This window comes from Emys orbicularis, chromosome 9 (genome assembly GCF_028017835.1).
Source record: "Emys orbicularis isolate rEmyOrb1 chromosome 9, rEmyOrb1.hap1, whole genome shotgun sequence".
Lineage (NCBI taxonomy): Eukaryota > Metazoa > Chordata > Testudines > Emydidae > Emys > Emys orbicularis.
In genome coordinates this window covers 102,540,467-102,670,263 of record NC_088691.1, presented here as the reverse complement: position 1 = coordinate 102,670,263, position 129,797 = coordinate 102,540,467, and the positions used below count along the sequence as shown (strand labels likewise).

At 51.5% G+C, this 129,797-nt stretch overlaps 4 protein-coding genes and 1 long non-coding RNA gene across 5 annotated transcripts; 3 read left to right on the top strand and 2 right to left on the bottom strand.

Annotated features, from left to right (window-relative positions):
• Positions 1 to 17,349: 17,349 nt before the first annotated feature.
• Positions 17,350 to 25,636, top strand: DYNLT2B (dynein light chain Tctex-type 2B). Its single transcript, XM_065411020.1, has 5 exons — positions 17,350 to 17,455; positions 18,640 to 18,773; positions 21,366 to 21,435; positions 23,324 to 23,387; positions 25,197 to 25,636. Exons 1-5 carry the CDS (start codon positions 17,388 to 17,390, stop codon positions 25,242 to 25,244), a joined length of 384 nt encoding a protein of 127 aa, XP_065267092.1. The 5' UTR covers positions 17,350 to 17,387; the 3' UTR covers positions 25,245 to 25,636.
• A 3,675-nt stretch (positions 25,637 to 29,311) lies between these two features.
• On the top strand, positions 29,312 to 56,262 carry PCYT1A (phosphate cytidylyltransferase 1A, choline). The gene is made up of 9 exons (XM_065410818.1): positions 29,312 to 29,352; positions 40,984 to 41,136; positions 45,499 to 45,598; positions 47,646 to 47,762; positions 50,309 to 50,460; positions 51,472 to 51,550; positions 54,408 to 54,550; positions 55,166 to 55,354; positions 56,056 to 56,262. The coding sequence occupies exons 2-9, from the start codon at positions 41,020 to 41,022 to the stop codon at positions 56,260 to 56,262; spliced, it is 1,104 nt and encodes a 367-aa protein (XP_065266890.1). The 5' UTR covers positions 29,312 to 29,352; positions 40,984 to 41,019.
• A 5,400-nt stretch (positions 56,263 to 61,662) lies between these two features.
• SLC51A (solute carrier family 51 member A) lies at positions 61,663 to 73,075 on the bottom strand. Its single transcript, XM_065411291.1, has 9 exons — positions 73,041 to 73,075; positions 72,188 to 72,282; positions 71,646 to 71,800; positions 71,096 to 71,169; positions 69,075 to 69,233; positions 66,982 to 67,093; positions 66,548 to 66,694; positions 65,146 to 65,251; positions 61,663 to 61,799 (listed from the first exon to the last, which is right to left on the bottom strand). The coding sequence occupies exons 1-9, from the start codon at positions 73,073 to 73,075 to the stop codon at positions 61,663 to 61,665; spliced, it is 1,020 nt and encodes a 339-aa protein (XP_065267363.1).
• Positions 73,076 to 82,392: 9,317 nt separating this feature from the next.
• ZDHHC19 (zinc finger DHHC-type palmitoyltransferase 19) lies at positions 82,393 to 94,673 on the top strand. The gene is given in 9 exon segments (XM_065410259.1): positions 82,393 to 82,556; positions 84,755 to 84,876; positions 86,538 to 86,677; positions 87,683 to 87,855; positions 89,484 to 89,589; positions 90,613 to 90,698; positions 91,549 to 91,711; positions 92,184 to 92,247; positions 94,570 to 94,673. Coding segments are annotated over 9 exon segments (1,122 nt in total).
• Positions 94,674 to 103,845: 9,172 nt separating this feature from the next.
• LOC135883762 (uncharacterized) lies at positions 103,846 to 111,780 on the bottom strand. Its single transcript, XR_010561660.1, has 5 exons — positions 111,587 to 111,780; positions 111,332 to 111,489; positions 106,988 to 107,279; positions 106,766 to 106,830; positions 103,846 to 105,064 (listed from the first exon to the last, which is right to left on the bottom strand). It is a non-coding gene; the product is annotated as an uncharacterized LOC135883762 (long non-coding RNA).
• Positions 111,781 to 129,797: the final 18,017 nt, after the last annotated feature.

Genomic DNA, 129,797 nt, shown 5'->3' with positions numbered 1-129,797 from the left:
GGCACATGATGGCATATATCACATTGGTAGATGTGCAGGTGAACAAACCCCTGATGGCGTGGCTGATGTGATTAGGTCCTATGATGATGTCACTAGAATAGATATGTGGGCAGAGTTGGCATTGGGCTTTGTTGCAAGGATAGGTTCCTGGGTCAGTGTTTTTGTTCAGTGATGTGTGGTTGCTGTTGAGTATTTGCTTCAGGTTGGGGGGTTGTCTGTAAGCGAGGACAGGTCTGTCTCCCAAGATCTGTGAGAGTGAGGGATCATCTTTCAGGATAGGTTGTAGATCTTTGATGATGCGCTGGAGAGGTTTTAGTTGGGGGCTGAAGGTGACAGCTAGTGGTGTTCTGTTATTTTCTTTGTTGGGCCTGTCTTGTAGGAGGTGACTTCTGGGTACTCGTCTGGCTCTGTCAATCTGTTCTTTCACTTCAGCAGGTGGGTATTGTAGTTTTAAGAATGCTTGACAGAGATCTTGTAGGTGCTTGTCTCTGTCTGAGGGATTGGAGCAAATGCGGTTGTATCTTAGAGCTTGGCTGTAGACAATGGATCGTGTGGTGTGTCCTGGATGGAAGCTGGAGGCATGTAGGTAAGTTTAGCGGTCAGTAGGTTTCCGGTATAGGGTGGTATTTATGTGACCATCGCTTATTAGCACAGTAGTGTCCAGGAAATGGACCGCTTGTGTGGATTGATCTAGGCTGAGGTTGATGGTGGGATGGAAATTATTGAAATCATGGTGGAATTCCTCAAGGGCTTCTTTTCCATGGGTCCAGATGATGAAGATGTCATCAATGTAGTGTAAGTAGAGTAGGGGCGTTAGGGGACGAGAGCTAAGGAAGCGTTGTACTAAGTCAGCCATGAAAATGTTGGCATACTGTGGGGCCATGCGAGTACCCATAGCAGTGCCGCTGACTTGAAGGTATATATTGTCCCCAAATGTGAAATATTTGTGGGTGAGGACAAAGTCACAAAGTTCAGCCACCAGGTTAGCTGTGACATTATCGGGGATACTGTTCCTGATAGCTTGTAGTCCATCTTTGTGTGGAATATTGATGTAGAGGGCTTCTACATCCATAGTGGCCAGGATGGTGTTTTCTGGAAGATCACCGATGGATTGTAGTTTCCTCAGGAAGTCAGTGGTGTCTCGAAGATAGCTGGGAGTGCTGGTAACATAGGGCCTGAGGAGAGAGTCCACATAGCCAGACAATCCTGATGTTAGGGTGCCAATGCCTGAGATGATGGGGCGTCCAGGATTTCCAGGTTTATAGATCTTGGGTAGCAAATAGAATACCCCTGGTCGGGGTTCTAGGCATGTGTCTGTACAGATTTGTTCCTGTGCTTTGTCAGGGAGTTTTTTTAACAGATGGTGTCGTTTCTTTAGGTAATCCTCAGTGGGATCAGAGGATAATGGCCTGTAGAATGTGGTGTTAGAGAGCTGTCTAGCAGCCTCTTGGTCATATTCCAATTTGTTCATGATGACGACAGCACCTCCTTTGTCAGCCTTTTTGATTATGATGTCAGAGTTGTTTCTGATGCTGTAGATGGCGTTGTGTTCTGCACGGCTGAGGTTATGGGGCAAGTGATGTTGCTTTTCCACAATTTCATCCTTTGCACGTTGACGGAAGCACTCTATGTAGAAGTCCAGTCTGTTGTTTCGACCATCCAGAGGAGTCCACGCAGAATCCTTTTTTTTGTAGTGCTGGTAGGGAGGATTCTGTGGGTTAGTATGCTGTTCAGAGATATGTTGGAAATATTCTTTGAGTCGGAGACGTCGAAAGTAGGATTCTAGGTCACCGCAGAACTGTATCATGTTCGTGGGTCTGGGGGGACAAAAGGAGAGGCCCCGAGATAGGACAGACTCTTCTGCTGGGCTAAGAGTATAGCTGGAAAGATTAACAATATTGTTGGGTGGGTTAAGGGAACTACTGTTGTGGCTCCTTGTGGCATGTAGCAGTTTAGATAGTTTAGTGTCCTTTTTCCTTTGTAGAGAGGCAAAGTTTGTGTTGTAAATGGCTTGTCTAGTTTTTGTAAAGTCTATCCATGAGGAAGTTTGTGTGGAAGGTTGGTTTTTTATGAGAGTATCCAGTTTTGAGAGCTCATTCTTAATCTTTCCCTGTTTGCTGTATAGGATGCTGATCAGGTGGCTTCGCAGTTTCTTTGAGAGTGTGTGGCACAGTCTCTCAGCATAGTCTGTGTGATATGTAGATTGTAATGGATGTTTTACCTTTAGTCCTTTTGGTATGATGTCCATCTGCTTGCATTTGGAAAGGAAGATGATGTCTGTCTGTATCTGTACGAGTTTTTTCATGAAGTTGATGGATTTCCATAATAATATAATCTGGGGTCCTCAACGCTCTGCCAATGACACCCTGCAGGACTGTCCCCCAGATGATCTGATCCTGACTGGCCATCAAGAAAAGTTCATCTGTCTTATTGAGACTGGGAGTAGTGAGCATTGTATGATTAGCATATGCATTCTTTTGTTTTGGTAATAAATAGAGGTTAAGAAGGATACTACTGTGTAAGGCACTTTCACTGGTAAAAGACCCCGCAAACCCGCAGAGTGTAAGGTTACGCCTTGAGCCCATAGAAGGGTAAAGGTGGGTGCCCCTAGAGTGTGTGAGTAACAGAGAATGTTGTCAGCCTCCCTCCTCTCCCCTTCCCCCCCCTCCCCCAGTCATCAAGATAGAGGAGTGGATGGGCCAAACCTGAGTGGAACTACTGCCCTGTGCATCAGGTCACAATGCCCAGAGTGGGATCAGAGCCCTGCCAGCTATGCAGGACTGGAGCTGCAGCAGCTGTCACTGCAGGGTGAGTGTGGAACGCCTGAGCTCTGCCAGGGCCCCCAAGCCCGCCTGGGCCAAACCAATCCACACCACTGGGCCTCCCATTCAAACTTTTGATTCATTCTGGCAGCCCAGATTTCATGATGATGGGCAACCTCAAAAAAACCCTTCTTCACTCTCCCACTCCTAAAATCAGTCCTGGAGGGATGCTGGTGCAATATGACTGCAACATTCCACCCCAGAGGTGGCTGCATTTCAAGGTTTGGTGTAATGGGTGGTCTTCCCCTTTTAAGGCTGCCAGCCCTGTTCTGAGGTAGGGCCCTGTAGTGAGGCGGTGTGATTCCCCGCCGCCCCGGAGAGGGACGAGACCTTCCGGACACCGGAGTGGGCGGAGCTAGGGAACTCTGAGCCCGCCCCTCAGAGGGTCAGGTGGTGCCCCGGAAGTATAAAGGCTCGGCCTCAGAACTCACTTGAGAGACAGCCACCAGGGAGGCCAGATGCCTCCGGCCCAGCCTGCAACTGGGAAACCCCCGCGGCCCACAGTGCACCCAAGGACTGGCCTGACCTGCCCTGCGCCCGCTACCCGGAGGAGTTGCCAGGCCTGCCCCACGCCAGCTACCCCGAGGAACCCATGGTGCTGGACCCCCTGGAGGACACCACCACAACCAAGGTACTACAAGAGGGGGCGTCTGGAAGTAGCCCAGGGGCAGCCGACCCTAGTCTGGCTGCAGCACTGCCAGAGCCCATGTCAGTGTGTTGCGGCCGGGATCCCCCCTGACACAGCAGCGAGTCGTCTACCGCTGCTAGGGCCCCGGGCTGGGACGCAGTGGAGTGGGAGGGCCTGCGTCCCCCCTGCCACCCCACTCTTGGGTGACCATCTCCCCCTTCCCCAGGCCCTTTGGAGGCCTGCGCTTATTGCTACCGTTTGCACTGCTACTGCTCTGCCCCTGCCTGAGGGCCTGAGCGCCTGCCTCATTGTTGCCCAAGCTGACCTAGGGCCCGGACTTACTGTGCTTATTTCTGCTTCCATACGGGCCGCTGAGGGAGACTCCCGCGGCCGGACTAATTCCCCCAAGACATCAACAGTGCGTAGTGAGGCGGTGTGGTTCCCCGCCACCCCGGAGAGGGACAAGCCCCCAGCTAACCTCTCTACAGGCCCCTTTAAGAACAAGTGTTTGGGCCTGGTAGGCTTATCAGACCCAGCTGGGAAGGGATCAGGTCATTCCTATAAAGGCTGAAAGAGCTCAGTTGAGGGGGAGCGCTCCAAGAAGCAGGTTGGCTGGAGCAGGGCTCTCCTGGGGAACTCCCTGGGAACCGTGGCCAATGGGAGCTGCGGGGGCGGTGCCTGCGGACGGGGCAGCGTGCAGAGCTGCCAGGCCGTGCCTTTGCTTAGGAGCCGGAGAGGGGACATGCTGCTGTTTCCAGGAGCTGCTTGAAGTAAGCGCCCCTGGAGCCTGCAACCCTGACACCCCCCCGCACCCCTTCCCCAGCCCTGATCCCCCTCTCACCCTCCGAACCTCTTGGTCCCAGCCCTGATCCCCCTCCTGCCCTCCAAACCCCTCGGTCCCAGCCCGGAGCACCTTCCTACACCCCAAACCCCTCATTCCCAGGTCCACCCCAGAGTCTGCATCCCCAGCCAGAGCCCCCTCCCGCACTCTGAACCCATTTCTGGCCCCACCCCAGAACCCGCACCCCCAGCCCAGAGCCTGTACCCCCTCTTGCATCTCAACCCCCTGCCTCAGCCCAGAGCCACCTCCCACACCCTGAACACCTCATTTCTGACCCCACCCTGGAATCCGCACCCCCAGCCGGAGCCCTCACCCCCTCCCACAGCCCAACCCCCTGAGCCAGCTGGGTGAAAATGAGCGAGTGAGTGAGGGTGGGGAGAGCGAGCGACAGAGGGAAGGGGGATGGTGTGAGAGGCCTCGGAGGAGGGGCGGGGCGGGGGGAGCAAAGGTGTTCAGTTTTGTGCGAGTAGAAAGTTGGCAACCCTAACAAACACTCACATCTGCATGTGAACAGGAGTGTGTGCTGTTCACTATTTGTTAGTTTCCTGTTTAAAAGTTTGCACCATCCAGTCCGGAACGTAGAAGCAATACCATGTGACGTAAGGGACCAGTCACACAGCAGGAATAACGAACCAGTTGAAGTTCACAAACATTCCATAGCGCAGGTATTGTGGAACCAAACAAGGTAATGGACATTTATGGATAACAAAGACATTTGCATAATCAGGACCTGTTCGTGAATATTTGGCAATCAAACAGAAGGCTAGCTGTGTCCAACAACTTATTCACAACAAATAATTCAACCAGTTCTAGTAATTAAATATCAGAGGTAAGACAGTCTCATGGTCAAAGACCAGGATTGGGAGTTAGGAGACCTGGTTCTATTCCTCAGACTTAGTGTGTGATCGCTCTGTGCCTCAGTTTCACCATCAGTAAAATGAAGGTAATAACCTCCTGCATCCAATGGAGGTGGTGAGGGTTAATTAGTGCGTGGGTATCTGTAGATGCAAGATGCTCCAGAATTACAAATCGTTACATTGTGTCTCCGATAGGGCTCATCTCTATATACTGCAGCGTGCCCACATTGACATTATAGCTATGCATTGAAAGTCTGAGTCTGATTCAAACCGTAGCACGATTGCTCAAACTTTCCAGCACATGTTCTAAAAATAAGGAGCAAGGGAATTGTTTTCGGCTGGGGTGAGGAAACTGCTGTATCCACTCAAAACTTAACAGCTTCTAAATTTAGACCAGAACTCAGAAATTTTGACGTGAGGATTCCATTTGACTCAGGCAAAATTCATGCTCTGGGCCGTTACCTGTGTTTCGATTTTATTTCCTGTGGCCCTAGATGCCAGGGCAACAATTACTTGTAGGGAAGAATCTGTATGGTTTGTGTAGCAGGCTGCTGTTTGTTTAGAAATGCAGCTGATGTGCCCTAGTATGTACACCATGTCTTCAGAGTCTTTAACGAGCAATTAATTGAATGGCCAGGGCCTTTCTTCATCACAGTGTCATACTTATCTGCAGCCAAAATTATAGGCATTTTTACGGAAAAAATAAGTAACTTCTACGCCGAGCTTTGTGGGAAATCATTTGAATAGAAAAGACAAGCAGGTTGTCCAGGACAAATCCAGACACATATCAACTCTTTTTTCCAGCGTAAAATGTTTCCTTTTTCATCCACAAAAGGAAGCTGGTCACTTCCGGGGCACAGTGCTGTGCCAGGACAGGTAAAGACTAGCCTGCCTTAGCCCTGCAGCACCACCAACCGGACTTTTAATGGCCCAATGCTGACCAGAGCCGCCAGGGTCCCTTTTCAACTGGGTCTTCTGGTCGAAAACCGGAACCCTATCAGAAGAACATCTTTCCCCTTTTAGTTTTAACAAATAAGATGGAGCTCGGTGGGCTGGAACAGCAGCAGGCATGGCCACGGGGCTGAGGGGGCAAGCAAGGGGCGAGGGGGCTGAGCATGTTTGCAAGAGAATAAAAAGCGCCTTCGCTACAAAACATGTTTCCGTTAGCAATAATATCACACGATAAACTGGCTGGTGACTCCGGGCCTATCCCAAGCTCACTGTCATCAATGGAAAGACTTGGGTGGGCTTGGGATCAGACCACGAGCTATCGCTCCGCTCTACTAGATGGAATCAGAACAGCTCAGCTGTGTGTCATAGGCCTTATAGTGGCGAAAGGGATTCTCCTTCTGCTCAAGGGGCAGTGGCCTGCGCTTTTGGAAAAAGAAGGTCTGGGTTCTATCCTCACCATTTCCGTGAAATGCTCCGTGGCCGAAGGGTCCAGCACAGGGGCCACCATGAAGATCCTTCATGGCCATGGGCTTCTTATACCCTTTTCCCCTTCTCTAGCACCCACCCAACGTGCTTCGTAGGCATTTTGAAATTTAGCCGTCCAGCTGCCGCCACCAGGAGACAGGCAAGTATTATTGTCCCCACTTTATAGGGGCGGGGCCCGAAGTGCAATGTAATCAGCACGCGTCTTCCATTGTTTTTTGCCTCCCTCTCTTGCAAACCCCAATGGGAAAAGGACAGCGCCACACACTGCCTAGGGCAGCCTGGCCATGTGCAGGACCCTGTGCAGCGTCCAGACCCCACATCCAGAAGGGTTTTGGAGCAGAAGCCAAGCGGCCGGTGTGCATGAGTATTGGCTGCACCTTACCATAATACAGCTCCATGTTTGCATCTAGAGTTTTGCAGCCGTCCGCAGAAGGAGCTGTATTTAATGGATCCACGTGAGCTATAAACAAACGCCTACATGACTAATGTGGTAACTGCTAGCCTTGCAAATAGAGCACAAATAGCCAGGTCTTATTCTAAACGGGCTTTGATAACTATCACCCAGATGTCATTATTTTCCCTTTCAGAAATACCTGCCATTTTTGGTAATGTCACACCTATTCGGTACATAACAGAAACTGCTCAAACCCCACTGAACTTCTGGCAAACTTTCCTTATTAGGTAATCTCGCTCTAAGAGGAAGAAATAGCCAGTTGGTGCATGACCAAATGTCTGGATAGGCATGATTGTTGTTTTATACTTTTAATATGTATTTTTAAAAGGTGATTTGAGTCCTTCTGTACATCACCCCTGCACCATGAATCACCAGCTTAAAACAACCAGCTCAAAGGACTCACTCCAGGTTTTACGCCACCGCCTCTGAGATCAGAATTTGCCTTACCAACTCTTCCATTCTGAAACAGTCGCAACCAAAACCGGGTTACAAACATGATTTTTTGCTACATTTGGATAACTACAAATTGGCTAAGCAGAAAGTTCTTCCTAAGCCACAACCATGGCATTTTTTTGCTGGAATCCTGTGATAACAGTAAGGCACAAAGAGATTACAAGGGTGGGCACAGTATAAAGCATAGAAAGGAAAGAAAGAATAGAGCTGGTCAAAAAATCAAACCAAAGTTTTTGCAAAGTTTAGTTTGAAGTTTTCAAAAAGAACATTTCCATAGTTTTTTTTTAACAAAACTTTTCAGTACAGAACATTTAAAGTTATCAGTTCTTCTCCCCCCCACCCCCGTTCCCCTTCCCATTATTTCTCTCCTTGTTTTCACTTGGACTCTGGAAGATGGTAAAAAAGGAAAAAAGAGGGGGTAGAGAAAAAGGAGGAGAAAGGGGGGAAGCAAAAAATGAAAAAAAATTCAGCTTTCATTAAAAAATGACAGAAAATGAACTTCTTTTTTTTTGGTACAAAAAAAGGCCATTTTTCAGCAACAAAAACTGTGAACAATCTCTACCAGTTCAAACATACAAATAGATAAATAGCTATAATGACACTACTATGATTCTATAATAATTCTGATGAGGATGTAGTATTTCTGTACTAATCTGGGGACCCCACCCACCTATTGTGACCTAGCTGTCATTAGGAGAGTGAGTGCCTGCCGTTCTTCAGTCCCCTCCAGCAAGGAAAGTGTTAAACATGCAAGGGCTTCAGGGCACCCGATCCCCCCTCATGCAACTCCCAGGGAAGACTCCGACTGAGGCCACTGGGAGTTGGAGCAGGTCCTAGGCTCTCTGTGAAATTGTTCAACACGTACTGTTGCACCCCATTGCCTTTATGCAAAGCTCACAGTCCCCTTGTTGTGAGCGGGTCCCTCTGCCGTCATTTCCACGGGCTTGGCATCAGGCCCAGAGTGGCTAAAAATGTCACGGATATTTTTTAAGGAACATCAAAATCGGGGACTCTTGAGAGACCAACAAAAATGCAACCTTCGTCACACCCCAGACATTCTCGGTCACAGCTGGAATTTGAAGGCCCATGTGGTGGATCTGCAAAGCAGGGGATCACATCAGCCCTCTCCCCACTGCACTTTCCCTTCCCCTGGCCAGGGAAAGGAAAAGGTCCTGAACCAGGAAGTGGCTGGGCTCTCTGGGAGAGGGAGCCGCCTGGCATCAGGGAACTGGAGAGAAGCCCTGGAGTGGCGCACAGAGCGGCCTGTGGACTAGGCTGCGATTGCTGGACATCACCCGGCACTCATGGGGGAGCTCTTTAACTCTGTAACTCTTTAAGACTCTGTACCTATGGCACCTGCATCCTTTCCTGCCAGCCCATCTATAAACCTGAGTGGTTATTAGGACCCACCAGGGCTTGTCTCCAAGACGCGGTACCCTGGGGCCTTGGGGTACAGAGTAGCCCCAATGACGACAGCCGCTTCTGCATTGCATTTAGCTCACTGGGAGGGCACAGACTTAGGGATTGTAAGTTTCAGAAACAGAAATCTGCAGCCCTCTGAGCTTCTTTTTTTCCGTTTACATTGGAGCCACTGAATGCACATTTGATCAGATGGCAGCAGCAGTGGCTGGCTGGGGCAGGAACAGGAAATGGTTAATAGTGTTTGCAAATAAAGGCACAGCATGCTTGGTGCTTTTCAAATATTTCTCAGAAATTAGGAGGGTTTGTGCCGCTAATTTGCATGAAGCACAGCGGACCTTGCGGGGAAAGAGGGCCAGGCTGCTCGGAGCACAGCTGAGAGTAAGGAGCAGCAGGAGCCAGGGGGCATTTTTATATTTTAAAGGAGTAAACACCAAATACACAAAGCAATTTTGTATGACAAAAATCAGGGGAGTGCTAATGAATTAAACTGCTTATTGTCTTCACCCAGCAATGAATCTGTAGGACAGCAATAGTACTAGTTCGTTATAATTTGTCCTGCAATTGCACCTAGAGGAGACAACCCAGACTGAGCTCCAGCGGGCCAGGGGGTTGCACATTAGAGACAATCCTTTCCCCAGAGAGCTTGCAGTCTACATCGACAAGCCAGACAAAGGAGAGATTACTAGCTCCATTTGACAGACGGGTAACAGAGACCCATCCCCAAGACACGCTGGGTATGTCCAGGCTGCAACTGCGAGCGACCCTCCCTACCCGGCGAGACAGACGTGCACTAGAGAGCTCAAGCTAGAGCGCCAGAAATAACAGTGTGGACGTGGCACCTTGCACTGCAGCTCGGGCTAGCCCCAGGACCCTCGGGGTCTGAGCTTGGGTGACTAGCCCAAGTCCCCGCCCAAGCTGCAACGTTCACTCTGCCATTTTTAACATGCTAGCACGAGACTGTCTACTTGGGCTGGGAGACTCACTCTGAGCTCTTGTAGCCACACCTTAAGTGACGTACCCAAGGTCACAATGGGCGTCTGTGGCAGAGCCACAGCCCTCCTTAGTTCCCATCCAGTGTTAACCCCCAAACCAGCCTTCCTGCTGGAAGCCTTTTTCAACCTTTCTCTGGCCTGCAGGACCCTGAGGCGCTGCACAAACTCTGTAGGCCTGTTCCTTCTCCCCTGACTCATGGGAATACGGACAGGGACTTCTCCCTCTCGTTGATGTCTGTGGGGCTGCTTGTGTGGGTAAAATGATCAGGATTTGGCTTCTGGGATCACTTCACCACTGAAATGCAGCCACCTCTGGAGGAGAGAGCAGCAGCTGGGCGCTCGGTTGGATCACAGTGCACAATGGGATAAGGGACAGGAGAGCAAGGCAAGCTTCCAGCACCTAAAAATTACACCGGGATCTTTAATGTCTCTGCAGGGCAGGACCACAGGGCTTCAAATCTAGCTTGACAACCCTCCCACCATCTCCTACCATCCAAGTTTATTCACAAATGCTGGGCATCCTTTATCTGCACCTCTCATATGTTCCAGAATAAGGGCCCTACCCTGGAAGCTTTAATTAGGCAATTAACTAGACCACTCCTGGAAGACCCACTTGTGTGAGCAGGCTTGTAGGATTGGGCCCTAACGAGATCCTTCCTCTAGCGTTATTGAGGCTATAACTGTCCAATCCCTCCTGCAAAGCGAAGGTTCCTGAGGTTCTGATGAGTGCAAGCTCAGGGCAGGCTGCTTCCTCTCCTCGGTTTGCGGTGATTGAAAGGGTTTCAGATGCGTAGTGTGTGGTCTGTATGTATGAGGGAAGGTGGCCTCGCTGTGACAACAGAGCCCGAGGAAGGCAGGCCCAGTGGGTTTAATCGTGGTGCTGCCAGAAACTGTGTCACAGGGGCCTGTGCTCAGAAACCTAGCACCACTTCTCAGCAATGGTGTGATTGCTCCATGATGGAGGCCAGGTTCCTTGGGGTACGTACTGTGGTGTTAGGCATTTGTACAGCTTCTAGCCCGGTGGTTCTTGACCTTTCCAGACGTCTGTACCCCTTTCAGGGCTCTGATTTGTCTCGTGTACCCCTGAGTTTCACATCACTTAGAAACTACTTGCTTACAAAATCAGACATAAAAACACAAGAGTGTACAGCACACTAGTGCTGAAAAATGGCTGACTGTCTCCTTTTTACCCTATATAATAAAACAAATCAATTGGAATATAAATATTGTCCGTACATTTCAGTGTATCGTGTATAGAGCCATATAAACAAGTCATTGTCTGTATGAAATTTTACTTTGTACCAACTTGGCCAGTGCTTTTTATGGAGCCTGTTGTAAAACTGGGCAAATATCTAGATAAGTTGATGTGCCCCCTGGAAGACTTCTGTGTACCCCCAGGGGTACACGTACCCTGGCTGAGAACTACTGACTTAGCACAACGGGGTGCAGCGATCGAGCAGTGCTTGTAGGCACAACCACTATAATCGGTTTGTTACCCCTCTGAAAGCAAGAACCAGCCTGGCAGCGAGATCTGTTTGACCGTGGCCTCGTCTCCCTAAGGAAGTGGTAACTAACTCTGTCATCCGGGGCATTTCAGACTGGTCTAGACAAACTACAAAGTCATGAATAATTCCTTTGGGCTGAACTATCTCTGGCGTGTGCTTAGCCCCAAACTGACCCTTTCTGAAAAGGTTGGTAAAATCCCAGGTGGGCGTTTTTGGAGGGATCGACTTGAGAGCAATCCATGGGCAAGTAGGAGCATCAAGGCTGTCACCATGCTGCAAATCACAGCCACAGAGGGAATACGTCAGCAGTACGAGAAATCAGATCCCCTGCTCCAAGCAACGCTGTCTGCTTAGCCCCACCATATACCCATTCTCATGAGCTAGGGGGGAAATATCTATAGGGGTCAGCAGTATAAAACCCATTGCCTAGAAAGGAGCAGTTCTGAGTCTATGCAATAGGGGGCACTGGGGCTAGCCAGTTCATTACAATATGTTTTCAGACATAGAACCATAGAAATGTAGGGCTGGAAGGTACCCTGAAAAGTCCAGCCTCCTGCACTGAGCTGGACCAAGTAAATCTAGACCATCCCTGACAGGTGTTTGTCCAACCTGTTCTTAAAAGCCTCCAATGATGGGGATTCCACAAACTCCTTTGGTAGTCTATTCCAGTGGTCTCCAAAGTGGGGTGCGTGCACCCCAGGGAGTGCACAAGAGGATCTTTGGGGGTGCGCAGCAGGAGGAGTGCTTTTTTTCTTTTTTTTTTTGCTTCGGCAGTTCGGGCGGGAGTCCGAGCGGCTTTTTTTTTTGCTTCGGCAAAAATGGTAGAGCTGGCGCAGCAGGGGGTGCATGCTCAAAAATTTTTTACTGATAGCGGTGCACGATCAAAAAAGTTTGGAGACCACTGGTCTATTGTAGTGCATACTCTCTGTGCTTTGGTAACTCATGGACAAGTTATGTAGAAGACACCCCCTTTGCTGAAGGGGCTGTGCTTTCACGAGGAGATCAGAAGTTTCGATCCGTTGCTGCTAGAAAAAAAGGTAATAATTAGTCATTATTTGAAAAGGAAAGGCGTGGGTTTGAATGGGAAACATGAGATTGTACAGGCAGATGTCAAGCAAGGGCTGCCCGGCACACACAAAACACAGCAGCAATGTGCCGCAAGACACTGGAAAAAACAAACGGTCCCAGCCATTCAATCTGAACTATTAAAGGGAACTTCCCGCTGCAGTTAACTCCACTGCATTTGGAAAGTATAAGCAGTGATGCAGAAAAATGAAACACATGACCTTTTACTATTTGCAGCGTCTCTCTGTGGCGATAGGGGGAGCTGTTCAGTCAGTGGTACCATCTTTGACGCAACGCTAAGGTCTTGTCCATTTGTGGTCGCCGAAGATTCCCTGGCACCTTTTGCAAGAGTCAGGGTGTGAACGTCCCCAATGGCCAAACTCCAATCTGGATAATATATTTGGCTTTCTTAAAATCCCTCTGCGGCTTCAGCTGGAGACAATCATTTTCACCTCCTATCCTCACCTGTTGTTTAGCGCTGATGTGGCGCTCCACTCCAGAGATGGCTGAATTTCAGCAATGACTAAACCCGTTAGACAAAGGCTTTGAGACCCTTGGGGAAGCAAGGTGCCACGCACTGTACCCGCGCGACGTCGTCATGATGCTGGTTGTAGCAAGATACACAAAAAAGGAAGCAGGATGTGAGCTTCTCAGAAGAAGAGAGTGTCAGAAGCTCGGCTGTTTGCCAGCCTCCTTTGGGACACCTGCAAGGAGCTGCTGATCAAAAGCAACAGCGGGCACAAGAAAAGAAACACTCCCACATGACAAATCGAGCCAGAGAAAATCGGGACCTTTGAGGGGTCAGATGAGGGGTTTAGGAAGAAACCCATGGGCCAAATCCTGCCCCTGACGCTGGCCTCACCGGCCCAGCGGGTAGTGTGGAAAGAACCGGCCTAAGGGGCGTGGGTGCAGTTGATGAAGTCCTGTGCCCTTGCATGCAGAGGAAGCCCTTCCCCTTGCAGGTGCAGGGTGGCCACCACAGAACAGAATGGACGTGGCTACCTCTCCCCTCCTGTTCCTCCTCCGAGCATACCCCAGTTACTGAGGCTGCATGCAGGAGGGAGGATATGGCCCTGTTCGAGATAAGAACATATGACTAGCTGGTCCCTCCGTGCAGATATGGCCCCACGGTGACACAGTGCACTGCAGATCTGGGTCTACTTGCACCTTCTGGTGGCCTGTGGCGAGGCGAGATGGAGCATGCAGCAGCAGTTCCCAACCTTGCCGGTTTAATCAGACGAAGACTTCGGCTGTACCCAGCCCCTTGTCTCTCCCTCCTCCTACTCCATTCTCTTCTCCCCGCTCTAACCCGCCATGGAACCTGGGCATCCTTTGGAGGCATTTAAAATTAAACGGGACAGCCCCCTGGGGAACGTACTGCTGGGAACAATCCTGCACGGGGTGGGGGGGGGGTGTCATTGGGAAATGAGCTAAGAAATCTCTTCCTGTGATTCTCTCATTGGGCTGCTCCTAATGCTTGTGAGTGCATTTTACATGGGCGTACGTGCTTCTTTAGCTTAAGCAGTTGAGGTTCATGCTTTTAACTCCAGAGGTCCGGCCTTCAGCCCTGCAGAGGATGCTGGCCGGGACGGGGTTGCTGGATGTGTCCACACTGGGTTTGCACAGGCCAAAGGGGAAATACAAAGACCTCTGAGTAGCTCTTCCTGGCTGACTCCTTAGCAAGGAGTCCTATCTCACACCATCACCGCTTCAGCCACATTCACTTCCCCTTGTATAAAAATAATCAAATGATTCATTTTTTCAAAAGAGAAAGTAGCGTGGAGCTGCTAAAAAACAACAACAACTAAACAAGTTCCGATAAGGTATATTATGGCCTTGCATTTCCAGTAAAACAGGAATAGGCCTGGGTTGGGAGGAGGAGGTGTGATGGAAAAGTGAGCTACTTATTATCATGGTTTGTTCCTTAATTACCACATGACCTATCAGGCTTCCAACCTGAATCTCACCCTTTGAAGCCTAACCAACCCCTGATGGTTTCCTCCAAGGGTTCTGGAACTGCAAGTCAAAACGTTCTCTTCCTAGAGTCTTCCTCTGACTCAGTGTTCTGGCCTGGAGCAAGCCACTCAGGCCAACATTTTAAAACCCGGGTTGCCTAAAGTTCGATCCATCTTTAGCCCCCCGGGTTTGAGCATATGCACCTAAATGTCCAGGGAAGCGTGTAAAGAATTGAAAGGAAAATGCCATTAGGCAAGCGAGTTGTATAAACGATTTGCAGCCCAGACCAGGAGGGTGAAGATTCTGCAGAGTAATGTTGCCACAGTCACTGCACTCCTGTTCGCCCTGCAGGCTGGCTCCTTCTTTCTGGGCTCACCAAGCTTCCATTGATGGGTAGGACCCGCCAAGGGTTACCTTTAAAGGCCGTCTTTTATTGGTTTGCTGTTTCCAAGACACTACCTCAGTCTAGACTATTTCTAACAGATGGTGGCTAATGTTTATTTCTTACAAGTCTAATCCTGCAAGGTGCTGAGCACGGTACATTCCTATGGAAGTACGTGGGAGCTAAAATGCTCAGCAGTATGGGGATTAGGCTCTAAGGTCTCTCTCTCTCTCTAGCCCCTCTGCATATGGAACGGTCTGACATCCTGCCATGTATCCCACATGGTTTCGGTGGACCTGCTTCGTTTAAGGTTTTATAGATATCCTACCCCATGAGTCATGTGTAGAGGGAAAGCAGAGAAATTCCCCCTATTTCTACTTCATAGTACCCAGATCTCCTGACTCCCAGGCAGATACTCCCCATAGGTCTGTGAACTTCCAATGCACTTCCCACACATCCTCCCAGCCCCCTTATGAAGCAGGTAAATATGGAATCTTAGCCCAAAGGTTCTCAACCTTTTTCTTTCTGAGCCCTCCCCCTCCCCAACATGCTACAAAAAAACTCCAAGGCCCACCTGTGCCACAATAACTGGTTTTCTGCATATAAAAGCCAGGGCCAGCATTAGGGGGTAGCAAGCAGGGCAATTGCCTGGGGCCCCACGCCACAGGGGCCCCCATGCAGCTACATTGCTCAGGCTTCAGTTTCAACCCCAGGTGATGGGGCTCAGGGCCCCAGTCTTCAGCCCCATGCGGTGGGCTTCAGTTTTCTGCCCTGGACCCCAGTAAGTCTAACGCTGGCCCTGCTTGGAGGCCCCCCTGTACCCTGCTCAAGGCCCCCAGAGCCCTGGTTGAGAACTACTGTCTTAGACCCACTTCCCAGATGGCGAAACGTGAAGCACAGCGAGGAGATGGAGGTTGGGAAGGTCCAGCAGCCCGTCAGTGGGAGAGCTGGGATGGGAACCTAGGAGTCCTGATTTACAAGATGTGCTGCCTTCCCCCCTCCTTCCTCGGACCAATAATGACTGCACGAGGAGGAAGATATGCTTATGTACCCACAACAAACTGCAGAGTAACTACTCCTTGAGATGAGACAAGAAACTGATTTCTGATCTGCCAGATTATCATTTCCAGATGATGCTTCACACTGTAGTGAGAGAGAAAAAAAAAGCTTAGAGTGGGTGTTTTGCATGTGAGTCTGCTGTGCAGCTAAACTGCAGCTCCCTGTAACCCGCTTGGCTGTGAGATCATTTATCTTTAGACGCTATTTCTGACTTCTTCACCACGGTTCACAAAGAGCAAAGCAAAGGGTGCTATCATTGTTCTGTTCCTTCATAAGTAAGGTCCCGCATTTCCCTAGCATCTTTCACCCACCAGCTCCCATAGCAGAGGGCTCACCTCATCAACCACTGAAGTGCAGCCCCTCCTGCTCCTGGGATGGAACAGGGGCAGCTGTTTCACAAAGCACAGCTGTTTAGGACAGGAAGTACAGAATAACACACTAGTTGAAATCACAGGAGGAGCTTATATGGGCAAAAGGCAGCTACCTGAGCTGGATTTTGGTCAAGACACCTGAGTCAGCACTTTTATTTTTGCCAGTAGCACCACGGGATCTTTAATGATCACCAGCCCCACTTGGTATTTGTCCACAAGTGGGTCTTTCAACTCTTTATCCCAAATATCTGCTTTTAAATGAATTTCATCACTACAAATTGTATCATGGGAGGGGATCTCTCTCCACTTCCCTTTCAGTCGTATGCATTTTGTTGCTGTTCACTGAATGCCCGCAGGCTTTGTCTGGGCCTAGACCAGAGAAACTGTTTGTCAGTCACATCTCTTCCCAGCTGGTTGCAGGCTGCCACGCAGGAGTGTACCCCAAAATGATACCCTGTCATTATAGGGCATCTTCCTACAACATGGGCATGGAGGTCCCCTGTCCAGATGTGCATGCTCCTCCCTGGGCACGTGGCCCACCTTTACAGATGTGCATGTTTCTCCCTAGGCATATGTCCCCTGGCCAAATGTGCATCGTCCTCCAAGCCCTGGGCCCGTGCCCTCCCATCCAGATGTGCATCCTTCCCCATGCCCTGGGCGTATGCCCCCTCCATCCAGATGTGAGTGCCTCCTCCTCCAAGCCCTGGGCCCGTGCCCTCCCATCCAGATGTGCATCCTTCCCCATGCCCTGGGCGTATGCCCCCTCCATCCAGATGTGAGTGCCTCCTCCAGGCCCTGGGCCCGAGCCCTTCCATCCAGATGTGCATCCTTCCCCATGCCCTGGGCGTATGCCCCCTCCATCCAGATGTGAGTGCCTCCTCCAGGCCCTGGGCCCGAGCCCTTCCATCCAGATGTGCCTCCTCCCGCACACAAGGGCGCGCGCCCCGCGTGCAGACGTCAGCGCCCCCACGCCCTGCTCCTGCCCGCGCACGCGGAGGGGCGCCCGGCAGCGCAGGGACGGCGGGGGGCGGGGCACTTGCTCGCGCTGCTCCTCCGTCACGTGCAGGGGGGGCAGAGGCCGGAAGCGGAAGTGAGTGGCGACGGCAGGGCCGGTTGCTGTGGTAACGCGGCGAGGCCGTGGCCATGGGGGAGCCGCTGGACCGGCCGGCCCCCGAGAACACGTACAGCCTGCGGCCGGCCTTCCAGCACAAGTGAGCGGCCCGGCCGGCTGAGAGGGGCGGGGGGAGCTGGCGGGAGGGGGGCAGTGAGGGCCCTGGGGGTGGGGAGGTGTTGGGGGTTGGAGTGGGGGGATGGGGAGCAGTGAGGGCGCTGGTTGTGGGGAGGTGTTGGGGAGCAGTGAGGGGGGAAATCAAGGTTCTGGCTCACACATCTTCAGTCCTGCCCCTTCCCCTCCCCCACCCCACCTCCCTGAACACCCTTTTTGTGAAGTCCAGAGGAAAGGTGGGAGGTGGACATTGCCCCCCAGTGGCTGTCCCCTCAATACTGTGTGGGGAAGGGAAGGTGGGTGTGGACAGTGACCCTTCTCCTCTATGCTTGGAGGTACGTGTAACAGGGTTGACACCCCCCTCTTGGAAGTGCCCCCTTCTGGTTGGGCGTGTCTGCGTTCTTTAGGTCTGGAGACCCCTTTCAGTGGTTCTCCGGTGCATTTTGAATGACTCAGCCCTCCCTCCAGCCAAGTGACACTGCATGTTAGCCAGCATAAACCCTTTCTGGGGTATACAGTCCATGGAGGCCTATCTCAGTACTCCTCTGGTGGGGTCTCTCTCTAGCCCTCCTTGGGCTTTAGGCTTTAAATAGGCCAGCCCTGTTATGGGGCCATATCCCCAAGACTTCCTCCCTGGAGACACTATCTTTCTGTAGCCTCAGTCCTCAGGCTCAGTCCCTCGCAGCCAGCCAGGAGCCCCCCAGTCTCTGCCAGCAGACTTGGCTGTCCGTGGTCCTGCTGCTTGGCCAGGCCTGCAGTCTGTTCTTCTCCTGCTCTATGCAGCTCCTTTTATATGGCCCTCCTGGGCCCTGATTGGCTGCTTCCCCCTGCAGCCATTCTAGGCTGCTTGGAGAACCTCTCTACTGCTCCTTGCCTGGGATGGCTGTGGCAGACCCCTGAGGCCTCCTGCAGGGGGCCTTTGGGCCTAGTCCACCCCATCACAATATGAGTATGATCCAATTTTGGATTTTATTTGCCCATCTACCTGACTAGAATGTGCAGTTGGTGGGTGTGTACAGTTTTGCGAGGTTGGTTAACTAGCTTCCACTTTTCCTGCTCTTTTCATGTGTTTCCACTTGCCAAGAATGAAAGGTGAATTTTTCCAACATAGCTACATTTCATCCTGTACTGTGAACTTTCTGAGATTTAGGATTTTTTTCCCCCTCTTAGATTCCGATCTTCTGCAGTAAAAGAGTGCATCCATGCGATACTGAAAGAGAATCTAGCCAATGTGCAATACAACCCAGAGGAAACGCCAGAGCTCACACGGTCCTTATCAGAGACAATTAAAGATAGACTGAAAGGTAATGAGGATTGGTGAGGAAACTGCCTCTTTCCTTACTTAATTTGTTCTTTTCTTTTTGCAAGTATTGATTCTCTTCTCTATTCTTTAAAACTCCTCGTTCACTGATGACTGACCACAACCCAATATTATTTAATAAACTAGTATATATGTACATGGTGCTTCACAACTTGGTCACAGCCCTCAGGATCTTAACATTTAATTCGGACCAATCTGATTACGTATAGACCCACTGGTGAGAGAGATCAGCTTAGGAAGTATCATGGAAGAAGTAGAATGCATGGAGCGTGGGTAGCATGGAAGAAGGGGCATAACTGAGAGTTGGAGAGAGAGACCAGGACCTGATTCTGACCTCACTTCCATAAATGGAATTACTCCTGGTTCAGCCTGATGTAAATGAGATCAGAATCCGGTCCAAAGGGACCACACTGGGAATCAGACTCATTGGGAGCAGCTGAGGGAGAGGTAAGAGACTAGGGAGCAAGAGGCTGTGGGTCATGACATGGTCATGTACTGATGGCATGTTGCATCATGGCTAGGGTTACCATATTTCCACAATCAAAAAAGAGGACACGGGGCGGGGGGGGAGCCCTGCTCTAGCTCCGCCCCCATCCACTCCCTCCCACTTCCCACCCCCTGACTGCCCCCCTCAGAACCCCAACCCCCCCGCTCCTTGTCCCCTAATTGCCCCCTCCTGGGACCCCTGCCACTAACTGCCCCCTAGGACTCCACCCCCTATCTAAGCCTCCCCGCTCCTTGTCCCCTGACTGCCCCCTCCTGGGACCCCTGCTCCTAACTGCCCTCCAGAACCCCACCCCCTACCTAAGCCTCCCTGTTCCTTGTCCCCCTAACTGCCCCCTCCTGAGACCCCCCCCACCCTAACTGCCCCCTAGGACCCTATCCCCTACCTGTACCCTGACTGCCCAAAATCTTATCCACCCCCCCAGACAGACCCCCCCCCCCCAAACTCCCGACCCATCCAACCCTGCTCCCTGTCTCTTGACTGCCCCCTCCAGAACCTCCCTGCCCCTTCTCCGACCCCCTGGCCCCCTTACCGTGCCGCTCAGAGTGCTGCGGAGCGGCACGCTGGGCAGCAGTGGGGGGGAGCAGGGGGAGGAGCTCCAGACTGCTGGAGGCCCGATGTGAACGGCCGGCCAGCGATCTGCGAATGCAGGGAGGGGGAGGGAGGGAGAGAGAGGAGGGGAGTGATTTCAAGCTGCAGGGGAGAGGAGGGGGAAGCGGAGGAGGGGCTCTGGCTGCCAGAGCCCCGTGCGAGTGGCAGGATCCGGCTGGCTGCCCTGTCAGCCGCGCGCGCTCTGCATGGGGGGGAAGTGCGGACATTTACAAATTCCCCCCGGACGCTAATTTTAACTCAAAAAAGCCGGACGTGTCTGGGAGAATCCGGACGAATGGTAACCCTAATCATGGCAGTGTTGTTTCAGAACATTGCTTTGCATGTTTTGGAATCCAGAAGTTATTTCAGGACTCATTAAATGTTCCCCATGTCCAATTCTGGAATAACAACCCAGATGAGAGTCAGCATCATCATTTTGGGAATAGGGTTGTACTCCCTCTGCTGTCTGCCTTTGCAGCAAGAGAACCAAAATATCATGAGTTCCTGCATTAACAGTGTGTTTTAGATCTCCCTTACAGAGATGCTAATTTTAAAATAGATTATGTAGCATATGTAGTCTGAGCTAATATACCCAGGACCTGATTTCCGTGCTTTATAAATATGTACATGATGCCCTGAGGCAGGAGTGGCCCAATACAGCCCACAGGATTTTGCCTGACTTCTGTGTCTGCTGTCATCTTGAATAAGGAATGACACTGTGAGCATACCAGATCTAGCATGTCACGCTGCATCTTGCAGCTGCATACTGGAGTCTTGCCTTATTGAAGATAGAGGCACTGGCCTTTTTGTTCTAGTTTAAGAAAATTTGTTTTGGCTCTTGCATTTCTGGCGAGTTGCCAGTTTCTCCCCCTCTACCAAATTGGGTATCACCCATACCCTGACGGTATCTCTTTGCTGTTCTTTTGGAATAGAACCAAACAGTTTGTAGTCATGTAGCTCAGATCGATGCATGTTCTTGAGAGGCCTCTACTACTAAAACAGGAACCTTAAAGATACTAGTAGTACATGGCAGAAACAGCAATACATTTCCTCAAGATTAGAACAATTTAAAAGAATTCAGATTACCTGAAACTTCTGGGTTTCATGTACCAGCCTCGCTTCTACTCTGACCCTTTCGTTGTGATGGGTGGTTGTTTTTTTAACCCTGGGAAGTTGTCTAATTGGCATGGGTGGTGTTTAATGTAAGAGAGTCTTTCCTCTCCCTAGCCTGTGCTTCAAAGGCGCTGAGCACCTGCAACTCCCATTGATGTGAATAGGACTCTGGTGCTTAGCACCTATGAAAAGCTGCCTAATGGCCTCACTAGCCAGTGTAGGTAGCATTCATTTCACTGCTCATTGGAAACGAAGGGTTTCTAGTTACAAAATAAATAGCTCTCTCCCTGCGTCTTGTCTGACGATGATAACATTCTGTACTCTTCCATTTTGAAACGGTTCGTTTTTCTCCCGTTTACTCTGCAGCAGAGGGATTTCACCGATACAAAATGGTGGTGCAGGTTGTGATTGGAGAACAGAGAGGGGAAGGAGTGAAGTAAGTTTTGTGCATTTCAGGTGTCTTGCTTTTGTCATCCTCATCAAGAATTAATACAGCAACCCCCTTGCTCCTAATCGGAGACAGGCAAGTGTTATGCAGGAGGTCAGACTAGATAATCACTATGGTCCCTTCTGGACTTAAAGTCTATCAAACATAGCTCATGTGACAGAGTTCTCTCTGCTGTAGTTAGCAAAGCAAGGCTGGTCATATCCTCTTGTTAGGCAGCAATTTACTAAGGGCCAGATTTTCAAAAGTGCCCAGTTCCCATTTAGGCCCCCAAATAGGTGTCTACACTTTCAAAAGAGCTCTGCACCCAACACGGGGAATTCTCTTAAAAGTCTGACCTCAATTGTGGGTGCTGAACACTTGAAAATATGGCCCCAGATGCTGGTGATTCGAGAAGAATCCTTACATGTCGACATAGAAAGATTGCGGCTTCCACTAGTGCTGAGCTAAGAAAAGAACTGGTGTTGAACAACCCAGGAAGTAGGTGATCTGTATCTGCAGTGTTTATCTCCAGTATCCGTGTGCTCCTCAATGAGATAAATGTAACAGATAAGGGTAATCAGATCTCATACCCTTTGTGTAAGCTGATTAGAGGTCAGGAAAGAATATCTCTTCCCTGCGCTTTACAGTATTGTACATTTGGCGAGATATAATGTGTGTGTGGTGGTCCCCTTCCTCTGAACCATCTCCATGCTGGCCACTGTCTGAGGCAGGATACCAAACTCGATGGACCAATGATGTAATCCAATCTGATGAATCATGTGTTGTTGAGCTTGAGGCAACAGCACCAGAGCCGGGGGACCAGGAGGCCATGGCCCCCCGACTTCTTAATACGGGCATAGTTTGGAGGGCAGTGGGGCAGTGCTGGACGAAGGCTTGCAGTTTGGGGGAGCAGCACCACTGCCAAGCACATCCCCTGCTGGTGCTGCTCCACGGATGCCCAAGGCTTCCACTTTGGGGGGGGCAATGCAACCCCCTACTCCCCAAACTACAGCCATGTTAAAAAGTGGGGGAGCAGGACCCCTGGGCCCCCCTTGTTCCAGCACCGGTGCCCCCTTCACTTCTACAAATGTTCTGGCGCCCTTGACTTGGTGTATAAACCATTGGAGGAAATTCTCTGGCCTGTTATGCAGGAGGATGGACTAGATTTATCATAATGGTCCCCTCTGGTCTTAAAACCGGTGACCTTAACTTCTTTGCTATGGGCAGGGCTGGCTCCAGGCACCAGCCGACCAAGCACGTGCTTGGGGCGGCCCCTTGTAAGGGGCGGCCAATCTTGGGGTGGCGGGGGGCGCTCGGGGTTTGTGTTTTTTTTGGTTCGGCAGGGCGGCGCTCGAGGGCTTTTTGTTGTTGTTGTTGTTGTTTCAGCCAGGCGGCACTTGGGGGGGTGGGTTGTTTTTGTTTCGGTGGCGTGGCGCAGCGCTCGGGGGGGGGGTTTCAGTGGGGTGGCACGGCGCTCGGGGGGGGGTGTTTCGGCGGGGCGGCGCAGCGCTCGGGGGGGGGTGTTTCGGCAGCGCAGTGTGGCGCTTGCGGGGGAGGTGTTACAGCGGGGCGGCGCTCTTTTTTTTTGCTTGGGGTGGCAAAAAAGTTAGAACCGGCCCTGGCTATGGGGTATCAAGTTGGCCCACCCTGTGCTCTTATTGACTCAGACAGTGTTTGAGATGGGGAAATTGCAAGTAATGCTCTCCCTAACTCTCTGAAAAAACATTAACTTCACCCAGCACAAAGACACATTCCCAAGTCCAAAGAGCTGGTTGTGTTCTTTAAAGGAAAACAACTCTTGGTTTTCAGGGAAAGTTAGTAGTGAGCAGATATTAATATCTCAGTTTACCCCCCAGGTGTACCGTGTTAATGGCTTTGTCCCAATTCATTTGTTTAGCATGGCTGCACGATGTTTCTGGGATGCTGACACTGACAACTATGCACAGGATGTTTTTATGAATGTGAGTATTTGCAATTTTTTCAGGGGAAAATGGAGTGAATCTATTCTGTGTGTGTTTATAGAGAGAGAGATTCTGATCATAGAATGTGGACTTGATACATTCACCTCAAGGCCATTTGTTAGTACTAAGTACCAAAACAATATTGAAAACAAATACTGTTGTCAGTTACTACCGGTGTGGTGCTCTGCTCTTGTTCGATGATAACAATCGGCTGCGTGCGTGTTCCCTCTGTGTGCTGCCCAGTTCTGCGCAGATCGCTGACACAGCAGACCCCGAGAGAACCCCCCCAAAGACCACAGACTCTAGTAAGGTACGAAGGCACCCGAGCCAGGTTTATTGTCAAACAAAGCACAATAATAGTTTCCTGTAGACTCTACAAGTCATACTACGAATTTGTGCCCCCTGGCAGTGGACCGACTCAGTCAGTCAGTCAGTCAGACTTTCCACTGCCCCCTAGGCCAGACAAAGGTGTGCACTCCGGGACCTACTTTTATACAGTTTCAGGACAGATTACTCATCCCTACTGACGTATTGAGATACAGCCCCATGGCTCATTAGGGTGCTGTCTCCCCCTTTGATCATGTTGTTTCAAACAGATCTATCTATCATGCTGTCCTTTTGACCCTATCTTTAATATGCACCTGCCTGTTCCTTGTTATCTCTGTGGAGTGTGCTGATGTCATCTTGGCACAAGTTCCTCTTATTAGCACTTATGTGTGGATGCACCTGCTTCTAGCAGCCCTCTTCTCGCCACCTTCTGTGAGTGGGGCCTGCCTCTGGCTCACAGACCAGCTTTTGCTTAGCAATGCCTGGAAGTACTTTGGTTCAGGCTTCAGGCCTCAGACTGGGCCTTTGATAGAAGAGTTTGTTTCAGGGCCTCATCTTACTATAAATACCAATAGTCAGAAGTGGAATTTGTATAGGCCCCAATTCAGCAGTCTTTCCCTATTCAGCAAAGCACTTGATGATGATACTATAATACTTAGATCTTACATCGTGCTTTTCATCCAAGATCTCAACGCACTTTACAAAAGAAGTAGGTATTCTTAGCTCCATTTTACAGCTAGGGAAACTGCAGCACAGGGAGGTAAAGTTACCTAAGGCCATGTTTAATGCTTTGCTAGTCGGAGTACAGGACTAGAAACCAGGATATCCTGAGCTTTGCAACTGACTGTCCTTTGACCTTGAACTAGTCATTGAACCCCTCTGCAAAATGAAGATAATATTGGGGTGCTAAGAATTAATGTTTATAAAGTATTGTGAAGAAGAAAAGCCCTGCTCACATTCTAAGTATTTAAGCAGTTAAAAGTGAATCGGGTACTATAAGGATGTCTCCTGCAGAACTTGAACCTATGTGGTTTATCATCTTTAACCAGTTAGTTAGACTTTGGGTGTATGCACACAACTCTCGTTAGCAGCACGCAAGCATCCAAAGGCAGAATTTGGCCCTTCATACGAAGTCGGTTTGTAACTCAGTATAGCTGCAGCATCAAGATTTCTAAGTTTTTAGCGGATAATAAAATTACTTTAAAATAAAAGACAAAAACTTGGTGTGCAAGTTGTTTTAGTCTGTTTTTTTTTTTTTAAACGCTCTAAGTTCTCTTCTAGATTTTCTTTATACCAAATTAAGGACATAACAAAAAATGTAATCTTTCAGCAAACCCATTTCTCTGCCAAGAACAGGCTGTACTGCATAGCAAAACGTTCCTTTAACTTTGAACATTTAGTTGGGCTTCAATATGACCACTTGTTTCAGTGAGGGGAGTGCACTTTTGTTAAAACTAATATGCTTCTCTATTGTTTTCTCAGGACAGTCTGTTCTGCGTGGTAGCTGCATTTGGCTGTTTCTACTACTGATGCCAGTGAAGAACAGAAAAGAACTACAGTGATTTTAGAGAGGATTTTTAGCTTGTTTGGTTTTCTTCAATAACTTGTACTCATGTTTTCTCAAAGTAGCAGACTTACAATTGTACAAAGCATGCTCACTGTATCTCTATAATACAAGACATGTGTCCACAACTTCCTTTTCTTTCCTGCTTGTATAAATATAGCTTTGTAGCATATTGTTTTTCTTTTGTCCTTTTAATCATCCTTCCTGCTTTGTGCAAAATGGATTTATTAACTCCCAGGAGCCAGATATAGTGCCTTAAAAGGACTAGATTGCTTTTATTAGTAGTCACTTGTTTCCATAATGTAATAAATATTTATGAGCAATGTAATATAATAAATACAAATGTATATATTATACCTTTTCCCAGCTTTGTCCATCCCTGTGTAGCTGAATTTGTCTCTTCTAGTGCTAGCATCTGCTCCCCCCACTCCACCAAATACGCCAGATTTGAATGTTCATATAGCTGCTTCTTCCACAAATGTCTCCATGTTTCCTGCCATGGCTAGAATGCCCTCCTACAGCTAGGCCAGAAGGCCACTATTCTGTCCTCTTGTAAATCCCTCATCAAGACCACCTATGGCTGTGATGCCTATAAGAAACCGCGGTTCAATCTAGCTAACGTTAATTGGCCAGTCTGGGAGAGCTGATATTTAGGAAGAAAAACAATTAAAATGATTCAGAGCCATTAAGGCGGACTCATTATTAGCCTGTGTGACTAATAATTCTATTACTGTTACCCTCCTCCTTCCTTCCTGTCATTTGCTAAACTCACTGGTTGCGTCTTGTTTCACATTAGGCCCAGATCCTGCAAGCACTGACAACTGGCATGCTTAACTTTAGCATGTGAGTTATCTCGTTGCCAAGTTAAGCATGTGCTTAAGTGGTTGCAGGATCGTGGCCTCAGTTTCTAAGCACTATGGGGCAGGGACCCAGTCTACTTATTTGTCCATGCAGAGCCCATCACAGTAGAACTCCAATGCTGAGTGGGATCCCTGGATGCTACCACAGTATAAATTAGCAAACAAAAGCTACGTTTAGTGACAGTTAAGGTTGCAGCAGGGTACGTCCCTCCATCCAGACCCTTAAAAACAAGGAAATTAAGGGGAAAGACATGTGCATTCCTTTCCAACTTCATATCGCCTGCAACAGTAGAGCTAACATGCTCCAGTGTGCCATAACGCTTCACTCCCATCTCCAACAGCTACCCAAAAGCCAGACGTACCCTGGCTTCATCCAGCTTGAACTCTGCTACAAAACCTTGGCAGTGACCTCATATGCTTTTTATGTATCAACCAGTCAGCACATCTGACTGTCACCCATTCATGCATTTGGGAATTTATTTTGCTTTAACGCTGCAAGTTGGCTGAAGTGGAGGTACAAAGAAAAGTGAGACAATCCAGTGAAAAGGCAGCAGAAGGGGTGATTTTTAAACACGTATTCTTTCTATACCAATTCATTTTTCACCAAACCACTGTGGAAAAATTAGATTTCTCATGAAAATGAGATTTTTACAAAAGAAAGGTTTAAAGTGCCTGTTAAATCGAACTCCGTAACACAACCCTGCTATGACCTACCCAAGCTAACTGATGGTATCTTCCCCCTTTTTCAAGAAAAATGTAACAGCTCATGCTCTAGAGAAAACTTGAATTAGCACAAAACATACTGCAGCACAGTACTTTGCCCCAACTATGCTAGTTGCTTAGATAAGTCAATGTACAAGTTGTGATGCGCCATCCTTGCATTTTTAGGTTTGGTTTGGTTTGCTAATAGAATCCATTAACACACAAAGGGTCGCCCAGGCCTTAAGGCAAAGCCATGTGCTTCTAGCCCCAAGGCAGACATTTGGGTGGAATATGAGACCTAGTGCATGTGGCTGTCTCCCTCTAGTGGCTGGCCCCAGCAATGGTAAGAACTTGTCACTTCCTGACACACACAGTCCTCCATAAATGGGCTATGTCTCCCCCTTGTGGATCTCAGAGGCCCACACACCAAGCCCCGCCCCTCACTTCCAACCCCTTTCTTCCAGCAATGGAACTACTGCAGCTGCCTTTGTTTTAAATCTTGTCTCTCTTCCTCCCTTCTGGTGGATCGCTGAGGTTTTAACCCCTCTCACCCTTCTGGCGCCCACCTTGTCAGGCTTCTTCTGCACCCTCAGAATGGCAGATCGCCCGCGAAAGCACCACAGCAAATCCAAAAGGTGCTCAGTGTGTGAGGCTCCCTTTCCAGGAACATCAGAGGGAGAACTGTGTCCTATGTGCTGCCAGCCCGCCTCCCCCTTCTCTGTCACAGGGTTGGGCTTTGAGTCAAAGTGGCGCGATGGGACCGTATCTCCTGCACGTAGCCAGGACTCCAGCGGGGAGCCGTGGGACTCACAGGAGGAGGAAACTCCTCCACCATTGCCAGGCTGGGTAAGTTAAGCAAAGCCCCCTCTTATGAAGGGATGGAGTTTCATAGGCTCCTATTCCAACTCCTCAGGCAGATGCTTTCCTCGCTGATCTCAAAGCCCTCACGTCAGTTCATCGAGATTGTCCATCCACTTCAAAGATGATGCCCCTGTCAACTACCTACATCATCGGGGCCTTGACAGACGCTATGCAGTTTGTTGTGAGTAACTGATATGTGCCACACCTTTTCTGTGTGTGATGTGCTACAATTGCTAAGAATTGGACACTGATTAAAATGCTGGAGTTGTGTTTATGTTGCAGTGGGTGCAGAGTTTGAATCGCACTCTTGTCCATGCAGCCCTGTGCTGATATTAAATATGCAAGTAGTGCACTTCGTAAGGAGGTTGGCAAACAAACCTAGTAGGTGGCTCAGCATTCACAGGTCAAACATGGTCAACCTGTGGAACTCATTGCCAGGGGATTTTGTGAAGGCCAAAAGTATAACTGGGTTCAAAAAAGAATTAGATAAATTCATGGAGGATAGGTCTGCCGATGGCTATTAGCCAAGATGGTCAGGGATGCAACCCCTAAGCCCTTAGGTGTTCCTAAACTCCTGACTGCCAGAAGTTGGGACTGGATGACGGGGGATGGATCACTAGATAATTGCCCTTTTCTGTCCATTTTCTCTGAAGCATCTGGCCCCAGGCACTGTCCGAGACAGGATACTGGGCTAGATGGACCACTGATTGGAGCCAGTATGGCCGTTCTTATGACGCACATGATCCAGTGCTTAGGAATAACTCTGCCATAACAGACTCAACCTGGGCATCTCGCGGTCATGAGTGTGACCCTCCACTCTAATCTGTGGCCTGCACAGCCTGAGAATTAATGAGTGACCCTAAAATGTGAGGGGTGGACTACTAGCGACCCTAGGATAACAAATCTAGTCTGCAGAACCCAGAGCCCACCAGCACCCCTTTCGTAAAACTGGGCCCCTCCGAATCCCAGCAATGATAAACATGGAACCCATCAGCAACCCTACAATAACAAACATAGTGTGCAGGGCCTGCGACCCATAAGTGATCCTCCTATAGCAAACCCAGCTCACGTGGCCCTGGGTTTAGGGTGACCAGATGTCCCGATTTTATAGGGACAGTCCTGATTTTGGGGGCTTTTTCTTTCATAGGCATCTATTACCCCCCACCCGCTGTCCTGATTTTTTATACTTGCTATCTGGTCACCCTACCTGGGTGTGCAGTGACCCCGACAACACCAAATGCGGGGCCCACTGGTAACGCTACCGCAACAACTTGGCACGTCAGGGCCGGGGTCCACTGGCGACCCTACAATAACAAGCGCAGTGCACTAACCCGGGGCAGCCAGTGACCCTACAAAAACAAGAAACCCCTCCGCCCGCAGCCCTACGACAACCAGCCCGGCGTCCACGGGCGACCCTACAATAACAAGCCCGGCCCGCAGAGGCCGGCCCAGGGCTTGGCCGGAACGCTGGTGCTGGCTGCGGTTTCCCGGGGGCCCCGCTGGAGCCGCTGCGCGCGGCTGGTCCCTTCCCGTGCGCTCCGGCCCGACACGCAGCGTCCTGGGCTGCCGCCCCGCTGGCGTGCGAGGGAGCCGGGAGCCGCCGCGCCCAGCCCCGCCTCGGCCGGCGAGTGAGCGCGGAGCGGCCCGGCAGGTCAGAGCGGGGGGGCCCTGGCTGGGGGGTACCCGGTTTCGGGGGGGCGCTGGGGGGAGACACTCGCCTGGGGAGGTACAGTGGCTGGGGGGGTACCCGGTTTCGGGGGGGGCGCTGGGGGGGACACTCGGCTGGGGAGGTACACTGGCTGGGGGGTACCCGGTTTCGGGGGGGCGCTGGGGGGGACACTCGGCTGGGGAGGTACACTGGTTGGGGGGTACCCGGTTTCGGGGGGGCGCTGGGGGGGGACAGTCGGCTGGGGAGGTACAGTGGCTGGGGGGGTACCCGGTTTCGGGGGGCACACTGGCTCGGAGGGGTGCCCTGTTTGGGGGGCACACTGGCTCGGAGGGGTGCCCTGTTTGGGGGGCACACTGGCTCGGAGGGGTGCCCTGTTTGGGGGGCACACTGGCTCGGAGGGGTGCCCTGTTTGGGGGGCACACTGGCTCGGAGGGGTGCCCTGTTTGGGGAGGTACTCGGTTGGGAGGGGGCAGTGGCTGGGGGTGCCCTGTTCGGGGGGGAGGCATTGGCTGGGAGGCACTTGGCTGTGGGGGTTAAAGGGACACTGGTTTGAGTGGGTGTGGGGGCACTTGGCTCTGGGGGCCTATTGGCTGGGGATCATGGGGGACACTGGCTGGGGGGTACCTGGCTCTGGGGGTTAAGGAGACACTGCCTTGGGTGGGTGGGGGAGTACTAGGCTCTGGAAGGGCTGTGGCTGGGGGTACTGATTAGGGTGTACCTGGCTCTGGGGAGGGATGGGGGACACTGACTTGGGTAGGTACAGGGGGCACTTAGTTATGGGGAGCACTGGTTGGGGGGCTAAGGGGACACTGGTTTGGGTACGTAAAGGAGGCATGTAGTTCTTGGGAGGGCTGTTGGCTGGGAAGCATGGGGGCACTGGCTATGGGGTACAGTGGGCAATCAGTTCTGGGGAGCTGGGGGGTACCAGGCTTGGGGGGGTTGAGGGGACACTATCTTGGGTAAGTACAGGAGGCATTTAGTTTTTGGGGGGCTATTGGCTGGGGAGCATGGGGGTACTTGGCTCTGGGGGCATTGAGGGGACCCTGGCTTGGATGGCTATGGGGGGGCACTTAGCTCTGGGTGGGCCACTGGCGGGGGATACCTGGCTTTGGGGTGGGCACTGGTTGGGAATGTATGGGGTGTAATGGGTGGTCTAATGAGATTTGGCTTCCTCCCTTAGATCAGTGGCTCTCAAACTTTTTTACTGGTGATCCTTTTCACATAGCAAGCCCCTGAGTGCAACCCCCCCTTATAAATTAAGAACACTTTTTTTATATATTTAACACCATTGTAAATGCTGGAGGCCAAGCAGGGTTTGGGGTGGAGGATGGCAGCTTGTGACCCCCCCATGTAATAACCTCGTGATCCCCAGTTTGAGAACCCCTGCCTTAGATTATCCAGGAGAGGAGCATGAACTAACATGGTTTCCTCCCCACCTTGCTCATCTCAGTGCCCATAATTGTGTCCAGACAGGTCCCATTACAGTATTTGCTTTTGCACGTCCTTCCTTTTGTTCAGTTTCCTTATCTCTGATAGTAATGACAGAAGCAGAGTCCACACCCTCCCCCATACCTCCCACCCATATGTGTGCCAGTTCCCTGTGGCTTGTGATGAGGGTTGGTTGAATTGAAGCAGAGTACGCAGATGAGTTATTTTATCTAGTTGTGTGGTAGGGAGGGTTATTTTTTTGACTTCTTCTGTGCTAATGTGGGCACCATGTTTATGTCGCAAATCCAGACCAAAACAAGTCTGCCCTATACACCTGCAGATGTGTGCAGTATGTCACAGAGTTGTTGAATGTGTGGATTTAAAACTACATTGATCTGGTGTCTGGAATTTATTATACTCAGTGCTGGACTATTGCCAAGAAATTGTTGTAGCATGACAAGTCAGTGACAGTTTGAAGGTGTAATATTTTGCAAACCACTAGAGCTAACCTCCTGTTTGTTTAGATTTAAATGTACTAAAATAATAGTAATTAAAAACCCTGGCTTCTCGGGGCTCTGTTATCAATTTAGAAAAACAATACAAAATCCATTACCAAACCAAAACCACAGCACACCTCCCCGTCCCTCATATGAAGTGCTAGTCAGCAAACAGAGGTAAGAAATCAAAATCTCCCCTCCCCTATACCAGGGGTTCCCAAACTTCATTGCACCGCGACCCCCCCATATAGTGAAGTTACTATATGACCCCAGAGCCCTGCCACCCAGGTGGGGGGAGAGGAGGCTGCGGCCTAAGCCCCACTGCCCCGGGTGCGGGTGGAGCTTGGGCTTCAGTGTTCCCAGCAAGTCTAATGCTGGCCCTGGCGACCCCATTAAAACCCCCACTTTGGGGGTCCTGACTCACAGTTTGAGAACCGCTGCCCTATACAACCTACCCCTATCACCTCTGTCCTTTCCTTTTTCCTGCTTCAGCAGATGGGCCATGTGGCATGTATGGCCCATCAACACCATATTTGGACCAAGGAGGGGTGTGAATTTCAAAGATAAAAGGCCTTTATGGAGAATGCCCTACCCACAGCTCTCTTAAATACCCAAAAAGCTCCCGCTGAGGTGCCTTTGCTGATTTCTGATGTGGTGCTCTTATTTGGGGGGTAAGGGGGGGACTCTGATAGGATAGTCTCAGACCATTTAGGGCTTTATAGGTGAAAACCAACACATTGAACTCCACAGATCTCCAAGTGCTGGTGTAATTTTAACAAACAAGGCCTGCTTTAGCCTTAAAAACTATGGTAGTTAAGAGATGTGATTTTTTTTTTTTTTTTTTTACTAACATTGTTATGCTGGTAAAAGCCTCAGTGTAGAAGCTGTTACACTGGTATAAGACACTAGTATATGGCTGGTATAGCTTGTTTTGCTCTGCCAAGCTGGAACTGGTATAAGCTATTTCATACCAGCATAACTGAATTTGCAGTATTGTAGCTTGCTGCTTTAACTACACCAGAATGGCTAAAGCAGCAAAACTTTTAAAGATAGACCAGGCCAAAATCATCACGTCCTGCACTAGCTTTTGTCTTCCAAATGGGGTGAAGGTGTAGCCCCGCCTACAGCACATATGAATTCTCTGCATCAGTCTTCATGGTTGAGAATATGAGGGAGATCCCCACACCTGAGCCATTCTTTTTAGGTGACAAATCTGAGGAACTGCCCCAGATTGAGGTGTCATTAGAGGAGGTTTTGGAACAAATTGATAAACTAAACAGTAATAAGTCACCAGGACCAGATGGTATCACCCAAGAGTTCTGAAGGAACTCAAATGTGAAATTGCAGGACTACTAAATGTAGTCTGTAACCTATCCTTTAAATCAGCTTCTGTACCAAATGACTCGAGGATAGCTAATGTGATGCCTATTCTTAAAAAGGGCTCCAGATGTGACCCCGGCAGTTATAGGTAGGTAAGCCTGACTTCAGTATCGGGCAAACTGGTTGAAACTATAGTAAAGATCAAAATTGTCAGACACATAGATGAACATAATTTGTTGGGGAATAGTCAACATGGTTTTTGTAAAGGGAAATCATGCCTCACCAATCTACTAGAATTCTTTGAGGGGGTCAACAAGCATGCGGATAAGGGGGATCCACTGGCTCCCGTGTATTTAGATTTTCAGAAAGCCTCTTAAAGTAAGCTGTCTTGGGATAAGAGGGAAGGTCCTCTCATGGATTGGTAACTAGTTAAAAGATAGGAAACAAAGGGTAGGAATTAAATGGTCAGTTTTCAGAATGGAGAGAGGTAAATAGTGGTGTCCCCCAGAGTCTGTACTGGGACCAGTCCTATTCAACATATTCATAAATGATCTGGAAAAAGGGGTAAACAGTGAGGTGGCAAAATTTGCAGATGATACAAAACTACTCAAGATAGTTAAGTCCCAGGCAGACTGCCAAGAGCTACAAAAGGATCTCTCAAAACTGGGTGACTGGGCAACAAAATGGCAGATGAAATTCAGTGTTGATAAATGCAAAGTAATGCACATTGGAAAACATTATCCCAACTATGCATATACAATGATGGGGTCTAAATTAGCTGTTACCACCAGGAAAGAGATCTTGGAGTCATTGTGGATAGTTCTCTGAAAACATCCACTCAATGTGCAGCGGCAGTCAAAAAGGTGAACAGAACGATGGTAATCATTAAGAAAGGGATAGATAATAGGACAGAAAATATCATGTTGCCTCTAGATAAATCCATGGTACGCCCACATCTTGAATACTGCATGCAGATGTGGTCGCCCCATCTCAAAAAAGATATATTGGACTTGGAAAAGATTCAGAAAAGGGCAACAAAAATGATTAGGGGTATGGAACGGCTTCCGTACGAGGAGAGATTAATAAGACTGAGACTTTTTAGCTTGGAAAAGAGATGACTAAAGGGGGGATATGATAGAGGTCTATAAAATCATGACTGGTGTGGAGAAAGTAAATAAGGAAGTGTTGTTTACTCCTTCTCATAACACAAGAACTAGAGGGCACCAAATGAAATTAATAGGCAGCAGGTTTAAAACAAACAAAAGGAAGTATTTTTTTCACTCAACGCACAGTCAACCTGTGGAACTCCTTGTCAGAGTATGTTATGAAGGCCAAGACTATAACAGGGTTCAAAAAAGAACTAGATAAATTCATAGAGGATGGGTCCATCAATGGCTGTTAGCCAGAGTGGGCAGGAATGATGTTCCTAGCCTCTGTTTGCCAGAAGCTGGGAATGGGTGACAGGGGATGGATCACTTGGTGATTACCTGTTCTGTTTATTCCCTCTGGGGCACCTGGCATTGATCACTGTCGGAAGACAGGATACAGAGCTAGATGGACCTTTGGTCTGACCCAGTATGGCCGTTCTTATGTAAAAAAGTCCTTTTGCTGTTAATCAGTTCCCCGAGTGAAATAAACTGTATACGACGTTATACTAGCAAAAGGACTTTTTTTCTGGAATAAACTGTTTCAGTTAAGGAGGGTTTGCTGGTACATCTACACTAGCAAACCTTTTATGTGTAGACAAGGCCAAAGGCCCTGATTATGGTTTCAAGATCCACATCTAAGAGAGAAGATGGGTCAGGAGGTTGCAGATGCAAAAAGCAGTCTGGATCACTGTTGCTGTTTGGTCATGGGAAATCTAAATAGTCATCAAAGCTCCCAACCAAAAGAGTCGAGAGAGCCCCCATAAACTCCTCTGGTTGCTTCTGCTATACAACCAATACAGTTAATATGCTGATGTACTCATTACATCACAGATAATGAAGGTGGAAGAAACATTCACTGTAGAATGTCTGTTCCGCCTTCATCCTACCCCAGCAGTGCTCAGTGGTTCTAGTAATTTGCCCAGTCTAGCTTTTAATGTCTTTGGTGACAGGACTTCTCTGTAGCTCTCGCTACATGTTCTCTCTGTCAGGGTCCGTTTCCCTAATGGGTGGCTGGTCAAGTGCAAACCTAGTAGTAGTTGTCTGCGTATGAGTCAGCAGAGGAGACATTGCAGTATAGTGGGACAATCTTGTAGGCAGGGCAGCACATGACTGCTGGCATCTGACTGTGCTAACGCCTCCAAGGTTTAGAGAGATGGCACAGAAGAAAGAAAGCAGACCGTGTTGTGCAGGGACGCCTTGAGGTTCTGGCATTCAATTCCTTTGGTACCTGTCTCAGTAAACTCATGGTGACTTCAGACCAGGGCTGGAGGACAGTTTCAGAGCGGCATTGACTGAAGGTATTCTCACTTGGGCCTCTTGCTTTGTGCAGGCCTCATGATGAAGCAGTGGAATTTATTCTCTGCCCCTCCCTGTTCATCTGCAAACACATTTTTTCTCTTAGTGAAACTCTTCTTCCGGTGGAATGCAGTTTGGCCAGTTCCTCATTCCATTGCTGTGTTTCGATGGTATATATTCAAAATTATAGGGTCTGTTTCTCAGCAGTACTACAACACCTGTCTAACAAAACATTACAACCCCTCATCAAGGAATATACATCTCTCCATTGAGATCAGCCCTCAATTTAGCAACAAGAATTGCCGGTCTTGGTTACTAAAGATTCCACATGGAGGTGTTAATCCTCATGTCCTGGCCAAATTCCAACTCAGCTAATTATCAGAGGGGTAGCCGTGTTAGTCTGAATCTGTAAAAAGTAACAGAGGGTCCTGTGGCACCTTTAAGACTAACAGAAGTATTGGGAGCATAAGCTTTTGTGGGTAAGAACCTCACTTGAACCTTGCATCTGAAGAAGTGAGGTTCTTACCCACGAAAGCTTATGCTCCCAATACTTCTGTTAGTCTTAAAGGTGCCACAGGACCCTCTGTTACTTTTTAACTCAGCTAATTGTGTCCCATAATCTCAGTTGTCTACCTTATTCTTCACTCCCATCCTCAAATGTTTGTGTAGTGTTTCTGTGTACTGTGAAACGCCTACCACTTTCCATCCCAGAGGTGGCTGTGTTTCTGTGGTGGGTGACTTGAGTTCTGTAGCATTTGTATCAGTAATGGACTTGGGCATCCTTGAAGGGTATTTTCAACAGTTTAAAGAGGATTCCCTTTTTTTCCCCCTTGTCTTGCACCGTTCAAGACGCAGCATGCCGTGCTTTTGTTGTACAGCGGGGGCTGAATAGTCCTGCCATCAGATATTCAACTTCTTGTAGATCCCATCAAACTATTCTGCCAGGGGAAGGCTTGTTGAAAAGCAATGCAAGACCGTCCCATGCCCTCAACCTGAAGCTGAACGTGCTGCTCGCCCAGCGGGCAAGATTGCTTGTCCTGCGGGGCTTGCTTTATTAGAGTGGTTTCTAACCTCCCTCCTAACGAGCCAGTTCTCTTGCCTAATGTGGAGCAAATGATGCAGTGGGGTGTTTTAAACCAAAAATTTGCTCATAAAACAGAACAGTATTAAAACTTTGCAAAAGGGCTTTTCCTTTTGATCATACCAGATTTGATCCGAAAAGAATTTAAAATGAAGCTTTGAAAGGAAAGCCCCTATCCACCGTGAGTGTAATTAATTGTAGAACATTGAAGCATTCCAAGAATAACGAGAGAGAACATGTGCTAAGCTGTGATACAGATGTTGGATCCAATCAACATTAACTGATGGGTCATGGTGTTATTTTAGTCCTTCGTGTCTAAATAAATGCTATAAGATTAGTAACTGCATCACAGTGACTCCTTTTAGTGCAAGATCTTTCCGGTTCTTAACAACGCTAATGCAGAGCTTGAAGATTCACCATAAACCTGCTAGCCAGAGGTACAGATGAAAGATTGGGGAAGAGAGACCCAGCAGGACCCTGCTGCAAACCCAGCTGTTGGAGAGAGGGAGGCTGCCAGGACTTCTGTGGGTGCTGCTGTCTCTGAATCCCAGGAGGGGAACATCATCAGCCTCTGGCCAGTGTCTCACCATCTGACATTCCCACCCCATTCTAGCTGCTGGATGAAAGGCGTTTCTTCCCCGGCTGCTGAGCAGGGGCAGAGCTTCATTATGGAGTCTAAACTGCTGTAACGCTGCCTAAGGCTAGCTGTGAGGTGAAGTTAACAAAATGCTGCGCTCAGCCCTGCAGATTTGTGTCTTCAGGGTCCGAGATTACACAGCATCCACTGGTCCTGATCGGTGACAAGGGCTCCTATGCGCTACGATGATATAAAGAATCATTTGTTCACATTTGGAAGGCTTTCTTTGCAGCCAGAAGAGCGAGAACCTTTTTTTTTTTTCAATGGAAGCTTAAATTCTGCCGAAATTAGTTGCTAAAAGCTCTCACTCGCTGGGGAAACGTCTCCCCCACCACAGGCAAGTGGAGTTCTGACGCCTGGAATATTGCAAAATTTGCTTGGTCAAATAGCTGCATTCACGTTTGTGTCTACGGGAATTGTGCTTGCTCTTTGCGTGTCCAGTCCAGCTCTTCTGGAAGTGACTGGAACGGCTCCCTCTGATTTCCAGTGAGAGTTGGATCTGATGCTTGGCATTGGTGCAGCTAGTGCATACTTGAATCCTTGTCTGAGGCCATACTTACGCTTCCATGTAGGTCGGCAAAACTTAGTAGACATGGCCTTAGGGTATGTCTGCACTGCAGTTAAAAACCCGCCGCTGTCCCATGCCAGCTGACTCGGGCTAAGGAGCTGTTTAATTACAGTGTAGACATTTGGGCTGAGGCGGCCTGAGCTCTAGGACCCTCCCAGCTTGCAGGGTCCTAGCGCCGAGGCTCCAGCCCAATCCAGGATATTTACACCACAATTAAACATGCCCTTAGCCCACGCCTGAGTCAGCTGGCACGGGCCAGCCGCAGGTTTTTAATTGTAGCATAGGCACACCCTAAAGCGGGTTTTTCCCTAAGCTGTGTGGATGGGTGGGCATTTCCCCTGCTGACCCACCCCATCACCCAGGGGTGCTGCTCTCCACCGAGCTCCCTTAGCCAAAGTGGGAGGGAGGAGAAGGATGTGCACCAAAAGAGATGAGTCAGGTGGGCACAGGGATGAGTGTACGTGGGAGGAAACACAAAAGGGAGAGTGAATGGTGAAGAGGCGCTGACACACGTGGGAGATGGGATAGATAGGTTTAGCCCTGAACGCAGGCAGTCACTCATTCCATATGCAGAAATCAATAAAACAGCATTGCCCATTGGAGGAACTTCAGTTCTTTGACTTGTGGTAGCCTTTACATCGGGCAGCAACACACTTGCAGTATCACAGCAAGGAGCGCATGTGTGCTCCTACGCGCACCGGTTTAAGTACAGCGAATGGAAATCTGAGTCACTCTGAGATCACTCCTAGGCAGGCTGCTATGTTAAGGAGAGCACATTCTTTTCAGAAATTGAGTGGGTTGATAATGCCTATGGTTAGATAAAGCCTGATGTTTGTCAGCTTAAAGCAGCACTGGCCAACTCCGTGGACTTTTAATGTTGTACTCAGTAGGGACTATTGTATCAGCTGCTGGGGTTGACGGAGATGAAGAAAGTGACAGGACAGAGAATGGGATGCTTAAGCACAGTGTCAGGTTGTTCTGCCCAAAGCCATAAAAGAAAGTATGACGTCGGTTCTCCAGTCAGGTTAATGAATATTCAAGTTATTTGAAAAACTGACCCAGGTCACTTTGTTTTTCATGAACTGGGCACTGGTTGCTGAACTAGTGAAGTGACTATCTAGTATGAAGGGCATACTCAGCTGGTAATGCCTTACGAAATGTGCACCACCTGTGTTTCACAGCGCTTGTGTTTGCAGTGACTGTAGGTGGGGGGTATTGTGTTTATAGCATCCCGAAGTGCCCTAACCACTTCCCAGAAAACTCTTAAGACCTGGCACTACCTTCGCGCTTCAAGTTAAGCGCATGCAGAATCAGGGCTTGGGCTGTAAACTCTTTGAGGCTGGGGCTGCCTTGGTACGTCTTCTGTAGCACCCTACCGCACTTGTGGGTGCTATAAAATAATATCCACTCCAATAATGGGACGCTCACCAAAAATCACTCCTAAGCGTTGTCAGATGAATGTTAAAATGGAATGAACGCTAGAGTAGCGATATTAGCTGATCTGGCCCATCTTCCTCTTGGCACAGGACTGATCCTTATAGCACACTTCCAAGTGCCTCATCCAGGCCCAGGTGCCAGGGCTTCCTAGAGACTGTCCCACAATCTAATAATCTCAGTATCATGAATTTCCCCCCTGACATTCTGCTTAGATTTCCCCTCAATTTGATTCCATTGCTCCTTGCTGTGCCCCCTTGCACTGCTCGAAATGATTTCTGTCCCTGCTTGGGCTTTACTCTCCCTCCTGTACTTGCAGACGGCTTTGGTCCCTGTTAGCCATCATTTTATTCCTCCAGTCCCCGGAGATCTCAGGTTCTCTTCTCTGAACTCCCTCTCTGATATCGAGCTGCCTACAGCTGAACGTAGTGGTCCAGGTGCAATCCCGAGGGAGAGTTTGTCTCTCTGTCGAACTACATGCTGTTACGTGTTCAGCCCAAAACTAGAGCTGGTCAGAACATTTCCGATGCAGACTTTGTCTAAAAGATTTTTGGTTCTGGAAGGAGGGAGACTGACACTAAGACTGTCACACTGTAGTCTGATGGTTTGGACACTGACGCTGGATGTGAGAAACCTGATTCAGAGCAGAGTTTTTCATCCCAGAGCACTCTGAATCAGCCAGACCTAGGACATGAACCTGCGTGTCCCACATCCACACCAGTGGCCTGACTGCCTGGCTGGCGCATTGTCATTCACACTCGCACGCTTTCCCCAAAACGGTGAGAAAGTTCACAGTTTTGTTCCAGCGTGGAATGAAAAAACATCTCTACGTTGCCACAAACCAGAATTGTCGCCCTCCAGTCAGCTCTACCCAAAACCACATTGGCCATTTTTGCTGACATAACCTTGCGTAAGGCCATGTTGAATTTAAATTGGGACTGTTATAAAGTACAGCTCTAGTCTCCATGTCCTAAGTAGTCTTTTATCTTTGCTTGACTCACTACTCTGGAACTTTCCCAAACAGAGTCATCTGTGCTCCTAAAGTGCCCACCAATAGTTGTCCCTTTAAAAGCCCGCCTTTCAAAAAGCTCTTGTGGGATCTGGCTGATGGTGTTGGATGAAGCTCCACTTTGTTAAGTCGTCCAGTAGGTGTCAGTGATACTCTGCAGCGATTGATAATAAACAATCACATGCTTCACGGAGGGACGGGGTAGCTTTCAAGTGATGGGGTAGCCTGCTCTCTTCCTGCAGTAGGTTCACCATCAATCCAGACACTCCCTACAAAGAGTTCCAGGACACTCACTGCATGTGAGGGGGGCAGAGTCCTAAATCCACAGAGCATTTATTACTAGGGTTTCTAGACTTGGGTGTGAACCATATTTCCCAGGCATGCCAGTCTTCTCTGACGAGAGGCGATTCAGAAGTGCAAATGACCATGTTGGGATCTGCATATAGCTGATTTAGTAAAGGAAAAACTTCAACTCAGTCTTTAGTCACAAATTTGTAAATCCAGCATCTGCTTTTAAATCTTGTGGTAGTTGGAGCTGAGATTTTTCCAGTGTTACCCGTTCATGTAAACGCCTAGTTCCACTTCACGAGCAAGCAATGTGGGGCTTCCTTGCATTCCTGGCATATGGGAAGTTAACAGCTGAGAGCTCACTGCAAATAGCCTAGTCATGATTTAGTTCATGGGCAAGGTTCTCCCCCGCCCGCCCCCCCCCCCCCAAAAAAAGGAAATCCAGCTTTACCCATCAGCTGTCTTGTTGTGTGGGGGTTCTTTTTGTGCATCCAGTTTATCATTGAAATGAGTGCTGGGAAATTGTACACAGTTACCCTTCAGACATGTGGACTGGGCATATTTTAATCTTTGACCTGCCACTCAGATACTAAAATAGCATAACTAGCTTCATGCTAATGATATCATCACTCATATTGCAACTCCTGTGTGAGGGAGTTTCTCTCCAGCCAGCTGAGTGTTACCCTCTCGTCATTCCTGTGACTAGGAGCTGCTCTGCAGAGAGAAATTCTTCAGTGTTCCCATCGAGCACGGTTTGTCAAGAAGTTTTGGCACCTGATGCAACTGTCTAGGCCTCTGTTCAGGTGCCTTTGGGCTGATCTTTTGTACACAGTGCCCGTTGGCTGGTTTCTTAGCCCTTCTGGAGTGAAATACCTCTTATTTCTTGTTCTTTATTTCATTCTTCTAGTCTGCTGGAAAGACCTTGCCAAGCACCTCTCCTGTGATGGAGCCACCAAGCTCGTCCAGGCTGAATTCCCGGAAGAGAAGAAAAGATGGGTCAGGACCCAATGGGGCAACAGAGCTGGATGGAATCCCTCCAAAAATGTCCCGTCACTCGTTTGTAAGTAAGCAGGGCTTTTGATCAGAAAGGTTTCACGTTTGGAAAGCAGCTGAATGATACTGATGTTGCGACATCGATTAGGGCAAAGTAAAATGTCCTCTGTGCCCAGGGAAGGAGGCGGAGTAGTGCAGCCCGGCTAGTGCTGTTTGCTTCTTGCAAAGCTGGTTCGAAATCCTCCTTTGCTCATGCTAATGTACATACTTACAACACAGGTGTAAAAAAAAATTGAGTCCAAAGCCAGCCGAGGTAAGCTTCTTTGTGGTAATTGTGGTGGTTTACTCTGGGCGTGGATGTGTACAGACTTGAAATAAATCAGCTTTTCACAGTTCTAATTTCTTTAGTGACGTAGGTGAGATTTTAAACAAAATTGATACTGGTTCCTTAGACCCACTTGTGGCCATGTTCCTACAACTACTCATGTGGTTAAGCACATGAATAATGCCACTGAAATCAATGGAACTACTTGTGGGTTTAAAGTCATATGCATGCATAAGTGTTTGGGGGATAAATTATTAAAACCAAGATAATGTTAATTAACATCTTGCCTTGAGGCAGATTGATTTAAATCAGCAAGCAGGAAACCGAGGATACGCTATATCTATACACATTTATTTAAGCAATTATATAGCTTAACATGCTTATTTAGTTTCTTAATTTTTACATTTTTATCATGTTAGAAAATGGTGAGTGATGCATTCTTATTTACCAGGTTGATGATTTGTGTGTGGTGATTTGTGTCAGGCTGCATTTGGATGGAAATTGGAATTGCGTTAAAAATGCACAAAACCAGTATTTTCAATTTTTTTAATTAGTTAAATAAAGCTATCTGAAATGTGCTGGGTCCACACATGGTTTACATTTAAAACTGATTTACTAAATCAGGGAAGCGTTGAGTGAGCTGATTTTTTTTCCTGGTCACATGTCCTTCAAGATTTTAGAACTAGTAGTTCTCATCTGCCCAAACCTCCATTTTTATTCACAGATTGGAAAAGGAAAACAAGCTTTCCTGCTCCCAATTGGTTTCTCAACTTTGCATGAACCTAGTTATTGAACTGAAGTAGTTGAATAAACTGAAATGAAGAAAATATTCTCTCTGAACCTGCAAAAGAGGCTGCTGTCAGTCAAAACCGTGTTTAGCACTTCAACAGACTCTGGTTCCAGGTGCTTAGCCAGTGACTGCCACCAGTTCACTGGTTGGACTTTCTTTAAAACTTCCACAGCAAATACGTACTATTTTTATTTAAATTAAATGATGTTAATAGAATATAGTCAGTTTAGGCTTTTAATATACGTTATTTCAAATTTAATTTTAAATAGGGTTGTGTTTTTTTTTAAATATTTACGCTGAATAAAATCTGATTTTTTTTAAATCTATTTTTATGCACCCTGGTTTGCCTTCTGTGGTGATAGTAGACTGGTTAGTCTCATTGTGTGTTTAATGGGTTTCACTTTCTGGTTCTGATGCATTTAGCAGGAAGCTGTATTTGTGTTTCCAGCACTACAGGAGAGTTTTCAAACAATCCATGAGAACATTTCTTGTCCGTACTGGGCTCAGTACAGCCTTGTTTTACAAAACTAAAATGCTGGGGCCTCCGTTAAGCTGATGGTGTCTCTCGAAGAGTCTGTCTCTCGGGCTGATTTCTTGTACACCTCTACCCCGATATAACGCGACCCAATATGACATGAATTCGGATATAACGTGGTAAAGCAGTGCTCCAGGGGGCTGGGCTGCGCACTCCGGCACATCAAATCAAGTTCGATATAACGCGGTTTCACCTATAACGCGGTAAGATTTTTTTTTGCTCCCGAGGACAGCGTTATCTCGAGGTAGAGGTGTATTTTTAAATGATTAACACTGCTAAAACTATAACTCAGTTGCTTTCCCTCCCTCCCAAAAGCCCATTGTTTTCACTCACTGCTAGTACCAGACCCTGATCTGCTTTCTCCTGCCACCTCCCAAGTAGACCTGAAGGATGGGTTTATTGGGATCACCATTGTCAAAATCTCTACCTGTTTCCAGAGCTTGCCTTGACTTCGTACTGCCCTTGCTGTAACACTGTAGGTTTGTCCTTATATGGCAGCTCTCTCCCTCCCCCTCCGTGGGGCTCATGTGTATCGCACAGTCTAGAGTTGTTCCTTCCTGATCTTTCTGTCAGAGCTGGCTGCCGTCCGTTCCCCCATCACTGTGGGGTCAAAGTCACTCGTAAAAATACCTGCAATGTACTTCAGCTTCATCTTTTACCTTCCCAAATTTACGGACGACGCTTTTCCCTTCCGTTAGAGGATCTCAAAGTGCTTTACAAACCCAAATGGGTAAGAATTAGTGTCTTCGTTTTACAGATGGGGAAACTGAGGCACAGAATGGTGACATGACTTGCTAAAGCAGCTGTGTCAGAGCTGGGTGTAGAACCCAGATCTCCTTGACTTCAATGCCTGTGCTTTAACCAACAGACCTTGTAACATCATCTAAAGATGGGGAGGGGACTTGTGCGCCCCCACTCCCTTGCTACACTCAGAGCCCTGACCACAGATAGCCCAAAGCGAGCTGTGCTTCTGCTTCTTCCTCATGCTGCCTATAACCAGCCCTCTTCAGAATTCCTCAGCCTCTTTGAGGTGCAGATTCTTGATGAGTTCACTTCTTTTCTTTCATGAAAGGTTTTATTCCTAGGAGTTTATAGCAGGGCTCCCTGTTCCTGCCAGGGCAAAAATGGCACCCAGATACTTTACACTCTCTTGGCACATACTTATAACTGAAGAGCTGATTGCTCACTTAGAGGATTGCAGTGCTAGAGTTCCCCAGCAGACAGTAATAAAAAGCCCAGTTGACTTATAGCCCTGCTCTGATCATCTATTGTATTCAGTATTTCAGGGTGGGTACCCCGACCCTATTACATGGTGGAAAGACTGGGGTTTGTTTTAAGAACAGAGACAAGTATGGAAGTATTAAAAAAAACCAAAGGGGGATTGCGTGTTAAGTAGGAAATCTGAAAGCTGTATGGGGGAATGGATTTTGGCTTCATTAAATGTAAGAGTTTAATTAAGAACCCCTGAAGTGAGGAGATGCATGCCCCGGGCTACAAATTTAGAGCTAGGAACGAAGATGCCACGTCTGCCTCTGCAGCCCTCAAGGTCCAGAAGCCACAAGGCCTCTGACCCGTTAAAGGAGGTTTCAAAGGGCATTAGCTCACCGCAGCATAGAACTCCGATCGGGAGTGACAGCTGCAATACTTGCAGAAGGTCTGCCAGGGCTCACCACAGTGTGCAGGAGGAAATTGCTGAGAAGTCTCTTGCAGCTGTAGTTTGGCTTAAGTCAAGACATTAGTGTAATGATTAGCAAGATTGAGCCCTAATCATCTGTCTTGGGGAAGGGCAATCTTCTGCCCTGCCACAATTTCCTGCTAAAAGAGAACCGTTAGTCTGTTAACAGTCACGGTCATTCAGCTGAAACTGAACTGTCTGCTTATTGGAGGGTAGGGTGACCAGATGTCCCGATTTTATAGGGACAGTCCTGATATTCGGCACCTATTACCCCCCACCCTCTGTCCTGGTTTTTCACACTTGCTGTCTGGTCACCCTATTGGAGGGTAAGATGCTTTGTTCTGGTCCAGAAGAGTTCAGCCCCACAGTAGCTATAATTGGACTTGATGCCTCCTAATTCTCACTCTGAACTCTACCAACGTGTTGTTTTTGCAGGTAGTTTCAAAGGGGGGGTTCCTGTAATGTCCCATCAGATTTCTGTGCTTCCCCACAGAATGTGACTGGTTTCCCACCTTCTAGGGCTTACAAATCGGTGCTTGTAAACACTTTCCCTGGAGAGTCAGACCAACTGTAGGCAGCTTCTCTTTAGGTGGTAACAGCTTCAGTGTTCTGATACCTATAGCCACTGGTACGTTACAACACTAGAGCCTACGCATGGGGAGATTTGTTTCAAGGTGCGGTCCAGCTGAGGCAGTTTGGTCCAGTGGTTAGATCTGAGGATTTGGGAGTAAAGGAGTCGTGGGGCAGATCCTCAGCTGGTGTGAACTGTCATAGCTTCACTGAAGTCCATTCACACCAGCTGGGAATCTGTGCCCTGGGCTCTGCGGAGCTTTTCCCTTGATTCCCTGTGTAACTTAACCTCAGCTCCCCTCAGTTCTCTCCATCCCTAAGCTAGGGATAATTACCCCCCAGGACGGTGTTGGGGCTTAACGGCCATAAATCTCATTAGCGCCTTTTGTACAAGGCTCTCCTAGCGCAGCGTGTCGGCCATTGACTTGCTAGGCTGCTATCATTCCCCTGCCATCCCTGTTTGCTTGTGCTGTGGCTGTGTAGTATGCTGAACCTCAGGGGGTTTGCAAGCTATTTCTCTCTCTGATTATTTAGGGCTTGAGGGAGCCAGCTCCGTTTTCAGATGAAATTGAAGTGGACTACAGTAAGCCGTACGTCAGACTAACGTTGGAAGAGGCAACCCGGGGCACCCCCTGTAAGTATTGTAAAGCCAAATGAGAAGGCAGTTACCTAAGCACGTGTGCTGTCCTAGGACTTCTCCTGGCTCAGTTAGAGTTTCATCCTCCCTTGTGTCAGGTTGGAAGGAGCCCTGCTTAGCTATTTAGGAGCATTGTATCCACCCTGGGGACTAAGACTATCATTATTTGTATTACATGACTGCCTGGAGATTGGGGCCTTTGTTCTGGGAGCCGTATGTACACATCATACCAAAGAGCTTAACCCCTACTAGAGGCTGCATTCCTATGCTGACTGTTCAAAGTACATGATCGTACCCAGCCCTTCATGGTGCCAGCTTCGTAGCTGTAATGAAAGCACTGCACTTCTTTCTATAAATAGCAATAAAGTCATTAAAGGAGGTTTACTCATCTCATGACCTGTCAAGGCCTATCGAACAGTCTCCCAAGGGAATTTCTGGAAGCCCTGTGGCTTTGCACAGTCAAATCTAGACTGGCCTAAACACTAGCACGCAGGTTTCCAACGTGTTGTCTGTGATCCATGCTTTGAGAAAGTTCGAGATGCTCATTCTCACATACATACGCAAGGGGGCCCGCAGATGGGGGTTAGACGTCTCAAATCTCTGATTCCTCGGTTTCTCTGTGGAACCATGTAACACATTCAGGATCAATCAAATTGGCTCTGCAAGTACTAAATTGTTACTGTCTTTTGGCATTCACTATACAGCTCGTCTACATCATCTAACATCTGTCCCTTCCCAGCAAAACTCATTTTATTGCCTTAATTGACTGCCTCTGTGTCACCTTCAACACCCTATAAGTGTCCCCAACTACTGTACATCTGTGTTCTTCCCCCACACTGGCCCCTAGTCCTCCCCTCCTGCTGCTCCCTTTATCTGCTTCTCCCACCCTCAGCTTCAGACCTGCTTAAATGCTGCCCCCTATGCACGAAGCAGTCTCCTTCCTGTCTGCCAAGTGCCCTCCCTCTGGCTCAGACTTGTCTGTCTGGCTTAGATAGACATGACTCTCTGGGCCAAACTTCCCAGATGGCTGAAGTATCCCACAGCTGTGAGCGAGAGTCCGGTGTTGGCCTGGAAAAGTGGAAGTTAAGAAGTCTATTGTGGTTTTAGTAGTAGATGGGCTCCCGAATAGCCTTTAGGCTGAATGTGAAACAGTGGGCGAAAGTTAAGCGTGTGTGAGCTCAAGGATCAAAATAAACGAGCTGCTCTTTACTAAGAGATGGAGTAGCCATTAATCTGAATGGGGCTGAACCTTCTGGGGAGAACTTTATTCAGCACTAGCTTCTCCATGAAATTATCTGACAGCCACAAGGCCTAGCAGGACAGTTTTGTGCTGCCTCAAGATGATTTTCAGTGCAGCTTGGCATTTCTTGGAAGCAGGAACTAAAGGTTGGCTCAATAATAGCGCTGCCTGGTCGATTTAGGAGTCCTACTGAGCAGGAATTCTCGTTGGCCATTCTTCCAGAATCGGAGGACAGCAGCTCTAGTAGTGAGGTTCACCATGGAGTGTGGGGGGAATCGGGAAGATCTCAGGATTTCCTCCAGGAGCCTGCTGGGTGAACGTAACACAAACCCATGAAATATCTTCGGCTAGTCACCTGTTGGTAGTCGGTTGCTGAGCAGAACCTTGACATGTTGCGTTTTGATTCCTGTAGGATGGCGATGTTGGATGTTTGCATTTTCCCCAGGTTTCCCTTTGCGCTGTGTGCACCTTCTCCCAGGGCAGCTGCACTGAGTCCCATGAGAACACCACGCAGGGCACTTTAGGTTTTAAGTCTGTCTCTGAATGTCGTTCCATGCTTAGTCTGGGCACCCCCATGCGCTGACTCCTAACGGAAACAAACCAGCAATTTCCCTTCTCAAACCTTTTCTGGCTACAGCTCCACATTCTGACAATTGTTTCTATAACAACACGTACAACCAAATTCCTCCCACAAGCAACCCCAGGCTCACTAGGTCTTCAAACCCACCAGGTAAGGCGCAGCCAGCAAATGCTTTCCCCAGGAGTGGCTCTCCGTGAATAACGTCTGTTTGTTTTTGTGTTCAGTGGATCGACCAGTCAGGGTTTACGCTGATGGGATATTTGACTTATTTCACTCTGGACATGCCCGGGCCTTGATGCAGGCAAAGAACCTCTTCCCGAACACATATCTCATTGTGGGAGGTAAGGAGAGGTCTCTTGACTTTGGCAGCCTTACAGGAATAGTTTACCTTGCCAAAGGTACGATTGCAACCTATAGTTTCCTTTGCACTCTGCAACCCTTAGCGTCTTACGCTGTGCCTGGCCCTTGTTGCAGCTCAAAGGGCAGCCACGTTGTAATCTCGTCCTCTTCAGTATTGAATTGGATACAGTGCAAATGGGCCTGTCTATAAAAATGGAACTCCAGAATTGGTGTGTTTTTTTTGTTTTTTTTTTTTAAGGTGGGAACTACTTTCTGTTCTGACCGAGTTAGTCTAACCTTTGATCTAAATTTTGTGTGTCAAGAAATGCTGTTCAAAGCATTGAGTGCCAAAATATAAAGGGACATTCTGAGCATCCGTCTGGAGAACAGGAGCAGTTGAACATAAGAACATAAGAACATAAGAAAGGCCGTACTGGGTCAGACCAAAGGTCCATCTAGCCCAGTATCTGTCTACCGACAGTGGCCAATGCCAGGTGCCCCAGAGGGAGTGAACCTAACAGGCAATGATCAAGTGATCTCTCTCCTGCCATCCATCTCCATCCTCTGACGAACAGAGGCTAGGGACACCATTCTTACCCATCCTGGCTAATAGCCATTTATGGACTTAGCCACCATGAATTTATCCAGTCCCCTTTTAAACATTGTTATAGTCCTAGCCTTCACAACCTCCTCAGGTAAGGAGTTCCACAAGTTGACTGTGCGCTGCGTGAAGAAGAACTTCCTTTTATTTGTTTTAAACCTGCTGCCTATTAATTTCTTTTGGTGACCCCTAGTTCTTGTATTATGGGAATAAGTAAATAACTTTTCCTTATCCACTTTCTCCACATCACTCATGATTTTATATACCTCTATCATGTCCCCCCTTAGTCTTCTCTTTTCCAAACTGAAGAGTCCTAGCCTCTTTAATCTTTCCTCATATGGGACCCTCTCTAAACCCTTAATCATTTTAGTTGCTCTTTTCTGAACCTTTTCTAGTGCTAGAATATCTTTTTTGAGGTGAGGAGACCACATCTGTACACAGTATTCGAGATGTGGGCGAACCATGGATTTATATAAGGGCAATAATATATTCTCAGTCTTATTCTCTATCCCCTTTTTAATGATTCCTAACATCCTGTTTGCTTTTTTGACCGCCTCTGCACACTGCGTGGACATCTTTAGAGAACTATCCACGATGACGCCAAGATCTTTTTCCTGACTCGTTGTAGCTAAATTAGCCCCCATCATGAAGACTAAGAAACTGTCCCTCTGTGTGCGTAGTCTCAACATTAGCTTCAAGCTGGGAGTGATTTCACCCTCCCTATATCAGCTATTTGGCTGGAGCAGCAATATATCGATTGAGATTGGCCTGTTTACTTTTGGGCCTTCCCAAATTATTACATAGAGTTACTAAAGAATTGTTGGTTTTATTTCACGTGGTTTAATCAGCCTGGTAATTGGACTAATTGGATGATTTGCTATGAACCCATTCTATTATAGTTTGATTTGTTCAGATGGGTTTTGGCTTCGTTTCTAAATTTGGAAACCTGTTTGGTTCGGATGTTTCTTTGCTAGGTGTCAGGGTTCTGGACCCGAGTCATCCCCTGTGCAAATGAGGCAATTCTGTGCCCCACCTAGTGGCGGTCCATAGAGCTGCCCTGCGCGCCCAGTACTGATGCCCAAAGAGGAAGAACACTGTTAGCTTTGGAAGGAAAGTTGACTTTTCTGTATTCATCATTTCTTTCTACAAGCAGCATGAGTTCCAGAGCCTTTAAGGGCCTGGGGTGAAGGGTTACCAGCCAGTCAACTGACCAATTTCGCATAATAATGCTGTATTCTTCACAGTGTGTGGAAATCAATGGAATTGATTTGAGAGGCTTCCTCGCCTCCGTAACGCTCTCGCTTCTCCCCTCCACCTCCAAGCCTTTCACACCTATGCTTTACTGCAGCGGTTCTCAAACTGTGGGTCGGCAGGGTCGCCAGGGCTGGCGTTAGACTTGCTGGGGCCCAGGGCCAAAGCCTGAGCCCACTTCCTGGGGCCAAAGCCCGAGGGCTTCTGAGCCCCACCACCCAAGGCTGGTTACAGGCCCCCCACCTGTGGCTGAAACCTTTGGGCTTCAGCTTTGGCTCCCCCGCCTGGAGCAACGGGGCTTGGGCAGGCTCAGGCTTTGGTCCACCCTCCTGGGGTCGTGTAATAATTTTTGTTGTCAGAAGAGAGTCGCGAAGCAGCGGGTTGGACTAGATGACCTCCTGAGGTCCCTTCCAACCCTGATAGTCTATGATTCTAAGTTTGCGAACCCTTGCCTTACTGGTTAGAGCTGTAGACTGGGCGTTGAACGCTGGGTTCTCTTCCTGAATCGCCAACACCTCTGGTGGCGCTTGAGCTGTAACTGCTGAGCCCGCTTAGCTTGGAAGATCTGCCAGGGTCTTGGCTCAGAGTTCTCTCGTGCCGCACGGGGCAGACAGTGGAGTCGGGTAGTGGAGGGGGTCACGGTGGGTATTCAGAAGACTAACAGAACTCACCTTTGCTCTGTGCCCATGTCCGCAGTCTGCAGCGATGAGCTGACCCATAACCTCAAAGGCTTCACGGTGATGAACGAAAGCGAGCGTTACGATGCGGTGCAGCACTGTCGCTACGTGGATGAAGTGGTGAGAAACGCACCATGGACCCTCACCCCGGAGTTCCTGGCAGAGCACCAGGTAAGACGCAGCAGTAGAGCTCCCAGGGGCTTTCAGACAATCAGGCGACTGTGCTGGGTGTGCGCTTGTAACTACCATGCTCCTGCCGCACACCTGCAGTACAGGATTCCGAATAACTGCTGTATTTCCCTCTGGTCATTCGTACCAGCACGGCCAGTGTTAGAGCAACCCAACCCTCTTCTGTTACACGTCCTAGAGTGTGCAGTGAGTTGGTATAACGGGCCATGTTTGTTTCTAAGGCGGTTAGGGGCCTGGGCAGAGCTAGCCTGTAATGGCCGGTACTGTCAAAATCTGAGGAGGCCAGATCCATGGCGGGTCAGTCATAGTGAGGCCTCCTTTTTTCTGTTCCCTAACATGAGAACAAGGCGTCACTCAAAGTTAGTGGCAGGTAAATGCAAAACCAGTAACAGGCCCGTGGGTGAAGTTCCACTAGCAGGAGTTTGGAGAGGCAAATACCATGGTTGGCTTTAAAAAGGGGCTGGTAGTTTTATTGCCAGTAGTAACACTTGTGGTTGTGTAGATTGAGAGAAGGTGAATCAAATCTCCTGCTTCAGGACACGTGCTTATTTGCTGCAGGGGTCAGGAAGGAATTTGCGGCCAGATGCACTAAGGAGCTTTCTCGCCTTCCTCTGGACATCAGATATTGCCCTCTGCTGGCACCAGGCTGCTGCTCAAGGCCCAACAGTTCGCTCAGTTTATGACACTGTTTGAAGCTTGAAACTGCCGTTTGCTTCTTACTCCAGTTGTCTTCCTCCTTGGCATGCACTCGCAGGCTTGTCTAGGGTTGCTCAGGAGGGCTGGGCTGTGGAGGGTTAACCTTGTTTCGAAAGCAAACCCCATTGACATTCCTCATTGCTTTGCTAGCCCTGTACCTGTACACAGGTGCGGAGCAGTGAGTAATTACTTGTACACAGGTGCTGAGCAGTGAGTAATTACTTTGTCATTACATCAAAAGGTACCTTCTGTGGATTCAAGGAAAGATTTATTCTAACTCTTTTCTTCAACCCCCAGATTGATTTTGTTGCCCATGATGACATCCCATATTCTTCTGCTGGGAGTGACGATGTTTATAAACACATAAAAGAAGCAGGTGAGGCATAAGTCGTGGTGACCTGTAACCTTTACCATCTAGCACTAGCTGGTGGGTCTTGAGGCAGGGGTTATAGCAAAAACAGTGTTATAGTTGGTGCCAGTTACTGTCCAGCTTGGCAAGGATTTAGTGTCTAGGGAGACTGATCTCACTTCTGTCCAGGGTCTTTTACTGCTCCCTTTGCCATGGGATCGGAGTGCCTAAAAGATTGATTCTTCCACACTAGGCTTGCACCACATTGGCAGGGCTGTTCCTGTGATACATGGAATAAACAGAAGCCCTGGGTCTCAAAGGCTGCTAATCCAGCACCTCTAATACCATGGTCACTCTTAGTTCATTAGTCCTGGTATGATGGATCTGCTCTTTCCTGATCTATCCTTTAGGTAACGACTGCATGCTTGTTATCTAATAGCTAGCAAAGTAAGTGACCCACAGTTGTATCCCTCAGTGTCCATTCTAAAAATAGCAAGTGCGCCTCGTCTCTTGGTTAAAAATGGCACCGGACTAAAAAAGCAAAACGCAGGGTACAGTTTTCACATCTGTTGGGCTTAAATTAATGTAAACCTCTCGTACTGCAATATTTTTGTACTCGGTGTCATGGGTAGGACTGCAAATTTGTCTTGGCATTTTTGTCACAAAGCACAGAGCAGTCATGGTGAATTTAGTAAGAAGCCTGGGTGACTGCTCCCTGTTTTTTTATTTAAAAAAATGCCCCCCTCCTTGCCCTGTCCTAGGAGCACCAACAACCCAGAGCAACACCGATACCTTAATCCTGGCTGGGTGAGGAGAGGAGGACCCAGGAAGGGGGAGTGGGTTGGAGAAAGAGCCCACCCCACACTCACCCTGCAGTTCCTGTCCTGTGGGACTGGGGCCAACACCCTGTTGGGACAGAGGGTTGGACGGGCCAAACTGGAGCAGCGCTGCAACCCGGTGCGCCAGGCTGCAATGCCCACTTCAGGGCCCTGGGCCCAGCCCCACAGGAAAAGGAGCCGCCACAGTAGTGTGAAGAGAAAAAAGTCATGGACCAATGGGAAAATCACGCTATCCTTGACTCTTGTCCTACTGTGACAAACCTCCAGCTGCAAACATGGCTACCGGTGCTGTTTGTATTCAGACAAAGGCAGCATCCTCTCAGTCTTTCTACCTTTGTCACGTCTCAGCCCATTCCATGAGGATGGGTTGGTATCCTAAGCACAGTATCATAAATTCAGTGCCGGAGATTCCCTGATTAAAACGCATCTCTGACAATAGCAAAGAGAACCGAGTACAAACCAACCAGCCAAGTACATTTCTTAGAAACATTCTCTCTTCCGGGTGATTGTTACCCTTTAGTCTATTCGCTAACTCATCCTCGTAGCCCAGTAACAGCGCTCCTCTTCATTTAGAGTCCAGCTTTTGATCAGCTCTCCCCCCCCCCCCCCCCCCCCCCGGGTTTTATACTAAATAACTGCAGAGGTCCAACGAAGGAGGGATGGGTGGAGAATCTGAGCCCACCTTCCAGCATGCTACTTAGCACTCAGGGGTCGCTCGGTCAGTGACAAACCCAGATTCCCGTCCAGTCCGCTGGCTACACAATACACTTTGGTGGGTCATTTTCATGGGAAGGAAAATGAAGTTTTTGCTGCCAGCAACCTGACCTTTTATTAGATGTCTTCGGTTCTCCAAGGCTGAAGGTCACATTTTTTGGGGCGCATTAAGTGATCTGTGTTGGAGACATGGCTTAGTCTCCCTACATCCTTTATGGAATTGATACCTTTGAGCGAGCGAGGCATCAACCTGCACAAGGTAAAAGAAAGCCATGGAAATGTACCCTTGACTTGCACTCTGCAGCCTTGGTCCAGCCACTGTAGCTGGCTGACCCTCACGCCACTGTAGACTTCACTAGCTCACCCCGCAGGTGCCTCTGAGTGCAGGTTTCAGGCCTGGTGGTATTGCTGAGCTGTTTACGTGGATAAGCCCAGATGGGACCGCTGTGATCGTCTAGCCTGGATTCCTGCAGTACACAGGCCAGGGGACTCCCCTGAATTAATTCCTACGTCCAGTCCAGTCGCTGTGGTTGAACAAGAGCAGATCTTTTAGAAAAACATCCCATCTTGATTTAAAAATTGCCAGGGATGGAAAATCCCCCACACTCCTTGATGAACTGTTCCAGTGGTTAATTCCTCTCACTGTTTTAAAAAAAAAAATGCACTGTATTTCTAGTCTGTCTCTCTCTAGCTTCAACTTCCAGCCATTGGATCTTGTCTGCTAGACTGAAGAGCCATCTACAGTCAAATTTCTGTTCCCCATGTAGGTACCCCTCTACCTCGATATAACGCTGTCCTCGGGAGCCAAAAAATCTTACCGCGTTATAGGTGAAACTGCGTTATATCGAACTTGCTTTGATCCACCGGAGTGCGCAGCCCCGGCCCCCCGGAGCACTGCTTTACTGCGTTATATCCGAATTCGTGTTCTATCAGGTCACTTTATATCGGGATAGAGGTGTACTTAGACTGATCAAATCGCCCCGAACTTGCTCTTTGATAAGTTACATAGCTTGAGCTCCTTCAGTCCCTCACTATAAGGTATACTTTCCAATCCTTTAATCCTTCTTGTGGCTCTTCTCTGAACCCTCTCCAGTTTTTGACTATTCTTCGTGAATTGTGGACACCAGAACTGGACAGTTTTCAAGGGTCAAAATATAGAACAAGGCCAATTGGGAAGGAAAGAAAAAGAGAGAGAGAGAGAGAGATTATAGTAGTAGAGTATGATCTTTAAGAGCCTGTGAAATACCCCAGCCTGCGTATTGAGAGTCAGTAGCAGCTCCTCACTTCCATCTGACCTACACCTGTCCTGGGTTCTATCCCCCTGCTCTCAGGCATGTTTGCACCAACTCAGAGGACCGAAGGGATCTCCACATCAGATATCATCACCCGGATTGTACGAGACTATGATGTCTATGCCCGACGGAACCTGCAGAGGGGATACACTGCCAAGGAGCTGAACGTCAGCTTCATAAACGTGAGTCTCGATGCGTTAGACTGTAAATCCACCCAGGCAGGGACGGTCTCTTACTGCGTGCGTGTGCAGCACCGAGCACAGCGGGAGCCTGATCCCGACCCAGGCCTCGGGGAGTGGCTGCAATACAAATCGGTAGTAATAAATCTGCAGGGCTAACCAGTCTCACACACTGCGCCAGTATTTGCTTTTTACGCTGTCATGGGATCTTGTCAGCTCATTTTTCCCCCTTGAAATTCTGCACAGAAGACTCAACGCCAACAAAGTGGCAATCAAAATCTTTCTGTGAAATTGTCTGTTTCCGCCAGCCAGCCATGTGACCGCGTCAGACCAGCTCCTGGTTGCGTACTGGGCTGTGAACGCTGCAGCTGCAGGTTGCAGAGTGTCGTTCTGTATTTTTGATTGAAACATCATCCGTTCCCAGCCGTAGCTACTAGTGTGTGTCCAGGAGCCTCGGGCTGCTCAGCAATAGGGCCGGTGCTGTTTGCTTATATTATTACCAGCAAATTATCTTCACCTCTTTAAATCCTAAAAAGTAAGAGTAATTACCTGTGGAACACGTGAAAATCTAAGTGCTCAATGTCCTAATCCTTCCCCCTGTGTTGTTTGCTTCTGCAGGAGAAGAAATATCACCTGCAGGAACGTGTGGACAAGGTGAAAAAGAGGGTAAAGGACGTGGAGGAGAAATCGAAGGAGTTTGTCCAGAAAGTGGAGGAAAAGAGTATTGACCTCATTCAAAAATGGGAGGAGAAATCCCGGGAATTCATCGGCAACTTCCTGGAGATGTTTGGACCGGAAGGAGCACTGGTAACAAGTTCACCCTGGAGATGGGGAATAAAAACGGGGTGGGAGGGGGATTTCGGAAAGCATCCTGGGAAACTTTAATGCTTCTGGGAGGTGCTGTTGTGATAGCCCTGCAGAGGGAAGTCCTCTAGCTAACCACAGCACTGGGTGCAGTACCGGCTTCCCTCCCAGACCATCTCCGTCAGCCATGTGCTAAGGGGGGCCCTGCTAGAGGCACAAGTAGCTCAGTCTTCAAGGATCACTTATCCTTGGCCTGTCTGAGATGAGCAACATGGATGCCACTTAGTGCCAGCTGCCACGGTGGGTTTGTATTCGGCACACCGATTCCCCGAGAGTTGGACTGACACCGCCAACTTGTTTTACACGCGTCACCAAGTAGCCGTGGGAGGGTGGTAACTTTCAGCCATGGATCTGAACTTAGCGCCTTGTGGTGAAATTGCTCCCTGTTCTGTTACCCAGCCCCCTACGGCTGTGTGCTGTAGGTGCTTGACCTGACCTGGCACTGAGCCTGTCCAACTACAGCTCCGTTGGTGCCCATGCAAGTGGAGGTTTTTCCATAGGGTTCGTCTCGCAGCATGGGATGGTGATTGGCCAGCGCAGCCATAAATGCCGCGAGTGCTGGGCTCCAGCACCTATTCCCATCACCTTCGAACGTGCCACCGGCCACATGGTTAATCTCCCCCCTGTTTCCCTCCCCTCGCTAGAAACACATGCTGAAGGAGGGCAAAGGCCGGATGTTGCAGGCTATCAGCCCCAAACAGAGCCCCAGCAGCAGCCCGACGCACGAGCGCTCCCCATCTCCCTCCTTCCGCTGGCCCTTCTCCACCAAGACCCCTCCTTCCTCGCCGGCCAACCTCTCCAGGAACCAATCCGCCGTCGCCTATGACATCAGCGAGGATGAGGAGGACTAGTCGCTGGCCGTGGACACTGAGTCCCTGATTGCCGAATTCCAGCTCCTAACCCACGGGGAACTTTGAACGCGAGAGCAATGGTAACGTGGCTGCTGACGACCCTCCAAGAGGCACCATCTGCTCTTCGCAAGGGCTACTGTCTGGGAAGCACAGTCTAACGTTCTCCCTATCCCCAGCCCCTTTTTATTGTTTACGTTCCAATGGTTTCCAAGAGAAAAGAGGGTTTTATTATTTTTTTTTTAAAAAAATATTTTAAAGAGAGTGGCACTGAAGCCTTTGCCCTGTGAAACCTCAGCCAGACAGGTGGGCATGGGGAGAACAGTTAATCAGACCCTTTTGTCTGTCTGCTGCTTTGACCCACTGCAGCCTTTTATTGCCCCAAGGCAGGATTCTCCATCGCTGCTGAACCTCTTGAATGATGGACATGCCGGGTCCTCAGATGGTGCAAACTTGAGACAGTGCAGGAAGCGGTAGTGTAGAGGAGCTATTTTTTAATTCTAAAGAGACATCCGTACTGTACTGGAACCAATAAGAACCTACCCAGCTCTCTGTCTTGACCTTGCTTCTTTTAGCTGAGGTTCCCAACGTTTCATAGTGGAAAGCTGCCTTGTGTCTCCTGTGTGGGAAATCCGCCGTCTGAGAAGCCACACCAGCGTAGAATGGGTCACGCGCCGTTCTGTAAAGTCTGGTAAACCTGCACAGCGGATACAACTCTATACCTGACTCGGCAAGGAAAAGGCTGTCTTAGAACATTCTATCTGCCATACGGGCATCTAGGAGCATCGCTAAATCTCAGGCTAAGAACCTCATTTTGCCCATCAGCTGCTGTTTGAGGGAAGAGTATCACCTCTTCTTTCCAGACGTGCATTGTGTGTTTGTGTGCACGTACGCTCAGCTAGGCAATAACAAATATGCCTGCTCCTTCAGAAAGGTCCTCTTCCTGCCTTCGCACTTCCCCCCAGACTCTGGTGTGCCACACATATTACTGTCTGTCCAAACGTTCACGCTGGGTGCTCTGCTTTGCACAGGTCCGTATTGGTTTACATTATTGTGCGCTAAGGGATGGAGAGCTGTGACCTCTCTCCTATCGGGGAGGTGAAGACCCTGCTAAGAGAGCTGTTCAGAATGTCCGTGGCCAATTCTCTGTCCGTTTTTGATGTGCAGGTGGATAGATGCTGGGGTATGTTCTCACATAGGTGTCAAATCATTTGTGCATTAAATGCAGGTACCTCTGTCCGTTAGCTGTTTCTTGAGGGCGCAGAAATAGCATATAAGGAAACTGCCACTGTTTTTAATTTTAACCGATAACCCCTGTTCATTTGAAATTGTGGTCCAATGACGCTTTGCTATTAACTATGTAACGTTTATATTGCGCTTTAAGTGCCCCTTGGTAAGAGCTGTAGCACGGCGTCAAACGTTGAGTCCCTACACAGCGCGTGCCCAAGGGAAGTCCTTTGGGCAGGCAGGTTGCGGGTCTTGTTGGAACGCAGTCTATCCTGGAAGCCAGCATCCAGGGGGTGGAGCTGCCGTATCTACAGCCGTGAAACTCCCAACGTTGCTTTGGTGCCCGAGCTTGCCTTGCCATCTCCTGTTTAGAAAGCGCTTCCTTGAATGTTGCAAACAGACAGCGAGGTCAGATTAAGAATCGCGTGGGCAAAGTCTGCGGGTGTTAAAACCCACGACGTACAATCCAGGGAAACAATGATTCTGTGGAGACTAAAAGTCAGATGCCAAAGCCATCCTACGCAGTGATACGCAGCTATCAAACGTGACCACCCTGTACGTAAAAGGGGCTGCTACTTCCTCAAAGTTCTGTCAACTGTTCTGTGAAACGCCACCTTTGGGGCTTGGCATAGACTCTCGTCCTCCACCAGGCTTGGTCAAACTGATTCTTCCCCCACTCTATATTTCCCAAGAGGCCAGAGCTGGCAAAGGGGAAAGAAAGCTTTAGTTTCCCAGTATGCCAGTGTGAGTGATTCCTCCCAGCAGGGATGGCCATGGCTCTGGGAAGGTTTTAGCAGCTGTAGGGGGAGCACTTGCGTTGTTCTGAGGTGGCACCAAAATGGTGGGATGCAAACGATTCTTAATTTCTCGGCATCTGAGTGGTGGCAGATATCTGTAACCCTCCTCCTCACATATCTGTAGACACACCCTCCTTCGGCAGATACTTAAGTCCATTTCCTCACCTGATCGCATACTTTAGGCAGGGCAGCACAGGGCACAGACAACACAGGGTGTGAACAGTATTCTGTAGCTTTGGATGGTAACAGTATTTACGGTGTCCGATCACTCCTAAATCCTGCACAGGGAAGCTACTGCATGGTCTCTGCATGGGGTGGGGTCACTTGTGCAACCAGGGCATGCTGTTTGCCTGTAACTAGGAATATCAAAGCTGTTTCTTGTACCTAACCATCCCTGCTTCCTCCTTGCACTTTGCAAATTAAAGTGGACGCTCCAATTCCAAATCAGTGTGTTTATCATGGCTTTTGGAGAGACGGCATCACTGCATGGAGCCCACTGTCTGGCACACTTCCTGTCTGTTGCTGCACGTAGCTGAGTGCCAGAAATCCATCTGCACAGTGTAATGTACCCTCGGCATAGCAAAGTTCCCTTTGATGATTGGTGAGGGGCAGGCTGGGTTTCCCAGGGTGTTACCTCATCATAATCACTTGACTGTTTCATTCCGTGCGTCTCTACTGAGCCTCACCTACACATTGGAACAGCTGCTAATGAGTGTCGGCCGGGGCTGGTTAGAATACTGAGGAAGCGGCAGCGTAGAGGAATGGGAGAAGTTTGTGTTTCTCCCCCACTACGAGATCTATCTCCATGGAGAATTTGCCGCATTAAATGGAACCTGGTACCACTAGATCCATATGGGTCAATTTCTGCAAAACCGTATGAGATGCGGCTTCGAGCGATCTCTGACCTCATGCATACGGCGGTTGGCTTTGAAGGCAAGCCGTTGCAAATGCCTTTCCACATGGGACAGGAAGGATGGCAGTGGAGTGACGCTAAAAGGTGAAGCAGAAGATAGTAGCAGGCAAAGGCTGGGCACGAGCAGCACTTCTGGTGCGATTGATTGGACTCTAAGAAGCTGTGATAGTGACGTTCAACAGCACGTGAGTTGGGGCTTCAGAAGAAAGTTATTCAGGCTTCTGGAGGGAAAGTGGAACATGTCTGTTAAAGAGTTTAACCCCATAAAACTTTCTAACAAAATCATTTAAAACCTGGCCCACTGTAGAAGGTGTGATTAAGGTCCATCTGTAACTCGAAGCATGTGCTAGTGCAGTTAATGCTTCTAACATATTCTTTCCCTCCTCTTTTTGTAACAATATATATGGAACATGCTGGGGTGGGGACCTTGTGCAGGAAGCCTGCATGCAGGACCCCCTCCCCCCCCCGGTAGGGGTTGTTTCTTGTGACTTTTAACGGTGTTCAGATTCCCTGCCTTCCTTTCCTATACAGAATGGGGTGTAGCTTGTCCAGCGAGGGGACAGAACCTGTCTTTTCAACTCTTCGTTTGTACATTGCACGTGGTCAGGTGCCTGGAGCACGTGTTCACCTTGGCTGCTGTTTGACTCCTAGAAAGCCATATAGAGAAAGAGAAGGAGAATATTCTCAGCAATATGTTGTCTGTCACAAGAGTGTAACCAACTGTGTAAAACTGGACAGTTTTGTAACTCATCTAAAATGCTGCCACTTGCATAAAGCTCGACCAGAACAGTTGTTCTGTTTTGTTTCTTCTTGGGATGAGATCAATGCATAGATTTTTTTCCAAATCAAATAAATGGAACAATGTGGTTTTTGGAATTCATTTTAAATTCCAGAATTTCTTTTAGTTTTTCCGTTCACTGAAACATCACTTACCTTGTTACGAAAACGCTGCGGGATAAGGTTTTATGCTGGCATACAAATTGAGCTAAAGGGTGCGGTGGTTCAGATTGCTAGGGGGAAAGTGGGGCTTTCCATCAATGCTATCCCAAGTTGGGTGACACTCTAGGGCACCGAGATGAGTGAGTTTTGTTATCTTAGCAGGACGGGGTGCTGTCGTACTTGACACACACCGGTGTGGTGCATTGTTCCTCTCACTAGGGTGCCTTGGAATGTCTCCTCTCAATCAATGTTAACTGTATTGGTTTCTGTGTGTGTGTGTGTGTGTGTGTGTGTGTGTGTGTGTGTGTGTGTGCGCGTTACTGGCTTGTTCGGAGTTGGTTTTTGGTTTTTATGTTTAGACAAATAAATGCAAAGTCATTTTACCCAACCCTTGTCAAACTGTGCCCGATATTTTCTTTTTTCTTAATTTGAGTGCTTTTAATCTCCCTTGATCTGCCGTCCCTTATTGGAAAGGTGGTCCAAGGTAGAACTCTTGAAGTCATCGCCTTTCTTAACAGATTTCCCACCAATTCCCCTTCTCCGTGCGAAACTAGCACTGAGCTACTGACCAAACGTGCCCCGTATAGCGCTGGTTAATGCCGCTTTCCTTTACCAGTTTCTTACTTCAGACTGTATTCTACAGCTCTGCTAGTGCTGGGTCACTTTTTCTTTAATTCCAGCCTGGCAGCTGATTCTGTTCTGCCAAAGCAGAGGGGACGTGCAGTCTGTGCTATGTTTGATCTGCAGTCAGAAAAGTGGCAGCAGCTTCCAGTGGAAAATAGACCTCTCTAGGAGTCAGGATGCCTGGGTTCTCTGTTCCACCATTGTGACCTTAGACAACTCACTTAGCCCATCTGAGGGTTTGCTTTTCCCATGTGTGTAACTGGAATACTAATACCCCTCTTTGTGAAGGCTGTTGGGGTCTCTGGATGAGCAGTGCTGATGTTTCCATAATTAAAGCCAGCAGCTGGGGCCACTGGTTTGTATAAAGGGGCCTGGTTTTTCACACGTCCCCTGACTGCGTAAGTCCATAGACTCATTTGTGCACCCCAGTGTTGGAATATCCCCATTCGTCTAAACCAATGGAAGTGGTAGCCAAGCCCTCAGCTCTTTGAGCCCAGAGTAGGCAGATTTTTAGCCCCCACTTTTTCCCCTCAAAGGGATGTTTAAATGAAATGGAGTAGCAGCGTTCGTTCCAACAGCAATGAGCCCCGTCGAAGTGCCTAGATCGATTTTTATTCTGTATTTAGACAGCACCTGAGGGGTGCTTTACAGATTAGGCCCCTGCACTAAGAACCTGGTTTACAGAAACTGTGATTCGTATCCTTTGGATTTCAGACCCATCTGGATGCAAATTGTTTCCCTCCTATATGTTACTTGCCAAATGAAGCTTCAAACAGCTACCTAGGGAAATATTCTATCCCTGTGAAATTGCAGAAGGGACATGTTTTGGCAACCTGGGAGGAACTCCTTGTGCCATGTCTCTGTGCTGTCAGAAGCTCCTTTCCGGTCACCGCTCCTTCCTGTCTAGGCTTTGCTTTCAATGTCCCCATCCGGCGGGCTGAAAGGTTGGTATCCTGCCTTGTCGTCCTGTTTTCTGTAGTACATCCTAGTCACCACCGTGATGATGAAGGTCTCCAGGATAAGCAACTGCATGCTCATGTCTGAAAACAAACCGTGAAAGAGAGGGGTTAGTTGGCGTGTCTTTCATTACCGTTCTTCCCCATTCGCTCACCAGCCAGAACGGTACAGTTGTTTAAAGAAGTATGTTACGAGGGTAGGGGCAAATCAGGATTCACTAGCTCCCAGCAGTTACCAAACAGGGGCTGATAATATTTCCCTCTGGGCGAAGGATTAATTTGCTCTTCAAAGCAGCAGAATTTCACTTCCATGCAAGTGAACGGTGCCTATGTCTAGCTAGTGAGTAAGGCCTAGTTCTGCCTTGTCCCTCACCAAGGCAGGGGCCTAGTCACGCAGACAATGCGGTCTACTTCGCTGTTACAAGAGTGCTGAAGAGAAGCTGGCCTGGAAACAAAATGCAGCAGCTGGATTGACTAAATTGACAGTTTCCACTTCAACACAGGCTGTTTTTCATGGGTGAGCAAACGTGTAGATGCTCCTAGTCTCCTGCTGCTTCACGGCCTTGAAAATTCCAGCTGTCTTTGCTGCAGCGGAGATCCGTGGTGGCAGGTTTGTATAATTTTTGGAGGCGCCCCCAACGGGTCCAAGTCCTGCCTCACCCCCCACACACACCTGCCTTGTAAGCTGATATATATTTTTTTAAAATAATGTAAAAATGGACTGGAAACAGTACGTTTTCCGATATTGCACAAGATCGCTATCGTAAGAAAAAATTATTTAACTAAGAATATCAACTTTATTAATACTCTTTTGAATATGGAAACAACCCAGCACTCTTGGATCAATAATCCTCAAAAGCAGAAATCTCTGTCTAATTCGCTTTGGACTCTTGATAGCCAAGATTCATGAAAACTGCTTTTCTTATCTTTTAGATTTGCCGCATCTTTCTTTTGTATAACTTCAGTTTGCAAGCTGTGTCTCGGACTCAGGCCATCACTTGATGAATTGCCCTTTTTGTTCTTTTTCGCTGGGTAATTTTATTAAGAATGTATCCATTGTTGATTATTATTACACAAAATTAATGGTGTGGGGCTGAGGGGGTTGGAGTGTGGGAGGAGGCTCAGGATAGGGCAGAGGGTTGGGGTGTGGGGGATGAGGACTCTGACTGGGGGTGTAAGCTTGGGTGGGGTGGGGGATGAGAGGCTTGGGGTGTGGGAGAGGGTTGGGGAGTGAGGGCTGCAGGGTGGGGCCCAGGATGAGGGGTTCACAGTGCAGGAGGGGGCTCAGGGTTGGGGTGCTGGGGGTGAGGGCTCGGGTGAGGCTGGGGATGAGGGTTTTGGGGTGTGGGAGGGGCTCGGGCAGAGGTTTGCAGAGTGGGGCCCGGGATGAGGGGTTCACAGTGCAGGAGGGAGATCAGGGTTGGGGGTGAGGGCTCTGGGGTGTGGCAGGGGATGAAGGGTAAGACGTTCCTTTCCTCTCCCAGGCTGGAGAGCAGGCAGAACTGGATTACTGGCATGGCTGTGGGGAGCATTACTACTGGGGTTGTACACTGATTTAACCAGAGGGGTGAAATTTTGGAACAGCCTTCCGAGGGAAACGGTGGGGGCGAAAGACCTCTCTGGCTTCAAGAGTAGGCTAGATAAGTTTATGGAGGGAATGGTTTGATGGGATAACGTGATTTTAGTCAATTAGGCATTAACGAGCCATCGCCGGTAAAATAAGGGTCCGGCTGTAGAATCTTGCCTGTATGCTCGGGGTTCTACTGATCGCCATATTTGGGGTCGGGAAGGAATTTTCCTCCAGGGTAGATTGGCAGAGGCCCTGGAGGTTTTTCGCCTTCCTCCGCAGCATAGGGCAGGGGTCGCAGGCTGGAGGATTCTCTGCGACTTAATTTAAAGACTTCAAGGGAAAGTGGGTGGGTCAGCTTTTGTGGCCTGCATCATGCGGGAGGTCAGACTAGATGACCATATTGGTCCCTTCTGACCTTAAAGTCTATGAGTCTAACTGGGTTTGTTGTTTTAACCATTATGCAAATATTTCAGCCTAGTAACCAAGCTGAAAGGAATCTAAAAGGGTAAAGGAATCTATGGCTCTCTCACAGTCTGTGCATCTCTTATCTTGGACAATGAAAATCGATTAAGGTGCTTCCACGTTCTCAGTGCTGTAACATTTGGGTTGCGAACACTTGATGGAAATTTGTCCTTGCTGTAAAACCAGTGTTTTTCAATGGAATTTAAAAGAATAACAAGGGGGACATTTTTCTGTGGGTTTTAAGGGTTTGTTATTAGAAAACTAATTTTTTTAGATAAAGTGGAGTTGTCACCTTACTCGGGGCTTGTCCACACTGGGGTTTCACACTATGATAAACGGTGCCAGCACAAGTCATGGTTAATTGGGCATGGATTGTCTACACTAGGGGCTTGCACAAATGCACCTATGTTGGTGTAGAATAACCCAGTGCAGACAAAGCCTACAAGTCAGACAGTCTAGCACCCACAGCAATGCACCCCTAAGAACCACTTATAAAGAAAGGAAAGAAATGCAAACTCCTAAGCAAAGAATGGGGATGAGGGGTTCATAATGCAGGAGGGGGCTGAGGGTTGGAGTGCAGGGGTGGGTGAGGGCTCTGACTGGGGGTGCAGGCTCTGGGGTGGGATTGGGGATGAGAGGTTTGGGGTGTGGGAGGGGGCTCAGGGCAGGGTTGGGGTGGGGGGGATGAGGGCTCTGGGGTGGGGCTGGGCCAGGGTTGAGGAGTTCAAATTTTGGGGTGCAGCAGGCAGGCTGCCCTGGGGCTGGGGCCAGACAGGAGGACTCTCCCCAGCCCTCTCCCTACCGGCAGTAACGAGCTCCAGGGGAGGGCCCCCCCCCTCCGCCCTGGCACAACACTCACCCAAGCCCCAGGCTGCTGCTCAGGAGGTCCAGACAGGATAAGCCCCCTTGGAGTTGCCTGCTGGGGGGCGGGGGAGCTGCCATGCCGCTGCGCCGTCTCCCTCCACAGGCGCAGCAGTCAGCCGTGCGCTGGCACCGCTCCCTTAGCCGGCAGCGGCCAGCCATGGAGCACGGTGCAGAGTTGCAGGGGGCAGCCACCCGCTGCCCTGGGCAGGCAGGGACGCTCGGGGGAGGCGCGCGGGGACGGCAGGCAGAGCCAGGGAACGCTCCGGGGGGGCCGCGGGAGGGACCCGGCCCTGAACATTGGTGGAGCTGGGCCCCTGAATTTGCTGGAGCCCCTTGGGGAAATGCAGAGAAGGCAGTTATACTTTCCTTCAGGGAGTGCAATAAAAGGAGCTTCTCCTTTTCTTTCAAAAGGAAAAAAAAAAAAATTTTTGTGAAAATATTCCTGTCCCTCTGCCAGGGAGAGAGAGGCTGACTTCGATCCTTGGCCAGTTTTCGTCCTTAAATTAACCCAGGCCAGAGCCTCTTGCTACTCACACTGTGACCTCGTCTTGGAGGACAATGGCGGGGCGCAGGCGATCTGGCTGCTGCTTGCCAGGATGCTCAGGATGGAGGGCTGGAGCGCAGTCAGGATGAGGAGCACCTGCAACCAGAAGACGTGGGGATGAGAGAGCTGATTGCAAACTGAGGGACCCCTAACAGGTGCCGTGTTGGTGTATCCAAGGCCTACCCCCTTCCTTATCGATAACTCTCATTCTATAAAAAGCAACAGAGAGTCCTGTGGCACCTTTAAGACTAACAGATGTATTGGAGCGTAAGCTTTCACGGGTGAATATCCACTTCGTCAGATGTATTCACCCACGAAAGTTTATGCTCCAATACATCTGTTAGTCTTAAAGGTGCCCCAGGACGCTGTTGCTTTTTACAGATCCAGACTAACACGGCTCCCCCCTGATACTTTCTCATTCTAGTAGCTAGTCACTTTCTTCCCTACAGTTGGCCTCCCTAGGCCCCTGCAGCAAGCTCCAGCTCGGCTTTGAATACACGTCCACTGAGCAGCCTTGCTGCTGCTTTATGATGGAGACTCATCCGCTGAGTCTGTCACCACCTACCATATTCCTCAGCCGTTCGTGCCACTGCGCTGTTACCCTGCTCTATAGCTTTCAAAGAGGTAGAGGTTTTTTAATGTTTGCCCACTTTCCTGATACTTAAAGCAGCTACATTCTTTCCTGGGAATACTCCATGCATTCCCATATCAGGTGATGAACTGTGGCTGGAACCGTACAGGGGTTACACAGCCCAGCTTTGGGTCTTGTCAATAACTATATTCCAACTACGGTGACCAGTTAAGTCTAAATACGAGCCCATCACTGATCCTGCCGTAACTTGGGAGTAGCACAGTATTCTCTCTTTTAGGGCTGACTTCATAGGATCGTCTTCCTCTTTTCTCCTTGGTCCACAATTCCTGCCCTCCCCCCCCCCCTTTTTTTTAAACTAAACTTTCCAATCCCTGCTTACTCAAAGGAATCTTTATATTAATTTCTCCATTTTAAAATAATTTCCCTTTCCGTGTCTGCCATTTCAATGCCAGGTATCCTAGCGGGTGCTGGAATCCTGATCTGTCTTGATCCACCCTCCTATGTACTGCTGCTGCTCACTCACCGCATAGGGCAGGGGTACTTGTGGGAAACCAGGGTTGGTTTTAGGCATTGAGCTGGTCCTGTTGCTCATTCCGCACCTGAAGCCCCTCGAGGACGAGGTAGTTTCAAGACGGGGGAATAGAAAGGCAGCCAGCTCGGGGGGGAGGGGTATCAGCCAACCAGAACGTGGTATGCTGCGCATGTGGGCCGAGTGGAGTTTTGAAGAACCCAGTTTACAGGTGCAAAGGCCAATGGCCAGGAAAATGCGAACGATCGCTAATCACCCTGAGTAGTGTTACCTGGAAACAAACGAACTTGGCCCCCATGTTTTGCTCTGCCAAATGCAGCCTGGCCTGGCGAAACATGATCGCAAGGGCCCACAGAGCGAAGATGGTGGAGAAGCCGAGGCAGGTGTTGATCCAGAGTGCCACGCTCGCAGCGGAGATCTGGGGGGGACAGGAGAAAAGGAAGCAGTGCTGTGATTCCCAGGCCAGAGTAGGAGAGCGGAGCAGTGTCCAGGGTGGGGCACGGAGGTGCTGCCTGGATACCTATGGGCACCGGGGAGAGCTGGAGAATCCGAGCAAGACAGACATCCCCTCTCTCCTTCCCCTCCCATCGCTCAGCCAGGGAAGCAGTCCCCCTGCTACTGCTGGGACTATGGCCCAGAGTCAGAGGTGGGGCTAAATCGGTACCTAACCCCTCTGCCTTCGATGGGTGAAGGGTTATGACTTACATCAGCCGGATCGTAGTTTCCATCTGCAGCCAGGGCCAGCCCAACAAAGACACAGGCTGTCTTGAAGAAGGTGAATTGGAAAGTGCCCAGAAGAAAGAGTTTAAGTTTTCTCCTACGATGGCAACAGAGCGAGACGTCAGTAACCGCGCTGGAGACAGGAGCTTCCTCCTTGCAAGTCTGCTTTTTAGCCAGCCTTCCACCACTTGCCACCTTGCTTTACCCTCAGGCCACTGCTAGGCCTGTAGAACGGGCTATAACAAGAGACTGGAATGCCCTGGAGCCAGAGCCCAAAACTGCCTCGTGCAATTCATGGGGATTTCTAGTACAGCCCTTCCCTGCCGCTGGCCACGCACATTGGACAGCAAACTCTTAGGAGCAGAGACCTGGCGTCCTGCATCTTTCGCTTGGCTTGTGGTCGCCCCTGGGAGCCCTAGACATAGACCCTGCCCCCGTGGTGCGAGGTGCTGGACAAACGCCAATCAAAAAGCCAGCCCCAGCCCCCTGACCGGTTCCGCGTAAGATGAGATGACGGCTGGATCCAGACAAACGGGGGAGTAGAAGGAAACAATTAGCCAAGACTGGCTCAGCACACCAGCAGCCTCATTGGTCAAGCTTGTAGGTCTCACGGCAAAGAAGAGTATGAGGGAGGAGGATGCAGATGTTTGGGGGGGGCTCCTCCCAAGCAGGAGGGGCAGCCCCCCCATTCTCCACCTACCCGACTGGGGGGGGGGTGGGAGAAGAGCCTTGCAGTGTGGTGGGGGGAGGAGTTTCTGCCCAGCAGGGAGGGGGGGTCTCAGGGCTTGAGCCCTGTGGAGCATACCTGCCGGGACTTGGGCCTGCAGCAGAAGCGGGGCTGAAGCCCCAAGCCCCGCCGGGCACCTCCCGTGGGGCTGGAGCTCTGCCAGGCGGGCCCCAGCTCTCGAACTTCTGAAGATTGTGGTATGTGGCTCAGAGGGCCAGTACGTTTGGCCACCGCCCCCCCCCAACCCCGCTCTCTACGGATCTACATGGGGAACAAATATTGGCTAATGGGCTGCTCAGGCTGGTGGAGAGAAGTCCACCACCACCCCATGGCTGCTAGGCAAAGCTAGAAAAATTCAGCCTGGGAACAAGGTGCCCATTGTTAAGGGGGAGAGAGAGTAACCATTTTGGAACAATGTCTACAGTCGTACATGCCAAGGCCACAAGAGCCTATTGTGAGCATCTAGGCCAGTGCTTCTCAACCTATGTACCACTGCGGGCCGCGGATGCAGCTCTCGATGGGTTACGAGGGCCGCAGCTGCTCACTATATCTACTGCCTGTATGGCCCTGAGGATGTCGCACGAGCCGCAGCTGTGCGCTGACTGGGCCGCGCACGGGTTGAGAACCACTGTCTGATCTCCTGTATAGCGCAGGCCAGAGAGCTTTCCCAAAGAATTCCTCCAACGGATCTTTTAGGAAAACACCCAACCTAGATTTTAAAAGTGCCAGCGCTGGAGACCCTGGTACATTTACCCATGTTGTGGGGGGTTCCCCATCACTGACAGTTGGGGGGCAGGTTTCTGGCCTGCGTTATATAGGGGGTCGGACTAGATGGGCACAGTGGTCCCTGCTGGCCTTGGCTGTACGTTGGCTGGCTCCGGCCCCGGCGATACCCCTGCTGTAAGGGGGTTCCCGGGCTGACAGAGAGCTGCTGCCTTTGTTTGTGTCAGCTTGAGCAGTGGGTGAGCAGGGCAGAAGGGGGCATAGCCAGGCAGCCCCTGCAGTCTGGCTATGCGCGGCTGTGGCTAATTCCCTGCGTGCCCTGCGGAGCAGCCTTGGGGCTGCTCTGGATTGCACCAGGGTCAAACCAACGTTCCCAGGAGCACATAGGTGGATTGAAGCCAACTGTCGCTCCTTCTCTCCACAGGGTGCTGCGCAAGCAGAGCTCAGCCGCTCCCGTGCATCTGGCCGGGCACCGTCAGAGGGAGTTATAGGAGTCAATGCACATCTTGGGGGAAGCTGCACTGCCCAGTATCTGGCTTCTCCTAAAGGGAGGGGCTAAGGAACCAGCATTCCTCCCAGTCACTGCTGTCCCTGGGTAGTGCCCCATGGCCCCCACCGGCAGCCTTACTTGGTCATGGTGATGCGCGGGCAGCAGGGGCAGCAGCAGCAGCAGGGACCTGTGCTGATCACCATGGGCGTGTCCCTCAGGGCTTTGAGCAGGGCCTCCTTCCCGCCGAAGCCTTCCACCATGATCAGCATGAGGAGGTAGAAGCACATACTGAAGTACCTGCGGGCAGCCCAGGCAGAGAGAGAATTCAGCCCGGGGAGGTGCCAACACCGGGGCACGGAGTCCTTTGCCCACGCCACCCTCCTGCGAGGCGCCGGGGCAGATTAACACACGGGTGCCCAGGGGCCCTGGCCAATTTGGCGACGCCCGGAAAAAATCTCATGAGGCTTGGGCAACAGGATGTAGCTGCTGCATCCTCTGCTCTGCTGGCGCGCCCACACCCCGTGGCCTCTTCCTTGGCTCTCCTCAATATTCAATCACTTCTCTCCCCCAGGCGTGACCTGTTCTCTCTCCTCCCCTTCCAGTGTTTTCCTGTGTCTTTTGGTGATTGCAAAATATATGGTGAGATGGAGGCTTTGGCTGGGTTTTTCATGCCTCCAGCCATGGTTTCGAGACCTTTGGCTGCCCCTACCCTACTATGTCACGATGTAGCCTTGTTTACCCCCACCTGAGACCTTTGTGGATCCCACCTCCCCATGCATGTGGTTCGCAGCCTTGGGATCTCAGGGTGGGTTCTTGCCATGTCCATTGTGATAGGGCATTATTCACCCCCTGCTCAGCTGATATGAGGCATCCTGTAGTACAGTTCTCCCACGTTGGCAGTGGATGAAAGACACAGTGCTGTTTACCCCCGGCTGTACGTTTAAGCTCTTTGTGTTTTCCCCCTCCCCCAGCATGAACTGATGTGGCTCTGTTTACACTGGGCCCCAGATTCCAGCCCCAACTCACTCAACTATGAACTTCCCAAATGAATGGTGGCCCACCCAAATTCACTTCACAAAGATGGCCAGTGGAATCAACTGCTGTCCTAGGCTAATGGTCATTGTTGCTATGGGAATGCCAAAGCCAAGCCAGGCTGGGGGGTAAAACAAAGGACAAACCCAGATAGTTATAGAAATGGGAGAAATATATCTTGTGAGGCCCTTCAGTTCCAGTGACTTATTTCCCTCCGTTACACCGATGATGAGGCATTGGGAGAAGGGAGCGATGAATATTCCCTCTCTCTGGGATTATTGGACAAACTATATTCTCATTGGCTTAGCAATGACCGAACATGCTGTTGTGTGCTCTGGCTAATCAGAACCTGGCCTATTCTTCAAAGTGTGATTTAATGTATACGTACACGCTAGTTTCTGATTACGTTTTAGGACTAACTATTTCAGCTAATTGGTAAAATGTCACCTTGCTCGTGGTTTGACCTGAACTGCCTTTGGCAGAAAGCCATGAGTCACATGGCACCCATCAGATTCTTTTAGCATTTCTTCATAGCTGAAGTGATCAATTGCAAACTTTGCTTTAAACCAGCTCTCACCATTGGCTGAAACTTACAGTTCTGAATAACAGAGTAATTTTACCTCCGGTTCGGATTATTTCTTTGAATTAAGTTACTTTCTGGAATGGTTCCTGTTGTCTTTCAGACAGCAGAAAAACTGAATGATAACACAATCAATAGGTGGGGAAAATGCATAATGGTCGCCTTTAAGAAAATTGGGGGAGATGAAAGAACCGCTTGTTGGTCTGTGAACAACTGATTCTTGTAACACAGGGGTTGTCCAGGTTAGCAGTGGGATGGTATGGATAATATCGAGCTAGATTCATTTTCTGTGTGGAAAAATTGAGCAGTTTATATAGGCATAAGGAACCGGGATGGGAATTGCTTCATTAGTAAGGCCGTGTGTAAACACTGCATGGAGTCGTCGTATTAATACAGTTTGATACAGCCATGATTTTCATGGGGGGGCAAACGTTCTTTGTGCCCAGGGCCCTAATAAACCTTCATCTGCCTCTGGCTAGGTGAGAAGCAGCCGGATCAATCTGAGCTCCCCAGGGCTACAGCGGGGCAGGGTGTTAGCAATACTCACATGCCAATAGCCATCTCCACCACCATCATGGAGCGTGGGATCCAGAGCCCAAAGCAGCAGAACACAGAAACCATCTGGAGAAGAAGGGGGGCAGGCCCAGTGTGAACGGGAGGTAGCCAGGCATGCTCCAGACCGGTTCCCCCACAGGCCCTGGGGTAGGCGGGTGAGTGGATGGCAGAGATGGGCCCACAGCAGAATGCTGGCGCTCCACAGGCCGGACCGTTTACAATCCAAGCTCTGTGGAGCTGGATTTTGAATTGGTCCCTGGCTCTAGAGTGGTCTCAGCATCTCATCACCCCCGCAGCTTGGGGGAGCTCAGAGCCCCGTCATGATCCCAGACCCCCCTAGGATATCTGCAGTGCCCCAAACTCTGGATCCACTCTCTGTGGATGTAATTAACCAACCCAGCACGGTCCCCGCCCCCCGCAGCGGTGCTAAAGCTCCAGCGCTCACTCCCGGCCCACGCTGTCCATCAGCACAGCAGGAACCCGCAGCATGGCTGCCAACACCCGCCAGGATCACCTCCCGCACAGCGAAGGCTGGGGCTCACCGTGGGGGCCGAGCTGCTCCAGATGAGGGTTTTCATCTTCACCTGGCAGCGGATCTTCTTTGACAGGTAGATGGCTTCCTCGAGGAAGATGGCGACCGACACCAGCGTCAGGAAGGTCATGAGGGCCTGGATGGAGAGCTCGACGGGGTTCAGCTCTGCAGGGGAAGGAGGGGATGAGCGAGACTTCACGGCCGTCTCTCCCATGCAGTGCAAAAGCCCCCTGGAAATCCAGGCGTGGGCCCTCTAGCATGAGATGGGAACACGCCCCAGGGAGGGTGAGTGAGGGTTGCCCAGCCTTCCCTCTGCCTTTTCTCCCCTGTCCTCTGGGCTGGGTCCCTGCCCCTCCCCACTGCCCCACCTCCCCACTCTCTCCCTCAGCCCCACAGCCAGGAGCCCTTTCCCCCTGCCCAGCACAGGAGCTGGCAGGCTGGAGGGCGGCGTTGCTCTGTGACACAGCCAATATTCAGTCCCAGATCAGTCTAATTCCTGCTCCCCCCCCCCCGCGCCCTGCCCGCACCCATGGGGCAGCACCCCCCACGTACGGTTCAGCAGCTGCAGCGAGGTGGGCGGCTGGGAGACGCAGGCCAGGGGGACGCTGAAATTGTTAATCAGCAGCTCGATCAGCTCAGGTGGGATCCTGCAGGAAAACCAGGCCTCCGGTTAGCCCCGCGCTGGGGCTGGGGTCCAACCCCGCCCGTGGGGAGGGATCCAAGGGTGCGAAGTGGCCCCAGCTCTTCTCGGCCTGCAGCTTGCACCGGGCACTGCCCATCTGCAACGGGTCATCGGCCAAACTCGCCCAGCCCAGCCACGTGAGGGCTAATCATGCCGCTTGGGCCCCTGCAAAGTCCCCTGGCCACTGGGAGCGCTGCTGGCCTCCCAGGGTGGAAAGCGCCCGATGGGCAGCCCTGATTCGTAATGCCCCCCAGCCGGGGCAACAGCAACTGACCGGGGCCAGCGGCTGCGCAGGGACCCCTGTGAAATGAGCGTGGCAGGCCTCAGCCCAGTTCCCTTGGAGCAGGCGCCCCAATGACTAATCACCCTTCACTCGGGGGGCCTGGCTAGGCATTTCGGGGGGGCCTGTGACTCGCGGTAGGAGGTGACCAGCGCTAAGCGCCCCAGAGCTGTGCTGGAAGGAGCTCTCCTGGGGGACCCCCCGTGGAGGAGCGGGGTGACACGTCCTGCCTCGCCAGGTACTCAGCCATCCATGACAGAGGGGACCTGCCCCTGGCTTATAAACAATGACACCAAGTGTCTGGACGTTTCCTGAGGGCGTTGGGGAGGGGGGAGGAATTCACCCTCATCCTTCACACAGTCGTCACACACACCCCGCCAGTGCAGAACCAGGCAGCTGAGCCAGCGAGGAGCTGCTCTGCCCACAGCCTCGCCGTCCCCTACCTGGGGTCTGGTACGAGCTCTGCCGAGGACTCCATGCTGCCCCTTTCCCCGGCGATCCGGCTGGCTCCTGCTCACGCTCCGCAAGCCCTGCTGCTCGCTGGCGAGAGGCTCTAGCAGCGTCTGGCAGGCAGGGGCAGAGTCCCAAAGGTCAGCGCTCGCGGGCAGGGCTCCTGCAGCCAAGCGCGCCGGGCCTCGTACAGTTGTAACTCCCCCTCGGGGGGGGGGACGGATCGGCGGGCACGACGCGTCCCCCGTAGGTAACCGGCTGCGGCTTGTCTGGGGACACGGACGCTCCAACTAGCAGATCAAATTCAAGGGTTACCACGAATCTCAGTCAACTGGTTTGCACGCATCAAATAACCTCCCTCCCCCGCCTTCTCCGTATGTGTCAGGAGGTTCAGTGGAAGAGAAAGTGGCTCATCCCCGCTCTGCAGAGAGGAGCTGCCCCAGCTATCGGCTGCCAGGTTATTGACCTGGGGCCCGCCAGTGCTAACCAGCCGGGACTGGGGGACTTTGCATCCGCAGCAGGGAGGGGACGGCATTCCAGCGTGGAGAAAGTGGAGTTAATGCAGAGGGTGCGTGGGTGCATGGCCATGCGTGTGTTTTGTGGGGTGAACTCTGGCCCCCCTGCTCAGTCATTCACAGAGCCCTGGGGGTGACAGTGGAGGGCAAAGCAGACAGGAGTTTGCCGTGTGACCCGGCTGGGCACCAGGGCAGTTCAGCTCTGGGTTCGCAGCAGTGAGCCCATGTGGGCCTGGTCCGTGGGGCTGGGCAAAGTGGAGAGAGTTCAGCGAAGAGCCGGTGGGAGGGGAGGGAGTCAAGGCGGAGCAACTGAGAAGGGAAAAGGAGCAGAACGTGCTGAAACAGGTTGAGCAGCAGCTCAGGGCGCAAGGAATTAATTGGAGGCCTGAGGGGGGTGCACTCGCTGCCGTGGGGTGGAATTAAGAAAGAGAAAACATGGGCAAGTGTCCGGAGAGTGAATAGTTCCCCCGGAGCGGCCCTGTTGCTTGGGGCATTTAACACTAGACTGGACGAACTGCCAGCAAACGGGCCAGGGAACAGCCCGGCCCCAGGAGACGGACCAGCGCAGCGAGTGGGTCATTTCCGTCTCTAACGTCCAGTCCTACCGATGGAATCACAACTACCAGCCTGGGCTCCCAGCTGGCCGTTGGCTTCCCCTCCCCAGGTCCTGAGCAAAGTCCCGGTGAAACCTTCTCCCAGGGACGCGTCATGGTCTCTCCGCAGCAAGGTTTTGCTGCTGCCCCAGGGCAGTTTTGCAGTGTGGGGTGTAGGAACCAACCAGCCCCCAGGCTTGGCTTCACTCTGATTTGCACCAGGGCCGAGCTCCGAGTAGGGGCCCGGCCTGTAGGCACGTGGAGATGGGCTTGGAGCTGCCAGGGAGGACGTATGAATATTGTGTGTGAACCAGGCTCCCCGCGGAGCAGTGCTGGCAGGAGACGCACCCAGGAAGGGGCGGGCAGTGGATCCTACCCACACCACTCAGCTGCTGGAGAACAACGCACAAGCCTTCACCTTGATTCACTGGGCCTGTCAGGCTGGTTCCCCCGGAAGCGAACTGGTCCCTGTGGAGTGGGGTCGTGGCCTGGGAATCAAAAGACGTGGGGGAGTTTGAGACACTGAGGCAATGCCGGGCCGGGGGACCGGGGGGTGTCATGTGCCCAGACGGATTTCTACCTTCCCTATCGCAACAGCTAAATGTCCCAAAGCGGCTAATGCAGAGGGGACACGCAGACTCTGCCCCACCCCGCTACATGGGACTGCTTCTCCTTCCCTGCTGGGGGGGCGGTGGATGAACGCCCCCCTTCGGGGAGGCTAGCCTGCTGGCCCCGCCCCTTCCACCTGAGGCCCTGCCCCATAGCTCCCCTCATCCCCCCACCCCCATGGCTGGAGCCTCTCCCACCCCCTTGCGACTGGAGGAGCCCTGGCTGGCTGGCCCCAGCCGTGCTGGCCGACCCCAACCCCTCTGGCCTGCCCCAGTTGTGCCAACTGGCCTGACCCACCCCAGCTGGTCCAACCCCCACTGGCCAGCCTGTGCCACCCCTGGCTACGCTGGCTGGCCCTATTCCCAGGCCAGAGGCTGCTCTCCCTCCCATTCCTACGGCAGGGGCTCTGCCCAGGGAACCCGCTCCCCTCGCACTGCTGCGGGGCTCGCCCTGCCTTCCATTTAGCAACAGCGTCTACGGTGCACCAGCCGTCGGGGGCGGAGACGGCACGCTCTCCCCGAGCCTCCCCATGCACGCGGGCTGCCCCCGGCCGCCTGGCATCGCCGCTTCCCCCGAACGTTCGAGAGGTGATGGGTGGGGGGCAGTCATGTGCCCCCCCCCATCACAGCTACGTATCACCTCTGTGCCCCACAATCCCACAAGGAGAGAGCAGGGCTTGGAGAGGGAGGATGCTGGCCCACATCCTCCAACTCCCATCGATTTCGTTTGAAGTTAGGAGACTTGACACCTGTGAGGATCCCAGCGCCTGCCGAGCGGGCCTGGAAAACTTTGGCCTCCCTGGTCCCCAGCAGGAGGACGGTGGGCGCCAGGTGTGACAGCCGTGCACGGGGGGGGGGGGGGGGGGGGTTAAAGCCCTTTTCTCCGAAGCGCTCGGCTCCTGGGGTTAAACAAACAGTTCTGGTTGGAGAAAGGCTGGTTCAGGTCAGTGGCAGCCACAGGTCACAGCTAGGGTTGCCAAGTTTCTAATCGCACAAAACCGAACTCTGTTACCCCCCCCTGCCCCGCCCCTTCCCTTAGGCCCTGCTGCCCGCTCACTCCATCCCTCCTCCCTCTGTCACTCACTCTCCCCTGCTCACTTTCACCCAACTGGGGCAGGAGGTTGGGATGCGGGAGCGGGTGAGGGCTCCAGCTGGGGATGCGGGCTCTGGGGTGGGGCCAGAAATGAGGGGTTCAGGGTGAGGGAGGGGGTTCCAGGCTGGAGCAGGGGGTTGGGGTGCGGGCTCTGGGGTGGGCCAGGGATGAGGGGTTTGGGGTGAAGGAGGGGGCTCCGGGCTGGGGGGTGGAGCTGAGGGGTTCGGAGTGTGGGAGGTGGCACCAGGCTGAGACAGGGGGTTGAGGTGGGTGGGGGGTATGGGCTCTGGGCTGGGGTATGGGCTCCGGGGTCAGGCTATAAATGAGAGATTCAGGGCGTGGGAGGGGGCTCCCGGCTGGCACAGAGGGTGAGGGATGTGGGAGGTACCTCGGGTGTCTCCCTGCCAACAGGACATGTCCCTCAGCTCCTAGGTGGAGGGGCCAGGTGGCTCTGCATGCTGCCTCCACCTACAGGTGCTGCCCCTCCAGCTCCCATTGGCTGTGGTTCCCGGCCAATGGGAGCTGCAGAGCCAGAGCTCGGGGCAGGGACAGCACGTGGCACCCCCCTGGCAGTGCCTCCACCTAGGAGCCGGAGGGACATGTCTCCACTTGTGGGAGCCGCGTGGAGCCGGGTGGGGAGCCTGCCAGCCCCACGCCAACCACACTTTTAACAGCCCAGTCGGCGGTGCTGACCGGAGCCACCAGGGTCCCTTTTCGACTGGGTGTTCCGGTCAAAAACCAGACACCTACCAACCTTAGTCACAGCTCCTGAAGGGAAAAACCGCAGCTACTGATCCAGTTGGACCTGCTGCTGGGCCAGAACGGTCGGCACACGGGGGGCCCGTCTGAGCGTGAGCAAATCGAGTCCACGATGAGAGCAGTGGAGTGGAGGCCCGATGTCTGAGCCCTGCGGGATGCACTCAGAGAGGACTCAGCCGTGCAGCCAGCCTGCACGGCGTAATAGTGACTGTTTCACTCTAAGGGTGCAGAAGAGAAGTGACACATCATCTGCCAGCTCTAGTTACACTCTCTAGATTGTCTGAGCCAAACAGCCCTGCCCAGGGGCTGCGCGATGCCCGTGTTTGTGCCACCAGCCGTTCAGATTGCGTATCATTAGTGAGAACAAACATACCCGTTCTTAGGCCATGCGGCTTTGTGTGTGTGTGTTTCTCAGAGCGAGACGTCCCCATCCAGCTCTTCGACCCGACGGCTTTGTCACAGGGAAGGTTTGGTGGTAAAGTTTGCTGTGTCCGGCTTGGATCCAAAGAGAGCCTAGTGCAGGGTCATGCTGACCAGATCGCTGGTCCCTGAGCGGCGTCTGTCTGCACTCAGATCTCACCAGCCCAGAGAGCTCCATAGCACTGAGCTATCAGCGGGTGTGCAAAAAAATACCTGGGGTCTCTCAGCAAGGAGATGGTCATGTTTTCCTTCACCACTAGAGGGTCCTAATGAGCTACACAAGAGTTTGGATACTTGGGTCAAGGCTACTTCTATCAAAGTACATCTACACTGCAAATCATAGAATATCAGGGTTGGAAGGGACCTTAGGAGGGATCTAGTCCAACCCCCTGCTCAAAGCAGGACCAATCCCCAGACAGATTTTTGCCCCAGATCCCTAAATGGCCTCCTTAAGGATTGAACTTACAACCCTGGGTTTAGCAGGCCAATGCTCAAACCCTGAGCCACAGCCCCCTGGCCTGGATCAGCTGTGGGGCTCTAATTGCAGCATGCTAGACAGTGGCCACCGCTCACCAGCAGCCTCGCCCTTGGCAAGATTTTTGGTGACGTGGGCACAGGAGAGCATTCATTTGTATGTCAAGAGTGGAAAGAGACCACGGGCACCGGAACCTTGATAGAAGAGGGGGGGCACCGGTGCCAGAACCGGGGGGGGGGGAAGAGGGACATGCCCCCTATTTTGTAACATGGGTGTAGTTTGGGGGGGCAGGGGGTAGCATTGCCCCCCCAAAACTGCAAGCCTCAGGCAGGTTCGGAGTGATACCGGCAGGGGCTGCGCTTCATGCTGGCATTGCCCCCCCAAACTGCCCATGCTAAAAGAGGGGTGCATGGCCCCCTAACCTCCCCCCCATTCCAGCACCATTGACGAGACCCTGCAGTCAGATGGGCCTGTGCACAGCTTGGGGACGAAACAGCCGAGGCAGCTATGCCCAATGCCAGGATTTCGCCTTGTGCACAGGCTCTTTGATTAATTTCTTCTGCCACACAAACGCCGGAAATAGGGAAACGTAACAAACGGGCGAGTCCTGAGCTGGGCCGGACGCTGGGCCCGCCTCCCACCAGCAGCTCAAGGGTCCCACAGCAGCAGGGGGACACCAGCTCTACTTGCCCCCTTGCAGCCTTCCCCTGCTGCTCCGGAACATATTTCAGTTTAACCCCCCCACCCCTGGGCCTCACTTATATCTCCCAGCTGGGATTCGGAGCCAATCATTAGCTGGTGGCCTGGATCAGCTGGGGCCCAACACCCGCCTGCTGGGCTGCTCCTTAGGCCAGGGCTTGCTGCTCCTGGCTCTGCAGGGCCTTAAAGGGGCAGCCCCCCTGCTACGGCCCCCGCTGAGATCGGGGAGCTGCACATAAACAGAGCGAGAGACAGACCCTGCTCCCAAAAGCTAAATAGACAAGACAGACAATGAGTGGGGAGGGGAGATGAACTGTCCAGGATCCCACAGCTGGTAAGGGAACCCTGCCTCCAGTCCTAGGCCTGTGTGCCCCCCCCGCGCTGCCTCCCTCTGCTCCCCATCCAGCGCCCTTTCCCTCTGTGTTTGCTGCTTTGTTCCACAGTAGCGGGGGAGGGCCGGCAGGCCAGTGTGAACGTGACTGTTTAGACACAGGATGATTAGAACCCATGTGGCAGCTGGCAGGGAAAGGGTTAACCTTATCCCCAAAGGATGGAGCCCAGCTGACTGCCCTGAGTGCAGAGATCAGGGTTGGGCCAGCCGTGAGTGAGGCCCCCACCTCCCACACAGTACAAAAGGGGTGTGGTGCAGGGGGCTAGCTCTGGCTGTGAGGGGCAGGCAGGTGGGGCTGTAGGCAGGGAGCTAAGAGGAGAATAAGGAAAGGAAAGGGATCTGATCTGATCCATCTTTTATCCTCTTTGGGGCTTGGCTGAAGCTAAGGAGGTGTGAGACAGGTACCTACTGGCTGAGATAAATCAGCTGCCACAGGGAACTTGTGCAGAAGAGTCCGAACGAAGCTGGCTCAGGAGAGCTCTGGCCACTGATGTTAATTTTGAATAAAGTGTGGCCTGCTCAGGAAATTCCAGAAGACTGAAAGAGTGCTCATGTTGTGCCGGTATTCAGAAAGGGCAAGTGGGACGCCCAGGGTAACTAGGCTGGTTAGTGTTATGTTTCAAGGCCCACAGAGAGACATTAGATAAAACCATAACTCCTCTTGCTGGAAGGCTGCAATATAACATGACTTCAGTTCTTAGAATCCAGAACAATGACACAAGCCAAAGCCAGAGAGAGACAAAGCAGGCTGCTCCCTAAAACAGAAAGGCGCAACTCCCCCCACTTTTCTCTAGGCAGGCAGTCTGCAAACAGGCACTGATCGCCTACTTCTCTACAGAGCCCTCTAACCTGGAAGGAGCAGGAAATCCGCTGAAAATTTAAAGTGACGATTGCTATTTTAACACAGTTTTCAATACACGACATCAATCAATCCCGGGGGAAATAATGGAAAAGCTGATACAGGATTTAATCAATATAGAATCAAAGCTAGGAATGCAATGCATGCCAGTCAACGTGGGTTCATGGAAAATAGGTCTTGTCAGACAAACCCAATTGCATTCTTCGGGGAGGTTACAAGTTTGGTGGTTAAAGGTCACTGCATAGGTGTAAGAGACTTAGACTTTTGTGAGGTGTTTGACTCAGCGCCACAGCACATTAACACTCTGCAATATCAACGGAGGACACGGTCAGTGGATTAAGAGCTAGCTAAGTGAGCGATCTCGAAGGACCTGCCACCGGGGAACCCTCATTGCGTGGAGGGGTTTCTAGCGGGTGTCTGCAGCAGGGATCGCGGTACCTTCGTTGATGGTCTGGTGGAAAGTTAAGGGCCTGTGCTGGACTGGAGGTCGGACTAGAGGATTGAATGGTCCCATCTTGCCGTCAGGTCTGAGCCCCACTTTGCCAGGCTCTGGCTGGAGGAATGGCTATTTCTGGCTGACCCACAAGAGGGAGATGGTTCTGGGGGCTTGCACGACTCTCGAGCCCGGCAGAGAGCGTCTGAACTCCCCCGGGGCTGGCACGTTCCTGCCACAACGACCGGGATGATCCCCGTGGCCGTCTCATCCCTAGGGATGCCAGGACCCTGGCTCTCAGGCCTTGTCGAGAGCACAGAGTGAACTCAAGGTCTGTAACGATGCTGCCTCTGGCAGGACACAACTGAGAGTATCGATTCAGGACAAATTGCTTAGAGCAGGGCAGTCACAGCCCAAAGCTGGGTGTCCTTTATTATTAAGGCACCAAACCAGCCAGACAGAGAGGACTTTGGTTTCACCCCACTGGCTAACCATAAGTTATACAAGCAATTCCCTTAGACACTCCAGTTTCCCAGTATCAGCACCAGTGCCACTCGTTATGGGGATGACTGGTTATGAAAACCAATACCCCAGTAAAAGAAAAAAGATTCTCCCAATCCCAAAGGACCAAGCCCCAGACCCAGGTCAAATGATAACTTAGATCTTACCCAAAATACACGCTTATAGCCAATTCTTATTAACTAAAATTTATTAAAAAAGAAAAGAGAGAGAGTTGGTTGAAAGATCAATATACATACAGACTTGAGTTCAATTTCTTGAGGTTCAGATACATAGCAGAGATGGTGAGTTTGTAGTTGCCAAAAGTTATTTTAGAAATAGTCCTTAGGTTATAGTCCAATGTCCATATTCAGTGACTGGGGATCTCAGTTCTTATGGCCTAGGGTTTCCCTTCTTGAAACCCAAAGCAGATCTGAGATGAAGGATGGTGTCCCAGGGTTTTTATACATTTCCAGCAGCCTTTTGGCCTGAGAAAACAATAGGCTTAACTTTGTCTCCCAAACATCCTGGCAATTAGCATAGGGTAATTTATCCATTAAACAGTTCAGATTCAGGTTACCCCATCTTCAAAGAGACATAGAATCAATAATACTATTTCACTCAAGTGTCTTCCTAAATGTTAATACCCCTTTTTTGATCTTTGAATCAAAGCTATAGTAATAGACTTGACTTGTAAGTATTCTCACACTTGCTTCTTATCAAACTGTCTGTACTGAGCTATCTTGATTATCACTTCAAAAGTTTTTTTTCTCTTACTTAATTGGCCTCTCAGAGTTGGTAAGACAACTCCCACCTGTTCATGCTCTCTGTATGTGTGTATATATATCTCCTCAATATATGTTTCACTCTATATGCATCCGAAGAAGTGGGCTGTAGCCCACGAAAGCTTATGCTCTAATAAATTTGTTAGTCTCTAAGGTGCCACAAGTACTCCTGTTCTTTTTGCGGATACAGACTAACACGGCTGCTACTCTGAGACTTGACTTGTTTGCTTACATCACAAGCCCTGAGCAAACAGCTCCCCTTCTATCTCTAACAATGCAGCTGCATTTCAAAGCTCTATTCATTTACAGATCTTCCTAACTAGTCCTTAAAGTTCGGCCACGGGTCAGGTCAGTCTGGGAGGTAATTAACTCTTTCTGGCCCTGTGTCACCTTTCAATGAGAGATTATATTACACTCCTAACGTCACAAGCTCCTAACGCACACCCAGCCTGGGGGCTGACGCTCACCTGAGTCTCCCACTCTGCTCTGGCCCCCTGCTTGTGTCTAGGCTGATGGGGAGGCCCTGTGTGACCGCTGGCACAGCCCAGCCCACATGGCACTGACAGCGGGCGCTGCAGGAGAGGCGGCTGAGGGTCTGTTCTGCCAGCCCGTCGCGGCCCCAAGGCAGCCTCCCTCCCCAGGTGGGCATTGCAGCTCTTACCCTGCCAGATCCGGCAGAGGGGGGGTCGGGCCGGAGCCACGGTCAGGCCTGAATGCTGGTGCCCTCTGCTCCCCAGCCTAGCCATGGCCTCTGGGAGCCAGGGCTGGTACTATCAGTGGAGCAGAGATTGCTGTTTGCTCAGCTGGGTGCTAAAGCCGTGGGTTAGAGCAGGGATCGGTGCCACCCCCCTGGTCCCTGGTTGGGCAAGGAGAGAGCAGCTGGGCTATCGTCCCCCCCCCCCCCCCCCCGAGCTGGCCATGGATCTCCAGGAAATGCTCGGGGCCCCAATGCTGTTGCATGCTGCACCTAGGCAGTGTTTGTGTGTCAGCCAGGAGAAGCCGGGCGGGGGCAGGGAACCCCGCGTTCTGCACGGGGAGGCACTCCAGTGTGTCGTGCTTGGAGCCAGGACTCCTGGGTCCTCTCCCCAGCTCTGCTGCTGATTTCCTGGGAGGCCTGGGGCAAGCTACTCCCTTGCTCCGTGACTCGGTTTCCCCATGGGAAGGGTGGCTAATAACACCCCTTCTGCTGCACCCACCCAAGTCCCTTTCCTGGAGCAATGCGCTCAGTGGGGGTCTCTGGGGCCTTCTCTCTGCCGCCCTCCTGCGGAAGCTGCGGTACTGCCTTGCTTAGGGCTGTCAGCAATGCTGAGATGCTGTTCAAACAGAGCCGCCGGCAGCTCTGGGCCTTTGTGTGTCTCTTCTAAAGGCCACACACTAGTCAGTAAGTCCCACAGTGCTCCTGGGGAGGGACCTGGCACCCCATCCCACCTTACAGAGGGGGAAACTGAGGCACGGAGTGGGGACGAGCCCTGCCCAAGCTCACACAATGAATGGGTGGCGGTTGAACCCTGGAATCCTGACTCTCAGCTCCTCCTGCTGTAACCACTAGACCCCACTCTCCTCCCAGAGCCGGGGATAGAACCCAGGAGTCCTGGCTCCCAGCTTCCCCCTGTTCTAACCACTAAACCCCACTCTCCTCCCAGAGCTGGGAATAGGACCCAGGAGTCCTGGCTCCCAGCCCCCCTGCTCTGACCACTAGACCTCACTCCCCTCTCACATGGCCCCAGTGCACCATTGTGATGTCCCACAGCACCGCGGAGCTCCCTGCGAGGTCAGCGTGTAACCAAGGGAACGGGGTGCCTACATTCTGGGGGGGAGGTTCCGGGGGTCTCGGAGAGCCCTGGCTGTGCGGGGTGCTCACACAGCCACCGCCATGATCCCTGCCAGGCGGGTGCCACGCTGGGTCCTGCCCAGCCTCCTCTCTTCCTTTCACTTCAGCTCCCTCGTGGCCCTGAGCAGCCTGTTCTTCTCCTTCCCGTAAGCAGGGTGGCCGGTTCGAACCCCCACTGGCTCAGCTGCACCAGGGCCTGTAATGGCCGCCCGCCCGTTCCTCCAGGCAGGAATTACAGCTCCTGACTGCTGGGCGTGGGCAGCCGGGACCCCACGGGCGCTTTCCATATGGACAGGTGTTTATCCCGGGGCCCTTAGCCAAAGCCTCTCCCGCTGCTGCCTCCACCCCAGAGGGGGCTGCAATCTGCCCTAAGGCGACCCTTGAACGCGTCCAGGCTGCGGAGTGCTTGGAGCTGCCCCGGGGAGAGGGGGGACGAGGACGAGGTCAATCCCAGATGGGCAGGCACCTTTGTGACCCAGCCCTGCAAACCCCAGTGCCAGGGAGTCACCTGCCCCCGAGCCCCGGCCAGTTATTGACCGACACTTCCTGGAAGCCAGCTCCGCCCAAGCCACAGCTTGGCAGGGGATCAGAGGGGACACAGGGTGATCTGGCCTGGCTGGGACAACGCCTCCCCCTCCGAGATGAGTCACCCGGGGACAAGGGCAGCCGAGCAGGCCCAGCGAGGGCAGAGGGTGTCCGGCTACAGAGAGCGGGTGAGGCCCTGGAGTGCCAGGCCCTGCTGGGCATGGAGAGAGGGCTGGGATGGGCCTGATGGATTTAGCACATGCTCCCCAGCACTTGAGCCCGTCCCCCTGGCAGGCAGAGCAGCTTGTGCTATGGGTCAGAGCCCCCTGGGGTGTCAAGAGGCCCAAGGCCTGTGGGGACCCAGCCGGGTAGGGGAGGGTTCTTCGTTCGCACGGTGTCTGTGTCAGGTTCAGAGCCATGCTGGGGCGGCCCTGCCCGCTGTAGATGGATCTCACTAGCCAGTGCTCAAACCCCCCAGAAGTCAGCATTGAAAGACAGAGCGTTCAGCCTCTGGACCTAGGCCCTTGTGCACCAGCCAGCGCCAATGAACCCCCTGCACAGCTGGGCGGGTTGGCCCCATTTTACAGATGGGGAAACTGAGGCATGGAACCAGAGTGAGGTCAGGGACCGACTCAGACGGCATCAGCACCGGAGGCGGGATTAGAGCTCAGGGCCGCGCTGAGCCCGTCTCTCCCACACACCCACTGAGACTCTAACTTCGCCACGGCAACTATCCCGCCAGCTGGGCAGGGCCGTCCACGCCTGCCAGGGACGGGCCGCAGCAGAGAGGACACGAACCCTGGCGCCCAAACCAGATCAGTCCTTCCCTGAGGGTCAGAAAAGTCTGGGCCCCTTCCCCCCGGTTATTTTCACTGGGTCCGTCTCCACGGCGCCTGGGGGTGCACCTCCCCGCCCGGCACCACAGACGTGTACTCGTGCTTCGTCAGTGCCACGTGGGCTCTCAAGCCCACCCCCACCCCCAGCAGGAGGGGCCGAGCGGGAATGGCTGCCCCACCTCAGGAAGAGGGTCAGGGGTCTGCAGTGGCCACACATGGCCTCTATCTCCCCTTCCTCTGGGTGCCGGCAGATCCCGAGGGTGCAGCCCCCATCCCCAGCCCTGCTGGCGTCTTTCTCTGCCAGCCAAGCACTGAGCAGCTCCCCTTGCTTAGCACCCAGCGCTCGCTGTCTGCAGGCTGCCACCCTCCCCTCTCTTTCGGTTTCAGATGCAGCTGGCTGGCCGTCCACGTATCCCTGGCTTTCCCCCTGGTCGCGGGCATCCTTTTCATCCCAGCCGTGGCCAACCTCCTGCTGGCCAGCTTCACGGACCCCGGGATCCTTCACCGAGGTAACAGGAGCACGGCCCGGGCTCCCGAGGGGAGGGCCAGGCAGCTGGGCCCTGTAGGCAGAGAAGGGACAGCTGGTCTTTGCTGTGAGGGCTCTGCGGTTCTCCCTGGCCCTCCAGCTCCCAGGGTGGGATGCCTCAAGTCACCGTCCGGGGTTTCCCTGGGTCCTGCAGAAGCCTAACCTACGGGCAGGACAGGGACGGGCACCTGACTGCCCCCCAGTGCCCCCCGTTGAGCCGCTCACCTAGCCACGGCTGCACAGACAGAGGCCGGAAGCCAGCAATGAGCAAGTCTGCTTGACACAAATAACGTATTGAATCCCTGGCCTCTGGGAACTTGGGGTTAGAGATGAGGTGCGAGCTCAGATCCTCAAAGCCAGCCCCAGCCACTGGCGCTAGGGCGACTCTTCCGCAGCTGTTAGCAATAGAGGGTCTATGACACGCTGTTGAGCAGTGACATCTACCTCCAGCAGAGGGCAGGATGCACAGATGCATTCTGCCGTTCCCTTCAATAATGAGAGCCACGTTCACCGTGCAATGCTCCGTCTCGGGTGGGCTGGCAGCACCTCCCCACTACCGAATAAGGGCCGTCGTGGGCCTTGCTGCAGCACGGCGGGGCCGGCGTCCTGGCTGCCAGCAATGAGTCAGAAAGAGCAGGAGGGAAAAACCAAAGCAAGAAAGAATCAAAGTAAAGTCCCCTCAGAGGCACACAGCACGTGTGACTGCAGCGGTCTGCACTGAGCGGAACAGAGCGTCCCTAGCCGTACAAGTGCAGGCCGCAGGCACGCAGCTAAACCAGTCACACCCAGCGCAGCTGCTAGTTTCTGCTCCTGTGGCCCAGGGTGGGGAGGGGGGTCTAGACACATCCTGGCCTGGAGGGGGATCTGGTAACCAAGGCTCCCTGAGAACGTGGCCTTTCCCTGGCCCTGGCACCCAGGAGGCCTGGAATGGCTCTGTCCCAAGCTGACTTTTCCAGGGAGGCTGCGCTGGTGCGAGGGGCCAGCCGGGCAGCGCCAGAGGCAGACATGCCCACAGGAACCCACGCAGCCTGGACAGAGGCAGTGCAAGCTCCCCACTAGCCCCAGCCAAGGGCTCAGGCGGGTCTGTCTGGCCCAGCCAGTGCCATTGGTGGTGGGTGTGTGACTGGCATGGCTGTCCCCTAGGAGCCAGGCTGAGGCCCTCCAAACTCCCCACACACCGGCTACAAGGCGGGACGCCTCCGAGTCTCCCAGCCAGCGCTGGTGGATTTCCGTGGCCTTCCACTACAAGCCACTGTCCCCTGCCCTCCAGCATCCTCGCTTCACCCGCCTCCTAGCACCACAGATCTCCTGGCAGCCCCCCTGCCTGGGCCTGGGCCACAGCCGGCTTCTCTAAGGGCTGCCTAGCGCCCCCCACTGGGACAGCAGAGCACCGTGGAGCTGGGAGCTGGGTCCCGGGGCTGGGCAGAGGGTCCAGGGAACAATACACAACCTCCCTTGCCCTCATCGGTGCTTTGCGCTGTACATCAGGGCAGGGTCCTTGTTCCCCGGCGCTGCATGGCTAGCCCAGCTCCGGAGCCTGCTTTGAGCTCCCTGCCCAGCTCCTTATGTGGCTGGTGTCGGGCCAGGCCCTGTCACTGGGAGTCACCCCACAGTCTCACCCCACGCTGTGTCTCCCTGAGCCAGGGGCCGAGGGCCGGGCCGGGTTAGTGATCCAGGCGCTTCGTGTCAAGGAGAGACGCTTCAAGCTGCACTGGTGCCAGAAGTGCCAGTACTACTGCCCGCCACGGACCTTCCACTGCCCCTGGTGCAACGTCTGTGTGGAGGTGAGGCCGGTGGGACTGCGCTCGGTACCCTAGCCCGGGAGCCTGCTAGCCCACCCGTACGCCCGTATACACACGCTGGCACAAACACAGCCACACATGGTCACAAACACAGACCCCTGCACACACAGCTCCACACCACACCCATAAGCCCATATACACACGCTGTCACAAACACAGCCACCCTGCACACGCAGATCTGTACCCGGCCCATGCACCCGTATACACACGCTGTCACAAACACAGCCACCCTGCACACGCAGATCTGTACCCGGCCCATGCACCCGTATACACACGCTGTCACAAACACAGCCACCCTGCACACGCAGATCTGTACCCCACCCATACACCCGTATACACACGCTGTCACAAACACAGCCACCCTGCACACGCAGATCTGTACCCGGCCCATGCACCCGTATACACACGCTGGCACAAACACAGCCACCCTGCACACGCAGATCTGTACCCCACCCATACACCCGTATACACACGCTGTCACAAACACAGACACCCTGCACACACAGATCTGTACCCGGCCCATGCACCCGTATACACACGCTGTCACAAACACAGCCACCCTGCACACGCAGATCTGTACCCGGCCCATGCACCCGTATACACACGCCGGCACAAACACAGCCACCCTGCACACGCAGATCTGTACCCCACCCATACACCTGTATACACACGCCGGCACAAACACAGACACCCTGCACACACAGATCTGTACCCGGCCCATGCACCCGTATACACACGCCGGCACAAACACAGACACCCTGCACACACAGATCTGCAGCTCCCCCACAGACTCACAGTCACGTACACCGCCTGAGCCCTCCCACACCTGTTCCTACTTCCCCATTAGCCGTAGGACAGGCTGGCTCACCGCGGCACTGGGCCAACGGCTGCAGCTGCTCCTGGAGGGGGGCCCCTGGAGGGGGGCCGTGCAGTGGCCCAGCGGGGACGTGGCAGCGCTGATGTCGGGCACTTTCCCTGCACCCCCAGGAGTTCGACCACCACTGTCAGTGGCTGAACAACTGCATTGGCTGCCGCAACTTCCGCTTCTTCTTCCTGTTCGTGGCCTTCCTGTGCGGCTACAACGTGGTGGTTCTGGCTTCCTGCATCACCTACCTGGTGCTCAACTCCCACCAGGCCTATGGCGCCGAGAAGATCTGTGCGTATCCTTGGAGAGACGAGCCAGGGTGTCCCCCTGCCACGGGTCCCTGAGCACCCAGCCCTGGGCGTCCCCCTGCCACGGGTCCCTGAGCACCCAGCCCTGGGCGTCCCCCTGCCACGGGTCCCTGAGCACCCAGCCCTGGGCGTCCCCCTGCCACGGGTCCCTGAGCACCCAGCCCTGAGCGTCCCCCTGCCACGGGTCCCTGAGCACCCAGCCCTGGGCGTCCCCCTGCCACGGGTCCCTGAGCACCCACCCCTGGGTGTCCCCCTGCCACGGGTCCCTGAGCACCCACCCCTGGGCGTCCCCCTGCCACGGGTCCCTGAGCACCCAGCCCTGGGCGTCCCCCTGCCACGGGTCCCTGAGCACCCACCCCTGGGTGTCCCCCTGCCACGGGTCCCTGAGCACCCACCCCTGGGCGCGCAGCTGGCACAGAGCACCCACCCCTGGGTGCGCAGCTGGCACGGAGCACCCACCCCTGGGCGTGCAGCTGGCACGGAGCACCCACCCCTGGGCGCGCAGCTGGCACGGAGCACCCACCCCTGGGCGCGCAGCTGGCACGGAGCACCCACCCCTGGGCGCGCAGCTGGCACGGAGCACCCACCCCTGGGCGCGCAGCTGGCATGGAGCACCCACCCCTGGGCGCGCAGCTGGCACGGAGCACCCACCCCTGGGCGCGCAGCTGGCACGGAGCTCCCACCCCTGGGCGCGCAGCTGGCACGGAGCACCCACCCCTGGGCGCGCAGCTGGCACAGAGCTCCCACCCCTGGGCGCGCAGCTGGCACGGAGCTCCCACCCCTGGGCGCGCAGCTGGCACGGAGCACCCAGCCCTGGGCGCGCAGCTGGCACGGAGCACCCACCCCTGGGCGCGCAGCTGGCACAGAGCTCCCACCCCTGGGCGCGCAGCTGGCACAGAGCACCCACCCCTGGGCGCGCAGCTGGCACGGAGCACCCAGCCCTGGGCGCGCAGCTGGCACGGAGCACCCACCCCTGGGCGCGCAGCTGGCACGGAGCACCCACCCCTGGGCGCGCAGCTGGCACGGAGCACCCACCCCTGGGCGCGCAGCTGGCACAGAGCACCCACCCCTGGGCGTGCAGCTGGCACGGAGCACCCACCCCTGGGCGCGCAGCTGGCACGGAGCACCCACCCCTGGGCGCGCAGCTGGCACGGAGCACCCACCCCTGGGTGCGCAGCTGGCACAGAGCACCCACCCCTGGGCGTGCAGCTGGCACGGAGCACCCACCCCTGGGCGTGCAGCTGGCATGGAGCACCCACCCCTGGGCGCGCAGCTGGCACGGAGCACCCACCCCGGGCGTGCAGCTGGCACGGAGCACCCACCCCTGGGCGTGCAGCTGGCACGGAGCACCCACCCCTGGGTGCACAGCTGGCACGGAGCACCCACCCCTGGGCGCGCAGCTGGCACGGAGCACCCACCCCGGGCGTGCAGCTGGCATGATGCAAACGCACTGAGCTTCACCCCACACAGGCCAGGCCAGGCTCCAGGGGGCTGGGTCTGATCTTTGTGGTCCTTCAGGATGTCACACACGGCTGTGTCCCACACTCAGTGGGAGGGCAGAGGACTCGCCCCTCAGACCTGGCTTTATATCCTTCCCTTACTCTCCTGCTGCCAGCATCATGGTGACCATCCCGGCCGCTCTCTACCTGCTGCCCCTCCAGATCCTGGTGGGATCCCAGGCCAGTTTCATCACCCTGGCTAAACGCACCTATGAGCTCAAGGTATGGGGAGGAGGGAGCCCAGCCTGGGGCTCAGGGCGTGGGAGCAGCAGCTGGTGGCGGTAGAACCAGAGGGTAAAAGCTGCTCCAGGCTCTAGTCATGGGGAATCTGTCCAAGAAAACAATTTGTGTGCGGGCACGCGTGTGTGTGTACATACGTGTGTACATGTGTGTGTGTACATATGTGTGTACGTGTGCATGCATACATGTGCATGCGTATGGTGCATGTGCATGCAAGGGGCCTGATCCTGCAGCTCTGCTGCCTGCACTCCCGCCCCCCCCGCCCCTCTTTCTCATCACTGGGATTCTTGCCTGCTCAGGCCCGCGTCAAAGGCGCCTGTGTGTGAGGCTGGGGGCGCTTCAGGGGGGCTCTGGCTCAGTCCGCTGGGACCGGCTGGGGCGCAGCGGTTGCATAACCAGCCCGGTTGCTCCAGCGCTCGCCAAGCCAAGCGGCTCGTGTGTGTTTTGGCGCGCTCACCCGGCGCCCTTTGCTTTCCCAGCTGTGCGCCCGCCCTGGGAGCCCCTGAGTCTCGCTGGCTCTGAGAGCCGGTGCGTGCGCTGGGGAAGGGGGGCTCGGGGCCAGCCTTGAAGAGACAGCCCTCGCCCTGCAGGGTCCCTTCCAGGCCATCAGCCGCGCCTGGTGGGGACATCAGTGCCGCTGGCTGACGGGCGCACGGGCTGGAGGCTTGGCCTCAGGAGGGGCTAGGCCAGCCATGCTCAGGGCACAGCCCCGGCGGCAGTGGGGCCAGGATGCAGTTGACGGCCACAGTGCAGTGTTAGCGCCTCGGAGGCACGGTCCTGCGGGCGTCGTCCTCGCTCTGACACGCGCCTCCAGCGAAGCATCGTCCTCCCCAGCGGGTTACGCTCTAGCCAGTTCCTGCCTCTGAAACTACAGCCGGTGCAGGTGCCAGCGCTGACCAGCGGAGGGCACCCTGCGTCCCTCCTGTGCCAGAGCCCCGTCCCCTGTGGGGGAGCACTGGTCCAGCGCTCCCCAGCTCACCGCCGTTGGGTCTCTTCTGTCCCTAGCTTCGCGAGGAGGGCAGCGCGAATCCCTTCGACCTGGGATGGGCCAGGAACTGGTACGCGGCCCTGTGTGCCCCACAGGGACCCAAGTGAGTGCGAGGCCCCAGATTAACCCCCCTCCTGTCACAACCCCATGGCTGGAGGACCAGCCGGGCTGCTCCTGGCTGGGGGTGCTGGGGCGAGCTGAGAACGCAGGCGATCGGTTGCAATCCCTAACCCCAGCCCGGGCGGGGACGGGACACACCAGCTATGGGAAGCCCCCGCTCTAAGAATTGTGGAGGCTGGGCCGAGTCATCAACCACCGGTGCCTCCTCCCTGGAATCTTATACATATTCTCTTGCATTAGGGCCTGGGGGCCCCAGTCAGGATCGGGGCCCCGTCGTGCTAGGCGCTGCATAAACATATACGAGGAATTGGTCCCTGTCCCAAAGAGCTTCCAATCTCAGCAGACAAGCACCATCCCGGGGCGGCGGAGGGAGTGGGGGGGACGGGATGTATGAGTGATCGAGGTGGCCGCGTGCACACGTCCCAGGAAAAGTCCCTGGACAGGAGCCGCGCTGTTTGCCGAGGGGCTTTCCCAGTGCTCCATCCCCCCGCCATGCTGTACTGAGCACCGTGCGTTACCGGTGACTCGCCAAGGGGGGATTTCTGCAGGGCAGGGCAGCTCCCAGCTGGCCTTGCTGGGAAACACACACTCGCCTGCACCCTGCTGCCTGGCAGACGATCCTTTGTGGACACCCCGTGGCTCTCTGGCTCCCAGCCTGGGCCGCCCCGGGGCCGTGCTCTGGACTCAGCCCTCACGCAGGGGCCAATTCGCCACCATTCCCAGACCGGCTGGGGTTCCACTATAGTGCGTCCCCGGTTCTAGCTCTGTATCGGCTGGCGCTCTGCTTGTTGTGACCCAGCGGGCATGGGAGCAGCTGCCTTCTGCCCGTCCAGGTACATGGTTAGAGCCGCCGAACCCAAGGCAGCGACCCGCAGGGGCAGGAAGGCCCCCGTGGCCCAGCTCCTTCCCCAGATGTCACGCCTGAACACGGCACCTCCTGGACTCTCATCCCACCGCTGCCCCCAGGAGCTGCCTGGCCAGGGGAGGGCAGCCCAGGTGCGTGGCTACTTGTTCTCTGCCATGGGAAGCCTCCTGCAGGGCAGGGTCCCTGTGGGAGCCACGTCTCACGAGCAGCCTGCCCTGGAGGGGAGGGCTCAGCCGGGGTTACCAGTGGCCACTGGAGGCAGTCCCAGGACTAGCTGCACAGCTCTCTCCTTAATGGACCCTGCGCCCCTTTCCCTGCCCGGAGCGAGGGCAGCTTGGCTCCAGGCCCTGAGCCCAGCACCATAGAACACCCTGGCATTCCCGGCTCCCTGGCCTCAGTCTGGCACCATAGACCCAGGAATGTCTGGAAGCAGCAGCAGCGTCCGTCCCCTCCCAGGTGGGATTTCACCTGCTCCTGAGAGGTGCGGCTGCCCTTAGCCCCCATTGAAGCCACAAGGGGGGGGACATGGGAGAGGTGCCAACGCCAGTGGCGGTGGGCATGTCACTTTCCATTTGCACCTTGGCTCGGTGCGTCTCTCTGCAGGCTGGCGCCAAGGGGACCTGGTGGCCGGCAAGCCCAGAGAGGAAGACGAACGTGGCGATGACAGGTGAGCAGAACCTCCCAGATCGCTCCCCGGTCTCACCCAGCGTGGCACCCCCAGAGCCCTGCTTTCCTCCTGTCTTAGCTCTGGGGCTTCACAAAGTCCAGGGGTAAAATCTCTTTCCCCCCCCGAAATCAATGGCAAAACTCCCATTGACTTCAGTGGGGGCCAGAATCTCCAAGCACTTTACAAAGGAGGGCAGTATCTTCATCCCCATGGTACAGCAGGGAAACTGAGGCACGGAGAGGGGAAGTGACGTATCAAAGGTTCCCAACAGGCCAATGGCAGAGCTGGGAATCGAACCTATGTCTCCCAGTCCACTGGTCCATCCCCTAGGCCACATGACTCGCCTTTTGTACCCCTGAGGCTTTTCCTTTGCCATTCGGGCAGTAAGACTGGTGGGAGGTTGTGACAGAGACGGGAAAAGTCCCAGCCAACAATGCAGAGGCCGAGATTTTCGTGTTAAAAGGAAAAGACTCGCCAGGCATGCCGGAGGCTTCGCTGTGTCTCTTTTCCACTGGCGACATGTGAGTAGCTGTCATGAGCCTTGGAGGAAGGTTCGTCAGCTCCGTTCATGGCCGGGCTGGTCGGCATTTTCCGCGTTTTGATTTCTTGCTGCAGTTGTTGGCATTTCAGCAACCGCAATGCAAAACATCAATACAAACGTTCAGAGCAATGCGTGGAGCTTCTCCCCCACCGCTAGCGCTGGCCGATGCGGTTCCATCCTGGGAAACACTTTGTCACACACTTCGAAACAGACTGAAAACCCTTTCAATGAATTGGACGATCTTCACAGAACTGTTTGCTGTTTTCTTCTCCCGGCTCCAACTCGCAGATTGAGAGGCCAGAAGGGACAATTGTGCTCATCTAATGTGACGTCCTGCATAGCACAGGACAGAAACACTCACCCAATGAAAAACTGAAATCTATTTTAACAAGAACAGATTTAGAGTTAATTCAGATCCCACCCCACCCACGTTTCCTGCCATTTTTGAGAGGTTTACAATCACAGTTAACTATTTTTAAATGTTTCTGCTCCCCTGTTGCTGTGTGAAGGACTCACACAATCAGCAGGGAAAAGGAAATCTGACTAAATAAGCTATAAAGGGGAAGTGGTGAAAATGACATATAAAGGAAACTGACAAATTAAAGAGAAATATTTTTTCTCTTTAAATTTTGGTCACCTTCAGGGGCTTTCGGTAGCAATGACGGGAGGAAAATGTGCAGGCAGAAAGGTGATTGTTAAGTTGACGTCACTCTGAAAGCATTTAAAGGCGGCAAAACACCAACATACGTTTAACAGATGGATCGTGGTTTTATACATTACTGGGTGGAATGTGCCATTTGGAGACATCCCATTTGAAATCCATTTGCCGTGGGAAAACACGGAATTTGTGTTTTTACAGAGAATCTTTAGCTTTTACATTTTGTGAGGGAAAAAAACCAGACAGTAGGCCCCCGTTTTTCCGAGCCTCCATTATCCAGCTCTCCGGATTAACCTAACCAGGACTGACTGCCCGTGCCCTGCCACCTGGGGCTCCCAGCCAGCGCCCTGCCACCCAGGGCTTGGGCTGTCAGCCCCGGTTCAGGTCATACGGAGCGCCAGATAATGGAGACTCGGCGAAACGGGGTTCTGCGGCATATCAATAAACCATGGTGCTCCACCGATAGATACCTGGACATATTGTGACTGGGGAAACTAACGTTCAGCCTTTCGTTTTAATTGCGGAAAAACACGGCTTTTTATGGCTTTTTATCGGAGAACTTTGAGCTCCCTGCTTTCGTAGAACTCCTCTCAGCGCTGCACGCATCTGTATACAAAGCAAAGGGGTGACCAAGACTGTGACTTAGCATGAAACCACCCGACAGTCCCAGAAAGGATGGCCTTGATCCGTGCATGATCCTGCGTGCAGCTGCTCCAGCCAGGTCTCAGAAGGGTTCCAGGCCCCGTGCGCCCGGCTCGGCCTGTTGGTGAAAGGCTATGTTCTGAACATGAACCGACCTGCCCCTCCCCTGCGGAGGAAGGGGTGCAGGGCCTGCCACAGATGGGCACCGACAGCCTTGACCAGGTGCTCAGCAGAGCTGGGAAGCAGGCCCCTGAGTGCTGAGCCCTAGCAAACCTGGCCCTGAGCGCTCGGGAAACCCAGGCCCTAAGGGACTTGTCGAAGACCATGCAGGGGATGGGTGGCAGAGCGGGGACTAGAATTCAGCCCTGCTCTGTTAGCAGGAGCAGCCTTCTTTTGCTGATGGCCGTGGCCTCTCCAGGGGACCAGCGGGAGCTGCTCCTCGCTAGGACTTATTGTTCCACTTTCTCCTCTCCGGTCCCAGGCACGGCGGATGGCGGAGGAGGCGCACACTGGAAATCCCAAATACACAGCAGCAGCAGAGCGGTCTCGCCCATGGCCGCGCTCCTTTCAGTGTCTGACATTTAAAGGGACCCCTGACGGCAGCTCCTGGTTTATTCCAGGTACAAAGGTTCCCCGAGAGAAAACCCTGGACAAACTGATGAATAAAGTTTCTATCCCCAAGCGCTTTCGGTCCATGTCTCAGCGGCTAAGACCTCAGAATGATGGGCATTTTGGTGCTGGCCTGTAGGGGGCAGCACCCCTCTGCTGGTGCCCTGCCCGGCTTCTGCCTGCCTAGACGCCCCCCTTGTGCATGCAAGCCCTGGTTGGGGGGTGCATTTGGCAGGGCGATGCTAGAGGGCGAGGGACGGAGCTGGGCACGTGATGGGAAAATCAGCTCGAAATTTGTTATGTCAATTATTCAAGCAGGGCAAAATTCAGCCTCCCCCGCCACTCCTCACCAGGTGGGTGCCCGGTTCCCTGGCAGCTAGTGCGTGGCACTGCTCTGATTGGCACACCTCATGTCTCGCTCACAGGCAGCACAGCCAGCCCCAGGGCAGGGGCGGGGTTGGACCAGGTGGGCAGAGAGACTGGCTTGAGTCACGTATCTGCCACTCCTCTCTGGCTGAATGGGGCTGGGGGGGCCGAAGGGGGGGGATGGCGCCATCAACCACCTAGGGCAGAGATGGGGGCAGCCGTAGCTGGCCCAGCGAGGCCAGGAGCGACCCAGTCGCTGGTGCCCCGGGCTGAGACGTTGCGGGGAGCGTGCAACAGCTTGCACGGCTTCCACCCGTTCATCGGAATGGTTCTGCTCCTGGCTCTGGGTTTCATTTCCCTCCCCGCGGGGCTATAATTAAACTGGCGCCTCATTGGCGTGGGCTGTGGCGCCAGCACTGGAGCTGGGCTGAAGATCTCGTGGCAGCAGGTGCCGCTCCACCGGGCCCGCTCCACAGGCCCGGGCGCAGTCCCGAAGCAGCGGCCTGACAGTGCATGGGACGCTGTGGGCCCCAGAGAGCCGTGCTCCGTAGGAACGACACGGGAGCCAACCAGAACCTGGCTGCCCATTAACTCAACATGTGTCCCATGGGCCGAAGGGTGGCAAAACGTCCATCCCTCCGAGTGGCCCTGCGCAGGAAGGGCAGCTAGCTGGAGAGGCTGTTCTTCCACACGCGGGGACCCGCTGGGCCTCACACCCACAGGGCCCGATTCTGGGCAGATCCCTGGAGCTGGGAACAGCGCCCGCGGGCAACTTCTATGCCGCCAGCGCTACACAGGGAGCCAAGTGTTTGGGGCCAGGCCCGCAGCTTGCGTCAGCTGACAGCAGCACAGCTAGGGCAGCCTGTAGCCGCTGGGGGAACTGGGCGTAGCTTTGTGGTGGCAGGCGCTGGGCGCACCAGACAGCCCCCAACCCAGGCAGGGCCTGATCCAAAGCCCATAGAAGCCAGCAGGAGAATTCCCATTAACTTCAGCGGGCGTCGGATCCGGCCTGTGGCATGACCCCCCTCCCCCAAAAAAAGAACTGCTGCCAGCCCCCTTCCCTCCCCGATAGCGAACAGCTGCCTTTATCTGCGGTGGCTGGCGGGCACGGGCGGGGCTGGCAGGGAAGAGGCGCCTCGGGCACTGGAATCGCACAGCGCTTTCCAGCTCCTCTGTGCTAGGCAGGCAGCCTCCTCTTCCCCAGCCCGGGCATTGCCCCAGAACCGCTGGGGGGGTGGGGGGGCTCGCTCGGCCAGGCTCCCAGCAGTAGGTTTGTTGTTAAGCTGCTTTCACCAGACGTCTCCTGCCAGAGGTTCGCAGCCTTCCCAGCCTCGGGCTGGGGGCCCTTGGCAGCATCCAGCCTCTGTTACCCACTTGGCGACGGGCGCGTGTGTGGAGTGGGGCATGTGCCGGAGCTCAGGGTACCCAGGACTGAGTCACCCTGTTTCCCTCCCGCTGCCCCCGCCTCCAGCGTGAGGGCATCTCTCCTGTGGTAGCTCCCTGACCCCGCCTGCCTTTCAGCCACTCAAGCAATCTCCTCTGGGCTAGGCCAGCCCAGCCCTGCCAGCAGGGGTAACCCTACTCCCCAAATCCCCTTGAATCCCTCCCCTGTGCTATCCAGCTCCTGACACCAGCTAATCACCGAAATCCCAGCTCCTCTGCCCCCATGGGAGCAGCGTACCCCAGTTTTACCTTAGCCCATAGCTCTTGGGGAACACTCAACACTGGTAATAAAGCCAGCGACGGTTTATTTAAGGAGATTCCACTCGAAACAAGAGAGAGTGACGGAAACAAACGATGCGAAATCACCTACCGCAAACTAGGCCCTACGCTTCATAGAATCATAGAATCTCAGGGTTGGAAGGGACCTCAGGAGGTCATCTAGTCCGACCCCCGGCTCAAAGCAGGACCAACCCCAACTAAATCCATAGTTCCCTTTCCTAGCTCGTACAGGAGATTTCCCCACAAAGCTCAGTCTGTTGCCTCATGGGAACCAGGATCCAAATGTTCATTGGACAGCCCTGCTGAGCGAGCGGCCTCCTCCGTGAATGGGGGCAGAGGACCTCTCCCCACTCGGTGTGCTCCTGAAACAGGCCTTCGTCTCTATTCACAGACAAGGTGGTTTCGCTCCTTTGCTGTTGGCTTTGATGGTTTTCCATTGGCTGTTCCGGGATGGGGCCACGGTAAACAACCGAGCTGTACATTATGTCACCGGCAACCCCATCCCGCATGACTAGACCATCACCAAGTGATATCACTGCCTGGTGACTCCTTTCAACCTTCAGACCACACGGGCATAACATTCAGTATAGTTACCTTCTTCTTAACGATTACCCGTACACACATCACATCGTGATCATGCACATTGAAAAGTCACACGCTTTCAATGGAGACCTCCCACGCTATCCTCTGTGGACAAACACCCTGGAAGCAACGTATTTGCTGCAGTGAGATTGCCAGGACTGAGCCAGGCGTTGCTTGTGCAGGACAGACGACCCGTAGGCCATCCAGCACCAATGCGCCTCTCTGGCATTGTGAGTTACATGTCAGTTAGTGAGTGTGAGCGGGGACGGCCGACTCTCGGTAATGTACATGCCGTACGCTCACTCGGCCTCGCCTCTGTCACCTTTGGGGCGCAGGAAGGACTTGTGGGGTGCCCAGGCAGCGTGCTGGCCCCGTGCCCAGCGGGATTTTCACCCCATGTCACCCAAGTTCAATGGTGAGGCCTTGGAGCAGGGAGATCTGTGATACACCTTAGTTTCTAGGGGAGTTCGTTCCACAGCCGTGGGCCGGCCCCCAAGGAAGTTCTGTCCCTGTTATGATGGTGGGGAGTTGTCAACCCCACTCTTCATCAGCTCCGTTAGACACCGTTGGGCACCATGAAGAGAAGGACTGAGGCCTTGAACGTGACTCGCTATTCTATGGGGCGCCAGTGTAGGGAGCGGCCTGGTCTGATGTACTTGCAGCAACCGTGTTCCTGAGATGAGCTGCAGCTCTGCGGACGAGCTGGCGTTTCCTAAGGGCGGCTGGCTGCACGCCCAGGTGTATCACGTTGCTGTCATCCAGCCCCAAGGCGGGGCAGGTGTATGTAACGGAGGCCAGGTCTTTCTGCCCCAGGATGGGACGGAGTGTCCTAGCCGTGCAGAGGCCTGACTCTCAGATGCTGCTATGCGAGAGCTCAGCGAGAACAAGGAACCTGGGAGCCCTCTCAACAAAGGACCGAACTGTCCAAGTACCGGCGTGAACCTCCAACCAGAGGAGACCGCCCCAGGGCTGCGAACTCCTCAAAGGGGATCATGTCAGGCTAGGATCCTGGCTTTGGGCAGGGGAACCAGCTCATGCCAAACCACTGTGGGACCCGCTTGATCGTCAGTTCAGAGAGGCAGAAACATTACAGAGGGTGAAACAACCCGTCGGCCCCGCCCTGCGGTGGGTTTGTGAGGGCTTGGCCCATTCTCCAGGGTGTCTTTTCCAAGAGCTTAGTTGGCTTCAAAGGGCCAAAGTCTGGTCTTAGTTACACTGGTGCGAATCCGGGGTAACTGCATTGAGGCCAGGGGAGTTCATTCAGACTGACCCCAGTTCATCCTTGACGGTGCCCAAAATGTGCCCTGTGCCTCCGAGTTTGAATGAGGAGACCCTGCTCCAGCCCTGCAGTCAGAAGGGATGCAGCGGGGCAGCTACCGAGCCACGGGGAGCCTCTGGGGCAGGGTGCTGGCCACAAGCGAGTGTGGCTGAAGGCTGGGGGGCGATGGCCTGGCAGACCGTCTCGCTCCGGGGGTGGAGTAACAGGCGGCATCGGCCATGGATGGGCGCCAGCGTCAGGTAGAGCAGGAGCTGGGGTCGAGCTGTCACAGGAGAGGTGAGGTTGATGCAAATCCCCCCCATGTCATTGTACTGGGGCCGTTGTTACACCGGGGGCACTAGGCCCGGGAGTCCGTCTGGCGCTGCACAGATCACAGAGTCCTAAGTCCTAAGGAAGCAGCAGACGCTGGCCTCCGTGCGCAGCGCACCCCGCTGGTCCCTCGAAACACGCACCGCTGACATCAGCCCGATTCGGGCTTGGAGGCGGGATGGGCGCCCCACAGTGCGAGGTGGTTTCTGCCATCTCCCCCTCCCCCCGGCCTTTACTGCTCCTGGCACTTGGAGGGAGGCTGGCTGGCTGGCCGGGGGGCGATTTTGTGGGGAAGTGACAAGCCCCTGGAGAGAGGGGCTGAGGGCCAGCTGCTGCTCTCCATTCTGCCAGGGTGAATCTGGAGTGAGTCTGTTTATTGGGTTAGCTCCACTGCTGACACAAAGCGGAGCGGAGCCCCTCTGCGGAGCTCTGGGGGCCTGTCATGTCCTTCTATTAATGACCCAGTAGCAGCAAATCAGCAGCGTCTCCAAACTCAACGGGGCAGCCTGGGATCTCAGCCCCCTGCGCACACCCGGGCCCTATGGTCCCCCCGCCCCACCGGGCCGCAGGGTCGCTGAGTCAGGCTGTTTTGGACCGAGGGGGGAGCGAATTCCCTCAGGCAGGGCTCCGCTCTGGCCCGGGGAGAGACGCGTCGCCCGGCTTTGCACTGTTGTGAGAGCAGAATCCGGCCCTGAGGAGGGAGGCCTCCCTGCAGCCCCGGCTGGCACCGCAGTGTGATAGCAACTGCAGGCCCCGTCACAATCTCCTCCTGCCACAGGCCGGGTGGGGGGTCACGTGTGCTCAGTTCCAGGGAACAGCGGTGCTTTTCCGAGGCGCTCTGGACCCAGCCCCGCTCTCCTGCCGATAACAAGCCCTGCCCAGTGGCAAGCAGAGCGATACAGCCGGATGATTCCTCCGGAGGCCATGTGTTACCCGCAGATGGCCTTCTCAGGCCTCTTCTGGATGCTGACCAGCTGCTCCCAGGAGATATGGCGCAGGAGAGGAAGTGCGGGCCTGCAACCTGCGGAGGGCCATCCAGCTGGCTGAACGAACAGCCGCAGGCTGCTCCGATACACTCAGCGGCCGAGACACATTGCACACCAGTTTCACTTCAGCCAGGAACCGCCTGTCATTTTCGGAGCAGGGTTTCAAGAGAACGTGGATTTCTGCTCATACGCGCCAGGTTTAACCTGCCCATTGGCACTGGGGTTGGGAAGAAAATCGCGCCCCGTCCCCCTGCCCTCCCCAGGGCAGGTCACAGCCAAAGACCCGTCTGGGGACTGGGCGTTCACCTTTCTCTGCAGCTGGGAGCAGGGCACCATACATTCGAATCAGCGGCACTGAACCCACATGGTCATTTTCCTGCAGCAGGTTTCTGGCCTTCTCTGTGAGGAGCTGGATGGGGTCTCAGAGGCAGCCCCGTCTGGATTTACAGTCTGCAGGCAGAACCCTGGTGGGGGGTGTCCATCCCCCTCTGGGATCAGTGGCCGTTAGGGAGCGCAGTCTAGTCATTGCCATACACAGACCCTAGCTCTGCTGCAGACTCCTGGGGTGACCTTGGACTGCCTCTGTGCCTCAGTTTCCCCATCTGTAAAACAGGAGTAATAATACCGACCTGTCGTGTAAGGGTGAGGAAGGTTGCGAGGCTTAATTCAACAACATGCCTCGAGTGCCAGCGCTGGAAGGGGCTCGAGAGGTGCCAAGTATTATTTATAACTGGAGCTGGCATTTCCAAGGCTGCAGTCAGTGATCCTGTGCTAGCTTCAACCTGACACAAGTGCCAATGTCACCTGAATGGCCCTCAATGGGCCTCTGTGCAGGTGTGAACAGGGCTTGAATTCTGCTGGGACGTGCCCGGGGGGGTCCCCCGGGTGTAGCAATGCTTTTTGCTGAAGCCAGATCCGCTCAGCTTCGGTTCCTCCTGCTGCCAGGGTCAGCCCTCGCTAGCTGGGGCACATGGCCACTGGGGCACTACCAAGGGGGTCATTCGGTCGGGACTAAACAGCGAGGCTCTGACCTAAAGATTTCTGGTGCCCTTGACAAGTGCTGAGTCAATCGTCCCCATCCGGGGGCAGAGACGGGGAGCCTGCTTTGCAGGGGATTTTCGCTAACCAAATTAGCGTTTCACTTTGGGGAAAAGCTGCCAGCAGAAGCCCAACCCGCCCCGCCCCTTGGCACAGGAGCAGGCGGGGCTGTTCTCATGAGACAGGGCTGGACTGAACCCCCAGCTCTGAGCTCTGCAGAACACTGGGGGGCGGGGAGGGGAGGGTGTTCCGGGTCCAGATCCGGATCAGAATTCTGGGGCTCTGGTCCAGCACTGGCATGACGAAGGTGCCCAGCCTGCCAGAATAGAAAGGATCCAAACGTCGGAGCTTAAGGGATGACTGCCTTGAGATTCAGGAGGCCAGACGGGAGCAAACCATCCTTGTGTCTCTGCAGCGCACAGCTCCCCAAGGGCTGTGGGGGAGTTAGCCAGCTATTCGAGGTCTCTGCTGCAGCCCTCATGGGCTTGATTCCTTCTCCGGTCCTAGCACTATCACCACTGTAACAAACACAGCCCTGCAGGGCATAGCCTGGCGCACGCTGGAGCCTTGCCAGGGGCGTGCCGTGGAGAAGTGAAATTACAATAAATAGGCAGCAGCAGGAAATATTTAAGAGTTGTCTCAGAATCAGCAGCCCACGTCCGTCATGTAAAACCTCTTGCTACAGCAGCTTCTCAGCCTGGGGTCACAACCCAAGTCGGGACCACCCTGTTCCTCCCTGAGTGCTGGGAGGGGGTGCCCCGAGCCAACTTCCGATCTTATATCTATAACCCGTGTTCCTGCCATGGCCCCGGTAAGGGTAGCTGCTGGAGTCAGGAGAGACCGGCCGCTGCCCTGTGATGGGGGTTCAACACCCACATAATCCTGGCCCACAGGAGTGCCTATCGACTGAGATTTGAGGCTCTTTGCTCATCTGAAAATACTTCCGTACCGGTGCTTCTGGGATTACATCCTTTCATCCCCAGAAGGTTTTTCCTCACTCATCCATGTGGTGCCACTCTGTCCTGTCCTCAGAGAACTGAGACAGATTTCCTAGGTGAATTCTCCTAGCTATATTGACATGGATCTCGCTAAGCCCTCCCTAGTGGGGAGTCTCTCCACCTGCACCACGGCCTCTCCGTCTTGGGTGTTGTTGTGTGGCCTGTTTCCTCCCTGTGTCTCATCACGTCTCTGCTAAGGCCCCGACCCTGCAAACGCACTCTTATTGAAGTACGTGAGGCCTCACATTGAAGTCCAGGGGCCAACTCCCATCCTTCAGTTACGCCCGTGGGAAATGTTTGCAGGACTGGGGACCTGCACCGTCAGCCCCTGTCTATTTTATTTGTCTGCGGGTTGTCAAACACCGTGAGGTGTGCCTGTAGCATACGGCTTTAATCTAGCTGACGCGGGTAACAATGGTAGTGAAGATGCAGTGGCCAGACATCAGCGCAGGCTGAGTACAGAGCCAGGGTATGAGGCAGGCCTGTACAGAGGTGGCCATCCCTGCTTTACTATTATTACCCACTCTAGCTAGGTTAAAGCTAGCACAGGTATGCCGACCGGTGCGACAATCACGCCTGGATTTGCTGTGTAGACATACCCTGTATGGAACCAGCACATGGGTGTTCAGCAAATGATAACAGCCGCACAGGTAGGCGGTGAGCAATGAAATCCAACAGCTTTCCAATGCCTCTTCTTAAAGCTGAATGTACATTTTACATGATCCTAAATTCCCTTTGCAATGAGCTAGGCTGTGTGTGTCCAGGATAATATCCTTTGCCCTTATATAGAGCTTATCGTCTGAAACGTGGTCTCAGTCATGCTTTCCAGAATGAGGTTCAGATTAGCTTGGTCCCATCTATACTAGCAGCTGAACCCTGTCCAACACACAGTGGAGGGAGGGCAAGGAAGCTGATTTTGGGTCCTTTTCCAAGTGTAGACAGAGCCGCAGTGGACTCTTGCTGTACCTGATCTAGTGTGAGCTGCAGAGACTGCTCCTGATTAGTCTCTTCCGGTAGCAGGCAAGAGAGCTTCATTGAGTAGATCAGGAGGCTTACAAATATCAGGCCTACAAGAGGCTCTCACTAATTGCTCCAGCCTTCTCCCTTCTTTCCAGGCAGACTCACCGATGAAGACTCTGATGGCATCACAGTTTCCAAACCCCGACAAACAGTTTGGAATTCCTCGGTGGTTTTTCCTCCCTGGTAAACTCTGTTTGCTTTTCCTTCAGAAGCCCATTTCCTGTACTGTGCTACTCCTGTCTGAAATGAAACCGCGAGCACATTTAGCAAGGCGCTTCGCAGCGTCCTGAAGGCATTGTGTCCTTAAAACACAGATCAGAGGGGTAGCCGTGTTAGTTTGAATCTGTAAAAAGCAACAGAGGGTCCTGTGGCACCTTTAAGACTAACAGAAGTATGGGAGCATAAGCTTTCGTGGGTGAATGCCCACTTCATCAGACACAAGACTGGGCATCACCCACGAAAGCTTATGCTCCAATACTTCTGTTAGTCTTAAAGGTGCCACAGGACCCTCTGTTGCTTAAAACACAGACTTGTTCATTGCAAGGTCTTTCATTAGCTCCTGAGGAGGGAGAGGCAATGCTTGAAATCTATACATTCATACCTCGGTTCCCACTTGCAAAAAAAATCATATTAAGTATTTCCCCACTCTGAAGGATGGCGTTTATCTCAGAGGTGGTGAAAGTTAAACACCTTGGATTTCTTTGAATGAAATCCAGCCTCTGAATCAAAGGTGCCTTGTTTAAAAACAGAAGGTCTTTTTCTTCCTTTGCCACCTGAAATATTATATGTCGGGGCTGATGGTTTTATTTCTTGAGAGTGATGGAGTAAAAAACATACAGGGTAAATGAACTGGGGCTGGGGGCGTTTTATTTGGTTTGCATTTTATTTGTATAGTCTGTCTCTGACAAGGAGGCTTCAGATCAAAATGCTGAAGATTTAAAAAAAAAAAAGTGCCCCCAAAGTGCCTCCAAATACTTTTTAAGGGAGAATCAGCAAAAAGGAATGATGTCCCCCCCTCCCCCTTTCTTCAGAAGAACTAATTCACCCCTAACGTCACCACGACACATTTTTACCGAGAGAATTTTCATGGCTCAAGCACAGTAGAGTGAAAAATTCACCTCTCTTTGACAGCCTGAGCCAGATCCTCAGCTGGTGCAAACTGGCATTGCTCCACTGACATCCATGGGGCTACACCGATTTACGCTAGCTGACGATCTGGCCCATCAGCTCTAAAAATAGAGTGATTAAAAATGGCATGTAATCATTTGATTGATTGATCTCCACTCTTATAGAGAGAGCACAATGCTCTGGGCCTGGCAGTGATCTGAGCTCATGTACAGTTGTGTGTTAGCATATTCCAAAAAGCAACAGTGAGTGCACACCACTTTTCATCTACCCCCCTGCTATTAAGTGCAGTACAGCTCTCTCCTCACTTAGGTGATGAGAGATCATTTGCAGAGCTTCCCAACCAGCAAGACATTACAATATTGAATGACAAGTGACTTAGGCAATTGATTCATAAAAGCTGCAGTCCTAATATGTTACTCGTTACCTAGGACACTCGAGATAACATACACCCCTAATGAACAGAAGCTACTTTGAGCTGCCTCCTTGTACCCCCATAAACACCACAGATGAGCCCTTGAGTCCTACTTCCACTCTGACAGTGTCTCCATCTGTGGCCTCCTGCATATCATAGCATTGATCTGTGCCTCGGTTTCCCCATCTGTAAAATGAGGATCATAGCACTGACTCACCTGGAGTATTGTGAGGATTTCATTAGTTAATCCTGCCGCAGCAAGTGGAAGAGGGAAAGCGTTAGGTAAGTGTTCAGCACTAGCATTCAGAGGAAGCCAGGAAAAACAGCTCATTTTTTTCACAACAGCTTTTCCAAAGGTACAGAACAGACAAACCAAGTGCGTTATTAGTGTTGTCCAAAAGTTACCCAGGCCCATTTGTTCACTGTGCCATGCTTAGCCTGGCGGGGTTAGCAGGAAATTCCTGGCCTCGCAGTCAAGCCTTCTGTTGTCTCTCAGATCACCGCAGGAATGTAATGTAACGAGCCAGCTAGAGAGAAAGAGAGAGAGAGTGGGCAGGTGCATCACGTCCTTTCCTCAGAACTATTCACCTGTGTGTCATAGGCACTGTACTGCTAACAGCCAGTGGAGATTCCACTTCAGACCAGTAACCAATCAAGTGCCACGTTTCCTGTCTTTCTTAATGTCAGATGCTTAAGAAGAAATTTTAAAACTGCCCTGCCCAGCGCAACATGTGTGACGCCGGCAGACCAGGGGCCAGCTCATGCCAGAGTTCCCATGTCTCAATGGAACACTGACAGCTACAGAGCTGGAATCAGCCGGGTCACCTGCCTGCTAGTATTGTTAAAATAGGGGTTACAATGATAAGGAAGTGTTTAGACTTTACCGAATGCTTATCAGTTGCTGCCTGCATTAATCTCACTCACAACATCTGTACTGTAAGGGAATATTTGAGTAGTTGTATTGTGAGCCTCTGTGACTATGTAAATCACCAGACGAGAGAGATATTAACTAGTGTGATGGGCTAATCTTTGACGGAAGGTGTTAGTGGGTGTCCAGCCCAGCAGGAAAGGTCCAACGACACCAGACAATTGTGGGACGTTAAAGAGGCCAAAAGACACTGGTTGTTCTGCCCTCCTGCCTGTGAAGACGAGTCATGCAAGTGGATTCCTCTTGTCAATTGAATTTGCAGCTTTCTAGGCACAAGCAAGAGGTCCCCAGTCCTTAGCCTGGGGTAGCCCTAATGGACATAGAGGGCTTGCTGATTATAGAAGCTTCTATTATCTTTTGAAACTTAAGAATGTAACTCATTTGTGTATCTATGATTACCTGCTTTTACCTTGTAAATAACTCTCATTTCATTTTCCTACTTAATAAATCTGTACATAGTTCATTATGGGATTGGCTACAATCATTGTCTTTGGTGGAAGATCTAAGGTGCAACTGACCTGGGAAAAGTGACCGGTTTTTTGGGACTCAGAGTAACCTGAATGTTGCTGTGATTCTTGGTGTAAGGGACCATCTATCACAAAGGCAGGTTCACCTGGGTGGCGAGACAGATCGGAGAACCCAAGGGGACCGTCTGTGATTCCATGTTAAGGCTGTTATAGTGCCTGAGGAATTTACACTTGACACTTGGTTGGTGACATCTAAGTATAGAGCTCACAGTCAGTTTGGGGTTTGTGCCCTGCTTCCTGGAAGTCTGCCCTGAGACTGGTATTCACGCTCTTCAGTCACTGCCGGCAGCATTACAATATGCTTAGAAGAAAACATAAAGCACCTACTGAAATGTCCAATGCTATACCCCATGGGAGCGAGTGAATTTCTTCCTAGCCCCAGCTGGTGATCCCCTTATGCCCTGCAGCATGAGGGCTGAGATTTCTTGTCATTTTGGGCTCTGTAACTCCAGAGGCAGTCACATAACTGTCTCATCCGTCTCTGAATCCTGAAAAGCATTTTGCTTCAGTTGGATGGTCTGTATTGTTTTAACACCGAGGCCAAAGAGTCCAGAATGCAAACATGCAGTTACAAACGTAAGATCACGAAGCAGGCGGTTGTGCTAAGCACCCTGGTGCTAAGGAAGGTCACCGAACCCCTCTCAAGGACTCAGATGACTTTCTGAGTTCAGCTCAGCAAGTGGAAGGGTTGTGTTACAGCTACAGACAGGACAGGAGATGAATGATGGTGATTTATAATTCCCGCTTCTCCCCCCTGTTTCACTTGGACTCACCTGTGGAAACTTGTCATATGACTTGCTGTCCCAAAGACACGTGTCATCTGTTCCGAAGCAATGGCCTACTTGAAAAGGGAACCGAGATCAGGAAAGAAATACCACAGATAAAAAAAAAGAATCTGGAAAAATGTCACAAGCTCATCTCAACAGACCAAAAAAGCCATGAAAACTCAGGGCTAACTGCAGCCCCCTCCTTTGCCCCCATGTCCTGTACCTTACCTGACAGTGACAGAGGACAGACCATGAGCACTGGGTTATTTACTCTGTGACGCACAGTAGATTAGCTATTGTCCTTAATTCTTCATCGGCAGCAAATATTAGAAAACTTCCTGTTATCATATTCCCCATGTATTTGGCACTGGTGCGACCACTGCTGGAATACTCTGTCCAGTTCTGGTGTCCACATTTCAGGAAGGATGTTGATACAGTGGAGAGGGTTCAGAGAAGAGCCACAAGAATGATTAAAGGATTGGAAAACCTGCCTCGTAGTGAAAGACTCCAGGAGCCCAACCTGTTTAGTGTAACAAAGAGAAGGTTAAGGGGTGACTAGATCACAGTTTATGAATATCTACAAGGGTAACAGAAGTTTGATAATAGAGGGCTCTTTAATCTAGCAGACAGAGGTCTAACAAGGCTGGAAGCTGAAGCTAGACAAATTCAGACTAGAAATAAGGCACCAATGGTAATTAACCACTGGAACAATTTACCAAGGATCGTGGTGGATTCTCCATCACGGGCCATTTTTAAGCCCAGATGGCTGTTGATCAAATGAGAAGGAATTCAGGGAAGTCCTACGGCCTGTGTGACGCAGGAGGTCAGAGCAGATGATCAAAATGTTCCCTTCCGGCCGGAGAAGCTATGCATGTGAATTACCCACGGGGAGTGCTGTCTCAGCTCCTATCAAGCTGGCGAAATCTTCTCACCATCACTAGTAAAACATCCTTCTCTAGGGCCTCTGCCCAGCCTGGTGCCAGCTGGGGCGGAATGCTTGTTGCTGCCCTTCTTCTCTCCAAGACAAAGAAGCAGGACCATGGCCCTTTATTTCCTGGCTGGGGAATGAGATTTTGCCCCGTGGTCCCAGGTTCAGATCCAGCCCAGGTCAGCAGGGCTAGTCAGTGGCACCTACATGCCCATCACAAACCCACTGCCACGACGTGCACTAGTTAGCTCCCTTGCTGGCAGGCTCAGTGGGGAGACTGAGGCTTACAGCGAATGGACCCTGAGCTAGTCTCTCAGCCTTAGACGGAGCCGCGATGGCAGGCTGGGGTGGGACAGCTGGCTCAGCCACGGCTCACGCCGTGTGGTGCCTAAGCTTTGCTCCCTGCACTTCGCCAGCCATGAGAAAAGCTTTTGACGGTCTTTGCTTTTCTTCTGCTCTGCTGGAGATCGTTAAAGCAGCTGACGTAACAGCTCAGAAAGGCACCCAGATACACCGAAAGCAAATGAACACGAAACAAGCCTAGGCCTGTCCACACACCCAGCCCACACTCTACAAACTAGGATTATTCATCCTGCGTTTACCCCTGAAACCCAATCAACGCAGGCAGTTCACAGCGGCAAACTCCTCTCACTCCTCCCAGGAGCAGCGCCAGGGTTTTTGGCGCCCTAGGCGGGGGTCCTTCCATGCTCCCGGTCGGCAGCGGCAATTCTGCGATGGGGGGGGTCCTTCCGCGCTCCCGGTCTTTGGGGCACTTCGGCGGCGGGTCCCGGAGCGAGTGAAGGACCTGCTGCAGAATTGCTGACGAAGACCCAGAGCGCGGAAGGACCCCCCGCCGCTGAATTGCCGCCCCCCCAAATCCTGGTGCCCTAGGCGACCGCCTAGGTCGCCTAAATGGAAGCGCCGGCCCTGACTCCTCCTGAACCAGCTAACACTGTGCAGCATTGCAGGAATGCATCTCTCGGCCTTGCTTTTCAGCCTTAAGTGCACTAAGGTTTGAGCCTCCTGTGCAGCCCCTGTGTCTGGACACAACTTGCACTTGTGCATGGGGGTTTGCACAGGGGCAACTCACCCTGGCTTGGAATCATGCTGAGCTGAGGTAAATGGTATCTACACTGCAGTGCAGCTACCCTAGAAGCTAAACTCCCACGGAAGACACGGCTGCTGTCCCCCAGTTGCATGCAGCTGAGGTTCTGTTCTCTTCAGGGCCTTATTCTGCACCCATGGCTGCAGTAGCTGGAGCTTCCCGGACTTCAAAAAAACCCCTCTGCCCGCTGCACAGCCCGCTCGCCTGTATTTCATTTAGAGCCACATCCTGTTCCAACTAAAGAAGAGACTGTTGCAGACGGCAATTCAGGTGCTTCGCTCCATGAATGAAGCAATTTCCTGCGCAGGGGACACTCTGCATGTGCGACCTCTGGGCAGAAACGATTGTGTGTTCTCGTGCTACAGTTCTAACCGTCTGCGCGGTTGGTCGTGATCTGATAAGGAGCTGCTTGGATTGCCTAATGCAAGGTATAGTTCAGCATCATATTTTGCTTTGCTGGCTCGACAAGTGCCCTGTCTAAATTATATAACCCTAAAAGCCATGGGGCTGGCATATTCGTGTTATTTGTATTACAGCAGTGCAGTGAGCTCCCGAGCACGGAGCAAGAGCCTGTTGTGCTAGGAGCTGTACCAACAAATTGAGACAGTTCCTGCGCCAGAGAGTTTGCAATCCAGGAAACAAAGAATTCCCAGAGTTCTCCCGGGGCCTGGCTGCCTTTCACCTCAAGATGACTAAAATTAATGCACATGACATGAAATGCTCATGACATGACAACACATGCCCCCCGGGTTCGGTCACAGAGACCCCCTTGGGACTGTCGCCTGACATGCTGAGCCCGTTTTCCCTGCAGCTTGGGACTCCAGAACCCTGCCTTGTTGAGCCAGACACACCAGCCTGCTGCAGGGTCTGTGCCCCCAAAGCTGCAGACTTAACTGAAAACAGCTCAGCAGGTTACCTGTCTCCAGCACCCAATGGGATCCAAACCCCAAATAAATCCGTTTTACTCTGTATAAAGCTTATACAGGGTAAATTCATAAATTGTCCAGCCTCTATTACACGGCTCGAGAGATCTGCACAGCTGTTTGCTCCCCCAGGTATTAATCACTTACTCTGGGTGGGCGAGCAGCTGTCGGCACCTCCTGCACCAAGGAGTGGAGCTGGCGCTGTGCTGGGGCCAGAGCAGTATGCAAAGACAAGGGAAGGGAGACAAACGACACATCATGCCCGCAGTGTTCCCAAGGCTTAGCATCTGAGAAAGTCTAGAACAAGGGTGGCCAAACCGTGGGTCACAAACCGCATGCGGATCTTGTACAGATAAAGTGTGGCTCGCAGAACCCCACCCCCATTCTCCACCTACCCGACTGCAGGGGACGGGGGGGAGAAGCTCGGGACCTCTGCCTTGCAGCGGTGTGGTGGGGTAGGGGCTTCTGCCCAGCAGGGAGGGGCGTTTTGGGGCTGCAGCCCCATGGGGTGCGGCAGCTGGGGCTCGAACCGTTAGCAGGAGCAGTGCTGAAGCCCTGAGCCCTGGCAAGCGCCTCCTGCAGGGTTGAAACCCCGAGCCCTTGCAAGTGTGCCCTGGCTCTCAAACTTTGGAAGATTGTCAGATGTGGGGGGGGGGGGGGAGGGCTAGCTCCAGGGGGGAGGGCTAGCTCAGTGGTTTGAACATTGGCCTGCTAAACCCAGGGTTGTGAGATCTGCACCCCAGCTGTGCTGTGTGCACACAGGGATACGGCAGGGAGTCTGTGACACTTGATCTAGGTCACAAATGAAGTGAGTTTGGAGGGCTCTGTCTAGTCCCAGGTAGGCATCTGACCTCATCACTCCTTCACTTGGCAGTTCAGCACAATTGGCAGGAGCAGGGCATGGCTGGGATAGAGGGACTGTTGCAGGGCAGAATAACTGGAAGATCAGCACTGTGAAATTAGCTCGGCCGTGACCAATGCCATTTATCTCTCATTTCCAGGAGAGTTCAGACCCCTCCTCCCCTGCCTCTCACACCCCTCCACCAGCGCAAAAGACTTGCCCTTGAGATGCCACTCTACTGGCACTGCACGGCCCGTAAGAGGATACTTGACATGTGACTCGCTGCAGAGCTACTGGGAACATGACTGACTGATCTGTGCTACCCCTCCCAAAGGAAGGCATTGCTTATTCCACTCCTGTGCTGGTGAGCCTGGGGCTGCAGTGTTGTGCAAAGGTTTGCCGGGAAACCTCAGCACTCAGACTTGCCAACTGCCCTGCTCTGACTGACCTCCGTTTAAAACCCTCCTAAATGATTACAGTTCCTCAAGCTCCTGCTAAGGCCTTTCCTACCCCAGGGGGTGGGGGGTGCCGTGGTTTCAACCATCAGCGGAACTGCACTGGGGCAAACCCCATAGGGCAGACAGGCCAGGCTGTGATTTGCACTAACGCAGTTTGCCTTGCTTTCCAGTCCACTCTAGGCGTTTGCACTGAAGGGCATCAGCGGCTGGCCACCAATGGCTAACACTGGGGCAACATCCACCCACGCCACGGTGCAGACAAAGCTGAAGGACGGCAATGTTACATCCTCCAAAGGCTGCATCCGGCAAACATTTACCTCTGCGAGTAACTTTATTCTTGGGAGCAGCCACGCTGAAGTCAATGGAAGTGAGCAGTTAGGAGATCTATTTGGGTGCAGAAAGCTACTCTCGTGAGTAAGGATTTGCTGGGTCGGGGTCTTCGGTAGATTTTCCTTTCAGCTTCCTTCCTAGTATCCTAATGACACAAACAGAACTGTACGTTAATCCTCTGTGTTAAGAACCTTTGTTAACTAGCAAGGGGGAGTATGTGACATCCTAATTTTGGTCCTCACCCCTGAGCTATAAATTGATCTGGCCTGGAACTGAGCACCCTCAACTCCCATTGGTGTCCCTGGGAATCGAGAGCACTCAACACCAGGAAGGAGGAGGCCATAAAGGTTTATAAGCTTGCGCAAGGGATATGTCGACGCTGCAGTTAGACACCCTGGGCTGGCGGGGCTCAAGCGAAGGGGCTGTTTATTTGTGGGGTTGGACTGCAGCCTGAGCTCTGGGCCACTCCCACCTTGCAGAGTCCTAACGCCAGGGCTCCGGCCCGAACATCTGCAATTAAACAGCCCCTGAGCCCTGCAAGCCCAAATCAGCTGGCCCAGGCCAGCCGCAGGTTTTTAACTGCAGCATGGACTTCCCCAATATTTTCGCTCTCGTGGTTGCTGCTAAAGGGTTCCGACACCGGCGCGCATAACAGGAAGGATCAATATGGTGGCAGCTGGGGGCGGGCTTGCGACTGTTAGGATAGATAAGGGACAACTGCCAGGCAATCGTGAGACTCCTGCTTTTCCGAGTGCTTGCTCGGCCTGCCTGTGCTAATCCCAGCATAATTAAAGCCCCGTTTTCTCTTTCAGAGGTAGCAGCAAGCGATTAATCCCACCGAGGGAAATCTCCAGGCTACAAAAGGCTCTCAGGCAGCTGCCCTTAATTACCCCAGCTGTGATTTCAAAGGAGTAACGCCACCCAGGAGAAGACATTTGTGCAATCAAACACCATGAAACCGGGGCTTACCCTAACCTGGGACCGCTCAGGCAGATTAATGCTGACATTTGAGGCTGGTGTCTGTCTGCAAGTGACAGCGATCTCTCAGGTGCAGCCACCACAAACTGTCTCGATGGAATCTCCTGGCACCTGGCAATGCCCCACACATGGCGCTGAGACATTTGTTGTTAATCTCCAAAGCCAACATGCTTCCTTATCACACAGGGCGGCCCCCTCCAAGGTCCCGCTGCAAGCAACATTAGCTGTTAATGTAGCTGGAGAAATATTTGCTCGGGTGACGTGGACACAGGAATGGAAAACCTGGGCCAGAATGTGGCTCCTTGGGGTTGCACACATGTGCCCTCAAATCCAGTATAGTGCACAATGGGCCAGACTGTCCCTTCATCTCCTCCCGGCCTTTGCTCTTTCCCGTGGACACAAACTGTCCCGAAAATGGCAGGGAAGAGACGGAGCCAATACCCCATCCCCCCGCCCTGGGCACTGGCTCTTTGAGCGAACTGGCAGGGAGGAGGATGCACACTGCACCATTGCAGGGGTGGCAGGGCCTGGCGTACACGCTACCCTGTGTTCCTTGGTGCTCAGGGAAGGATTGTGTGTCTCTGCACTGCCCCCTCTGCACTATTCAGGGCTGTAGCTCATCAAGCCCTATGTGAGCGGCTGAGCACACGCAGCCCCCGTTGATGCCAGGGGAGCCGGGCATGCCCAGGACCTCTCCATCCACGTCTTTAGAGGTACTGTACTAAAGAAGAACGTTGCATACAACATAGATAACCCCCGAAAATCAAATACAACGGAACTCACACTGCCCTACTGGGTTTCCCACCTGAACCACTCGACTCAGATCAGCTTCACAAGATTGCAGTCAGCAACCAGAAACCAGCCTGGCTTTGGTCAGACCCAGTCCCAGAGATTCATGGGAAATGCTGCAAACCTCAGCAAGATGTTCTGGGAATCTGGCCTGTGGCTTGAAAAACAATGAAAAACAAAAGCAGGGGAATTTCATGTGATCTGGGCTTTTACAAGATCAAAGAACATAAGAACGGCCATACTAGGTCAGACCAAAGGCCCATCTAGCCCAGTATCCTGTCTTCCAACAGTGGCCAATGCCAGGTGCCCCAGAGGGAATGAACAGAACAGGTAATCATCAGGTGATCCATCCCCTGTTGCCATTCCCAGCTTCTGGCAAACAGAGGCTAGGGACACCATCCCTGCCCATCCTGGCTAATAGCCATTGATGGACGTATCCTCCATGAATGATCTAGTTCTTTTCTGAACCCTGTTACAGTCTTGGCCTTCACAACATCCTCTGACAAGGAGTTCCACAGGTTGACTGTGCATTGAGTGAAAAAAAAAACTTCCTTTTGTTTTAAACCTGCTGCCTATTAATTTCATTTGGTGAACCTAGTTCTTGTGTTATAAGAAGAAGTAAATAACACTTCCTTATTTACTTTCTCCACACCAGTCATGATTTTATAGACCTCTATCATATTCCCCCTTGGTGGGTTTTTTTCCAACCTGAAAAGTCAGAGTCTTATTAATCTCTCCTCATCTGGAAGCTGTTCCATACCCCTAATCATTTTTGTTGCCCTTTTCCGAATCTTTTCCAATTCCAATATATCTTTTTTGTGATGGGGCGACCACATCTGCACACAGTATTCAAGGTGTGGACGTACCATGGATTTATATAGAGGCAATATGATATTGTCTGTCTTCTTATCTATCCCTTTCTTAATGATTCCCAACATTCGGTTTGCTTTTTTGACTGCCGCTGCACATTGAGTGGATGTTTTCAGAGAACTCTCCACAGTGACTCCAAGATCTCTCTCTTGAGTGGTAACAGCTAATTGAGACCCCATCGTTTTATATGTATAGTTAGGATTATGTTTTCCAATGTGCATTACTTTGCACAAAGACAGTTCCTCACAGCTATGCATAGAACCCTGATAAGTCCAAGCTGGAAACCTGTCATCAAATTAAAAGCTTGAGATCTGGGTCCAAACTTTGTGGTTTGGGCCTGACCCAGAAATGCAGCGTTGAACTGAACAGCTCCAGTCTTTCTGTGCTCTTTCTGCTGCCAGCTTGGCAGGTCTTTTTTCCTTTCCATTTCACAAGCCCGTTTTCACTCCTCCACTCTAGAGTTTGGTACGGCTTCGGTAGTGCTTCAAATCAAGCAGAAAGGGCACTAAATACCATGTTCACACAGCGAACTAGTCAAGCTTTTACTTGCTCCAGGTAGGAGGAAAAATTCTTACCAGAGGAATGAATAAATTGCTAATGACAGAATTGTTCAGACAGGCATCTTCTCTTTCGGATGATTTGACTGCAATTTCCAGAGCAGAATTCCCAGCTGAACGTGCTTCTCATTGCAACGGCAAGGAACTTGTTAGCCATAACTTGCCCATGAGAGATTGTTTTCCTATAGCTTCATTGCCTTCTCAGTGAGTGTACATGCACTGTGAGCTTTTCAAGAGCTAAACATTTGCAGAGGCTTTTACAGAATTGGCTGCTTCAACCGGAGTGACACCAGCTCAGTGGAAGAGCCCGTGGTGAGAGGCAGCTGACCTCCAGAAAAGTGAGGATTTTTCAATGCTGATGAAAATTGTGGCCCTGAGAGCCCTGGAAACTGAAGTTCTCTGTTTAAGCACAGCCCAGGCTGCAAATATGCACGCATCCTCATTCTGTCCCCTTCCGATATGTTTCAATACTGACCCAGAGGGACCATCTCTAGGGGAAAGAGCAGACTCTAGCCCAGGGGCAGGCAAACTTTTTGGCCTGAGGGCCGCATCGGGTTTCGTAAATTGTATGGAGGGCCAGTTAGGGGAGGGGGTTGTGGCTCAGCCCCCACCTCCTATCTGCCCCCCCCCCAGGACTCCTACCCCATCCAACCCCCCCATTCCCTGACAGCCCCTCTGGGACCTCTGCTCCATCCACACACCCCCGCTCCCTGTCCCCTGACTGCCCCTGGACCCCCGCCGCCCCATCCAACCCCTCCTCTCATTCCTGACGGCCCCCTGGGACTCCTGCCCCCATTCACCCCCCTACTCCCCCCCTGACTGCCCCGACCCCTATCCACACCCCCGCCCCCTGTCCTCTATCCAACCCCCCCCTGCTCCCTGCCCCCTTACTGCTCTGCCTGGAGCACCGGTGGCTGGTGGCGCTACAGCCGCGTCGCCCGGCTGAAGCCGGGTCATGACGACGACGCCACCACGCAGCACAGAGACCGGGTCAGGCCGGGCTCTGCAGCTGCGCTGCCCCAGGAGCTCACAGCCCCGCCGCCCAGAGCATTGCACCGGCGGCAAGTGAGCGAGCTAAGGCTGCGGGGAAGGGGGAACACTGCAGCAGGGGAGGGGCCGGGGGTGAGCTTCCCGGGCCAGGAGCTCGGGGGCCGGGCAGGACGGTCCTGCGGGCTGTAGTTTGCCCACCCCTGCTCTAGCCTATATGGCTCCTCTTAGTCCTTAGCTGAGGCTGTCAATTGGGGGCAGGGATGTGGATGCCTGCAATAGGGACTGGACTGAGACCACACATTCATTTCATACAAGCTATTAAACTGTCACCATAGTATGGTCAACTTTCAGCCCCGGCGAACCCTAGACAGATTTGATCCGGAGAACCAGAGACAAAAAACTCGCTTGCCTCTAAGTATCAATACCCCAAGTCGTCTAGTCCCCCTCTTTGCTGGAGAAGTGTGTCCAAGACTGACACCCTTTTGTTAAGCAATGACACCAGCTCTTCATCCCCGTAGGTAGGTCTTTTGCGTAGGGCCTGCCAAATTTGTTTTGTCCCAGTTTCAGACCCACTCAGACATCCTGGGTTGGGAAGCTGAGCATGAGCTCCGATCCCAGGATGTGGAATTCACTTTGCTGACTTCACAAAATAGTCTGCGAGGTTTGTAAAGTCCTTCAAGGTTCACCCAACCCCCCTGTACTGCTCCAGGAGTTAGACAGGACACTGTGACCTGTGAGATAAAAGCAGGAAGGCATCACTATGCTCCGGTTTTTATCAGAACAAATACAAGCAGCACATAACTGCAGTGCACACAATCAGATAATGGGAGGGTCCTGCTAGTCTGCCCAGGAGCCAGCAAGACAAAGGCAAGAGGCTAACAAGTGTGTGCCTGGCAATCTAATCTCGTTCTCCGCAGGCCCACCCACTGCAAGGCCACTAGTTAATTAGTTCCATTGGCAGAATGGAAGAAGATCAATGCACACAAATGATTTGATCTAATGGTGCCAATTTGCCTCTTGAGTGTATACACACAGGGCTGTGTCACACAGGAAAAGGCACTAAAGTGAAGTGAGGGTGATATCAGGGAGATCAAGAACGTCAGGGAGAAAGAATGGCCTTGTGGTTCAGTCACTGGACTGGGAGTAAGGAAACCTGAGCTCAGTATCCAGCTCTGTCATAGACTTCTAGTGTAACCTTGGAAAAATCGCTTAATCAATGCGTGCCTCAGTTCCTGCTGTGTCAAATTGGGGTAATCATACAGCTTTACTGTGCGTCTGTACCACACCCGGCCTAACACAGTGCGACCCCGATCCTGGTTGGGGCCTGTAGGCAGAGTTAAGGTTAAACATACAAGACACCCAAACCTTTGCAAGTATGGAAGTCCAGTTAAAGTAGCCAACCTACCTTAACTCTACTGCAGTAGGTCTGACCTCTGCTCGTCCGTGCCTGTGCTGAGAATGTGCACCACAGAACATGGGTGCTGTATTGTGTTTCCTACACGTACATAGAATCATAGAACTGGAAGGGACCTTGAGAGGTCGTCTAGTCCAGTCCCCTGCACTCAAGACAGGACTAAGTATTATCTAGACCAGTGGTTCTTAACCTTTACTGCGGCCTTTGGTTCTCAAAATATGTTCTCTCAAAAATCGTTGAAGTAGGTCAGTTCTTTAAACCTAGATATATCATAACTATAGAATGAAAGAGATAGAATTATATATTTATTTTAATTTCGCAGTAAAATTAAGAATACATGAAAAATTACACACTTTTTTTAGAATTATATATTTATTATTCTTTCTTTACATAGGCAACAAATCCTAATTTTTTTCCTAGCATGGCAGGGGCACCATCAGTGCAAATTGATCCATACACGTCAAGCGTTATCTTATGCTTAGGTTTGATGAAACAAAGTAGTTGTTTTTACGTGCCTGTGCTTAATTTGTGTTTTCGATGATTTACCTTCTAAAAAAATCTGGCATGTCTCGGATCCCCAGAAAGGGCATCTCGCATCCCCAGGGGGTGCGTGCACCCCAGGTTAAGAACCACGGCTCTAGACCATCCCTGACGGGTGTTTGTCCAACCTGCTCTTAAAAATCCCCAATGATGGAGATTCTACAACCTCCCTGGGCAATTTATTCCAGTGCTTAACCACCCTGACAGTTAGGAAGTTTTCCCTAATGTCCAACCTAAATCTCCCTTGCTGCAATTTAAGCCCATTGCTTCTTGTCCTATCCTCAGAGGTTAAGAAGAACAATTTTTCTCCCTCCTCCTTGTAACAACATTTATGTTCTTGAAAACTGTTATCATGTCCCCTCTCAGTCTTCTCTTCTCCAGACTAAACAAACCCAATTTTTTCAATCTTCCCTCATAGGTCATGTTTTCTAGACCTTTAATCATTTTTGTTGCTCTTCTCTGGATTTTCTCCAATTTGTCCACATCCTTCCTGAAATGTGGTGCCCAGAACTGGACACAATACTCCAACTGAGGCCTAATCAGTGCAGAGTAGAGCGGAAGAATTCTCGTGTCTTACAACACTCCTGCTAATACATCCCAGAATGATGTTTGCTTTTTTTGCAACAGCGTTACACTGTTGACTCATATTTAGCTTGTGATCCACTATCACTCCCAGGTCCCTTTCCGCAGAACTCCTATCTAGGCAGTCATTTCCCATTTTGTATGTGTGCAACTGATTGTTCCTTCCTAAGTGGAGTTCTTTGCATTTGTCCTTATTGAATTTCATCCTATTTACTTCAGACCATTTCTCCAGTTTGTCCAGATTGTTTTGAATTTTAATCCTATACTCCAAAGCACTTGCAACCCCTCCCAGCTTGGTATCATCCGCAAACTTTATAAGTGTACTCTCTACGCCATCATCTAAATCATTGATGAAGATATTGAACAGAACCAGACCCAGAACCGATCCCTGCAGGACCCCACTCGTTATGCTCTTCCGGCATGACTGTGAACCACTGATAACTACTCTCTGGGAACATAGCTTGTCTCTAGCACCAAGCATCAACTTTTCCTCGAAAACGCTCTAATTTCATGAGCCCACCATGTGAGGTTTGCATATGGAGACGTGGCAGCTTTGGAAAATTGGTAGCCACACAGAACTGCAGGGCCCAGTCCTGTGAGGTGCTGAGCTCCTCCTGTGAGACGCTGCGGGGGGCTCAGTTCCCCCTGCCCTGAGAGGAGTAACAATCTCTCACAACTAGTTGAACAAGAAATTCTTTACTTTCTGCTGCATATTCTTATCAATTCCTTTTTCTAGGCTGACACCCAACACACGCCATATAATTCGGGATCTTCCCAACCAAGGACAATTTTTGAGCTGAAGGTCAATCCATCTAACAACACAAACAGGCCTTGACACGGTCCCTGATAGGGGCTGATACAGGACAGAGGAATGCAAAGCTCAACGTTGTTTTAAAAAGACTGTTACTAGCTGTGGCCAGTTCTTCAGAATGTGTGAGCGTTCACTCCCCTTCCTGCTTCCACGCCTCTAGGCTCTTCAGAGCTCCGAGGAACTCCCCGGTTTGACCTGCTATGCTTCCATGCCCTTAAATCACCATTTTGTGCCTGCCAAGGGAGGCTCAACACGGCTTACGGTGCCCCATTCATTTATTTATTCTGTGACCTGCTTGGTGAGACAAAAGCTCCTCCCGTGGACTAGCTCCTAGCTCCTCCTCCAATATTCCAGTCCCCCAAGGCTCGGTGCATTCATTCTGCAGCTCACAAGGGAACAGTCCACAGACCGTGGTCTGAGAACCACAGCTCTAGAGTGCATCAGTCAGCATCCTCTTTGGATTATCCAGGGGGTTCACCACAGGCTAGGAGATTTGCCCAGCGATGACTCATTTCTCAAATGTGGTTGCTGTGACTACCCAGGGTTGTGAGGCACCTCGCTACCACCTGCCCTTAATGTGGGGCAGTCTTTCTGGGCCTGCTGTGGGTCAGATCCACCAGCAGCCTCTGGCAACACAAGCGCTGCCTTCCAGGCCGCAGGCCCCGCTGTCTTGGTACAGGTCAGCAATGGCCACACACCAACCTGAGTCCTCCGAACGTCCCTCTGGAGTGCCCAGCCTCCGATCCACTGGACACTTACAGAATTCCCAGCTCCTCTGTTCCCAAAGGAACAGGACAGCCCCGCTTACCAGTTACACCTTAGAACACATCTCCGCTTAACTCACAGCACGGAGATTTGCTGATAGAGAAAGCAAGTGTAAGTTTTTTTAACAAAGAACCGAGTTTCAAATGCTAGCAAGCAGAAATGTTGGAAACAAAGAGTTACATATAAAATAAAAACATCACACGCATAGTAGAGCCTAAACATAACTAATAAGGCACTGCTCCATCATCAAGAGCAAAAGCTCACCCAAGATACTTCTAGCATAGAGCAGCAATCTCGGCTGTGATCTTCTTCTGTTCCTGAAACAAGCATGCTGCCAAGTGTTTCTGTCTCTACGGTTATATCCATCCTTTGCACTTGCACACAGAACTCTGCTCCCACCCAACTCCCCCACTGCTTGTGTTTTTCTGATCTAGGATCAGTGGAGACACTGATCATAAGAATGGCCTTGCGGGGTCAGACAAATGGTTCATCCGACAGTGTCGGGGGCCAGATGTTTCAGAGGGAGTGAACAGAACAGGGCAATTATCGAGTGATCCATCCAGTCCCAGCTTCTGGCAATCAGAGGGTTAGGGACATCCAGAACATGGGGTTTATCCCTGATCATCTTAACTAACAGCCATCAATGGACCTATCCTCCAGGAACTTATCTAACTCTTTTTTGAACCCAGTTATACTTTTGGCCTTCACAACATCCTCTGGCAATGAGTTCCACAGGTTGACTGTGTGTTATGTGAAGTACTTCCTTATGTTTGTTTTAAACCTGAGGCCTATTAATTTCATTGGGTGATCCCTGGCTCTTGTATTACATGATTGTGCCCACCTCTCCCTGGGTCACTGGGGCCGCTTGGCACATTTTTCTGAGAATGGCCTTGCGGGGTCAGACAAATGGTCCATCTAGTCCATATCCTGTCATCCGACAGTGTCTGGGGCCAGATGTTTCAAAGAGAGTGAACAGAACAGGGCAATTATCGAGTGATTCATCCAGTCCCAGATTCTGGCAGTCAGAGGTTTAGGGACATCCAGAGCATGGATTTTGTCCCTGATCATCTTAACTAACAGCCATCAATGGACCTATCCTCCATGAACTTATCTAACTCTTTTTTGAACCCAGTTATACTTTTGGCCTTCACGACATCCTCTGGCAATGAGTTCCACAGGTTGACTGTGTGTTATGTGAAGTACTTCCTTATGTTTGTTTTAAACCTGAGGCCTATTAATTTCATTGGGTGATCCCTGGCTCTTGTATTACATGAAGGGGTAAATAACTCTTTTCTATTCACTTTCTCCACACCATTCGTTGCAATCACTTGATTAGCATTTTGATCAGACTGTAAGTGGGTGCCCATTGTGAACCATACAACACTCAATTTACGTGTGAACAGACAGAAACCTGTTTCTCACTTTGCTGGTGACCAGCCCCAAGTCACAGACCTTAAGAGCATAATGGTCAGTATCTCTATATGACTCCGTACATATTATCCGTATATATGTGTCGCAATGATTACAAGGGTCAGTTTGACGCAGGCTTTCATTGGAGAACTTTCATGACACTCTTTGAGTGAACTACTATATAGATACCAGTGCTGGGGACCCCTGTAACTCTTATGAATGCCTGTGCCCTCTGCCTATTGGCATCAAGAGGTCCCTGGGTCACAGCTGCCCAACAAGAAAACGTGGTTGTCACAATGTATTTGCAGCTCCGGGGAGTTATTTTTTTAAATTCAGATTGTGTTGTGTTGTGTATGTCGGGTCTTCAGGACAAACCTCAGCCCTCCCAAGCTCTGTTATAAATGCAAACCTCGTAATTTTGGCCTGGGTTCTAAGTTTGACAAATGAGTTATTAATTATTATTATTATTTGTATTTGTATTTCAGTAGGGCTTAGAGGCACCAGTCAAGATCAAGGTCTCGGGTTAGGTTTTGTACAAACACATGAAGAGGCCCTGCCCCGAATCGAAATAGACAAGACGACAAAGGGTGGGAGAAAGGAATGGTTATTATCCCCTTTAACAGATGAGGAGCTTAGGCACTGAGCAATCAAATGATTTGCCTGAAGTCACACACAAAGCCTGTGGTGGAACCAGGAACTGAGCCCTGATTTCCCCAGTCCCAGTGTCTAAACAAGAAGGCCCGCTTTCTTCAGGATCCTCCCACACTTTTAACAGCACGGTTGCATCTCATTATTATTATTATTATTTATTTGTATTACTGTAGACACCTAGGAGCCCCAGTGCTAAGCGCTGCACACACACAGAACAAAGGGCTGGTCTACACTGAAAAATCCACCCCTCCCTAAGAGATGTAGCTATGCCAACCTAGCCCCCGTGTAGACAGCGCTAGGTTGACGGAAGAATTCTTTTGTTGACGTAACTCCCAGCTCTCCAGGAGGCAGGCAGATTAACGCCAGTGACGCGAGAACCCCTCCTACCACTGTAGTGAGTGCGTCTATTGAAGCGCTCTAAGTGTAGATGTACCCCGAAAGACGGTCCCTGCTCCGAAGAGCTGACTTCTAATCCACATCTGTTTGTTCTGGAAACTAATTATTCTTGCTAATGCAACAGGGGCCTAAATCTCAAAATGGAGCCTGTTCGAGTCCTGAATGTGCGAGTGTAAATGTGTAATTGCATGCAAAAGTCACCATTTTCACGTATAATGACCCATTTTGCATATGCATATCTACGTTTGTGCATGCTCATTTGGGATTAATAAATGCAGTCGTCCTGATTTTTACACATTGCCTTATTTTTGTCATTGACAAATAATTCCCACAAAACTGGAGGCTGAGTTAAGCCTTCTTTAACAGGCACATGTGTACATTTTATGGGTGTGCTTTTGATGGCTAGCTTAGAAAAATTGGCTCAAGACTGCCATGTCAAGCTTCAGATCTGTTTAATTCCTTCTTTATCAATGCAGGAATGAATTCCTTTCTATAAAACTTAATCCTCTTTACAATCACGTGTTATAACACCAGACTTTCAAGTTCCCCTTTGATAAGCCCTCTTTGCACTGGAGAGAATTTAAGAAAGGAATTGAGGTTTTAGGACTACCAGTTTGTTTTCTTAATGAGGGGGAAAAGAACTTAGAAATATAAAAAATCAAATGTTGAAATATTAGCAAACATTCTGGTGCTGTGCGAGACCATTTAGTATTAAGCCCTGATTTAGGTCACTAACACTGAATAGAGGAAACACACTTTTTTCACACAAAAGTGTAAAACCAAACCAGGAAATTAAGCAAATTATTTTAGCTCTGATAGACTGGTTCTTACATCCAGGCTTCCAAAATGTTGCACAATGTTTCAGAACTTGTGTTTGATTCCTACTGCAAGAAATAAAACAAAGGATGCCAACAGCAAACTCTCTGGACATACAGAAACTGGGAACAGTAGGTGGAACTAGGGCCAGCTCTAGGTTTTTTGCCGCCCCAAGCAACACAAACAAACAAACAAACAAAGAACGCAACTGCGGAAGCAAAAAACTGCTTGGTTTGCTTGGTTTTCTGGTGCCTAGAGCCAGTCCTGGGTGGAACACTGGAGAATCACAGTGAAATGCTTATACAAAACCCTCTGGCTCACCTATGAATTTCATGTAACAGGTAACATTTCCACTGAAGCGGAAGAAAAAAAATCCTTTCCCGTGAACTGTAGTATGTTTTTATGAGTGGGGTGCGGCGAATATTTCCACTCAGTGCCAAGAGTTGAGAATTCCCAACAAAATGCTGATTACAAAGCGTTGAATGTCAGGAAGTTCCAATCAAATGTGCAATGCTGACTAAAATTCTTGTGACCATGTTCAAAATACATGGCTTTAGTGGGTCTGAGGAATTAAAGGGTTCAACTGCCAATCAGATGCAGCTCTGTAATTCATAAATCAATACATTAGACACATTACAATTTAGCCAATGTCTTTTCCTTTCCTTTTTTCCTCATTGTTTCGAGCAGTAAAGTGCTGCTGGCTCAGAAAATTACTCAAGCAGGAAAAGAAAGGCACCTCAGCTGCAAACTATGTGGAACTAGCAGGCTAACAAATATCATGCTATGAATAGAACTGGCTCTATGAATGACAAAAGGTTTGATATTTAACACTGAGACCTGTATTCCCCTGTCAACAGGGGGGGGGAAATGGGTACATGGCTTTGTATGCTCACTGTTGTACTGATGTACAGTACAGCATAATCCCCATAACTCTTCCAAACCCAGCAGTTGGGTTCGATCAGTACTCGGATGGCTGATTTCCAAGGAAGCCCCAGTTACTGATCCTGTATGTGGTGCAGCTCCCTGTGAATCCATTCTGAACCAAAACCCCATTGTGGTGCTCTGGGTATTGTGTCTCTCTTCAAATGAGATGTACAGCAACACTCTGACTGTGAAAGGTTGCAAGGAATGTTATAGCGGGCGTTTGCCCCAGTGCCCTGGTCAAACGCCAACTCAGGTCATTACTGTCTACCTCTCTAAATTATCCTTGAAATTTCAACTGGAAATGATGTTCATTACTCCCTGACTCTACTGTAGGATAATCGGACTGTGAGCGTTTATGAAGCTTGACTTCAGCGGTAGATCAAGTGACCCATGTAGAACGGCTTGCTATGTAAGTAAATCATTTTGAAACGAAAAGTGCTATACTCATAGAAAATACTACGTATTTTAGTATTCCCTCTTCCCAAACTGCATCACATTGGCAGGAGGACCCAGCCTGAGGAAAACAACATCCTTTACCAATGGTGACAGCAGAATGATTACCTGGAGGGAGAGCATGCAGAAAGAAGCAGGAAAGCCACTGTCAGTGAAAAGTGTGTGTTTTGTGTGTGTGTGTGAGAGAGAGAGAGAAAGAAAGAAAGAAAGAAAGAAAGTAAGTGAAATGCAGTGACACTGCATTAGGGATGATATGCTCCAGCTCTCCTATTTTTTTTTTTCCTTTTCCATCTTTTTCTGTTATTTGCAAGCATTGCACTGGAAATACTGGCATACACCCACCTATCCCAGGCTAATTCAAGTACTGATTACAGCAAGACAGGTCCAGTGCTTAAAGCACAGGCCTGCAAATTTTGGCTGTGCCACAGACTTGTTGCAAGTTGCTTAGACCGCTCTGTGCCTCAGTTTCTCCATTTGTAAAATGGGGCTAGCACTACTTCCCTACCCCACACATGATGAGGAGTTGCGTGATTTACTACTGATGTTTGTCAAGCGCACTGAAATCCTGGAATGGGAGATACTAACCTGATGGACAAAGTCTTACACCAAAGCAATTATCCTGTATCTAAGTGCAACTGAGTGCACTATAAAAGACCTCATTTGGGTTCTGCAAAAAGAGCAGCTTGTCACTGTAGATACTGTATCTGCTCCTTCTGTGCTTTCCAAATCTCATCTGCTTAGTGTGCTGTTAAATGTCATTATTATGGCCAGCCCTGCAGGGCTAGTGTAATTGAGAAGGGGGACTTGGATTCTAGTCTGCCTCAGGCACCATGAAAATCAAGGGCAGCTGTATTCCGATTCCTTCTAGAGCATACTGTGTGAGCCAGAGAGAATGCAGCTTGCTTTTCAGAGCTTGGCATGCAGCGTAATCATGTTTTGACTTGCAGACCTGAACAAGCTTTTGTTTCATTTATTTAAATCATTTATAAAGTGCCCAAAGTCAAAGCAGCCCCCTGGTAAATAAAATAAGACACTAGTGAAAAGAATAGGAATTGAGTTTGACAACCTAGTCATAGACCCCCAGCCTCCACCCTCGACCTCCCATCAGTTCAGACAAACACATGGAAGAGGAGACATTAGATCAGGGGTCTCAAATTCAATTACCTTAGGGCCAGGGCCGGTCCTCAAATCCTCCCAGTGGACCAATAATGTCACTGAAGATGGTGTTCAGAAAAGAAAACATTTATATTGAATTTTTTATTTCGAATTTCTTAGAAATAATAAAACTGTCATACAACTTTATACAATTCTTCGCCTGCCAGAGAGATTTTAGTGTTTGCCAGACAACTGGCAATGCTTCAGTTCTGTCAGTTTGTTGATGTTTGGCCTCAGTGATTGAGCAGTTGAAACCTTCAGGATTGCAGCAAGGGGTGCATCCGATCGTTGTGTTCGGTATTTTGACTTGTTTATAGTCATTGCGGAAAAAAGTTATGCTGCCTCCATGGCTGACTCTGCCCGGCAACTAATGATGCTGTCTCCATGGCTGATGCTGCCCAGCAACTAGTGATGGTATTTCTAGTCCTCTCCCCCAGCCAATGGGAGCTGCGGGGGGCGGCACCTGCAGGAGACATTGCTGGCAGTGTGTCTGCCTGCATCTCTCCTCCCTGGGCTGCAGTGGGGAGGTTCTCAGGCCGCAGATGGCCCGCGGGCCGGGACTTTGAGACCCCTGCATTAGATAGTCATTAATAAATGTACCCAAACAAGAAGGGTTAACGGTGGATCCTGATAGCCACAGAAGAACCTGTATGGGCCATCTTCCGGGGAAAATTCTACAGACAAGGCCCTGTCTTCTTCTTCTATGATTCTAAGAGGGTCCCACTCCCTGCCTGATCCAAACCTTGGCGTGGTGAGCAAAGTCAACACAGCCGATCTCAGCCCTGTGAGCACCACAGTCCTAGGTTATACAGCAGCAAGTAACCACGGAGCCTGACAAGACATAGTCACTTCTCTGGCTCTAATTTAACCTGGGTTGTAGGTGCCAAGAACTTGGGGGTCCATGGAGCCTCTTACTGATGAGAAATGATGGGGGAAGAAATGGAAAAGTGACTGTTGCTTCACCCGGTTAAGCCTAGCTAAGAGGTTGGCAGTGGCAAGAGGCAGTGAGCAAAGGAGGGAGTGGAATCGGTTTAGCAAATCTCAATGGGATATTTTGTAATCCAGCTTCTTGAAAATCCAGCCAATGTAAACAGTGATCAGAAGTAATCTGCCTTTTCTGGCTTCGTTAATCCCATCTGGGACTCTGCAACCGTTCTCTTCCCTGTTCTCTGTTAATGGACACTCCCAGCAAGTAAACACACCTAAGACCAAGGTCATTTGTAGCCACAGTGTATTCAGGTTATTACAAGTCTCTAACCAGTGCAGCTTTATCACACTCTTCTTTTAAAGAATAAAAGGAAATGATCGGCGATGGGAAAGAACAGGGGATTTCTATGCTGTTTGTTACTCAAAGGGCCAATTTAAAATCTACAACACTGCTTGGAGAGGGAGGTGTTCTAGACACACACAGAAATTAATGCCGGTAGCACAACACCCATCACGAGTGACTCTTCCAATGTTTTGCATCCCATGTATAATAAACCAGCACAACCCTACAGCGCCAAACCGGTAATTGTGAGCCAGCGTAAATGTAAAACAACAGCCTTGGGCCTTGCTACGTATTACTGTTGTTGTTAAAGTAGCCCCCAAAGGTGCCAGTCAGAAACAGGGCCCCCTTAGTTAGTGTTAGGTGCTGTACAAACACATAGGAAGATACCGTCCCTGCCTCAAAGAGCTGACAGTCTCAGGCCCCAATCCTTAACCCACACTTGCTTAAGTTGAAGCACATGAGCACTCCCATAATAATAACAACCTTATCAATGGAAGTACTCACATGAATCCCAGTGGCACTACGCTGCCACGCAGCCAGAGCCAGTGCACAGGTAGATGGTCCATTGAGTTCCATCTGGATCATGAGGATTTAGTGGGGTGCAGGGCTGACAGGGGCAGGCGTTTTCTTATCTAACTAGGAGTTATGAACGCATGCTCGTCAGTATGTGTTCTGAACCCTTATCTCTTGGTCTCGATCTCTTTCAGTTCTTATAGAGGGCCATGTAGGAACCGCAACAGCATGGAGAGCACTTGTGTGACCAGTGCACACCTCTGTCAAACTTCTGAATGCCCCAAGAGTCTCAGATGGAGCCCGGAAGACCTGAATCGACAGCCACGGGTTGGATATCAGGGTTACAGCATAATTCCCCATAACAAATATCTGATTATGGAATTCACTATTAGTGTATAACTGCTTCCTTACAGGAATGGGTTCTCAGCTTGGGGGGCACCACCACCCTGCCCTTCCCACATTGCTAAATGGGAAAGAGGTCCTGGCTAGGTGAGGAATTCCAAGAGGGTCTCAAAAAGGGGGTGTTGGAATGGAAGAGGTTGAGAATCACAGTTACAGGATAAGTATCTGTGGATTGCTATGAAGCTGCACACAACTAGCTGAGTAATAAACAACGATTTTGAGAACAGAATGATAACTGATGGCAAAGATATCCCCACAGCAATGCCAACACACCCCTGCAGGCTGCATTAGCACATGGTGGTAGAAAGACTTATAATTACGAGTATTTCCGGGTGTAAGAATTCCCTCGCAGCTTAAAACTGGAGGCACACTGAGCTACACAAGCCAACAAAACAATGCAAAACTGCTCTGGACAATCTGTACGTTTTTAAAAGTAGTTGAGAATTTAGTGTCATTTACACAGCATGCATCACTGATGTCAGGCCTCCCTGTTCTTGGATGCATTTTTCCTATGTCTTGCATTTGCCTCTGTGAGTATCTTTAACTATTGCATTTTATTATTTTAAATCTTGCCTTTGAGCTGCATTTTGAAGCAGAACTGCCTACTGAGAAAGAGAACTAACCACAAAAATTCACTCACGTTGCTCACCCAACTCCCACTCAAGTCAATGACTCCCGTGGGAGCTGCACCAGGTCCTCAGAGAACAAAAAGAGCTTAAGTAGTACGGTGCACAGGTCAATTCTCCTTTGCCCCAGTGTAAATTCTGCACCCAAAGAACTTCATCAAGCATTTGAATTCAGCCTAGCTGATCGGATATTAAATTGCAGCTCTCCACACATAGTAATCCTACCTGTATGCAAACTGAAGCAACTTCAAACTAGATTTTCACATTGCATTTTGATAGTAAAGCAATGGGACATGACTGAATGGGCAAACTGAATCCAATTTATTTTCTTCACTTCCATTTTATCTCCCTTTGCTAGTTAAAATCTGTCTTTTATCATTGGACATCAACTTACGCCAGTATTATTTCTTTAACAGCCCATTTATCCTTAGCATGCAGTCAGCATTTACTATTAAAAACACACATGGTGAGGAAGGTGATGGCTTGTGGGATTTCTGAAGTCCTACACAAAAAATAATCTTAATTTGTTCACCCGTTAGACACCAATGTCTCTCTTTTTCGCTTCTGATTCATTGACCTTTTGCTTGTATGAGTCATACAGAAGATAATCAGTATAAAATATATGACCTGAAGCTGCAGTTTCAAAGCAGTTTCCTACAGTTTGTCAAATATTGCAATGATATCCAATTCTCCTCTGGTTTTCTTAGAAATGAAACAGGAACACCATTCAACTACATGCCGGCTGCCTTTCAGAGACGAGCCCCACTGCCTTGCCTGTGGTTTCAAGTATTTTTTTCTCCAATTTGTGGGTACTGAGTTCCTGACAAGCCCAGAAGCACCACTCGTACAAAACAGAAAGAATTATGGCTCAGATTTTTAGAACTGCTTGCACAAAAATGCATGTACAGTTGCACACCTAATTTGCATACACACTTACTGTAACTGTGTGTGCAAATCGGTTATGTGCACACACTAAGAGAAATTAGATCCATAACTAGATATTTGCATGCACAAATACCCAGTTTGCAGAGACAAAGGATGGTTTTTGAGGTTAAGGCATTATACTTGGACTGAAGAGCTCGAGACTCAGTTCTTGCCTCTGCCACAGACTTCCTTTGTGATCACAGGTAAATCACTTAATGTCTCTTTACCTCAGCTCCTCATCTGTAAAACTGAGATAATACTTTCTTTTCCGTACCCCTTTGCCTGTTTAGACTGTAAGCTCTTTAGAGAGGGGCTATCTTTTCCTATGTATATGTAAAGCACCTACACAGTGGGGTCCTGATCTCAATTGGAGTCTCTCAGCACCATTGTAATGCACATAAAATAATAACTACAAGTGTCATCGTGGTAATTTTGCATGTAAATAAGGCTCATCAATTGCCGACATATTTTTGCTCATTCCGTTCTGAAAATCTAGCCCTTCATATGTGTTACCCATAAACTACTTTTGAAAATCACTTGCTAATTATCAGAAGTGAAAGGGTTCTGTATTTGTTTCACACCACACAACTAATGAAGGTGTTTCTTACCCTCTGTTT

What these genes read in the sequence shown, in the direction of transcription:
- DYNLT2B (XM_065411020.1), top strand. Translation starts at nt 17,388, where the DNA reads ATGGGGGAGCCGCTGGACCGGCCGGCCCCCGAGAACACGTACAGCCTG. An exon ending in CAGAGAGGGGAAGGAGTGAA is followed by an intron (nt 21,436 to 23,323) that starts GTAAGTTTTGTG and finishes TCATTTGTTTAG; the next exon opens with CATGGCTGCACGATGTTTCT. An exon ending in CACAGGATGTTTTTATGAAT is followed by an intron (nt 23,388 to 25,196) that starts GTGAGTATTTGC and finishes TTGTTTTCTCAG; the next exon opens with GACAGTCTGTTCTGCGTGGT.
- PCYT1A (XM_065410818.1), top strand. Translation starts at nt 41,020, where the DNA reads ATGGAGCCACCAAGCTCGTCCAGGCTGAATTCCCGGAAGAGAAGAAAA. An exon ending in GGCAACCCGGGGCACCCCCT is followed by an intron (nt 45,599 to 47,645) that starts GTAAGTATTGTA and finishes TTTTGTGTTCAG; the next exon opens with TGGATCGACCAGTCAGGGTT. An exon ending in AGTTCCTGGCAGAGCACCAG is followed by an intron (nt 50,461 to 51,471) that starts GTAAGACGCAGC and finishes TTCAACCCCCAG; the next exon opens with ATTGATTTTGTTGCCCATGA.
- SLC51A (XM_065411291.1), bottom strand. Translation starts at nt 73,075, where the DNA reads ATGGAGTCCTCGGCAGAGCTCGTACCAGACCCCAG. An exon ending in GGAGCAGCTCGGCCCCCACG is followed by an intron (nt 71,170 to 71,645) that starts GTGAGCCCCAGC and finishes CTTCTTCTCCAG; the next exon opens with ATGGTTTCTGTGTTCTGCTG. An exon ending in CCGCGCATCACCATGACCAA is followed by an intron (nt 67,094 to 69,074) that starts GTAAGGCTGCCG and finishes TTGCCATCGTAG; the next exon opens with GAGAAAACTTAAACTCTTTC.